We start from the raw sequence: 125,520 nt of genomic DNA, 5'->3' as shown, positions 1-125,520 counted from the left end.
GCTGCCTGACCCAAAGGGTTGCTGAAAATCTGACATTCCCTGGGTGTGTGAGAAATGCCTTTGAAAGAAAACAAACAACTGGTGCAACCACATTGTGCTTTGATCTGCACCAGATTGTTTATTATTATTAATAATAATAATAATAATAATAATAATAATAATAATAATAATAATAATAATAAATACACAAAAGGTTGTTGTCCCAATTACAAAAAAATAGGAGCGCTTTCATATCAGACAAATAAATACATAAATGTATGTTAGCGGCACGCTGGAACAATTGCAATACCTATTGCTCACACTTCTGTTTCCTTTCCAGTCCAAACTGGCCCTGCAGAAGCAGCTCTGCAAGACTCTGGCGACCAGCTTCCTGCCCAACCCGCTGAGCCCTGCAACCCTGTGCACCATGGCAGCCAACCCCCTGGCACTGCGACACCCAGCTGGCACTGCCACCCTCATCCAGAACCCCCTCCTCGGACCAGCCTTATTCCGACCCGCTCCTGGGCCCCTGCGAGCCGCCCACACGCCTATCATGTTCGCCCCCTATTAGACCCCACCCTCCCTGGGGCAGGGGCACTGTGATCACGGACATACCTGGCTGTACTAGGGAGGCAACAGGAACTATGCAGCGGTAGCTAAGAACAAGGAACAAGAAATTGTATATGTTTGGATAATGAATGCACAGGCTCTAAGAATCCCATTGCACAGAGCAATTTCGGGGTTGATTTGTAACGGTCTGGCATTGCCGCCTCATATGGGGATGGATCAAAAACCTCTCCTAGTCTTTATCTGGAGCCATGGAAGATGGTATAATTTTTTCAGTATTTCATGCATGATAGAGTTGCTGTATTGATACAAAGCAGTTTGAAAATGGCACACTTTCAACTCCACAGTCATAACAAAATGACTTAAAAATTGCTGTGCACTTTCCCTACTCTATTCAGATTCGAAAGTTGTCGAAAATGGTTGAGATGTATCTCTATGTTGTTTAAGAGTGTTTAAATAAAGATCTTAAGCTTTATTATATAAAGCAGAGCGCAGTAAAACCTGGAGCAGCTCAGGCCGCTATGCAATGGGAGTCTTAGTTCCTCATCTGGAAATGCACACAAACATGGGCTGTTCTGCAATAAGAAGAAACCAGTTTTAGTGTTAGTGTTCTCCCCAAAATATTTATTCCCCCAGGAATGAATATTCCTTCCCCCATAGGAACCAATATTTGGGAATATTGGTTCCCCTTCCAAATATTTGTAACCCCTTTTTTATGTAACAAAGTCATCTTTCTTTGCATACAAGTCTATATCTATGCATTTTCAACAAAAACCTTGATTTGAAGTCAGCTTTCCCTGACCTTAACTCTGTACCATCCAGCCCCTCTGACAATTCCAGTCTCACCTACAATAATACATGAGAACAGCCTGCAAACACTGCTCGCATCACTAGGATGAGCTTGTAACTTTGTCCTTTTTTGCACAAATTACTATTATTATTATTTTAATTTTATTTTTTTTAAAGAAAAACAAACGACAAATGTGTGGATTTTTAAAATGTTGTTCTTGAAATGGCAGACCCGTCAAATCAAAAGAAAACGGCCTTCATGAATTTCGGGGCCTAGTAGGCCCACAAAACAAAAATCCTGCTGCCTGCAGTGGGTCTGAGGCCTTTTTAGGACTGTGGATGTTTTTTTTTTTGTTTTTGTTTTTTTTGTTGTCGGAGGTGGTGACCCAAAATACATGAGAAGACAGCACAGTGACACAGGCTAAAATGTAAATGTTTAGATCAGCCAACAATTTTAAGTAAAAGGACTTGGTAACTTTTATAAACTAAATGCCTCTGGGATGATTTTAAAAGAAGACAGCTGTTTAATTTTGAAGTCACTTAAAGCAAGTCAATAAGCTTGCAAACATTGTCATTCCTAAGCCTGGTATTAAAGGTTCCAGCCAAAGAATGAAGCACAAATCATGTGAGGTCAAATGAATTTGGAAAAAGAAAATGCAAGATTCTGTTTAGGTCATGATATCTCAGTACGGGATGTCTCTGTAGAACTCTAAAGTTTCCATTTGAGTCTGTCTTTGTTGTTTCTATAGCAACTTCGCATGCATAGATTCCTCTGCAATCCTTGAAGTGTCTGGCTTCCAAAAGCAAGCTGTCGTTATATTTGTAACATTAATTCAATTATACTACATAAGCGTGTATAATTGTAGATAAAATATTTTAGTACATATTTCAAAATCTAGTCATACCAGACTCGACTCTAAATAACTAGATCAATAATCGGTTGTAGTTTTAAGATTACATAATTAAGTGTTTGCCATGTGCCAAAAAAAAAAAAAAAAAAAAAAAAAAAAGTGTTGCTGATGAAGTAGCAATAGATTAGATATAGATATTTAACTAAACTAGCAAAAATGACACCAGTAACAAAACTTTGGTTCAAACTGTCATCGTCCAACTCATCTTCTTGGAAAATTTCAATTTTATTTTGTGGTCTGCAGGAAAACTTGTTGTATTTGAGCAGGATTTCTGTTTCACATGCCTCAGTTTGAAGGCTTAGGCAGTACGTTAATCACAGGTAACACAGCACAATACTTAAAAAGCTGAACTTCAGATTCTTGTATTGCACACAGTGCCACCAGGTGGCCAAATACTGTTACTACAGTGAGGAAAGGGAAAACAAAACATTTTGTACAGCTTAAGGGAGGAGGCGGTTGCAGGAAACTCAGGTCTACAGCAAATAAGTTTGAGTTCAAAATAGAAAATTCTCATCCCATCCTTTCATTACTGCTTCTTTTTTTTGTACTAAACACTGTGAGTATCACCCTGGTTCATAGATCACATCGCATTACTTGTGCATCCAGTTGTAAATACATATTTGCAGTTATTACGTGACAGTTGTGTACGATCCAAAAATCAAGATTTTTTTTAGGGACATGGCCAGTATTTCATTGTATTCCCACTGTAATAATAACTGTACATTGACCCCCCCTGTCCGATGTACTATAATAACTGTTAGCAAAAGAGAAGAAAATATTTTGATAAGAGATTTCTCATTGCTCTATTGTATTACTGCTGTGAAACGAGGAGGGGAAGAAAGAGGAGGACAAAATAAATCAGTTACAGCTTTCACCGGACCGGTGTCACGTTCTGCTTTATTGGGATTTGAGGGAAGACTGGTGGCGGGTGGCATCCCCTTGTCAGGGTGTCATACTTCATAACCGAAGACACTGGCATGCTCTGGGCACTGCACACCCCACAGTGACAGATGTGCTGCTGGTAACTGTGCCACTGATTGGCAGTGTCGCATTGAGAGCCGCATTGTTTCATCCAAGTCAGGCACGCAGTTCTGCAGCTCCAGGTCCAAAAGTTAAGAGAAAGGAAAAATGACAGAAGAGTAAACCCATTTTTTACAGTATGAAATTAGCAAGGAAGTTCTCTTTCCCTACTTTTAAACCTGAAGAATGGTTTTATCCTTGCATTAGTTTTGAAATGGGGGTTAAACCCCAGGAGCTAAGAAAAAAATGACAATGTTCTATTAATATCACAAGCATGTCAATAGAATACATTGGCCCAAGGGTACATATAATTACACACTACATAATCTCGTCAGCCATTGCAGGTTACACCTCAACTAACCCTACCCCCACCCAACGGGATAGCTGTGGTCTAAGCAAGGATTTGGGATGCCCTAACCAATTCAGTCTTTCACACAATAGGAAAAGCTACACCTGTGCTATTTTTACATTCACCAGACATGTTAAGAGACTGAATACCTTAGTCAAACGAAAAGGACCCAAATCTCAATGGGAACCCACTGCAACTCATTAGATACCCAAGATGATGATGATGATGATGATTATTATTATTAGTATTATTATTATTATTATTATTACACTGGCGGTAAAAAAGAAAACTTGCTGTAAGAGAGTACACTCCATCAGATAGAGAGTTGTAATACTAACACGAATTCAAAGTCCAACTAGACATGTTGTGAGTGCCTTCGCTTGTGAAACAAAAGCAATGCACTAGACACCTCATCACTGAGATCAAAACCACAATGCATTCAAACATTTACTATTCACAACTCTGGAGCTAGAAACAAGCTCTCGGCTTCTTCGTTCTCAGCATGAGTGATAACCCCCCTCTCTCTCTCCCTCTCCCTCTTCCTCTCCCCCTCTCCCTCTCCCTCTCTCTCTCCCTCTCTTTCCCTTCCTCTCTGTCTCGCTCTCTCCCTCTGTAATAAAGGGTACCCCCCCTCCATTACCATGCTTTGGCATAAGCTGGTGTGCCTGGATCCTCCCTGGTTTTGTTAAATGAGATACAGAGATATCTGGTGCAGTTTTTTTGGAGAGGGCATCACTGGCTCCGCCCGGCTGTTTTGTATCTCCCCCGTGAGGAGGGAGGGCAGGGGCTCATTGATATCTCTAGCAGGATGGCATCGTTTAGACTGCAGGCTGCATAGAGGCTGCTGTACACCCCACAGCTGAGCTGGAGAGACCTGGCATTTTGTTTATTGCAGAAGGCAGGGAAGCTGGGTTTTGAGAGACATTTGTTTTTAATAATCTCCTGATTGTTTTAGTGATGCAGGGTTGGTGGGTTTTTATAAGAATCTGTTAAATGCTTGGAGATTTTTAAAGAGCACAAGGTCAGAAGAATCACAGAGCACACAGGGGGTTTTGAAAATGCCTCTGTTTTTTAACCCCATTTTTAAATGTGAGGTTTTTAACTCTGCTTTTTTATCCACTTTGTTTCTTAAAGCTGGTTTTACTAAAGTGGGGCATTTGATTGATTTTAACCTTTTTTAGTTGGAAAGCCAGCAGGGTTTTAACCCCTGAACTGAATATTAGATCAGAGCGTTTCCTGGAGCACATGTCCCCAGAGCAGGAACCCCTGTTCCCCGCAATGCTGGTTTCCCCTGCAGTGACAGTGGAGGAGGAAGAGCAGGTTGGAAAGCGGCTGTCACTTAGGAAGGTCACTGAGGTGGCTTTCCACACAATTGAGAAAAGCAATCAGTGTGAAAAGCAGACATTTTAATAAGTTGAAAGACTTGGTGGATACTAAGTAGAGGGCTCACCTTGGTGTCCCTGTTGATGAAGTTCCTGTCTGGAGGGTGCTGTATAAGCTTCCCTTGCCTAAGCTCTCCGGAGACCTGCAGTGAGAGTGCTACATGGCATTATAGCCACAGACAGATATCTGAGCCGAGTGGAGCCGGGGGTCAGTGTCCAGTGCCCCTTCTGTCCTGCGGAGGAGACCGTTTTCCACCTGTTTGTGGATTGCCCTTGGCTGCAGCCCTTCTTTTTGTTTTCAGAGAACCTGCTGGCTTCCTTGGGGGTTATTTTTAAATGTTTTTGTTTTTTAGTGTTAAGTTGCATTTTGCATGGAGGGATAGGTGTGTTCATTGGTTAACTTTGTCCTTGGTCAGACGAAATTAGCTACTTTAAAACCTGAAAAAACAAAGTTTTAACCACTGGTTTTATAAATCCTATTAGTATTTTTAGGATCCTGATGGTCTCCAGGATCAACATGGAGTTTGCCTATTTTAAAATGCTACACAACCTGAGCAGTTTTGAGAGGCGTTGGTGCATTGGGGAGGGAGTGTGTGCTGTGAGTGAGGAGGGGCAGTTTTGAGAGGAGTTGGTGCATTGGGGAGGGAGTGCGTGCTGTGAGTGAGGAGGGGCAGTTTTGAGAGGCGTTGGTGCATTGGGGAGGGAGTGTGTGCTGTGAGTGAGGAGGGGCAGTTTTGAGAGGCGTTGGTGCATTGGGGAGGGAGTGTGTGCTGTGAGTGAGGAGGGGCAGTTTTGAGAGGCGTTGGTGCATTGGGGAGGGAGTGTGTGCTGTGAGTGAGGAGGGGCAGTTTTGAGAGGCGTTGGTGCATTGGGGAGGGAGTGTGTGCTGTGAGTGAGGAGGGGCAGTTTTGAGAGGAGTTGGTGCATTGGGGAGGGAGTGCGTGCTGTGAGTGAGGAGGGGCAGTTTTGAGAGGCGTTGGTGCATTGGGGAGGGAGTGCGTGCTGTGAGTGAGGAGGGGCAGTTTTGAGAGGCGTTGGTGCATTGGGGAGGGAGTGCGTGCATGTGAGTGAGGAGGGGCAGTTTTGAGAGGCGTTGGTGCATTGGGGAGGGAGTGCGTGCTGTGAGTGAGGAGGGGCAGTTTTGAGAGGCGTTGGTGCATTGGGGAGGGAGTGCGTGCTGTGAGTGAGGAGGGGCAGTTTTGAGAGGCGTTGGTGCATTGGGGAGGGAGTGCGTGCTGTGAGTGAGGAGGGGCAGTTTTGAGAGGCGTTGGTGCATTGGGGAGGGAGTGCGTGCTGTGAGTGAGGAGGGGCAGTTTTGAGAGGCGTTGGTGCATTGGGGAGGGAGTGTGTGCTGTGAGTGAGGAGGGGCAGTTTTGAGAGGCGTTGGTGCATTGGGGAGGGAGTGCGTGCTGTGAGTGAGGAGGGGCAGTTTTGAGAGGCGTTGGTGCATTGGGGAGGGAGTGCGTGCTGTGAGTGAGGAGGGGCAGTTTTGAGAGGCGTTGGTGCATTGGGGAGGGAGTGAGTGCTGTGAGTGAGGAGGGGCAGTTTTGAGAGGCGTTGGTGCATTGGGGAGGGAGTGCGTGCTGTGAGTGAGGAGGGGCAGTTTTGAGAGGCGTTGGTGCATTGGGGAGGGAGTGCGTGCTGTGAGTGAGGAGGGGCAGTTTTGAGAGGCGTTGGTGCATTGGGGAGGGAGTGCGTGCTGTGAGTGAGGAGGGGCAGTTTTGAGAGGCGTTGGTGCATTGGGGAGGGGGTGCGTGCTGTGAGTGAGGAGGGGCAGTTTTGAGAGGCGTTGGTGCATTGGGGAGGGAGTGCGTGCTGTGAGTGAGGAGGGGCAGCTTGTTCTGCTCATGGGAGAAACATTCAAAGACTGAGATCCCATTGAACCTGAATTTCTTTTAAATAGAATGAGAAATGTTGGATGGTTTTGTGTTTTGCACCAGTGTATTTTTTTGTTGTTGTTTGTTTTGTTTTGGCTTCTTTTTTAAAGAGTGGCTTTATTTAGTTTTTATTTTGTATTCTATTTTATAGAATAAAGGGATTTTAAGAGTCAAAGTCTCTGTCTGTCTCCCTCTCTCCCTCTCCTTCTCTCAGTCCACACACACACATGAACAAGCTTATCAACCCTGTAATCACACTTGAAAAACCTCATCGAGATCGATAGGCCTGCTATTGCGTTAAATAGAGTCCCTAACGGTCTATTGATTTTTTTATTTATTTATTTATTTATTTATTTTTAAGAAATAAAACGCACAGAAAAAGATCAAATGCCGTAGGGCTGAATTGTTGTATGCTGTATAGCGGGGTAAGCAATTGTCGTCTAAAAAAACATAAACTGATACGTAACTATTTTCAATCTTAAATAGATTTTTAAAAATCCGGTATTTTCTCCACAGAGGATTGTTATTTTTATATATATATATGTATATGATGCCCTAAATTGGGTCATTTGCATGCGTAGGGTGGCCGGATAGATGCCTTCCTCTGTTAAACCAAGCATAAAAGCAGGTGGAGGCTGGTGAGGAGGCTGGCTAGGAGGCTGGGACTTTCTTCCTATGCATCGGGACTGCTGGCTTCTATGCACTTCCTCGACAGAAACACAGAGAGAGTGGGTCGGGCTGGCAGAGTTTAAAGGTCGCATTGTCACAGGATTTGAATTGAATGGAAAAGGTTTTTGTTTTTGTTTTGTTCAAAGGCTAGTGGAGAGAAAGCGACTATACTGTATGAAATGAATAGGTAATATGACATTACTGAATTGCTGCACTGTTAGTGTTACTGCGACTTGATTTGTATATGTGTTGGAATTTGAATAGGTAAGATGACATTTATTACTGAATTGCTGCACTGTTAGTGTTATCAAAAAACTAGCGTCTCCTGTGGCACTTGTAACGAAATTCATTAAAAAAAAAACAAAAAAAAACTATTAGCTCAACAAAACAAAACAAACAAACAAACAAAAATTCGCCAAACAGTCCATAAAAAATAAAAATAAAACTCAATCTGTATTCTGCGTGATGCTTCCAGTGAGTCAGACCCGCACTATAAAAATCCCCTGGAAACCTTAATCGCAGAGGAACCACTGAAAGATAAACTTCAGGGAGCAATAGAATAGGGTTATGAGGTCATTGCTGTAACTGCCGGTGAAATAAATGATATTTAATATATAAAAATACGTTTTATGTGGGTAGAGCTGTAACAGTGTCCCTTCCCTTTTCATTTCGCTAAAAAAAAAAAAACCCACAAAAACCTGATCTCTGCCATGTTTTTAATCTAACAGCGGTGGTTCCGCCATCTGAACAGTCGGGATTGGAATCTGATATCTTTCTTTTTTTTGGGGGGGGGGGGGGGCGGGGGATAGTCATGTTTAAGAGACATTTTTCAGATCATTTAGGTCACTTGGAATCGACTTGTTTTATATCTTATAGGGAAGCACCTACCAACAGAAAGCCCCTATCAACCCTCTCTATCAAAGGTCAAGGATCAGGGAGATGCATAATTAATTAAAGGGTTTCCCATCCTCTGTAACTAGATACTGTAAATGTGGCAGCCTCTCTCAAAGGTGCCCAAGGTATGTTAAAACCCACCAATATCTGACTTTTTGTCCGAAGTCTTGTGTTTTTCCTCAATTGCTGTCTTCGTGGCTTGATTGCTCTGATATGAAAAGTCATAGAAAAACGGGAGATGTACTGCCGTCCCAGTCTCTCAGTTAGCTGACGAAACATACTGTATTAACACAAATCAAAAGTGAGTGTGGTCCCTCTGTGGTATACGGAGTGTTACCGCATTTTAAATCACGTTTTATTAGCCAGTAAAATCAACCAGCTGCTATCCCCGGAGTCTAATGTATTCCCTCTGCTGAGTTCCCCTTGTATCAAGGGACTGCAGATACTAAACAGATTGGGTGTCGCAGCATCAATCCACAAACAATGCATTTGAGGTCATTTAATTCCCATGCTGCTTTATGAACATATTATGTATACAGTGAACCTCTGACAGCTTTGCACAGTAGCTGCACATCAGTCAGCTCTCTGCTTGGTCAAAAGGGGGCACGAAATCTGGGAGGAGCACGATCAAGCGTTTCTGGCTTACCGCTCGCCAAAAAGACACACAGGCACAGTCTGGCAGTCTTCTTTTTGTCGTTCATTATTTTACTTTACAATTATTTGACCAGGTCAAGCCTGTTTTAAAATGTTGCATATCAGACCTGCACTAAAAGATCTTCAGTGCCAACGTATTCGTGCTGCTACACTCAGGACCTAGTTAACGCTAAGACAATTACTGCAATAAATAAATAAATAAATACTAGGTATGAAAACATAGAGGAACGATGCAGCCACAGTTGGCGCATTTATCATAAACATAATGCAGTGAAGGCACTGGTATGAATTTCAATGCGTTTCTTTTGCCAATGCAACGTGTGCATTGTTTTAAACGTGGCTCTCATTTCATTTTGAACCAGTAAATGAATTGTGAGCCTATGGCAAACCATTTTTCACTAGGGGGTTGTTACTTGAGGAGAAAATGTAATCTAGACCACTGAAGATCACAGGGACCCAAATTCTGATCCGACCGTTACACAAGATTACCATCTTCACCTGGTGCACTGCTGGTGTTAAAGGGCCTCACCATGGGACAAAAGTGTGCTTTTTTTTATCAGACAATTAAAAGGTACAACTTAGTTATATACTTCCCTCTGGTGGGCACTGAAGGTAACACTTTTATCTGCCCTTTTATTTGAAATGCACACAAACTAGCTTGAGCTAGCCAGACGAAGAGAAAGTTCTGTGTAATGAAAACACATTTGTTACTACACTTCATCAGGAAATTGTTGACATTTATTCACTCCGAAACCTACAAAAATATGTAGTGCCCAATATTTTTTGCGTACCGTAAAAAGTTGTTACCTTGTAAGTCAATGTAGTTAATGGTATTAAATATCATTTGTAATGTCTGTTTTGCTTCCACAATACGTGAGATTGATGTTGTATACATTATAACCTCCTTCTGCTGCAAGTAGAAGCAAGGAGCGTGGCAAATCAATAAAACACCCATCATTCAGCTTTTTGTTATTGTTGTTGTTATTATTGTTAATTATATTATTATTATTATATTATTATTATTATGCGGTAGACCTATTGTTGTGTGAGCTGCATCACTGGAGATGTTGGTGTGTGAGCTGTGAGCTGATCACTGGAGATGTTAGTGTGTGAGCTGCATCACTGGAGATGTTGCAGTGTGAGCTGCATCACTGGAGATGTTGGTGTGTGAGCTGCATCACTGGAGATGTTGGTGTGTGAGCTGCATCACTGGAGATGTTAGTGTGTGAGCTGCATCACTGGAGATGTTAGTGTGTGAGCTGCATCACTGGAGATGTTAGCATCACTGTGTGAGCTGCATCACTGGAGATGTTAGTGTGTGAGCTGCATCACTGGAGATGTTGGTGTGTGAGCTGCATCACTGGAGATGTTGGTGTGTGAGCTGCATCACTGGAGATGTTGTGTGTGAGCTGCATCACTGGAGATGTTAGTGTGTGAGCTGCATCACTGGAGATGTTGTGTGTGTGAGCTGCATCACTGGAGATGTTGGTGTGTGAGCTGCATCACTGGAGATGTTGGTGTGTGAGCTGCATCACTGGAGATGTTGGTGTGTGAGCTGCATCACTGGAGATGTTGGTGTGTGAGCTGCATCACTGGAGATGTTGGTGTGTGAGCTGCATCACTGGAGATGTTAGTGTGTGAGCTGCATCACTGGAGATGTTGGTGTGTGAGCTGCATCACTGGAGATGTTGGTGTGTGAGCTGCATCACTGGAGATGTTGGTGTGTGAGCTGCATCACTGGAGATGTTAGTGTGTGAGCTGCATCACTGGAGATGTTGGTGTGTGAGCTGCATCACTGGAGATGTTGGTGTGTGAGCTGCATCACTGGAGATGTTAGTGTGTGAGCTGCATCACTGGAGATGTTGGTGTGTGAGCTGCATCACTGGAGATGTTAGTGTGTGAGCTGCATCACTGGAGATGTTAGTGTGTGAGCTGCATCACTGGAGATGTTGGTGTGTGAGCTGCATCACTGGAGATGTTGGTGTGTGAGCTGCATCACTGGAGATGTTGGTGTGTGAGCTGCATCACTGGAGATGTTGGTGTGTGAGCTGCATCACTGGAGATGTTGGTGTGTGAGCTGCATCACTGGAGATGTTGGTGTGTGAGCTGCATCACTGGAGATGTTGGTGTGTGAGCTGCATCACCGGAGATGTTGGTGTGTGAGCTGCATCACTGGAGATGTTGGTGTGTGAGCTGCATCACTGGAGATGTTAGTGTGTGAGCTGCATCACCGGAGATGTTAGTGTGTGAGCTGCATCACTGGAGATGTTAGTGTGTGAGCTGCATCACTGGAGATGTTAGTGTCTGAGTAAAGAAATTATTTTGTACAGCACAGATATACAGCTAGCTTACGTGATTTCCTTGACTAAATTTGGCCTTATTTCCCTAGCATGATGTGAGACAAAGCACATTAAAAGCTAACAATGTCAGCAGAAACCCAGATAACAAGAAGTTACTTTTAAGAACGATGCTATGAGTTTTGCTCAATTCTCACAAGCAGCAAGGCGCTATACCCATGCATCACAAGGTCAAACAACCAGGCTGTTGATTGCAAACTGCTGATGTACAGCAGCTAGGTACAGCTTCATTTTAAGAGTTTATTAACCCTGCGTTGATTCAGAGCAAACATTAAACACACAATGTTTACAGACAGTGACAATGATTTCGTTACCATTTAAATGAGAAGCATAAGTAACAGGTTGTACAAAGAAAATGAACAAAAGCTGATGAAAGAATAAGCGCTTGTGCAATTTAACTGGAACAGTGTGTACACTTCCCCACACAAGGGGCGTGGTTATCACAAAAAGCTTGATTATGGTTTGTAAATCGGCTCACAACAGCTTATTAAGCGGAAACAATTTATGCGGAAACGGTCCCGGAGGTCGCATTTTTTGCCCAGGATTACAATGGTCACCTGCAGTAAAAACATAGCCTGTTTCACCAAAAGGTCCCCAGTAAGAACACTTGCACAGTACTGGAGTCCCAAGGAAAACTGGGTTAGTTGTGAGACAGGGCACTTGTAAATTTGGATTCCCTATTTTCCAAACTACTTTAACAACATCGGTTCCCACATCTGCTTTGTAGAAAACACTGCACTAACAGCACAGGCCGTTCTTGGCAGAAACGTTCAGGATTTCAAACCCTGGCAGGGGGATTCATACTTTGTATATACAGGGTTGAAGTCATTTGTTAGTATTTTTAACATTTTTTGTTAATAGTACCCTACAACTTGTGGCTTACACTATATTACAGTAGTGTTAAGTAGAACACCTGAAGAGTTGTCATTTATATCCTTTATATACCTACCTGCATGAACACCTCTGGGTGTGAGAATTTCATTTTTAGGTCATTAATCAGTGATACAGAAACAATAGGTACTCCTGTGTGAAAATGTTAGACCATTTTGCGCTTTAATTAGGCATTTTAAACAACTTCGCCTGCATTTTACCATTTGTATGGCTGTGTGTTCTCTTACTATTCCAAATGCATTGTACGTGCAGCCTATTAAAATCATCAATTGAATTAGACAAGCATTAACTTTCCATTTTGACAATTTTCCAGGATTTTCAGTTCCACAACAAATCCAAACCGCAGAAGCAATGGGGTTGTTCTAACAGATGTGCACACTGCTCTATATACGCCCCGTGTTCAGCAAGAGACAGCTTTCTGTGCTGTCTCTGAACTTTGAGGCAGACCTCCGCACCTCCTTCTTATCCCTGTATCTGTCGATATCCTTCTTGAGGGCCTCCATGCGCTTGAAGGACTCCTTGCTGTCGATGCTGTAGATCAGCACAAAGCCTCCCCGAAGGAGAGGTAGTGCCTGAGGAATTCGGACCCCTCCCTCAAACCCCGGGTGTCGTTGAATCGCACCTGCTCCCGCACACCCGGTCCGTCTCGATTGAGCCAATGTAGATATCCTCTAGAGTCTCAATGGGCTCCGAACCAGGGAGGGCAAGCAGCACAGCAGAGACGCTCTTAACCCTTTCAGTCCCGCCTTATCCCAGTCGGAAATCACGCTGGAACCTCACGGGGCGCCCAGGTCCCAGTCTGAGGTAGTGTATAAAATACATGTAAAAACAAACTTAAATTAAATGTGTCCTGTTCTAATGAATTCTTAATAAAGGTGCTTATTCTTCAGCGAGATAAAAAAAAAAAAAAATCAGGACTGAAAGGGTTAAACACAGTGCACTGTACACAGCAAGATTTGCCTCATGAGAACAGTCTCATAACATGTGTCTGTGTAATAACACGTGTGCATTACGTTACTCAGTCAGGCTTGTAAGACTAGTGAAAAGGTTTGCATCGTCAGACTTTGTAAATGATCCAGATATGCAAAGACTCTACTGTAATTGTATTTACATTATTATTATGTTTTTTTTTTTTTTTCTTTTAATCACAATTCATCATGCAGTATTCTTCACGGATACTCCACGAACCTTTCTACGAAACAATAGAGACTCGAGTGTTTCCTAGATCGGTCAAGTTCACGGAGACGCCGCCGCTCCAGCCCACTTGAGGCGCTGTTGTAACAGTTTGGGGGATCCGCTCGCTCTTCTCCGGCCAGCTAAACGAGCCTCTGTAATTTGCCGCTCACCCGCCGGGCCGTGCTGTCTATGGTCCCCGGAAGTGTCTGCCTTCTCTCCCCCTGGAGGTGAAATGGCGGCTGAAGATTGCGATTTTCCCATGGCTCCCGAGTCGGAGATGAGCGAAGAGGAGATCGAAAGGTAATGGTGGGGAAACAAAGTCCAATTTACGGTTTCGGGGAGCGGAGCTTAAACCTGGCTTGTCGGTGGGGAGGCGCGAAGGTGGTTTATAGCGCTCAAAACATACCACCAGGGTTAACTTGGCTGTCTGAGGCCGAAAGCCCGGGGTTTGCCTTGCCCCGCTATCCGACAAAGCGTGAGGAAGAACGGCACTGGGTTTTTTTGTTTTTTTCTTTTTTCTTCCTTGTTCCTCTGCTGTTCGAAATGTCCTTTTGTGGGATCGCTTTATCTGATAACAGTCTTTCCCGGTTAGTAATATGATACGCGGTCGTGTACTTTCTTTCTTTCTTTCTTTCTTTCTTTCTTTCTTTTTCTTTCTTTCTTTCTTTCTTTCTAATCAATCAATGGGGAAAAAAACGGAATATACTTATTTAAGTTTGAATTTATAAAGTAAAATCACAGCTTCTAAATCGTCCTGCTTAAAAAAAAAAAAAAAAAAAAAAGTTGTTTATGCCCTAGGTTGGATGTCTGTTGTTGTTTTTGTAGAAGTAAATGGGGGATCGTGTGGAAAATGTCAGCATCTGTCTCGATCGGTCTGCCTTGATTTTAATCTGCTCGTATTACCTTATTTCCACCAAAATGAAAAATGTCACAGTTAAGACAATACACAACAGATGGCAACGTTTCAAAAAAGTTATTTAAGCGGAAGGCACCAGTGATTCACAGAAAAGCAGCCGTTAAGTTCTTGTTGAAAACTTTTTTTATTGAGCTGATCTACTAAGTTTTGGACTTTAACGTTAACACAATTTATTAAGGCCCATTGCAGGTTATTATTATTATTATTATTATTATTATTATTATCTGATTTTAGGTCAAAACCGTTAAGCACAATTTCTAGGAACAGACTGGCTGCCAGTTGTGAAACTCAAGATTGAGCAATGATGAATTATTGGTATTGCACAGTATAATTAAACGTTTACCAGGATGATAATGGGCAGTTAGTTGTCAGATTGATTTACACACTAAAAGGGCACTCCCAGATTGGTGCATATATAGACGGGTAATGTAGATCTTAGTCAATGGTATGTAGCTTTAAAGGTAAACTGTTTATTATTTTGATTTTGTTATGTGAATCAATTGAGAGTTTTTTGAAGATGGTTATGTAAAAAAAAAAAGAAAGGATTTTGAACACTCGTTCCTAGGAGAGGAATCGTACCTTGAAGACCTTAAGGAATTCGTTGATCTAAAAATGAATATAACATACAGCACAAGACTTGAAAACATGTAACTATAGTACTGTATCATGGGGCTGGCAGTACACACGGAAGCCTGCCCATGTGCTGTATCATGGCGCTGGCAGTACACACGGAAGCCTGCCCATGTGCTGTATCATGGCGCTGGCAGTACACACGGAAGCCTGCCCATGTGCTGTATCATGGGGCTGGCAGTACACACGGAAGCCTGCCCATGTGCTGTATCATGGGGCTGGCAGTACACACGGAAGCCTGCCCATGTGCTGTATCATGGGGCTGGCAGTACACACGGAAGCCTGCCCATGTGCTGTATCATGGCGCTGGCAGTACACACGGAAGCCTGCCCATGTGCTGTATCATGGCGCTGGCAGTACACACGGAAGCCTGCCCATGTGCTGTATCATGGCGCTGGCAGTACACACGGAAGCCTGCCCATGTGCTGTATCATGGCGCTGGCAGTACACACGGAAGCCTGCCCATGTGCTGTATCATGGCGCTGGCAGTACACACGGAAGCCTGCCCATGTGCTGTATCATGGCGCTGGCAGTACACACGGAAGCCTGCCCATGTGCTGTATCATGGCGCTGGCAGTACACACGGAAGCCTGCCCATGTGCTGTATCATGGCGCTGGCAGTACACACGGAAGCCTGCCCATGTGCTGTATCATGGGGCTGGCAGTACACACGGAAGCCTGCCCATGTGCTGTATCATGGCGCTGGCAGTACACACGGAAGCCTGCCCATGTGCTGTATCATGGCGCTGGCAGTACACACGGAAGCCTGCCCATGTGCTGTATCATGGCGCTGGCAGTACACACGGAAGCCTGCCCATGTGCTGTATCATGGCACTGGCAGTACACACGGAAGCCTGCCCATGTGCTGTATCATGGGGCTGGCAGTACACACGGAAGCCTGCCCATGTGCTGTATCATGGTGCTGGCAGTACACACGGAAGCCTGCCCATGTGCTGTATCATGGCGCTGGCAGTACACACGGAAGCCTGCCCATGTGCTGTATCATGGCGCTGGCAGTACACACGGAAGCCTGTCCATGTGCTGTATCATGGCGCTGGCAGTACACACGGAAGCCTGCCCATGTGCTGTATCATGGCGCTGGCAGTACACACGGAAGCCTGCCCATGTGCTGTATCATGGTGCTGGCAGTACACATGGAAGCCTGCCCATGTGCGTTTTTAGTATTATAGTTCACTCAGCTTGATGTTAATTTAGTTTTTTAAATCTTACGGCTAGTTTTGCTGATTCTGGAAGCATTAGGTACTTCACACACACACACACACGTGGGTTTTAAAGGGAGGTCTAACTACAATGTGGAACTATTGTAAAAAAAATAGTTTTTCTTGGATGTACACAAGGTTTAAATTATTTAAATAATTAAAAATATATATACAGGATGTTTCGGAGCAAAGCTCTTAGGAGGAAATCTCTTTTTTTTATCATTTAAACCTTTTGTGTATTATTATTGTTATTGTTATTAAGTAATGTGGTGCAGATTCAGATTTTTTTTTTTAAAGCGCAATGTGTTTTTGCACCCAAATCATTATCTGTTGCATTTCATTTTATCTGAAGGCTAGTTTGTCACGTGTTACTAGCTTGTCCTAATAAGATACCCTATATCGGGATTGAGGCACGGTGTAAGTTTACTGACGATCCAAAACTGAAACTCCTCCTATAGTAAATCTGTTCCTCTTTTCTGTTTAGATTTCCCTTTTTTTTTTTCTCACACTAGACTATTGTTTCCCTAATTTGGAGAGTTCTGCTGGCTGGCTGAAATACACTATCTTGCCAGATATACTTACTGCTTCTGCTTATTCTATTAATAGACTGGAGGTTATTGATAGCCAGACACATGTGGTCCTTTTTCAGAATCAGTCACAGGCAGGATTTAAAGGTATCAAGGCCTTATTTCAAAGGAAAAATATTGTCATCCTAAAATGATTTTTCAAGAATGTTTAGCACAAATTGTGTAGGACATCAAATAATGTTTGCCGCCACCAGCAGATTTTATTCAAGTAGGTGTGATAATTCTGTTCCACTTCATTACTGAATTTTTGTGCTTCAGGTCCTATATTACGCTTAATGACATTCTTCTTATTTTCCTTATAGGGAAGCCGAGGGCTTTAAAGAACAAGGAAATGCTTTTTACATCAAGAAGGATTATTCTGAAGCATTCAACTTCTACACAAAAGCCATCGGTAATTTATTTAGTCAACTTCTGTTTAGATTCGGAGCTAGAGAAATATTCCTGCCCCACAGCCCGGAACACATCGGCACTGCCCGCAGCGCATTCTTATTTGCATTCCTGTTCCTTTTATTACAAGTGTTTTTTGGACTGTGTGTGTTGTGTAATAGATCTGCATGATTGGTGTGCAGAATTAATAAGGACGTCGGCTCCTTTTCATATTCCTGATCACATCACAAAGTTATAACACTGTTTTCTCTTCGCCCACAACAAAAAATAGTTAAGTGGATCTGTTTTAAATTTATTGTCCAGTGATGTGAATCCTTGATGCCAATTCAGTTGACGAACAAACAGTGACTTCAGTTCAAGTAGTCTGTTGCCACTGTTGAGAAGCTCATTCCAACAGAATCCTGCTAATTGCAGTTTTGATCAATGATGTGTCGGAATTGATTTAAATGGGAATTGGAAGTAAAAAAGACCCCTAGCCCTGATCTATAATAATATGAATGTCAATGTTTGACTTGACAGATGCATGCCCCAAAAATGCAAGTTACTATGGGAATAGAGCCGCCACACTGATGATGCTGAACCGCCACAGGGAGGCGCTAGAAGATGCACAGCAGGCTGTCCGGATGGACGACATGTTTGTGAAGGTAATAGTAACAATTGTCGCCATCATATTTCTATTTACCTGGTGCCCTGAAACAACCCTAAAGCGTTCTACTTGACCAGGGGTGTCAAACTCACTTCCTGGAGGGCCGCAGTGTCTTCTGGCTTTTGTTCCAATTACTTAATTGGTATAAATTTTGATTAATTGGACACATTTAACAGTTATCGCCAAGCCTCAAGGTGTTTTACAGGTAGTGTACCTTGAATCCAACTGCATTTTTTAAATCATAAACTGTTAAGAGACAAGAGGTATTAAATATTTCCAATTGTACAAATAATTAGATTAATTGAGAGCTTAAGTTGGAATGAAAACCTGAAGACCTAGCGGCCCTCGGACTGGAGTTTGACTTTCCTGTGCTAGAGTAAAGGACCCTGCATAGTCTGGGCTGGATAGATCTGGATTTGCCTGATAGGAGCTCCCAAAATACACTGGCGGTCAAAATGACATTGTCACCAGTGACTGGGGAATGACTCCTTAATGACTAAATATCTTGGTATCTTGGTATCCCAGAACAGCTAACTGTCTCCTCCTGTGATCTACGCGATTCATTTTATTTTTAATTATCAAGCTGGAAGGTCTGTTCGAGTCGGGCTCCCTGCATTTGTAGTTCATGGTTTTGTGCTGATTTCTCGTTTTTAGGGTTACCTCCGGGAAGGGAAGTGTCACCTGTCCCTCGGTAACGGCATGGCAGCCAGCCGCTCCTTCCAGAGGGTTCTAGAACTGGAGCCGGACAACGCTCAGGCACCCACAGAGGTGAGCACTGCTACATTGTTATTAATGCGTCATTTAGCAGACGCTTTTATCCAAAGCGACTTAGAGACTAGGAGGGCACAAACTATGAATCGAGTCACTTCCAATAGGACCTTGTCTCACCCGATGGAGCACAAGGAGGTGAAGTCATTCAGTGAGGTGGGATTTGAACCGGGGACCTTCTCGTTACAAGCCCTGGACTTTAACCACTGGACCACTATGCCTACCTAATAGAACTGAAGAAGAAGATCATGTTTGGTGTGTGTGTTTTTTTATAAATACATATTTACTCCATTTTTGTCTCCTATTTAAAGCAGTGGATGATATATAGTGGTTGCATAGTTCAATCTTTCGTGTCATGTATTTCATCACTGGTCTAGCCAGTTTAGTGTGTGTCACAGAATCCAGCGTTTTTCTTTGCTGTTATTTCAAATTTATCTACATCGTACACCAGTGTTTGTCTGTAAGGTATTTTTTTCCCCTGCGTGTTTTGGTGGTTTTTACTTGTTGGTTTCATTACAGTTGAAACATGCCAATGCTGTTCTGGAATACGAGAGAATGGCAGAGATCGACTTTGAAAAACGAGACTTTAGGAAGGTACGTGAATAAGTCTTGTTCCTGGGGTAATGTAGTGTGTTGTCGGTCTGATGTGTTTACAAGGAATTTGTGGCCAGTGACTTAGATTGGTGATCTTGGGGTTAAAGGATATGAAAGTAGATGCTGGGAAATCCATAGTCTGTTTTCAGAAAGATTTACATGCCCTTTGCAAAGGAGACTTTCAAAAAAGTGTGACCAACATAATTAGCGTAATTGCTGTGGATTGTGTTTGCCTTCAAGAGCTTCTAAAACAACACCCCAAATACATAATATATATGCATTGTGCCATACTGTCTCAAGTTTATAATGAGTCAAACCTTGAAACTTGGTTAGAAGCAGTTTGGTAAAACTAGGGAAAATCAGTTTGCTCAAGTATGACAAATTAAGGATAGCCATTATTTTTGTAGCTGGATATTTAGTACCACTTTTGATTAACATGTGCATGGTTAAAAGAAACTATTCAAGGTTATCTCAATTTATATCCTGGACCTACTTTCTTCTTTTTATGTACAGCTCTGGCCAAAAGTTTTGCATCGCCCTGTAGACATTTTACTTCATAAAGTCGAATGAAACCAGCTGAATAATGTTACGTTAACATATTGAACTACACACCGCTTTTGTAGTTTTCCATATACTTAACCCAAAATGGACAAAAAAAAAATTGAAATCTAACATGAAATGCTGTACTACCATTATGGCTTCCGATAGACTTTTTTTTTTTTTTCACAGTATATTTTTGGATGTTAAAAGATCAAAGTTATGTTCATATAGTTTTATTTATTTATGCTGTCTTAATCCTAAAATTGTAGATGGTGCAAAAGTGTTGGGCACAGCTTTGGAAGTTATTCAGTGTAGTGATGTCATTGACTCTGAACTGTCCTATATATTTTCAATGTAGTGATGTCATTGACTCTGAACTGTCCTAAATATTGTCAGATAGTGATGTCATTGACTCTGAACTGTCCTGGGCATCAGCAGTGTAGTGAAGTCATTGACTCTGAACTGTCCTGTATATCCTCATGTATGTCATTGACTCTGAACTGTCCTGTATATCCTCAGTGTAGTGATGTCATTGACTCTGAACTGTCCTGTATATCCTCAGTGTAGTGATGTCATTGACTCTGAACTGTCCTGTATATCCTCAGTGTAGTGATGTCATTGACTCTGAACTGTCCTGTATATCCTCAGTGTAGTGATGTCATTGACTCTGAACTGTCCTGTATATCCTCAGTGTAGTGATGTCATTGACTCTGAACTGTCCTGTATATCCTCAGTGTGTGTTCTGCATGGACCGTGCATTGGAGTACGCCCCTGCCTGCCACCGGTTCAAAATCCTCAAAGCAGAGTGTTTAGCCCTGCTGGGGCGCTACCCCGAAGCACAGTCGGTCGCCAGGTAAGCGGAGGACTGACTAATTCATTATTATTTTCTTTGTTTTTTTTTCTAGGTTATGGTCTTAAATTGTGTATCACTTTTTTAATCCATACTGAGCACAAAGCACAAGTTAAATAAGTAGCATGCTCCTCAGTGAATGCACTATCGCAGTGCTACCATGTCATTGTAGATATAACTTGTAGCATCCTAGTTCACATTGTATTTTAGTAGTGTTATTTGTACTTGCCATAAACTACGCTGTTTAAATATGAATCTTGCACAGCAACCCATTACTGCCCTGTAACAGCTGTAAGTCGCCTTTGATAAAGGCATCTGTCAGATAGTCTCATTCACTGTGCTTCCTCCTCTCATGTGTTCTTCAGTGATATTTTGCGCATGGACTCTACGAATGGGGATGCTCTGTATGTGAGGGGCCTGTGTCTGTACTACGAGGACTGTATTGAGAAAGCAGTGCAGTTTTTCGTCCAGGCTCTTCGCATGGCACCGGATCATGAGAAAGCCCGGCTGGCCTGCAGGGTACGTGTTGCTCTTGTGCAGTTTCTGGATTCGTAGCAGTGATAAGGTTGATGTATTTATATACATCATTTTTACATGTTAAGTAGCTGTAAATTAATCTACAGAAAGCTTTTGTTTTTTTTAAGCCAGCTGAACATATGGCTCTTTTTATAGCAGTTTGTTTTTAGATGATGTTTATGATCAGTGGCTAAATAGCGACACCTGCTGGAACAGGTAGGGATGGCACAGTAGAGGCTGGTAATGATCTAATGCAAGTCTTTGTTTTACACAATAAATGGTTAATGCTGTATTGTTTGACACATGCTTTGCTGCATAAGTGTGTTCATTTTATTTTTATTTTAGAATGCCAAAGCCTTGAAAGCCAAGAAGGAAGAAGGGAACAATGCCTTCAAAGACGGCAATTACGAAGCTGCCTATGAGCTGTACTCGGCGGCACTGACAATAGACCCCAACAACATTAAAACAAACGCCAAACTCTACTGTAACAGGGGGACCGTGGGTTCGAAGGTAACAATTAATAGTATCTTTTTTTTTTTTTTTTTAGTGCTGTTGTAGAGCAACGTGAAATATAAATATTGATAGTCTTGGTCTAGCGGTTGTACCGATTCAGTTTGATAACGTTTGGACTGCGTTACCTAAACCCTCCTGGTGAAGATCTACAGCAAGTAGAAAGCTGAGTATGCATTTTGGAAAACATGAACAGCACGCCAGGGGAAATCTGGAATGGTTATGCCATCACAAAAGGGAAAACAGTCAAATATCCCAGCTCCCTAACCCAGTGAGGTCCTATGATTGAGCCTGCCCTGTATCTGCGACTGTGATGCCATTAGCTTGTGTAGTTTGGCAGCTTGCCGCAAGCACTTTTCTGTGCTGTACCGTATTACATCCCCAGGATCTCAACTTCATTTACATTCATTTTTTTACAACTGCAGTTGGTAACAAAAACCAAATTGTTTCAAGGAGTTGGGCATACCTGTAACTTAAATTCTCTTTTATTTCAGCTAAAAAAATTAGAACAGGCAATAGAAGACTGTACAAACGCAATAAAACTGGATGAAACTTACATCAAAGCATATTTAAGGCGAGCGCAGTGGTAAGTCGATCTTCATTTGAATGTATTGACGCACTGAACTGCACACCCTGCGATAAAGCTACAGAAAATGACGTTCGACCCGAAAAAAGTACTGTTCCAATTGAACGGTCTGTGGCTTTGTTCGCCCGTCCTGTGATTGACCATGCAGGCACAGGCTGCAAGAACCGGCGGCAGCATGCCATGGTCTATCACGGAGGAAAACAATATCGCAGGACTTGAATCCCGGGGAAGAATGTCATGAAACCGTTTCTCTTTTCAGTTATCTAGACACAGAACAATATGAAGAGGCTGTTCGGGATTATGAAAAAGTTTATCAGACGGAGAAAACAAAAGGTGAGGTGGATGGGAGCTCGCTGTCGTGACGGTTATTTTCTGCATACAGTCGCTCGGCATGCCATCTATATTAAGGCTAAATCCCTCATTTAAAGGCTTGCAATTAGTGTTCGGCTGTGGTTTGCAGCAGAATTACATTTTAAATTCGTCCTGATGTCTTAATTGCAACACTAAGTTCCACTGTTGGAAACGTTGTTTCAATTAGCGTAGAATCCAGCTTGGATAACGTTTTTTTGAATTGGTGTAGCTGCAGTCTCCAGTACTGCAGTGCAAGGTTATTGTGGTTTTTGCGTAGATATTACTTTTGCACCACTTCTCTGCCATCCCTTACTGTAGCTAGTGCTTGTATCGCTCTGTTATCAAGCATACACCTGCAGTGCTTCTAATTCAGTTCTTTTGTTACATTGTACTTTTTACAGTTCACAACGTATTTCAAAGAAATGCTTTGATGGAAAGATTTATTTTTATTTTTTAAAAGCAATGTTTTTTTTTTTTTTTTTTTTCTCTACCAGAACACAAGCATCTTCTAAAGACTGCACAACTGGAACTGAAGAAAAGCAAACGAAAAGATTACTATAAGATCCTGGGAGTGGATAAAAACGCTACAGATGACGAGATTAAGAAAGCATACAGGAAGCGAGCGCTCATGCACCACCCAGGTACGCAGAATGCAGACAGGCATCATGTGAATGGAAATGTGTTGGAAGTGTCTGTTCATGCAATAATCAAACACACACACACACTTTTAAAAGTTACTTATCCCCTTCAGTCACCATGTGACGTTTCCTATCAATGTGTCTAGTTTTATAATGAATGTGTTTGTTTATTTTTGTTTTGTTTTTTTGTTGTTCAAAGTTATGGCAGGGCAACTTCTCAAACTCCTTCTATAGAGTTTAGCATTTCTAAGAATGAAATATACATTTGTGATCGATTTTAAAAATAAATAAATAAATGGAACTGTTGAATTATATATTTTTTATTATTATTATTTTGGTGGGGGTAAGCGGTTATGTCCTTTTACACGCAGGCGTTTTAGACAGCAGGCACATTGCTGGTTTTACCTGATGCTTGTTGGCACGCAGCCTACTGGTAGTGCCTGATGGTTTTTAGAAGTGAAGACTCACTGGCTGTTCTCTTCTCAGATCGTCACAGTGGAGCCAGTCCGGAGATGCAAAAAGAGGAGGAGAAAAAGTTCAAGGAGGTGGGAGAAGCTTTTACTGTGCTCTCGGATCCCAAGAAGAAAGCCAGATATGACAGCGGGCAGGACCTGGACGAGGATGGCATGAACATGGGCGGTGAGTGGTTCTTTTTGTATTTCTCTTTTTCAATACAAGAAGCTAATCTGGCATTTCCATTCCCTGGCATATCGAGTTCTTGCCTTTTATCGTGCAGTCGGCCACCGGAATATAACCAGGAGTCCCATTGCATAGTGTAACCGGGTGGAGGCTGGGGGCAATCGGGCGTCTTCACCACCGCGCTCTGCATTTGTGGTTTTAGAGCTTTTAACCTCGTCTCAGAAACTTGCTATGCTTCACACAACACTGCCTGTTACAGTAATAGGCTTTAGTTAATTCTGTGGTTTGAAAAAGCTTACAGTAAAACCAGCAAAACTGGAATGCTTCAGTTCCATGCATTTAAAATCTAACCGTCTCGCCAGTACAAGATGCGTATTTTTTTTTTTTTTTTTAATTATTTTTTGTATGAAAGATAGCTACTGTATGGTAAAAGCGAGTTGTGTTAGGCAGACATTTATCCAACATGTATTTTATTCCAAGGTAATTTGGTAAGTATGTATTACAAAAAGTGTGCAGTACTTATTTGACCTGATTTAAAAGATTTTATCATTTGTAACCAGATTGTGACCCACTAATCTAATCATTTCCTGTTTAGATTTTGATGCCAACAACATCTTCAAGGCGTTTTTCGGAGGTCCTGGGGGTTACAGCTTCGAAACTAATCCATGTATGTACAGGACCGCAGTGAGAAGTGCTTTTTATTTGTAAAATTTGAAAGTGCCTAACTTGGACGAGAGAGTTTGTTTCTAATTAATTTTTTCTGTTTCCTTTTTCCAGCTTCCGGCCCTGGCAATTTCTTTTTTCAGTTTGGTTAAACAAAACAAAAAGAGAAACATTTTTAAAAGGTTTTCTGTTCTGTTTCAAAACTTCTGTCTCGGACATAATTTAATCAAGAGGCTCGTCCTTCCTCCCCAGTTTTAATGTACTCTGTTTTCAGTTGGTATACCTCCTGTATTTTTGCTTAGATATGGGAGGGGAAAAACAAAAAAACACACATGGCCTCTTGTTCTGTTTTTATGATACGTTTATTAAAATGATTCTGAAAGTATCTGGTCGCTAATTTCTATACCTCTAAATTGATAAAGGATTTTGTTTTTTATTTTTCTTGTAAGATCTGGACTAGGAATCAGGTTTTTTTTTGTGATCGGGAACTTGGAAGACAAAACCCTAAACACACACTTTTTTTTGTTGTCTCAAACATTCATGGTCCCCCCCCCCACACCCTTAAAGTACAAGTCTCCATCACCTTTTTAAATATTACACCAATCTGTATCTGCAAAACAGTCCACATCTTTCAAACTGACCTTTCAGGCTGCTTTGTAGAGATTGTGAAGAAATGTGTAGGTGGTCAATGTGCTATAAAGTGCTGGCTTTGGATGGATGTAAAAAAGTTAATTAAAATAATTAGTAGAGAAATGATTTAAACCAAGTCAGACAAAAAGCGTGTGGATATTTTTAATTCCACTATGTTTTGTGTCGGATTCAGACATCTGAAAACATCACATTTTATGTTGTATTTTAGGATGTGAGTAACGTACCCGTGATTGTGCTGGGGTAGTAAATAATAATTCAGGTTCTGCACATGCAGCCAGCATTGGAACTGCAATATATTTTCATGGTCATCATAAACATGCAGTGTATTAAATGTCACCGTCTGTTCTGTTCTTTCCTGATCAGTACATTTGCGCAGAAATGTCTTCTATCTTTTTTGTTTTCTTTTTTATTTCCATCTAATTTATTGTGAAGTCAGAAATTTGTAAGTCTGTTATTCCTACCTTTTAAAAAAAAAAACAGTCCGTTTCAAAGTGACTTACAGGAAGCACAGATGAAAAGTGATAGCCTTGTTCATTTGTAAATAAAGTTAGCCTCCTGTTTTCATTATTATTATTGTTATTATTAAAGATGTTTTGTTTTGAGTTCATGATGTGAATTAAATGGAGGTTCTAATGTATTATCACAGAACAGAAGACTTTAAAAAGAGTTTAAAAGAAATGTCTGGCAACGTGTGCCTAGAGCTACACGTAGGTCTTGCTAATGAAATGTATTGCCAGGAATAGGGTGAGAATGGAAATAGCTGGTGAAATGGTGCCTTGTAGAGGCTTTGCAGAATTTCATGCACCAGAAATGTATCCTCATAGGCTTGTGCTGCACCCTTTAGAACCAATGGAATTAATTCATGCCATCGTTATTCTGTAACCTGGACCAGGGGCAGAAGACGTTTGCAGATTGCTAACATTTTATAATTTCTTTGGTGCAGACGGCTAGCTTATAATTAAGTATAATTCCAAACAAAATCATTAATAATGTGTTGTAAACTGGAAGCTCCCAAATCTTGTTTTATGATCCTGATAATGGTATAATTTCACAAATCTTTGTGTTTTAGGTTTTTGGCTGTGTGTTTTAAATTGGGCAAAGTGCATATTTCCTCCTATCCCCCAAAGTTTCACATAGTTGAAATAACTTAACATATGTTCAGCAAAGTACTGTAATGACTGATCTATAGACACATCCATTTTTATAATGCATATTCCACTGGCTTAATATATTGTGCTCTTAATAGCACCTGGTAATCAATTATACTCATTTATAGAATTTGATGGCCAGTTTATTTCTTGCGATCAAATCTGGGAATGTGATGCTTCAGTATCCTACATCTTAGCACTCTTCTAACTTTTATTATAATGTTTAAACTGTGCTTGCTTTTTTTAATATGTACTTTAAAAAAAAAAAAAAACTCAGTTTACAAAGAGTAATTCAGTGGTAGGAATTCTGCTTGTGTGTGTCAGCCCTGTTTTTTGTAATTGGCTTGTTGAGATCACATGACTGAAAAGCAGATGCCAGTAATAATGGTCACATGAAGAAATATCTCAATAGCTCAACTGTTCGTCTTTCACAGACTGGTTGCTGGTACTGAACAGGTTAACTTACCCCCCTTTTACCATGCCTCCGGTTGCTGGCACTTGTTTATATTTGTGGCATAATGTTTTTGAAAAGGGAGCAAAACAGTTTAATTACAGAACCTAGCCTTGTTCAAACGCCACAAAATGTAATGAATTTGTATTCTGTAAGAGTGTGGGTTTTTAACATGTAGGTAATGCTGACACGTACATCCACTCTTACACTGCTCTTGAGATTCATTTTCTTGATGAATTTCTCACATTTGTACAGAAAACCTTAATAAAGAGAACCCTCTTTTGATGTTAATTACTTGGTCAGAATCCGGAACTATACATTTGTTTCATAATTTAAGTGTATCCCCCCCCCCCCCATTGAAGTGAAACTGTAAAGAAATAAAACTAGTACTCTTAAATACTGTACTTTTGGGGGGGCTGAAATTAGAAATGGCAGTAATTCAGATTGAACATGCAATGAATTGACAAGATTCTGCTACTGTGAGGTAAAAACATGACAGGTGAAGAAATATGTGCAATGTGTCCCAAACTGCCACCGGAGGGCACTGCAGCTCAAGTTCTGTATTAAGTTACACATCTCCAGTATTAAGAGTTCCATCTTCAAGAAAGCACTGATAAACCAATAGAAATGTAGCTCTAACGCAGACCAACCAGTATACTCTACTGCAGTGAAACCAGTGCTGGGGAGCCCCTGCGTCTGACTTTTCATTCCAGCTGAGCACTCAGTTACTTGACTTGACCCTTAATTGAAGTGGGTTAATTAAACTTTTTTTTTTTATTGTTTTCAGCTCTTAGTAGTTGCATATTTCCAGTTCAATTAAGAGTCAAGTCAAATAATTGAGAGCTCAGTTGGAATGAAAACCAGCAGACACAGTGGGGGGGGGGGCACTTCTATTCTGCACCCCGCCACTGTTCACTCAAACCTGTCATTCTCAATGTAGGTTCTGATTTATCATTCTGCAAGGTCAGCTACATTCAGAAATCTGCCCATGCTGTATTAAAACAATGTCCCCCTTCAGTTATTTAACATAAAACTGGTACCACATGCAAAACATCTGATATTATTAACAAGATCCCTAGTGTCCTCACCCCACACCTGCCCCTTCATGCATGCTGTATGCAAAAATTATGGTGTGTGTGGTCATCACCATAGCCAGTAGCACAGGTCCAGCATTGACTATGCATCAACGATGGCTTGTAAAATTCTGCTAAATAAACACATCTTCCAATATAGTGCCGCTTGTTTGGAACATTGCATTTGTTTTACTAAACCCGCTCATGCCCAGCTCTGAATCCCCTCTGATACAATGCTGAGTCACCCTTCTGTTTTATTATTAAATCTAGCCCCACTAGGGTGTTGTCTAACAGAAGACAAAATAAAATTACTAGTTACATAAAAGAAAGTAGCTTTTCTCTTTTCAAAAATGCTTGGGCCTGACAAGGTTATTAAGTTTTAGTTTTGTAATACCATGAATTTATTTAAAAAAAAAAAAAAAAAAAAAACACCCACACAAGATACCAGAAAAATACTATATTTATTTTGAAGTTTTCAAAATTAATACAAAGAGGTTTTGCAGCACACATTTTTCACACATGCAACGTTGCAGAAAAACATTCTTTGTCATCAGAAAACCCCTGCTCACCACTAAAACCTTAACTCTCCATCGCAGTGGTGTTCTGTAAAAAGAGGGCTCAGCACAAAATACAGTGCAGCGAACGGCTATTCCATAAAACACTTGTGCAACAACGCTTTATTTTTAAATCCTAAACAGATTACAGCAAGCAAACTTTATTATTATTCAGAATCCACAATCAGACGACATAGTGCAAAAATGTGTACCATCAAGTGCTAAACATCATGTGTAGTTTTATTACTACCATACATGCAGCAGGAGACACCTACTAAACAGCTTACATTAGGCAGAGTAACCACAGCAGCAGCAGAATCTCACGGCATCAGTATCATTTAATAACGCCCCCCCCTCATTGTACTCAGCCTTGTTCACACACAGCTAGAATAAGACTTGTATCCCATAGGCTTCCAGTCAAACCGCTATTAAAGCCTTGAAGAAATACATTAGCTGCTGAAGTTCTGGCTGGGTTATATATTACTATCACAACAGCAGCAGCACACCACAGCAACGAAGCATATATAAACCATACAGAAAAAAATCACCAGAATATCAGAATCGCAACCACAAAAGTAATTCTTGGAATAAAATAAAACCGTAAATTTGCCATCGGTTTAGTTTATGGCAATATTAAATTCTGAGCTGAAAACACAGAAGAAAAGGTAAATCGAGTAGCTGATTCATGGCACAGAGTATATATTTTCCTCTATGCTTAAAATAACTGCCTATGAAGACCACCGGTGATTGTTAGAAGTATGTTTATCTAAATGGCTTGACAGAGTAAAACGGTGGGCTGGCCTCTTACAAATCCCCAGGTCGCCACCACACCAGCCTGGGCATCAGGATTTCACATAACGGTGCATTTTCCCTTCTTTTTTCCTGTAGCTGGTTTTCCCTCCTGTTGGTTCTCTTTTTCCTTCCCTTCCCCTTTCTCCTCTACTCTCTCTTCCCCCTTCTCCACTACTCTCTCCTCACCCTCCTTCTCCACTGCTTTCTCTTCTACAACTTTCTCCACTGCTCTCTCCTCTCCTTCCTTCTCAACTTTCTCTTCTACATCCTTCTCCACTGCTCTCTCTTCTCCCTCCTTCTCCACTGCTCTCTCCTCACCCTCCTTCTCCACTGCTTTCTCCTCTCCTTCCTTCTCAACTTTCTCTTCTACATCCTTCTCCACTGCTCTCTCCTCACCCTCCTCTACTCTCTCTTCTCCCTCCTTCTCCACTGCTCTCTCCTCACCCACCTTTTCCACTGCTTTCTCTTCTACAACTATCTCCACTGCTCTCTCCTCTCCTTCCTTCTCAACTTTCTCTTCTACATCCTTCTCCACTGCTCTCTCCTCACCCTCCTCTACTCTCTCTTCTCCCTCCTTCTCCACTGCTCTCTCCTCACCCACCTTCTCCACTGCTCTCTCCTCACCCTCCTTCACCACTGCTCTCTCCTCACCCTCCTTCTCCACTGCTCTCTCCTCACCCACCTTCTCCACTGCTCTCTCTCCTCACCCTCCTTCTCCACTGCTCTCTCCTCACCCTCCTTCTCCACTGCTCTCTCCTCACCCTCCTTCTCCACTGCTCTCTCCTCACCCACCTTCTCCACTGCTCTCTCCTCACCCACCTTCTCCACTGCTCTCTCCTCACCCACCTTCTCCACTGCTCTCTCCTCACCCTCCTTCTCCACTGCTCTCTCCTCACCCTCCTTCACCACTGCTCTCTCCTCACCCACCTTCTCCACTGCTCTCTCCTCTCCCTCCTTCACCACTGCTCTCTCCTCACCCACCTTCTCCACTGCTCTCTCCTCACCCTCCTTCTCCACTGCTCTCTCTTCTCCCACCTTCTCCACTGCTCTCTCCTCACCCACCTTCTCCACTGCTCTTTCCTCACCCTCCTTCTCCACTGCTCTCTCCTCACCCACCTTCACCTCCACCCCTGCTTCCTCTCCTCCTTCCTCTTTCGGGTAGAACCCACCGAATACGGTTTTCACCGTCACCTCCTCAGACAATTCCAGCATCCACATGCCTTTGCCGAAGTAGCAAAGCTTCCCCTGGTCAGTGTCCTTCACAGCCCAGTCCTGATCGCCCACCTTTTCCAGCTTGATGAACTCCAGTAGGTCTAGGCCAGTCTGCACGGGCTCCACGTCCTTGGCACAGCCCAGGGTGATGTGCGCCTGGCTGCCACGGGGCAGCTCTTCAGAGGGCATGGCCTCCTTCTCAGAGTCTGGCCACACCTCCAGCTGCTTGTCGCTCAGTCGCACACGGGCGCCAGCGGTTCTGGGCGTGATGAAAAGACCGGATATCTGCAGATGAAAGGCCGAGCTGTAGAATTCCTTCACAGCCTGCAACGAAGAACAGGGATTTAACAATTGACAAATTAGGAATCGTACACTTGTTCTAACTCAGAAACAAGGTCTCCAGACCTCCACTGGCACTAAATCATGGACCAACTTCAGAAGCATCCCACATTCTCTGATAAGAAAATGATACTTCTAAACAGCAAATCTTAATTTTCTGCACACATCCTTCTGCTCTTGCAATGATTGCGGTTCACACTTACTGACCTCTAGTTCCGCGTACTCTTGTGCTCCCTTCGCTTTCCCGTAGTCAGAGAATTTGGTGGTGCAGTGCAGGATCCCCCCCTTCCCATCAAAATATTCCTCCAAGTTTATTCCCTTCTCAGAAGCAGCTCCTCCAACTACAACCAACACATTAACAGACATTAAGACAATATGCAGGGCAAAAAATAAATAAAATCTCTTGCAATACATGTAACTCTTAAGCTTATAGGAAAGAGTGGGGGGGGGGGTAACAAACTTTTGGAAATTACTTAACTTCTGGAGGACCGTGCCCAAAATTCTTCCAAAGTCATTGGGCAAATCTTTTTTGTTAATAGTTCCTTTCAACAGCAGGCCATTAATAACCTGGATTGACCAATTAATCTGGTTTTTGATTCTCTAGTGCTGCACGAAACAGTCATTCGACTGTTCAGGTCAAGCTCTCCGCAGGGGAGGGTAATTGGGTCGATCGGGCTGATTTACCACAGCGAGCGAAACAAAGAAACAGCTGCTTGTGTTTCTGATGATTGCTGCTTTTCTTAGTCTCTGCGGAAAAGGGAAACAGCGATCCACACAAACCCAAGCAGCTGTTTCTTCACTCACTTGACTTGGAACGGGAAATTAACCTGATCACCACCAGTGACCCTCACCCATGGAAAAGCTTCTCCAAATAAATGGGACAGTCGTTTCATGTAGCGCTACACATTTGACAAGGCCCTGCGTAATACCCGCCATGCCAACAGTGCTACTTACAATCAGCCCAGTGCTCCTTGAACTCATCAAGCTCGCCCAGGGCTTCCAGGAGCTTTTTGCCTGTCTCCTTGGTGTGACACTGGCTCTTGCGAGTCAAGAACCAGCCGTAGAAGAGAGGGTAGACCGGCTCCTCCAGGCTTCCCCTCAAGTCCTCCAGCTCCGACTGGGGGAGCTCCCACTGGGTCATCTTCTCCAGCACGGCACAGTCCTTCTTCCATGGCGTCTTGGGCTCAACGAAGAGGGCAAGGTACTGGTATTCGCTGGCGATGTCGAAGAGTTTCTCCAGCCTCCCCCATTGGTGGTTGGTGTCGTCAATCACGACCACGGCGACGCCCTCCTGGCAGCAACGCCGGGCCTCCTCGTCCAGCTCCTTGTACTTCTCCGGGAGGGCGGGGCACACCTCGGGTCGGACCTTCTTGTGATCAGCGGAGATCACTCTACAGATGCCTTTGTACTTCTCTGCGATGGTATTGGCCAGGGCGCTCTTTCCACTGCCTGGCAGTCCCCTCATTATGAAGAGGGTTCGAGACTCCCTGTAAGCCTCGACGCTCGCCTCATCATCCAGAAAGGGGAAGGGCAGCGAGCCTTCAGCTCTCTCCAGTGCCTGTTCCTGCATCCTGTTGCTGGACAAATCTACTGGCCTACATAAATCAAAGACATGCTTTTAATTAAAAATAAATAATAAAAGAACAGAGACAGGTGTGATTAGAACCAGCAGCATAAATTCTACTGCCATTAGCAGCCCCAAAGAAGACTGCTGCTGCTGGCAGTTTAACACCACCAGGGCTGAAGACAAATACTGATAATTGCATTAAACTTTAGAGAAATGGGCGTTATACTAAGAAATTGTTTTGGTCCCCAGGTGGTGCAATTTTTTACAAATCTCAACCAAAGCATAGAGAGTAGTGACTTAGACTTCAGTTTTTGCTTTTATTAAGCTCAACTATGCCATGTTGAGCTTAATAAAAGCAATTAGCAGTATTCTGTTAAAAATCAGTGGCAACAAATTACTTGAACTGAAGTCAGGGTGAGTCAGTTAAAATTTAACAGGAATTCACCCACGACCCTGCCCGTAACCGGCTCCAGCACACACCCTGGTCACTGTCATTTTCATCTCCCTTACAAAAACAAAACCGATACACATCTGCTGACAAGGTTACATTTGCAGAAAATACGAGAGAGAGATTCACTGCGTACGCTATTTATGGTTCGAAACGGCACAAACTCAGTAACAGGAAAATTGAAAATTTCACCGTTCCTTTAGAATACCAAAACAAACCCGCATGCTACCAATACAAAACCGTTGACTGAAACGCTTACCGGAGTACTCCTGGCATAGGAAGTTCCTGAATTGCACAAAGTAAGTAAATTGGAGCATGCACTCACCACTGTGCACATTATAAAGCATGGGGACTGTTTTACCATTCAAAAATGAAACACCAACAACGTGCATTTCACTTTTAGTTCGGGGCTAGTTGTCGCCCATTACCATTATCAAAAAACACCACCTATCTGAATTAGCAATACACATTAACAATATTTTCAAAAAGAGTTGTGCTCCCACATTATAATATACATTTTGAACCATTTCTATCGATATTGTCTTGTGTAGGTTGGATAGATAGAACAGATGTAAATGCTAGTTAGGCGCGGCTGTCGAAAAAACAAATCACTTACATTTATATAAAACACACACACACACACAATCGTGTGCATCACACTCTTTAAGAACAATTGTTTGTTTGTATGTATTATTATATGTGTCGAATCTGTTTACCTGGAGGCACTCGATAACATGTAGAGTTTTTGTTTTTAAAAAAAAGTCAAAATAAAACGTTTTTGCAACAAACAAACAAAAAAGTCACCCCTAGCATGCAGATTCAATTGGTTGCATTTGCTACCATGTATAAAACATAAATAAAGTCCATTTAAACTCACTGGTTTAGTAGAAGGTATTCCCGTGTGCACCCGTCTGCTGTTTCTGTCTTCTGCACAGTTTACAATCCCGGCTGCACCTCCAGCCTTTTGAAGATAATAATAATAATAATAATAATAATAATAATAATAATAATAATAATAATAATAATAATAATAATAAACAGCACTCGCAGACGCGCGAGATAGTTTACCACATGGGCGTGGAACTGTTATCGCGCGAGGGCACGTTGCGCTGGTCGCGTCGTAACGGAGCATTACGGCGAAGTTTTGTGTTATGCCGTTTAAAAAACAATACATCAAATACTTTAAAATAACTGGCACATGCAATGTTTATTGTCCGTGTATATACCAACAAGCAGTATTGGCAGATCATGTGTAAAATACGATATATATTATAATATATATATTATATATATATTATATATATAATATATATATATAGATATATCATTTTAACCGGCAGCAATCACACTTTAAAGGTGACAGGTTGCCTTTGCAAGTAGTCTTTAGATTTGCCTGTATTCTTAAAGTGGGACAATGTTACAGCAATTCAGTCCATTTGAAAGTATCTCTAATAGGGAAAGGCGCTTGTAATGCAGTTTCAAGCAGAATTGCAATCTCGATTTAGTCCTGTACTCCCGAGTACTGAATTGATGTGCTGTGTTGTGCCATGGGATATTATTATGAATTAGTCATTTAGCAGACTCTTTAGAACAAAGCGACCAGAGACTGTGGGTTGAACTATGCATCACTTACAATAGGACCTCGGTTTTACATCTTATCAGAAGTGTGCATAAAACAGAATAAAACAACACTTATGAATCACGTTTATAAATCTTGAGTTTTTATTTACAAAATCAAGGAGACTTGTTGCTTTAAAGCATTGGAGATGAAAGCATACATGAGGCACTGTGAGAGAATTTTGACAGCTTTATAAGATCAGAAAAAAAGCCATAATTGTATTGTGAGACAGCAGTTTAGAAATACATTTCATTTATTTGACTATATTAAATAAATACAGGGAGGTATTCTCTGGAGGACACATGGCTTCAGTCATCATTGGTTTCTTCCTTTTCTTGTGTGCTTTCCTTGTTTAGAGTCTCTTTATTACCTGTAGGAAATAACAACAGACATTACTGACACCAGTCATTGCTAAGAGGCTGTCCAAATTAAAAGTGGCGTCACCTCCCTCCAGAACTCCAAGATTCCCTTGCCATTTCCTCCTGCATGACTTATTCTGTTCAGACTTAGCCACTGCCCAGTGCAGTGCGATGTTCTTGTGAAATCAATTGGCGTGTACTGCCTTACAGTACTATGTAACACAGGCAAGATTTTAATACCCTTCACGGTGTCCTGATTTTTTTCAGCTCCATCCCCCAGCTTTTCCACTTCAAACTGCTCAACAATGCGTTTGTTAGCATCTTCAAGAGCCTGTGAAATAACAACAACCATGACAACAACAAAAACACACCTACCGTTAATCGCATGCTTCTAAGGTTGCACTTTCAAAGGCTAGTTTAGATATTGTGGTCTTTTCAAACAGCTACATTTTGTATAAAATACAGACAGGTGTTAGGGAAAGCATTTTGCTGTTCTAGAAAAGAATACAGGTGCTACTAGAGGAGTTAAACAGACAACGTGTTCACCTTTATGAGGTCTGTCGTTAGGACACTTTTAAAATGCATCCACTGCTAACTTACATTCCTGATAGCCTCCTTCGCTGCCTCATCGTTTATCAGCTTTGCCCTCTCCAGAGCCTTTTCAAAATACATGACTGCTGCCTGGTAGTCTCCCAGTTTCACTGCGGGCACAATGAGAAGAACCATCTTAAAAAAAAGAATAACAGGGCTTTTTAATTCTTAAACATTTCCAGGCATTAATTAAATGTCTCTGTGTGGTGGTAATGCTACAGACAGAGCAGTTAACATTTCAAGCCCAATGGTACCTGCTATGACCCCAGAAGCACGCTCTCAGTCCCCTGGCTTGATTGTCAGTGTGACCACACACACACAACTAGAGTACGTCCAACCCAGCCTGCAGTACCAAGCTGTCTGTCTCACCATCGGACTGTGCCACCAGCACACTGGCGTTCAGCTGCCACTCATCATCTTCTGCCTCCGTGGCTGATGCCAGGGACTTCTCTCCGTAGTCCAGGGCCTCGGTGTGCCGGTCCAGTTCCAGGTAGCAGCGCCCGACCTCGTGGAACAGCCACGTCTTCTCCAAACTCGACTTGGCCAGCGGGATCTTCTCCTCCCAACTAGAGGAAGGGGAGAGGGGGCTGGGTTTAACCTGAGCAGTGCTGGCTAATGAAAGTGACCACGGGAGGGTCTTATTCTGAAATCTATTATTTAGGTACTTAAAGAAATAAGACATGTCAAAGACATCAGTATAGGACAATCTCAAGCATAACGAACGCTGACTTAAAGAGAAAACAGACAACCGGTAACATGGTTCACTTACGCTTCTATTGCTTGCGGGAACTTGCCGATCCTTGCATACACTCGACCGACGTTGTCCAGCGCCCTGGATTTAGATTCCAGAAGATTACTGTTCAAAACAACAGAAACAAATGTATTGTTAAATAGACTTGTGTTAGGTAATGGTCAGTGCAGTGTACAAAACCGCCTCCACCAAAATCTTCTTCCCAGATCTCTAACCAGAATTGGAAATCTGCATCCTTATACAATTTGCCCTCCCTGGAGCAGATTAGGGAAGGCTGCTTGCGTACTTTTGCCTGGCAATCTCCAGGTCCTTGTTGTGGCACTCCAGTGCTCCGTCCATGTCTCCAATCTCGATCTTAGCGTTCCCGAGGCAGCTGTGCAGATTCCCAATCACCTCCATCTTATTGGGAACGTCCTCATCTGACCAGCCCTGCACTATCTTCAGCACCTGCCTGGCCTTCTTGCAGCTCAGCTCAGGGTCACCTGCAGCCAGGGCTGAAAAAACAAGCCGTTCAAATTAAATACAGACATGATCATATCTTTCCTTTTCAGTTACAGTTGACAGTATAGTACATAGAAGTACAATCAGACACCCCTGACATGGCATGCAAGACTCCTGCAGGACTGGTAAACGCAGGAGAAGGAGACAGAAGGGCAGAGAGAGAGAGAGGAAGAGAGAGTAGAAGAGGGAGAGGAGTTGTTGAGATTAGCGATTGTGAAAGAAGGAGAGAAGAATAGATGAAGGATAGGAACAGGAAAGAGAAGAAGAGAAGTATAGAAGAAAATGAATAAGAAGACAGAAGAAAGACAGAGTGAGGAAAGAGTGAGTAGGACACAATTGGGAGAAGAATGGATATTAGCTTTTTTTTTGATTTTGTTTCTTGTTGTTTTTAGGTTTGAGTTAATCGTTCTTTTGATGGTGGTGTTTCGGCGAGGGGCTTGCTTTCTACTTTTTTGGTGGGGTTTTTGTGGCGTGTTTGAGTTTTACGTGTGTGCTGCGCGTTCAGGGAAGAGAGAGAAGAGATCAGAGAGGGGGCTACAGACATGGCCGAGACAGGAGATTAGAAGAGAAGAAGATTTCTTTCTTGGGGCATTGGTGCCAGGGAAGCCAGGCAGGAATTTGACCTACAGGCCCAGCCTGTGTGTGAACTAAGACATAGTGGCACAAGTGATCTATATTTAAGGATAGGGCTGTTACTTATTTTACCCAGGCGGTAGAAGTCGCCCCTTGCAGCCCACAGATTAGGATAAAGCAATATCAGATCTGTTGTTCACAGAGCAATACTACTAGCATTTGATTGTAAACGGGGTTCCCTACAGTTTTGTTAGAAGAAGCAGCAGCAGCAGCAGATTCCCTGTGGGTGTGTTTACCTAGATCGATCTCTTCCAGGCTCTTCAGGATGTATTTGGTGGGGTCGGAGGAGGGCTTGCTCTGCTTGGTTTTGTTCCATTGCTGCTGCATCAGCTTGCGGTCCCTCTCCCGGGCGTAGATGGGCTTCTGCTGCCTCCAGAACTCGGTGCGCGTGTCCAGGTAGGTGATGGCACTCAGGATCAGGTCATGGACTTTGATCCCACTGCGCGTGTTACCTTTTACCAGGTCTGCAGAAAGGGCAGGAGGAACACAAACACATACATGTGAGCTTGCTGAGCTTAGCTAGTTTTTTTTTTTTTGTAAATTATGACATTCACATTATTAAAGTACATAACTTCTGTGTGAAATTGTTTTTCAATTACATGTACTTAAAAAAAAAAAAAAACCACCAAACTACTGTTATGCTCCTACGTGTTCTTTTGCACTGAAATATATTGCAGTTTGATTTCACAAAATAAATACTGGGGGGGGGGGGGACCTTTTACTTTTAAATTCTCAGCCCCTTACAGACTGCCCCCTCTTGTAAGTAGATTACAGTGGGCTTGTGACTTCTTCTACCCTGGTCTTTGAGCAGTTTCTCCAGGTATTCCTTGTCGCTGTACAGTTCCCCCAGCAGCTGCCGAACTGTCTTCTCACTCCTCGGACTTTTGCTCTGCTGTTTCTGTTCCTTCTTCAGAGGCCGGATCTGCCCTTTCGCTTTGCCTTTCTTACCCTGCAAGGGGCAAGAGGAAGGATTTATACACAAGCACGCTGCAGCTTACAGACAGAAATTTCTTTCAGATATGAATGCTGTATAACTGTTTTGTAACCATGTAGTGAGAAGACAGGAAAACAAAACCTCGCTGTTGTGTGGCTTCAGCCCAGCCAGTGTTGAGTTACAGTTATGTAAAGTTACCTCTTCCTTTTTATGAAAGAAGGATAGGTCTCCTTTATTTTCCAGTTTCACAGAAGCAGGGCCTGGGATATAAAAAACAAAAGAAACAACATGGGTTAACAAACACTTGGTCCAACCAGGACAATTTAATGACACGTTATGTAACTGTTGCCACAAAATGTCAAGTACAGTCGGTGCTTCTTTATCGGGGGGCCTCAGGAGATGTAAAAATCTCCTGCATAAGCGGCTTTCCCAATTAAACGAGGGCATTTGAGATGACCTTAGTCACACTTTTCTGTTTATAAATGAAAAGCAAAAGTATGCATCACAACTACAATAGGACCTCATTTTTTATGTCTCATCCAAAGGACGAAGCACAACGAGGTTAAGTGACTTGCTCAGGGTCACACACACCGCAGGCTCAGGCTCACACACACAGCGAGTCAGTGGCTGAGCTGGAATTTAACCTGGTAACGAGCCCCTTTCTCTAACCACTATATATATATAGTTCACTTACTTCCGACAGAGTTGTCAATGGCTTCCTGGGATTTCTGAATCCCCAGTCTGAATTCCTGAAGCTCTGGGCGCAGTTTGTGCCCCCGGTGGTAAAACACCAAGGCAAACTCAAAGTCTCCCATCGCGTACAAGGCTTCTGCTTTCTGGTAGAGACCCTGTGGGTGGAATCAAACACATTTAGGTTAGGATACATTTCTACTCTACAACTGTTCCTAATCACCTCAAAGACAGTGATTTGCAAAGTACTATTCCATTTTTCAAATATTTTAACATTTTATGTCATTTTTAAGGTGGTCCAATATGCCTTGAAATACAGTAAACAGATGTACAAATGACAGCTTTATAAGGTTTCTGGTATAATACATGCTAAATAATGCACAGCAGAGTTACCATTAAAACTGAGAGTTCCAACAAAATATCCAGCATGCTTATTTTAAAAGAAAATATGTATTCCATTTAGCCATTGGACCACCAAGCCTTGACCTTGTGAAATCACTGGTTCAGATGTACAATGTCCATACCTTGAAGAACTCCTTCTCGTTTTTGAGAGAAGTCTCAGCATCCTTCAGTGCATTTTCTGGGTCCCCAAGTTTGAGATAACATTTGGAACGAGCCACCAAACAGTTTTTTTCAGTTGGCTGGAGTATAAGAGCCTGGGTATTACAAATAGTAAAATGTCAAATTATTATTTGACATTGCTGTGTGCTTTGAGGAACATGCATTTTGTGAATATGAACTAGATCTAATAAGAGTTATTTGGCAAAAACAATATAAGGTAGGGGTGTCACTTTATTAAATCACTTTCTATAGCAACTATCAGGTGTATATATATATATATATATATATATATATATATATATATATATATATATATATATATATATATATAAATATATATTCAATATGGATTCATACTAAGAGTCCATACACTCAGTAAGTCATTGATATCTTACACGTTGGTTAAGTTTTAATAAATAAGCACTAGAATGACATACAGACTGCACTGTACATCATATTGCGAGTAAATGCTATACATATTACTAATGCCTATCGTTAAACAATACCATGCAACTAGTGACAAATATACCCCTGCTGTACAATTTTAACAAATTATTATTATTATTATTATTATTATTATTATTACTTCCACAAACTTACAGTGGTGTAGCTTTCGATGGCTTTTGCGAATTCGCCTTTAATGAAAAGTTGATCTCCTTCGGCAACGTAAGTGGTGAAGGAACTCTTGGGCCCCTGGTCGCTTTCGTCTTGGTTGTTAGACATGATTAAAACCCCCACGTTATTATTATTATTTTGTGTTACTGTTATTAGTATTTAATTATATTAACTCTTGTTTTTTGGAGGTTTTTTTACTGCTTCGTTCCTCAGTGGCGCACAGGTTCCCTCCTCCCTGCCGTGTTGTGTTGCTAAACCGCATGGGTGGTATCCTAGTAACCACTGCTACAACCAAAACGTCACTTCCGCTTTCCAAATCTTGTTTGAGAAGAGTGCGGCAGTATCGTCCAAACCTTGTAGCAGTTGTTATATAGCGTTAAATCATTTGTTTTAATTCTATATTGAGTTTCACAAAACGTTAGCCACCCTTCAACTCATTCAGCTAAATGTGATACTGGCCATGAAAAAGCGTTAGGACTCATAGCTGTGCAGTACACAGCTTCCCGGTTAGATGCCTTTACTTTGTAGTACTTAATGCATATAGGGTATATAATTATTTAAAACTGCAGTGTACAAAAGTGAAGGCATATGAAAGAAAAAGTTTAAAAGATGTATATATAGTCAAAATCGCAGTAAACTAATTCATTTGTATAATTTGCTCTTAACGCTTTTAAGACCGCGCACATGTTTCTTTCCCATACAGTAATGATTTACTTTTTATAGCCATACACTTTCTCTAGGGTGGTGCCTTATCTGCAGCAGTAAGGGGAATGGAACCGCAGTGCAGAAAGCAGGGTTCTCTTGATCTGGCAGTGCTTAGGTACAGTGCTGCTCGATCACACATTGCACATGTGCTATAAGCAGGGGTTGCACAATAAATAAATGAGGCCATAATGTGCAACGAATGATAACTATTCATTACCTGTACTCTCGGACAAGGTCCTCATTTGACCAACTGCCTTTCTGCTGAAACCTAGGGAAATGCCAAACTCCAGCAGAAGAACGTGTGCTGCCATTAAATTGGATTTCACATTTATTTGTTTCAGCACAGCTTACAAAACCTAAATCTATTGCAATAGGATAATACAATCTATCCGGGCACAAGTAAAAAGAGTTTGGTGCTGAAAATGTAGCGGATATTAATTTAGATCTAATAATTGGTTATCGGATTCAGAATTACTGAGCTACCGCCAAGCAATCTTATAGAGGGGCCCCTATATATTAGCTCAAAGAGCCAGCTGCCCAATATATATATATATATTGAGGGGGGCTTCCATAGTTACCTTCTTACGTTTATTTATTACCAGCGGTGTAGTCCTAAAAGGTACACGCACGCCATTCAAATATATATTTTTTTAAAGAATTATTCTACAAATCCGCCTTTTATTTGTATACTGAAACTATGGTAACACATATAATTTGTAATGCGTGTATCTAATTTCTACAAGTATTTCCACGAAGTGTGTGTGTGTGTCGGTCCACAGTCGTAGTCAATGCGCTCTCGTCTTCGTCAGCATTTGGGGTAAATGTAAAATAAATGAATAAAATACATCATTAATATTTAAAATGTGGATTATATAAGTGTCGCTTTAAAGTGATTCTTTTTTTTTTTTACATTTCAATCATATTACACATTTCTTATACTGGTGTTGTTTCCCCTACAGTAGCTCAACACTTAATTGTTCGTTAATTGCACCCATGAAGCTGTCCGGGTATCCGCCCTATCTGTCGACCTGGCCTTCAGCTTCTGAACGCTGGTAAACTTGCAGTATTTCACAATGGATGCAGGCACTCTACAGCTGGCTCAGCACTGGCAGACTGCAGGGTAGACCAGAGCTGTTGCAAAACTTGTTGGCTCATTTAAAAAGGTAGCACTTAACAAGAAACTGTACGTGCTGATGGTGCTAGGGAAAAAAAAAAGGTTATATATGTGTGTGATTTATTAGAACACCCCATTGCTTCTGTGGTTTTGATTGGTTGTGCGTATGAAATCAAACCATTGGCACTGAAAATCATGGGGAAAGTGTCAAAATAGGCAAATTAGTTCTTGTCTAATTTAATTGATTACTTGACTAGATTGCACATGCAAAATTAATTTAAAATACTAAGAGAAAAGGAGCACAGAGCCACACAAATGAAAAAATGCATGAGACTTTTTAGTTGTTTAAGATGCCAAATTAAAGCACAGTGGTCTGACATTAAAAAAAAAAAAAAATGCTTATTTTCTAACCACGCCCCTAAAAAGTGATCAGGTCTACCTCTGGTCAATCAGGGATGTGATAGCCCGTCTGGGCTTCAATGCATCCTGGGAACTGCAGTCTTTTTTTCACTTAAGAACTACATCTCCCGTGAAACGCACCATCCTGCGCAATCAGGTACAGAATTGGGGATCCTACGCAGAGCCAGCCGCCCGTTCTTCACATGGAGATATCGGAGCCGTCATGGCGAGGAATAGGGACACAGTTTCACATCCCGCTCCCTGGTATCACCCACGGGCAAAACGGGGACACGGGTGGGTGTAGCCAGCCCGGAGCGGATCATCACGTGGGATTGGATGAACCACTTAGAGCCGGGGGAGGTCATGTAACCACATCAGCAGACAACGAGGAGAGGTAGAGAAGTGGGGCTGGAAGAGCAAGGTTTGTGGCTTGAGGGGCGTCTGCTTGGTGTATATAACCCGTAACAGAGACATTAATAGATAGAGCAGCGCCACTGACTCGAGAGAGACCATCCTCTGTCAACGACCGGGTTTAATGAGAGGTAAGCACTGTATGCATAGCCGAATACTAACATCAAATAGAAAGTTTACGTCAGTCTTCTTTCAGAATAGAAACGGTATCTTTTCTATTATAATCATTAATTGCAGAACGTGTGATTGGTATAATGTAATCGTTTTCAATGTGTCTGGTCAGGTAAGAAGACCCGTACTAATCCATTTTGTGTTCGGGTAATCAGATCTTGAGTTTGCGGTGACGGATTTGGGTGGAAGTCTTGAGGTGGGAATTCCTGCAGCCTGTGTGGAAAGCTGCAGCGTTCCTGCCGGGTAGGATTTCGGGATGTTTTGTTGACATTAAGGCAGCTGTTTTGCTGTTGTCAGTACAGCTGCGAAAAATATGATTTACTGCAACGGTCTGTTCCCATTTCTCTTATTAACGTATTGATAATTAAAACCAATTTACCCAAACAAATCTCAGATTATGTTTTAGAATTAAACGTGAAGTGGTTGGAACTCGTTTTCCTGCCTCGCTGGAGTAGTACAGTCGTGCCATTGTACAGACAAACTGTGAATTTTCGGTTTAAAAAAAAAAAAAAGTGACGTTTTTTGAGTACAGACGAAATAAATATACTAGTTTTAAAAAGAGTAGTTTACTGTAGATTTATAATACATTTAGGGTTGCTGTTAAAACGACTGACAATAGATCAATTCAGGGTTATATTTAAAAAAAAAAAAAAATTCATGTTGGACAAACTAATTATGATTTATTTGCTCCGTAACTTTACCAGGAGTAAGTTGTAGATTGATTTAACGCACTAGCCACAAATATAAATCCCTTGGAGTTTAGAAAATCCTGGAACAATCCTCTTTTTCATTACGGTACAGTCTGTATTGAGCGCTTGCCTTGTAGCGACCTGCATGTTGAACTGTGCTGCAGTCAAGAATGATTCCATAGAAAGCAAGATCCGCAGAGATGTAAACTGAGCACATTCCCATCGTTTTGTACTGTGCGTCTTGACTTCGTTGTAGTTGCAGCTAATGGACAGACAACCTTAATTCTAGACAGGCATGCTGTTATTACTTGCAGCAGCAGGTGGTTATAAGTCGGTACATTAGTTTGTTGGTCCGTAGAAGGCTTAGCCATTTGACAGGAAAACTGTGTTGCACATTGCTAATTTTGCAACTGTTTGGAAAAGGGTTGTCAAAGGTTTTTCAGTATCGGTAGAGCAGGGCGTTACATGCCTTGGCTATAGCCGTCATTTGAAGACTGACAGTAAAGCTGACAAGCCGTTGTTTATCATCCGGTATTCGGTGCGCACCCAAGCTGTCGTCAATACACTCATAGCATCTTTTTGTTCTTGACGATTTTATTGCCGTGTCATGTCCTTATCTTGAGCCTTGAAGGCTGATGTAAACCGTTTTCGGTTGGGAACCTCAATTCATGTATCTCGCTGAAATGTTGTTGCAGCAAATAAATACATTCATCTTCCAGATGGCTTGTGCCCTTTATTTACATAGCTGATAACCAGGGATCCATATTATAGGGAAACTCGTTACCAGGGAGTCTGGTGTTATGCTGCAGAACGCCTGTGTTCTGTTCTGTGCAGTGTTCTGAGATTGGAGACTAATGCGTGTTGCTTCCATAGTTAGCCACATCTGCATTCCGGACCACATATGCGTCTTCATCAGGTGGATGCGAGCAAACTAATTTGATAGATTGTAACGGTAACTTCATTTTAGTGTATAATTACGTTACCAAGTCATCTGGCAGTGTCACCATCCCCAAATGCAGAATTCCTAACAGTGCAGGGTATGTGCAGTGTGTTGAAAGTACAATACAGTGTGCTTATTCCAATCCACTGAAACATAGCCTTTAGTTTAGTGGCTCACTCCCAACATAAAACCCTTTCTTTTTAAATTTGCCTGCAAACATGAAATGAGTAATACTTGGTAGAAACCAGCATTGTCTGTGTGGGTGTGTGCCTTGGGCCCGGGAATATATTAAGTAGTGGAAATGATTTAATAGACGCTCTGACACGCATTAAAGTGATGCTGTATTTACATAAAAAGAACTGCATTCAGTCTGTCTTGTCCTTAAACTTACCACAAGCAAATTTATTTGTGGAAGAATGAATGAGGCCAGTTGCAATTTGAATCCTGTTCCTGTCCGCTGTAATCGGTGTGGTTTATTCATAGTTTAGTGACGTACATGCAAATAGGCTGCTAATACTAGAATGACATGCACCATTTAGTAAAGTTTGCGCGTTGTAGTTAAAGTTTGTAATCTGGTATAGCTGCTAGATCCTGGCTTTCCTGTGCACAAAGAGCTGCTTGTGCACGGTTCAACCCCAGCTGTGAGCCCCTAACCAGAGGCGTCCCAACCATAGATACAAACTGTGCCTCTGTACTGTATGGCTAAAAATACTAAAATACGGAATTACAAATTTTGGTTAACCAGGTCCATAGTATTGGTGATTACAGCTGTTGAAATCAGTCCAATTGCTCCACACTTTTTATTTTGTTTGCATTGTAGTGTTGTGTATAGTTGCTTAGCAATATCTACAGGATAAACCTGCTTCAGTTTCCTTATTTCCCCTCCCGATGGCTCAGGAGATTCACATACAGTGAATGCGGTCTGATTCAAATCCCAGCTCAGCCACTGACTCACTGTGTGTGACCCTGAGCAAGTCACTGAACCTCCTTGTGCTCCGTCCTTCGAGTGAGAGGCAACCCAAACGAGGTCCTTTTGGAAGTGACTCTACAGCAGTTGTTGATGCATAGTTCACCTCCTAGTCTCTGGATAAAAGCGTCTGTTAAATGACTAATTAATAACACCCCTGGCATCTCGTTTCAATAATAAGGTAATGCCGAGTGAGGCAATGTTTGGCTTAGCGGTTTTCTTACAGTTTTATCTTTGAATTCTGCTTGACTGTTTTGAAGCTCCGGATGATTTGTTTTGGTCATCGCTAGAAGCAGATGCTCACAGTAGCTCTCGCAGAATTACGCTAAATGAGGCACTAGCTGTAATGGTTGTGTACACTTTTCAACATTACGGATGACAGCAGCAAGGGTGAAATAATTTTTTGCAGAATCTCAAGCAGACCCCCCTCCCTTCCCTACAACAGTGGGTGGGATTCTTTACTATAAAGGTGTGTGTTGTTTTTTTTTTTTTTTTTTTTTTTGTTTAACAAGCGATTTGTTATATTGCAGCATTTTATTTTAAGTTTCAAGTCGTGTCTGAAGACCTGTTTGTTCTCTCAAGCCTTTAGGAGCAGGATTTGGTGTTTTCATTTATTGTGTGGTTTTGTTTCATTGGCCTTTTTGCGTTATTTGATTTGTGAAGCTCTTTGAGTTGGCTTTGCCATGAAAGGCGCTATATACAAATTAGAGTCTGATTTCTTGATGTATTTTTTTGTTTTGGTTCGACCAGAACGAAACCATGTCTGCCAAGGCGATCTCCGAACAGACTGGGAAGGAGTTCCTGTACAAACACATCTGCACCTCGGCCGCTGTGCAAAACCGCTTCAGATACGCCTCTGTGACGACAGACACGGACTGGGATCGGCTCGCTCAGGACCACCCCTGGCTCCTCACAGAGGTAAGACCGGGCCCAGCATGGTCCGGTGTATTGGAAATCAGAAACACTTGCTCATCTCTGGATAATTGCATGGAGATGTTTTCACTCTAATGAAATGCAAGACAAGTTCCAAAATATTGCAAGTCATTATGATCACTATGTTTTATAGTGTCCCGTGGATGTTGCCCGTACAGTGGAAAGGTGCATTGTGTCTCGCTTGGCAGCCCTGAAAGAACATGCAGTAATAATGACATTCATTACTGGAATAGAACTCTGAACCATTGCTGTAATGGATTCAGACGCAAACTCTTGAAAATAATTGAATTTGAGAGGCGGTTTGGGCTACAGCAGTATGAAGGATAAGGAGAGCAAGGAGAATTTGCTTAAGTATCTCTCTTTGGCCAGCGATGGTTCTGTTTGACAGACAGGGACACGACTGGCAGTAAAATGTAGCAATACTGACAAGATTTATGGGGGGAAATGCAATTTAACTTTTGCCTTGAGCACAGCTCTGGCAAGTGTCCAGTATTAAATGGCTATCCATTTGCAAAAAAAATTAAACTGTTGTGTTATTCAAAGACTTCTGCAAGGTTATGTACATTTTTGAAATTCTCTTAATACAGTAATTAAGCAACAGTACAGATGTACTGAAAGAAAACGGGGTTAAAAATAGAAGTTTTAACAAGTTTTTACTGAAAGTGTCTTACATATTACTCAAAATAATAATTAAATAAATAAATGAATAAATAAAATGTAACTGCAGGTCTTTTTCACAAAGCTTAACTCCTGAGTTATTTACTTGTTTCTCTTGATTTGCCCCTCCTGCTCTGCTCTGCTCTGGACCATGTTACTGGCTCCTCAGCCAATGTATTATTGCACCACTATGTCACTGTAGATAGAACTTATTGTGATACTAATTTGTTGCACCCTATTTAATTGTTTTATTGCACTTACTGGAAACTGTACTATATTTAAATATGAATCTTGCATTGTAACCCTGTACTGCCCTGTAACACATGTAAGTCGCCATGGATAAAGACGTCTGCCAAATTAAATAATGATGTTGATTAGGGGTCATTGTCTTTCCCCAGCGCCTGGTGGTCAAGCCTGATCAGCTGATCAAGCGTCGAGGGAAGCTGGGGCTGGTTGGAGTGAACCTTGACCTGCAGGGTGTGAAGGAGTGGCTCAAACCACGACTCATGAAGGAAACCACGGTGAGTGCCGCCACCTGCCCCAGAACACTCAAGTGTTCTCTCATTGGATTTGAAGGAATGCAAGGTATAAAATATTCATGCTAACCCTGAATAGCCCCCTTCAATCACTGTGTGCACCATTCTTCCATGTTGAGTATCCAGTCGATGTAACCCTTTTATAATGCGTCTGTGTATTATATATATATATAGATTGAGAGAGAGAGAGAGAGAGAGAGAGAGAGAGAGAAATCAATATAAAAATCCTGTTTTTAAAAATGTAATTAAATGTGTGTGTGAGAGAAGGGTAGGATAGGAAAGCTATTCAGTGCTGGATCTCTGTTACTTGTTACCCTAGGGTCTGCAAACTCATTTGATGCAGGCGTAACAGGGTGGAGTCTAGGCGCAAACCAGCGAGCATCTTAATCACTGTGCAAAAGAGCCGGGCTTGTGGTTTTGGAGCATTTAACCTCAAATCACAGACAGGTGACAGGTCCTGTAACACTGCTCGTTGCACTGGGAGTGTCAGCACAGAATTAGCCTTGGAGACCCAATGGAGTGATCTATATCCTCCTTCAGTAAATGTGCTAACCATGCCTGTCAACAGTGCTCCATGGCAAATACGCCTGTGTTGTGTTGCTGCATCAGCTTTGCTGAAGCTGAAACAACAGAGAACAAAAAGGGTTAAAGATGAGCCCAGTTCCTCTAAATGCTGCTTCAGTAAAAAACACACACACTTCTCATGCGATTTGCTTTGTAGTGTCATTTTGACAGCGTTGGTTCGTTTTATAGTCTGATGGCCTTGGGTGAGATGGATTTGAATCTCTCTCTCTCTCTCTCTCTCTCTCTCTCTCTGTGACAGTGCAACAAGTTCTTCATCATTATATTGCTGGCAGTGGTATCGGTCAGGCTCCAGGAAGCATCTTGTTAATAATTAAGTGTCAAGGAGCTGTCAATACAGATCTTTACTGACGTATGGGAGGTCATGGCTTATTTGAGGGGCAAGCATGGAGGTCTTTACTGACCACAGGGTATAGCTGACCATGGTTATCTTATCTGGTTAATAAAGACATGCATGTTGGATTGTTGTATACAGTAGCCAATTGACAAAGCAAGTATATAGAAGACAGACTGATATTGATGCGATGGAGCCAGCTGAAAAATGATATGCGGCCTGCATGGTAAGGCACCCTATACGATATTCTATATACACTAAACCCCTTTATCGAGCAAGTGCCCCGTACTGTGTACATGCCTATACAATTACATTGTAGAAAAATGTATGTTTTATAGAATGGCTCCATTTGCAATGTTTGATTCGTATTAAAACGATCTGATTTACGGCTGGGCTTTCTGATCAGTAATTGAAAAGTTGGACCAGGTTCTTGACTGGATTGGTTACGGCCACAAGCAACTACCTCTGCCCTGAAGCTGTTCCTAGCACAGGGGAATGGAGAGTCTGTTGGTTTTGATGGATTTAGCATTCAGTCCCCTTATTCCCAATCTGGCCATGTTTCATTCTGCAATTGTGGATCATAGCTGTTTGTCACAACTGGCAGAATCCAAACGGTTTGAGAAACTCCGCCGGTGATATCCTGCCATTGTGTGGGTGGCTGTGTCTACAAAAGCGACCCTTTCTGTTCAAGCAGGACCCAGTGGGAAAAGTCTGAGAATAAACGCGCTGACGTTTCCCAGGTGGCTGTCCTGAAGAGAATAACCTCTTGTTCTTCTATAGCAAACCACGTGAATTTTAATTGCAATACCACTTCGGAAAGCTGTTTGAGTTTTCTGGTCGGGGGAGGGCAATTCTCAGAATTCCTCTTAAATGTCAAAGCATATATGAAAATGTTTTTCTTTCTTTTGTTTTAGTTCGTTACCTGCATGCACAATTTCGCTACAGTGATTTTGTGATTTACTCGGCTAGATTTTACGTCAAAATTAGAAACGTCTGTTGAATGGTTTGTTCATTAACAATCTTAAAAAAAAAAATAATAATAAATTCATTAATAATAATAAAGCACAGGCTGTAGTAATTGTGGTTGCTGTAGGTTTTTTCCCTTGTACTGTGTATCAAATGGTAAAGCATTGGATTTGTACACAGATTTATAGCAGCACTGTAGTGGTATATTGCTGTATAACAGTGGGGACAGTTTGTTACTGTGTGTCTGGGCTCTAAAGAGGACACTCACTTTAGCCTAAGTGCCTCCCTGACAGATTACAACTCGCTTTGACACATTTATGTTCTCTTTTATCATTGGGTTGCATTGCTTTTGAATCTCATTATCCTTAGGCTTAATTAAAATGTCATGGATTATATACAGCGAACAGCAGTTCCGGTGTGAAAGCAGATTCATTTCATCCGCCCCCCTCCCCTCTTTGATTAGCACTCTCTGGGGCTGGGAGCAGAGGGCAATGAAAAGTGTTTTGCTTCGTGTTCCTTTTTGAAATGTGGCTGAATTTTACAATGCTTGACTTGCTAAGATTAAGGTGTTGTGTGTTTTTTTTTTTTTTAAATATCAATCTTGCTTTTCCAGCAACAGCTGTTTGCTTATCTGATAGTAGTATGCGTGGTGTTTTGATAGCAAAGCTTCATAAGAATTCATTTAAAGTGCATGATGCATTCTTGATCAGCTTGTACTGGAATTTTCAATATCCAAATACATCTAACAGAGTCCTGCCTTTGGAAGCTGTCCACAGTATATAGACACACATCCAGGTCTGCTTGCCCTTGCTAATCTCTGTGAGACTGACTGACTGCTGTTGATATAGTGTGCGGAATAAGTCATAAAATCTATGCTGTGACGTTTCCTTGACCTGGCAAACGTGTTTCTGTAACAAGTTAACCCCCTTCCAATCAGAAATGCAGTTGTCTGTGTGAAACACACATGCTGTATGAAACCTGTCTGGATTCTGTGATTAAACACTGCATACTGTAAGCCGCTCTTCCACATGCCCCCTAAGTCTGGCATTGCAGGCAATGCCCTATGTTACCAATATTTAGGGTGTTCTCTGTTTAAATTGGGTGGCCACGCCCCACTGACCACCTGCGCTCACATAACAATCTCAAATCCTGTTTGCTTAAATGCATTTGATCGCCTGAAAGAAACGGAAGCAACCAATATTATTCCTTCTGCTTGTGATGCCCGACTTGTGGGGACACCCGAAGATATGTGTCTCTAATGTATAAATTCATAACGAGGAACGGCTGGTTGACCAGGTTCGTAATCGACAATTCATTCAAATTAATTCGTGTCTGCATGAAAGTGCATGCCTGTGTGTGAGTCTTTGCTCTCATCCCTGTGATTTAAGTCACAGATTTTTATTATTATTATTATTGTTTTTCATTTCCTGTAGGTCGCAAAGGCTAAAGGCATTCTCAAGAATTTCCTCATCGAGCCTTTTGTACCTCACAAGCAGGTAGGCATGCCGTTCATGTTTTCTGTACAGCTCTGGCCAAAAGTTTCGCATCCAGTTATATCTCAGATTCTAGCGAAAAAAAAGTGTGTGTGTGTGTGTGTGTGTGTGTGTGTGTGTGTGTGTATATATATATATATATATATATATATATATATATATATATATATATATATATATATATATATATATGTGTATGTGTATGTGTATGTGTATATGTAAAATATATATACTCTTATTTGTCATTTCTCAATTTCATTTCTTTTAATTGTTCTCATTTTTTCTGTACGTGTGTGGGGAAAACTACAAAGCGTCATGCGATTTCAATGGGCTAACATAACATTGTTCAGCGAGTTTCATTGGACTTTGTGAAGCACAATGAGTTCATTCAGTAGGGTGATGCTCCAGAGCTGTTGAATAAAGAGCAGTGGCACTGGAGGTGTATGTTGACATGTGCATGTGCGTGCAGGAGGAGGAGTTTTATGCGTGTATCTACGCCTCCCGTGAAGGAGACCACGTGCTGTTCCACCACGAGGGGGGCGTGGATATCGGGGATGTGGACTCCAAAGCGCACAAGTTCCTGGTGGGAGTGGATGAGAAGCTGACCGAGGCGGATGTCAAGAACCATCTCCTGGGCCACGCTCCTGCCCACAAGAGAGAGTAAGCAGCGTGGATCCTTTTTTTAATCTGTTCTGTCTCCCGTACGCTTTTTATATCTGCACTTTAATATCACAAAAAAACCTGGTAAGATCCCCCAAATATACTGTGTTCTGCACAAAGCAGCAACCTCCAAGTAACCCAGAGCACTGACTTATTACAAAAAAAAAAAACCTAATAAACTAGATGTTATGTTGAAACAGTTTTAAATTGATGACCTTCACAGGGTTGAACTTCTCTCCAAATCCCTAATGTCACTCTTTGACTCAAGTCATCCCTGTATCGCGTCCACCTGATAAAGAAAAAAGAATAAACTGGGGGGGGTTCATACCTGGCGTGCTCGTTCTCTCATTTTCTTTCTTTTTCTGTTTGGCTGCACAGTACCTTTTCATTTTCAGTGTTTTATTTTCTTTCTCTTTACAGTGTTTTGGCCAGTTTCATAGTGGGCCTGTTCAGATTGTACGAAGACCTGTATTTCACATACCTGGAGATCAACCCCCTTGGTACGCCCTTTTTTAATCAAACGAAACCACGACAGTTATGCTAGCACCATTACAAATGAAAAGCTGTTGAGTTTTCTTCTGGAAATCTGTTCTGAATCCAGCACGTAGAGGTCCTTCCATGCGGCCCGCTGCTACAGTGCCATGTGATTTATCATTGTTACAGGGTGATTGCTATTGACGGGAATGCAAACAGATCGAATGTTATCAATTAAATTAGTGTCCTGAGAATGGGTTCCTTCAGCTTAACCTCTATACACTCTCTGTGACCAGGGTATAGTCGTGGATATGTTTAATACTTTCAGTTGTTCTATAAGGCTGTTTTATTATTATTTTGCTATTGATCTCTCTTTTCTCCCTAGTTGTGACCAAGAATGGAGTGTATGTGCTGGACATGGCAGCTAAATTAGATGCCACTGCCGACTACATCTGCAAAGCCAAGTGGGGGGATGTAGAGTTCCCTCCTCCCTTCGGCAGGGAAGCCTACCCTGAGGTGAGGTCCCCTGCTGTGCCTATGCTCCCTTTTTTAGAAGAGTTTACCATGTGCAGTTTCCCCATGGTTACACTGTGTATTAACTGTAGTTTGCCCTGTTCTTATGAATGTGCCTTACTGTACCACTCTGCTTACCTTTGCTTTACCATGCTTTTACACTTTGCTGTGCTTTTACTGGGGGAACTTTTTTCTAAGGGCCACTGTCATTGAGGTAAGAGAGACGGAACTCAAATTCTGCATCTGTGGCCAAATGCTTTGCATAGCCTAGAATTTTTTAGGATAAAAAAAAACAAACAGGTGTATGAACATACTTTTAGATGTATTTAACATTGTGTAATCAATAAAAAACTACAAAGTGATATCGCAAAAGTCTACTGGACCTTAAAGTGGCATAATCCAGTCATTGACACCTGTTTGCCCCCATGAGTAACACCAGCTGTGCTTGCTGCTATTGATAGGTAGTATAATAAGTTATGTGTGCACTATGGCTTGATTTTGCTAAGGTTTGGTCATTTTATAATTGTGCTCTGACTCAATTTTCTTAGTCATTACAGGAAAAAGGTTGCAGCCACTAATAAATCCAGCTCTGAGTCATCTCTTGCAGATGTCCTTCTCAAGGAAGAACCATCCAGGAAAACTTTCCACTTGTACAGTAATAAGATAAAAAGCCTTGGCAGCCGTAAATAATGTCTTAATCGACCTTCAAGTACGTGACCCTCCTGCCTAGACAACTCTTGGCAGCTGCTGTCTTGATGGAACTTGTGGGGCTAATGAACCAAGGAGATGATAGAAATCCTCTTCTTACTTTGTGTCAAAATTAATGGATGTTATTGTCAAGAAACTTCATCCTGTCGAGTGCTGTCAAGGCAGAAAAATGAAATAATCAACCAATCAAATGTTGGTCCTATATAACAGGGATGAGATATATAGATATGTATAGCAATTTGTGCCGTTTTTTTTAAATGCAGTGTATATCTTTTCTGAAGTACTACTCTTACATTCCTTACGCTTGCTCTCTTTATTTTTTGTAGTATTGTTTGTTGTTGTTTTATAAGAAGAACACAGAAGTTTGTAAGATTGGACAAACTTGGTGGTGATTGCATGCTCTCAAACAACTTCGGTTGGGTGGGGGGAAGGATGGATGCTATTTTATCTACACCACACCAACACTCCTGAAAGAAATCGCGCAAGACGTGGCAGGGAGCTGATTTCTATGACTCCTATTACATAGCAGTTTTGCCCATTCCAGGTTTTGGTTTTAGGTATTGGTAACAAGTATTGTAGGTATTGTCTTTATTAAACTTGTAGTAAAACCAGAAATGGATCAAACCGCTATGCAATGGGAGTCTTATTTCCATCCCTGCGTGGCCAAAATATTCGTGGATCTGCATTAGTAAAATGCAACAGTAAGGTGAAACTGCCTTCAAGAACAGGTTTGAAGGAGGACTGCCCTCTACTGCAGCAGCCCTGTCGGTATACAAGCCTCTGCACCCCTGCATCGATTTTGGGTGTTCGTACGGTTGAAAGGGATTCTGTTTTGTTTGCATTGCAGGAAGCTTACATTGCTGACCTGGATGCCAAGAGTGGAGCCAGTCTGAAGCTGACCATTCTCAACCCCCGAGGCAGGATCTGGACCATGGTGGCTGGGGGGGGAGCCTCTGTTGTCTACAGGTCTGCTATCTATCTGAGTTATTTATTAATATCTGAAGATGCCTAGGCAGGACAGATCTGCATCTATTTTGTCATAATGTTCTGCCTGTTTTTTTTTTTTTTTTTTTTTTTTTTTTAGATTTCGTTGAATTTAAGTTTACTTTAATGTAAAGCATGGCTTCTCCAACCTGTTCCTCGAGACCCCAGTGTCTTCTGGTTTGAGAAGCCCTGGTGTAAAGGTATGCTAAGTATTCAGTTTGAGTTTCTCCTCTGCAGTGACACCATCTGTGACCTGGGTGGAGTGGACGAGCTGGCTAATTATGGAGAGTACTCTGGAGCCCCTAGCGAGCAGCAGACCTACGACTACGCTAAGACCATCCTGTCATTGATGACCAGGGAGAAGCACAATGACGGTGAGAAGGGGAACCCCCCCCCCGATCAAATTCCCCTTTATACCTTTTTGAAAGAACCATGCCCTGAAAACATTGCGATACAACACTCCCCTTTTAAGAATGAACATATTTTGTGTTCAGCCAAACATCCACAAATTGCACTTTTTTCTTTTTTAATCAGTCAAGCCGTGCTCCAGTGCGTAACTATTTTAATTTGAAATGTGCCATCTCCTTGATTTAGCTTGCTTGTTTTCTTTCTTTCTTTCTTTCTTTCTTTAGGCAAAGTCCTGATTATCGGAGGCAGCATTGCCAATTTCACCAACGTCGCTGCAACCTTCAAGGTAACTTTTTGCAGTGGAGTGTTGATGTTCCTGGTCTGGTGGTTTTTCCCATTGAATCGCCCCTCTTTCAAGCAGTGCTGTTCATTTTCAGAAAGCATGACAGAGTGCTGCAGTCTGTTAGTATTGAGTTCCATTAAACCCTGACCTTCCTTCAGCCTGGAATTCAGAAGAGTTCATGCTGGCTCACATGGCAAATAATGAGGGATTGATTGTATCAGCCTGTCCCAAAAAGTAACAGCTGTTTTTTTTATTTATTTTTTTTTATTTTAGAGCTTTTACAGTACCCCAGAATCCATGTGGTTGATGCAAACCAGTTCACTTTTTTGGGGGGGGGGGAATTCCAGGGTGATTACCAAGTGGCTTGTCCCTCAAGTACCCAAGGAGCAATGTGGCCATTGCAGCGTTAACCAGGCTTGCTTGGTTTGATTACTTAACCTTTTTAATGCATGGCCACCTCCATATAGGGACAGATCACAAAAACTCTCCTAGTCTTTATGCAGGGTCAAATGGAAGAAGTAAGTGCATGATTGCCTTGTATAAGCAAACATTTTTTTGTAATATTTCCTGCAGGACTGGACGGGCATTTTTTTGTCTGTGAAGGTTGCATGCTTGCTTGTTAGTGTGCCTGGTTTTGATCGTTGATTGCAGGGTATTGTGAGGGCCATCAAGGATTACCAGGTACCCCTGAAGGAACATGAAGTGACAATCTTCGTCCGGAGAGGCGGCCCCAACTACCAGGAAGGACTGCGGGTCATGGGGGAAGTGGGTGAGCAAAGTGCTTCCTTTAGTTCGGGTGAAAGTAAGACCCTCCGCTGGCTTTGTAGACCCCAGCTAGTCTAATCTGGAACTGCCTTGCCGACGGTAATGTAAGGTAGTCCAAGAGCAGTGCTAATGTAAGGTCTATAATATTATGATTTGGTGCTTTATGTCCTTCATGCTGCTCAGTCTTTGTGTTCCTCTGCAGTCGGAGTGCAGAAAAGGGTACAGCAAATAGTCTGCCCTCTTCCAGTAAGTTTTCAGTAGTGCACCCTGTTCATTAGACTAAATGGGAAGAAATCTGATTGCTTCACTCAGCCATGTGAGTGATGCTTAAACTGCAGTTTCCAAAAACAGGCACGTCTACTCTGGGCACAAGGTTTCTTTTCAAGACTAGGTTTTTAATCTGCTCCTCCCTCTTTTTCTACCCGCCTCCCTGTGTAGGTAAGACCACTGGAATCCCGATCCACGTGTTTGGCACTGAGACCCACATGACTGCCATTGTGGGCATGGCTCTGGGACACCGTCCAATCCCTAACCAGCCGCCCACCGCCGCCCACACTGCCAACTTCTTGCTGAACTCCAGCGGCAGTGCTTCGGTAAGGACTGCCCCTGAGTACGTTCATGTTGTCGGAGGCATTTCCCCAAGATGAATTATTAAATTGAGCCTTTTGATTGCAAACCTCTTGCAAGGGCTGTTTAAGGATTTTGTCACCATGGGCCACAACCACACCATGGGGTGTTGATAGAACACTGTGGAAATGGCGAGTTCACTACCAACCCAGACTGGAAACCAGTTTGTGGCCCTGCTGCACGCCTGCTACACCCCCCCACCCACCCAGTCGTGTAACATTTTATGTCCCCTAGATTAGACGACTGTTTGGAGGTTGGCCAACAATTTACAGTTTTTACTCTGCTCAGAACACAAAAGCTAATTCTAGCCCTCAGCCCTTGGGTTATAATGCATTATAGCTAGTTTCTTGTATCTGGATTGGGGGGGGGGGGGTGCGCTGATGAATACAAAAAGCACGCCTTGGGTGCCAGGGAATAAAACGGAAAGCACAAGGAAGAAAAAAAGGCAGCTTTTTATACTGAGAGTACACATACTGCCTGTGGTGAGTTTCTGCATTGTAACCTGTAGTTTGTCATTGCTGTTGCTGCAGTGCATTAGTGCTGCTGTCATTGTAGATGAAATAGATATAGGATTCCTAAAGCGATTTTTATTTATCTATCTCTGTCTCTATAATATACATCTATCTCTGTCTCTGTAAATGTCACCAGATTTATACATGTATTATTAAAAAACATTGGAGTCTTTGACGCAAAGATGTCAAGGCTTACTGCTTACATTGATGTTTGTTGTTTTAGATCTTGAAATAAATTACCTTTTGATTTAAAAACAAAAACATTTGTTAGGAAAATTAGTCCAGTGTCTCTGAGTTTGTAGTCTTAAAGTAATTGGATTGCCTGTATTGTTAAAATAAGGCAGCATGACACACATTTTAATGACAATAAGCCTCTCATTGCAACAGCACAATTACACACTCCAGTGACTGCTACTGTTTGTCTTGTGAAACCTGATAATCGTATCTCCATCTCCCTGAATTTCTGCTGTGCTGAAGATCAATGCTCGTGCCTCGTTAACAGTGTCTGTTTTGGGTTTCAGACACCAGCTACAAGCCGGACTGCTTCGTTCTCCGAGACCAAGACCAGCAGTGAAGCCACTCCAGCAAAAAAGGCGAAGCCTGGCGTTCCCCCAGGTAACAAACGGAGGCACAGCTTTTAAATAGCGAGACTTGCAAGAAATGAGTTGCTTTCCAAACGGGAGCAATGGGACTTGATGACAAAAGGCTAAGATCCTGGTATCGTATAGCTGTCATAAACGATTTAAAGGCTTCAGGTATAAAATGATTTTTTTTTTTTTTTTTTTTTTTTTTTGTCGTCATGATATTTTTTCATTCTTTTAGAAGCATAGTCCCCCTTCAGAGAGTGCTTGAGGTAGGAGATCAGTGGCAGGCTGCCAGCTGTGATGGTTGGTTGATTGGCTTTTGTGGTTTTATGTGCTGTTCACAAGCCACTGACTCGAAGCTTGTCACTGACACTGTCGCCTTATCTCTCTCGCAATGTTTCATACGGGTTTAGTGGCTCCTTCCTTAAGTGTTTTGGCCAAGTAGGTGGGAGTTCAGTCTGCACAAGAGTAGCAGAACAGCTTGAAGCCAGAATAAAAAAAAAAAAAAAAAAAAAAAAAAATGAATAAAATCAAAATATATCAAAAACTTGAACAAAGGTCTTGGGAGAGGTATGTGTGGAATGCTCTTTGGATGTACATAAAAGGTTAATCATTTTAGTAAAAAAATGTTTACTGCACTGTTCCTTTCTTTCAAACACAGGGCTTTTGTCTAAACATCCTGAAATATATATTTTTAATTTTAACCCCCCCCCACCCCCCCCCCCCCACCCACCCCCCCCCCCCCCCCCCCCCCCCCCCCCCCCCCCCCCAAAAAAAAAGCTTTTGACACGCCTACCTATCCGATCTATCTCTCAAGACCTTTGTTCTCATTATTGTACACTGCAGGGATATCTCCTTTATAAAACACACGTGCACACACATTGATATATTTTATTGGGGCTGAGAATGAATTGCGTGGTTTGAAGTGGATAGCCTGAGAGTTCCTGTCTCAATGTGGCATGAAATAAACCTTTTGAGAATTACTTTACTGGCTCCATCGAGTTGCGTTCGGAAGAAATAATAATAAAATAAGGGTTTACAGTGGAAAGGGGTTCCCACAAGCCATCGTGGAGCTCCGGTCAAGGTGAAGCCGTGAAACCGTATCCCAGTAATGGCAGTGGAATCCAGCCACAGGAGACCAGGAATTGCCTTAGCGAAGCCAATGGTGTGGCTGTGGGACCTCCTGAAATCTGCTGTTAGCCTGGTCTGTTTAGTGGGACGTTTAGAGAGATCCAGCACAAATGTTGACTTTTTAAAATTCTCTTCCATGTTACTGCTGCTGCCTCGTGTGTGTTTTATATATGTCCTGGTATTGCTCAACCTATACGATGCTCCCAAAATAATTCAGTACCAAATACATTTCTTTTGGGGGGGGGGCTGCTTGGCTCTGGAAATGGGGCGCACAAGCATGTTCAGTTTTGTTTACATCCCTGTCCCTTCTTGTGCTGTCTTTTCTCCCTGCGCAGCTAAAGCCACCACCCTGTTCAGCAGCCACACCAAGTCCATCGTCTGGGGCATGCAGACAAGGGCAGTGCAGGGCATGCTGGACTTTGATTACATCTGCTCTCGGGTGGAGCCCTCTGTGGCAGCGATGGTGTACCCCTTCACGTGAGTGTCGCCCTGCTTCATTAGGCTACGATAGGTTCATTTTAATAATGAATGATCACGAAGTCTACGCGGTACAACATGTTGCACGCAACAGCCAGTCATGTTGCTGGGACTGTGCGACTTTGACACCAAGTTGGCAGTGCTCGGCATTTACTGCCACCGGAACAAAGTTGCAAATAGCTTTACGCTAGATTGCTGAGTTTTTGTACAGTGCAGATAGGACTTTGTTTAAAGTGGGCGCAAGTTGTCCTTGATTAGGATTTTGCGATGCAAGCTGTGGTGGTCAGTCGGTTGATTGGCTTGCATATGTAATCCTGCAATAAAATACTTTTTTTTTTTTGTGTGTGTTCTTGTGCAGTGGGGATCACAAGCAGAAGTTCTACTGGGGCCACAAGGAGATCCTGATCCCAGTCTTCAAGAGCATGGCAGACGCCATGAAGAAACACCCCAAAGTGGATGTCCTGATCAACTTCGCCTCCCTGCGCTCTGCCTTTGACAGCAGCATGGAGACCATGCAGTATCCTCAGGTATGCAGTATGGCGTCCCTGTTACCAGGGAGGGTCGCTCACCTGCTGTTACCATCTGGATCTCGGACCGTGGCCTTGCTTTGTAACCTCTGTGGAAAGAGATTCCTTTTGGAAGCACTCTGTCTTCACATGCAGTTCGAGCTCAGGGAGATTGGTGCTGTAGGTTTTGACTTTATTTATTTATTTTTTGTCTCAGATCCACACCATAGCCATCATTGCAGAGGGCATCCCTGAGGCACAGACCAGGAAACTGATCAAGAAAGCAGACGAGAAGGGGGTCACTATCATCGGACCGGCCACCGTAAGAGCCCCAGAAAAAGAGCCTCTTTTACAAAAGAGTGCTCCCCCTTTTTTTTATTGTTTTATTTCTTCAGCCCAGAAAAAAAAAAAAACATGCTTTTTGCCCTACAGTTGCTAATTGGGGATTGTGTTGCAGATCTTGTGGCTTGAGGCTGTGGTTATTTTTATAGGGGTTGTGAATAGTTTCAAATAGTAGTCTGTCTCAACATTGTAATTTTATATAGAAGTAGCATTTCTGGGCTTAGGAAAGCATGGTCATGGTTTAAAGGAAACCTCTTCTGAATTCTTGCTTTCAGGTTGGCGGTATCAAGCCTGGCTGCTATAAGATCGGAAACACAGGTGGGATGCTGGACAACATCCTGGCCTCCAAGCTGTACCGCCCCGGCAGCGTGGCCTACGTCTCGCGATCTGGGGGGATGTCCAATGAACTGAACAACATCATCTCCAGGACCACAGATGGGGTCTTCGAAGGGGTGGCAATTGGAGGGGACAGGTAAGAAGAGGTCTACAGCATAAATTTCACCGCGTCTTTGCAAAATTGAGAGCTATTCTGGGTTCTATAATATTAGGCTCGGACATCTCTTTTTTTATATGGAGAGAGATATATATGGATCTCTGTGGATTCACTCTGATTAGCTAGGCCATCTTTGGAAGTCCTAATTCCTGTTATCTTTGACCATGTTGACTCTTCCTTTTCTCATCTCTAGATATCCTGGTTCCACCTTCATGGACCATGTGCTGCGTTATCAGGACACTCCAGGGGTGAAGATGATCGTTGTTCTTGGAGAGGTGAGGAACACTTCTCCGTTGACGGTGGAGGTAGAAGCTGCAGTATCAAAAGTGTAATGCTGGGGAGTTGGCTTTGTTCTCATCTTCTGTTCCCTTTTCCACAGATCGGTGGCTGTGAAGAGTACAAGATCTGCCAGGGGATCAAGGAGGGCCGGATCACGAAGCCCGTGGTGTCCTGGTGTATTGGGACCTGCGCCACCATGTTCTCCTCTGAGGCGAGTAAAGAGCAGCATGCTGCAAGCCTGAGCAGTACAACGCATTGGTGAACATCCCTTGAGTGATCAAAACATCTAAATAAACGTTCAATGTACGCAACAGGCAGCAACAGCTATGTTGGACAGTTGAATTATTCATGGCTGGAAGGAGAAGACAGCCGTAGGCTGGTTTGACATAAATTCCGTTCCATCCTCTAAAAATACCTGATCACAAATCCACCTTAATTCAGTTTCCAGTCCATATGATGCCCAAGTTACTGAAGATAAATATTGTCTCTCCAGCACTGTTTTGTGTTATTTCGTGGTGTAGATCAGCTCGAGTGAATTTTCTTATTGAAGGTGATGGATCTTCCTTCATGCATTCGCTCACCCCGGGGAATTACATGCCCGCAAATAAAACGTATTGCCACGCACAGGCGTGCAATATTAAATAATATCGCTGTTAACCGAGAAGAATAGAGAAATCTTGGCGCACACTGAAGATAAAGGGAATATTGGTTGATTTTTGATAGAAAATGCCACGACAATGGTCACACGTTGCAAATATATCAGCAAGAGTGTAAAAGATGTGCTTTGCTTTGTACACTGAAGGTGGCGCCCGATACGATCCAGAGAGCTCTACCACCAGGGGAGATTGACATAGACTGACCGTCTTCCTAATTTGAAAACATTTCCTTTCAGATACATAAATGCAGCTGATGCAGAAATATCGTGTCCTGTCCGGTCGGAGGCGTTCTCTTTCGGAAGACAAACTGAAAGAGCTGCTGTTCCTTTATTTCAATCTTGGAATTTAAAACTACTAGGTTTATAATACTTATGCTAGTATTTTGATAACCAGTATGAGAAGAACCCAGTACACTGCACAATACTTTGTTACCTTGCCTTTACTTGTACAGAGATACCGCATCATTTAATGGTTTTTCTATGCAGAATTCCCGGGGGTGTAATGGCTGTGTCTTGGTTTTGTTTCAGGTTCAGTTTGGCCATGCGGGAGCCTGTGCTAACCAGGCCTCCGAGACTGCTGTAGCCAAGAACGAGGCTCTGAGGGAGGCTGGCGCCTTCGTACCCAAGAGCTTCGACGAGCTGGGCGACATCATCAAGTACGTCAGTGAGGATGTGCAAGCACACCCTTTTTCTTTCTTTGCCAATGCAGGTCTCTTTATAACTGATTTTAAATCATTCAATGCTAAAACTAGAAGATGTTTCAGCTAATATCTTCATCACTAAAAAAACACCATAAAAATGAACAGGTTTGCAAGTCTGAAGTGGTGTGCTTTGCTGCCACCACAGCAGAGGAATTCATTGGTTTTTTTTTTTGTTGTTTTTTCTCTCGTACCTCCTCCTCAGGTCTGTGTATGACGAGCTTGTTGCAGAGGGTGTGATTGTGCCTGCAAAAGAAGTGCCTCCTCCCACAGTGCCAATGGATTACTCCTGGGCTCGGGTAGGGCTGCGTTAATCGCTTTCTAGCAAACTGAACCCTCGTGTAGGAATCGGAAGTCGCTGAACGGTTGACTTAAGTTTTTTTTTTTTTTTTTTTTTTTATTTAGTTACACAACACTGCAAGAATCGCTGCTTTCTAATTAGTCATTTAGAAGATGCCAAGTGGTTAGTTCCCAAGTGTGTGTAACTCCTGAGACTGTCTGTCTCCTTGTGCAGGAGCTGGGTCTAATCCGCAAGCCGGCCTCCTTCATGACGAGCATCTGTGACGAGCGGGGGCAGGAGCTGATCTACGCAGGGATGCCCATCACAGAGGTGTTCAAGGAGGAGATGGGGATCGGGGGAGTGCTGGGACTGCTCTGGTTCCAGAGGAGGTGAGCCTGACAGAGAGAGAGCGCAGCTGTCCCGGACTGCTGTAGTGAGAGTGCACTCCGCTGTCAAGGACTGCTGTAAACAGCAAGGGACCAGTTTACCAGGCTGCTGTATGACTGACAGGGTCCTGCTTTTTGGGAATAAAACAATTATTTGAAATTTAGCAAATTTGTTTTGTGCTACAGTGGGGAGCTATGAGTAAGAGACCTTATGAGGCAGCATGGGGCCAATTGGAGGCATGACCATACCAGCTGTCTGCAATCTATATATTTATTTATTGATGTTGATGCTTTGTAATTAACTAATTGATGCAGCCTGCTTACTGTTTTAACTGACCGTGTAAAGTGCTTTGAGGTACTGCGATATAAAAGGCGCTGTCTTCATAAAAGGTCGCCTGTAACAAGAGTGTACTGCTTCTGCGGTTTAGCAACGTCTTGACACCAGCATTAACTCTGCTCCCTGCAGACTGCCTCGCTACGCCTGCCAGTTGATCGAGATGTGCCTGATGGTCACCGCAGACCATGGGCCCGCAGTGTCAGGAGCTCACAACACCATTGTCTGCGCCAGAGCCGGGAAGGACCTCATCTCCAGCCTCACCTCCGGCCTGCTCACCATCGTAAGTCCTTGCGCTATAAAGTAAAATAAAGTCCTCTTATGCTTTATCGTATGATTTTGAGTGTTTTTAAAGTTCTGGAGAAAAGATAAAGGAACGCTGCTTTTTATCAAACAGAAAGAAAAGTTCTTGCTTCGCGTATTTTTTTTTGTTTTGTTTGTTTGTTTTTTTTAAGAATTCGAAACAGCACAGCGGGTTCAACCATAAAGTTTGTGGAAAAAAAAAGAGCAGTGCATTTGAGAATTGAGGAAGCTAAACCTTACTACTTTTTACTTGTCTGTTTCCTGCAAAGGGGGACCGGTTCGGTGGTGCTTTAGACGCGGCAGCCAAGCAGTTCAGCAAAGCCTTCGACAGCAGCCTCATCCCCATGGAGTTTGTGAACAAGATGAAGAAGGAAGGCAAGCTGATCATGGGGATTGGGCACAGAGTCAAGTCTGTAAGTGAACGCAGGGTTTTACCTTGCATAGAGGACGCTGCAGGGTCTGGTTTTTTTTTTTTTTTTTCAGTTTTTACTTGCGTTGTCGGTCCCAGCATGAATTTATTAATTTTTTTTAACTCGACCTCCTCTTATTAAGCTGATGCATTTTAGTATTTCTGTCTTTTTTTTTTTTTGTTTTTAAATTCAGATAAACAACCCAGACATGAGGGTTCAGATTCTGAAGGACTTTGTGAAGCAGAACTTCCCAGCCACTCCTCTGCTGGATTACGCTCTGGAAGTGGAGAAAATCACAACTTCCAAGGTAGGTAGTCCTGACCGCTCAGTTCAAACCCCTCTCTGTAGGAATATGACCAGGGAGCGATAGTGCAAGCCTCTGTTTGTTTGTGTTGACGCTCTGCCTCCTCCTGTGAAATTAATTTACTTTGCATTCAATTTTCACTGCTCGCTTGAAGAGGTTTTTCTGGTCTTGAAAGCTAATAAAATAATCCATCGCAGATCTGACTGCGATAGGACCAGAGTAAGGGTGGATATTAAGGTGGATGAATGAGTCCTGTTTTAAATACCATTATACACAGCTGTAACAACTGCTGTATTAACACTATTGTTTTGAGATTCAGCTTGTATTAGGGAGCTCTCCTAAATCCCTTGTTTAGAAAGATACATTAATGCTTGAGAGTAGCCCTGTGGGTGGCTGCATTTGCCAGTGACAGGCAGGAGATCGAGACAAAGGTTGAAGTTGATACGCCCCCTGCAGGCGAACAGGGTTTATTTACAGATCAACACACTGAACAGCTCACGTGACACTAGCAGCAATGACAGAGCAAGGAGTACATACAACACAGTGCACGGAAACTCTGGGATCTACGATCTCTGAACTAATCTTCTCTGTTCAGTAATAAACTAGCGTTGCTGATGATCGTGGCGGATATATTGCATACCTAAAGCTGATCCTGTTTCTTCCGCAGAAACCCAACCTGATCCTCAATGTCGACGGCTTCATTGGCGTGGCGTTTGTGGATCTGCTGAGGACCTGCGGGGGCTTCACACGGTGAGGAACGAACTTCCTGTTCTTCAGCAAGACTAAGTCCTGATCTAGCACAGTTTAGGAGTGGGAAGTGTGCCACTGATATGATTTTGTTTTAAAGGCTTGTTCAACCATGTGCTCTCCTGTTTTATTTTTTCTGGGTGCGACACTGACCTGCCTTTGTGTTGCAGGGAGGAAGCTGATGAATACGTGGATATTGGCGCTTTGAATGGCATCTTCGTACTGGGCAGGAGCATGGGGGGGGGGGGGGGGGGGGGGGGGGGGGGTAAGCTGGGGGGGGGGGGGGGGGGGGGGGGGGGGATAAAGTTAATTCCTGCAAATATACCCCGTGTGGTAGTTGTATTAAAGGGGAAACAACATCCATTTTTTTTTTTTTTTTTTTTCATACTTGGGCAAACTTTCCATCTTTTTATACAGCCCCTTGTCCTTTAACAGCAGCTGGACTGTACATCGGCTTACTTGCATTTTGATTTCCCCATGATATTAAGTGAGGTGAAAAGCAGTTGCATGACTGGTAACCGTAGCGATGTGCAAGTTTTAACAAAACCACATTTTGCCTTCCGGTCACACAGGACACTATTTGGACCAGAAGAGGCTGAAGCAGGGCCTGTACCGCCATCCCTGGGATGACATCTCCTATGTTCTTCCTGAACACATGACCATGTAATACCACAGAAGCTCCGGAGCGCCACCTAGTGGGCAGTTGAATTTTTTTTTTTCTCTCTGCATTGAAGACCACTGATGAACTGGGAGGGAAGGGGGTTGAGTTAGGGGTTAGCTATATTATATTCTTCATATACCACGCTGAGTGTAACATGACCTGCTTTAATAAACAAAACAACAACAATGCAACTGAACTGTACGATCCGACCTCTAGTTTCAATTATCCGATTTTTGAAAGGGGGGATTGCTACAGTTTGAAGCTCTCTGTGTTGCGTGTTTACAGCAGTAGAGAAATAATTGAACAGAGCTATAGCCTTGCTGTGTGTGTTGCTCTGTTACAGTTGTGTTTAGATGGGATCCTGTCGTGCAATGCTGTCAGTTTGTTCAATGCTAGCAATAGAAAAAGCCATATAGCAAGGAAGTGATAGGAGTTAGGAGTGATTGTGAAAAATGAAAGCGTGTATTTGAGTGGGGTGAAAAAAACATTGCTGTCTAAGCAGTAGTTGTAAGTGGCTGTGAAAAAGCGATCTCGCTGTTGCCAATTACCTTACACGGTTTGATTAGGGGGAAGATTGTTTTATTTACAAACGGTTATCCTAGCAATGGGGACCATGTTCACACAGAGCCTTGCAACGGTTCATTAAAAGCTGAGCCACAAAATGCCACTTTCGCCAAGTCTGCTACCAGTATATCAACTTATGTGCACTTTTTAAAAAATTATTGAAAGGGCCATGCACAGTGTAAATGACATGACCTTAGTAAAGAATGTGTTGCTAAATGTTTAAAACCTGCTTTGCAAATCAGACTTGCAGCAGGGTGGCATCTTAACATGGTCACAAGGGACCACGTTATCAAAGTGTGTGTTTTGGGGTTTTTATTATTTTTTGTATTGTAGATTAACTTTAACTCATGTTACAGTGAGAGGGGTTTAAACAGGAAGCCTTCACTGAGATACATTTCCTCTTCAACTGCCTGTTAGTATTGTAGATCCACGATGCGTCACCTGTACTCCAAACACAGAGCAGCCTGCTTTTACCGTTGTGTTTTACTTGATGTTAAATGTGTGGTGACTGCAATATTATAATCTTGGAGAAAAAGAACTGCAACCCTGTAGTGTAAGTTAAAATAAAGAACTACTTTGTTAAATGTTGGGTTTTGTGTCTGTGTGATATTCTTTACTATAAGTTCATTATTTATTTTTTTTAAACATGAAAATAGCCGCCTTGCCTGTTTTAATGTCCATGGTTTAGTTTTCTGTATACTTCCACGCAAATGGGTAGTTTTCCAAGCTGTGGTCTGCTAGAACGTGTGTGGAGGGGGACCCTGACCTGATAATCCTATGAAAGAAAATGTGCTGGGAATGTTAAACCAGTTTGCCGGATGTGACTTTGACATAAGTGGAGTTGCTATGGCAACTTGGGTTTAGATGTAGAGTGATCAAGAATGTGCAAGAAACGTACGGGAAAGGAAAATATGGTAGACAACCACAGTAACCTTGTAAGAGAGAGTAGTTAGTGGTTGGCTGCACTTAAATGGAATAACAGCTGAATAACTAATGTCTAGTAGATAGCAAAAACAAACTGGTCACGCGGTCTCTGAGCCTACTAGAGAATAAATACCAGCGGTCTCCGAGCCTGCTAGAGTATAAATACCAGCGGTCTCCGAGCCTGCTAGAGTATAAATACCAGCGGTCTCCGAGCCTGCTAGAGTATAAATACCAGCGGTCTCCGAGCCTGCTAGAGTATAAATACCAGCGGTCTCCGAGCCTGCTAGAGTATAAATACCAGCGGTCTCTGAGCCTACTAGAGTGTAAATACCAGGCATAGAGGTGGCAGACAGAGACACTCCCAATATCCCCAGGATCATTGTGGACAACCTAACAGTCTGAGGGCTCTCTGCAGGGGTTCAGGTAATTGATCGATTGCCTCTCTGGTAATAATAGTGGTGTGTGTTTATATATATATATATATATATATATATATATATATATATATATATATATATATATATATATTATATATTGTATCTATAACATAGATTTAGTTCTACATCTGGACTTACACCCATAGACCTTGATTTTGTCCTTTACAGAACTTTTGGAAAAAAAAAGTAGTTAATTCCACGTTTTGTCTTGATTTCATAAACCTTACATGTCGAGCGATTGCAGCTTGACGCCAGAATAGAGCCGACAATAACTAGGCAGAAGTTAGGCCTTTTCTCCAGCATGGCCCATTAATTCCTCTCCTATAAAACTGTTCGTGACCGACAAGAGCCGAAACTCTCAGCATCCGACACCTATCTTAACTGAAAATTTAAAAACGAAGGTGCAGATTTGATACATTAGACCAAGTCAATTATTTTTTTTTATTGAGCAGTTTTGCGTGGGCTGGCCCAGTTACTGGTGCCTGTTGCATTTGAGCAGTGTGCCAGGTATTTTTTTTAGCCCCTGCATACGGTTTTTGTGAGCAATATGTTTACTGCTCTTTTGAAATAATCAATAATCACATTCATGAACAAGCAATTAAGTGGTGGTCTTGGCAAAATGCGGACTGAGATGGATGTATAGAAATAACACGCTCAAAGCACACGTTTAAATATTTGTCAGTGTTGCCTCAATAATTAATTCATTCGAATATGTTAAGCTTATAAAAACATAATATTAATATATATATATATATATATATACTATATATATATATATATATATATATATATTAAAAAAGGAAACCCTGTCGACCAATTACGTATGTATTGACAGTGACGTATGTAAGTGGGTAGCAACTTATTCAATTTTAGCATTTTCAAAACAAGAAAAAAAAACCCTCTAAATTTAACACGTGTCATAAACGTGCAGTATAAATCTGATTTTAAAACCTAAATACCGGCGTATTCGTTAAGAATCAGAGTTCTAAATTCGAATTGCATATTTAATTAAATTTCGTGCTGACTGCCTGTGTTGCATCGCTGGAGAGCAGAGATTAATATTTAATTATTCTACTGAAAAAAAGATTTGGATTTTTCCAAATTCACGACACTATGCTCGTGCTCTAAAAGTTGAAGCAGTACGGTACGGTAAGGTGTTTAATTACAATCTGCCAATTAAGTCATATTCTCCCTGAATTCCGTCAGCACGGCTTCTTAAGGAGAACATTAGACTGGTTGCATGTGACGTCGTTAGTTCTTGCGGGGGGCGGGGCTGTATTGGCTGTGCGCAACGTCACTCTGGCGTGCGTGTTTTTCTTCAGGAATAGATATTAAAAAAATTAAATCTAACAACTAAAATGGAAGTCGCTGCGCTAAACCTAGAGCAATCTAACCGAAGCGGTGGCGGCGGCGGAATCAGCAGCGGCAGCAGCAGCTCCCTCACCGGGGATGGGGACTCGGAGGAGTCCGAGGATTTCACGTCCTCGTCCCACTGCTCGGAGCTCTCCCGCCGGCAGAACGAGCAGAGGAAGATCGGTCTCTTCTGCGACGTTGTCCTGGCTTTCAGCAGCGGGGCGGCCGCCGGGGGAGTGCAGAGCTGTGAGATGTCGGCTCACCGATCAGTCCTGGCCGCGTCGACCGATTACTTCACCCCGCTGCTTGGGGGACAATTCTCCGAATCTCTTTCGGGCCGGGTGGAGATGAAAGAATGGAGTTCGGAGCTGGGTCCGGACCCGGGGACCGTGGAGAGCGTCATTCAGTTCATGTACACTGGGGAGATACGGGTCAGCACCGCCAACGTGCACGAAGTATTGGAGCTTGCAGACCGGTATGTGAAGGACAGCGATAAGCGAGATGTCAGTGCAGTTGGTATTGTGATTGCTTTTGATAAACCGGGTGCTTCAGACCTAGATCCGTGCAGAATGCGTGCAATAGCAGTTACTGCTAGCGGTCTGCAATCTGCGTTGAACAATGAACCAAATAAGAATGTTTGAATTTGCAAGTCCGGTGCTCCAAGTAATTTACAAGAGCTGTACATTAATTCCAGTTTTTCTGCCACAAACCTACTTATATATATATGTGTGTGTGTGTGTGTATGTATTATGTGTGTATATATATATATATATATATATATATTATATATATATATATATATATATATATATATATATATATATATATCTAATATATAAGCCCCGGTGTCTAAATCAGATTTTGAAGACGTACTTTCATTGGAAAAAGAAGCTACACAAATAAGATTGAATTGCCTGGGTGTGTACCACAGTAAGTCGTTCAATATTTATTATTGTATATTAGTCGTACCATAGTATTGGTATTCATTTGCTCCTGTGATGTAATTACAGTGAGCCCATATGCTACTTCTCAAACTAATGGGGGTGAATGTGTTGCAGTTGAATCTGGAATGCAGTGACATTAATTTATTCAAGTAGGGGTCAGTTTTCAATTGGTTAGAACCAGAGCTTTAACGAAATGGCCAATGCAGTGTGTGTACCCCACCTTTCTTGATGTGTATGTTTGTTATTTGTATTTAATTATTAAATAAGTTTTTTTTTACTTCATGATAATCTATAACTTAATACTTGTGCTTAGTTATTAAAAAGATTCTAAACAACCTGCTGATTTCTAATTCCTCTTGTTTTTTTTTTGTTTTAATTTATTTATTTTAAAGTATTTATTTATTGTTTTGTGTTGTTCCAAAGGTTCCTCCTGCTCCAACTCAAAGAGTTCTGCGGAGAGTTCCTGAAGAAGCAGCTCAACCTGACCAACTGTGTGGCAGTGCACAGCCTGGCGCACATGTACTCCCTGGACCAGCTCGCTCTGAAAGCCGCAGACATGATCCGCCGCAACTTCCACAAGGTGATCCAGGACGAGGAGTTCTTCACGCTGCCCTACCACCTGGTCAGGGACTGGCTGTCGGACGCCGAGATCACCGTGGACTCGGAGGAGGTCCTCTTCGAAGCCATTGTGAAGTGGGTTCAGAAGAACTCGGACGGGCGTGAGAAGTACTTCGAGGAGCTCTTCAGGCTCCTCCGTCTGCCCCAGATCAAACCCACTTACCTGACCAGGGTGGTCAAGTCTGAGAAGATGGTAGCTGAAAACGAGGCCTGCTTCAAGCTCGTCTCTGAAGCGGTCGAGGGTCACGCCATCAGGTTCGAGAATGCCAAGCCCGCCGACTTGGAGTACTGGGCCTCTTACGTGGCCTCCTTCCAGCCCCGCTTCGGCCAGAACATGGACGTGATCATGGTCGTGGGCGGCGTGTCGGAGGGTGGGGACTACTTAAGCGAGTGCGTTGGCTACTTCATCGATGAGGACAGGTGGGTCAACCTGCCTCACATCCACAACCACCTGGACGGGCACGCCATCGCCACCACGGAGTCCCACGTTTACGTGGCCGGGTCGATGGAACCCGGCTTCGCCAAGACCATGGAGCGGTACAATCCGAACCGCAACACGTGGGAGCAGGTGAGCAACCTTCTCACCCGCAAGCACTCCTTTGGGCTCAGCTGCATCAAGGAGATCCTGTACAGCATCGGGGGCCACGGCAACTTCAGCCCCGGCTTCAAAGACGTCAGCGTGTACAAGCCGGAGCAGGATAAGTGGCACAACCTGGAGTCGGCACCCAAGATCCTGCGCGACGTGAAGGCGATCAGCGTGGAGGACCGCTACGTGTACCTCACCGCGCGGACGCCGGTGGACGTGGACAACGAAGACGGCTTGAAGACCGTCACCACCCGCTACGACACAGACAGCCGCCAGTGGCAGGAAGTGGATTCGCTGCCACTGATCGACAACTACTGCGTGTTCCAGATGGCGGTGGCCGCCACCAACTTCTACCACACCGCCTCCTGCTGCCCCAAGAGCTATGACTACACACGGGACGAGGCGGTGAAGCAGAAGATCACCAGCAGAACCCCAGACGAGATCCTAGAGAGCCTCCCCCCGGAGGTGACGAGCAGCGAAGGGGCCGCCATCTGCTACTTCAGGGAGGACGTGTTCATCATCGGGGGCTGGAAGAACAGCGACGATGTCGACAAGCAGTACCGCAAGGAGGCGTACCGCTACTGCGCCGAGAGGAAGCGCTGGATGCTCCTGCCACCCATGCCCCAGCCTCGCTGTCGGGCGACAGCGTGCCACGTCCGAATCCCTTATAGGTACCTGTACGGGACTCAAAGGTACCCCATGCCACAGAACTTGGCCCGGCAGCGGGACAGGATGCAGCAGATGCAGCAGCTGCACAGGCGCACCCTCACCTTAAGGAGGCAACTGCAGTCCCAGATTGACTGTTAAAACTGGAGACGTTTCCAGAGTTCGAACGCAGAGCTGCAGCATGTAATCCTGCCCACTCCTGAGTCTTAAAGTTTTCCTTGGCGGGTGCATATACTGGAAGGTGTTGATGCTTGTTCTTCAATGCTGGCATATAAGATGTTGGTTTGTGACCATAGGCATCTGTTTGTTGGGCCATAGTAGCAAGCAATGAAGTGCATGCATTACCAACGTTGATGGAACAAATCAACTATTTATTAAAAAAAAAAAAAAAAAAATTCTCTGCTGTGTTAAAAAATCGGTATGGTCTTGTGATGTTGAGGCTTTCCAAGTTCTAATCCATGAAATACAGATCAGTGTTGTGAGAGCACAGGAGGATCAAGACTCGTACAGTGTGCCAGCATTCCATCTGAAAGCTCTGCAAAACATGTAACATTTGGATTTGGAATTTTTTTTTTTCTAGCCCTTTTCAACTTTTCCTTCCTTAATGCAATTTTTTTTTTTTTTAGGCGTGACACAGTGAATTACTTTTTTTTTTTTTTTTTTGGGGGGGGGGGGGGGGATGTTTGATGTCATACTAGCTAATGGCTTTTTTAACTAGATCTGATTCTACCTGCACTTGTCTTATGCTTTTGATCTTAATGGAGGCTGAAAGGATAGAAAGCGTGCGAAGCGGCTGTCCTACCAACATACCAATAGCTGCACTACTTACAAACACAAGACTTGTTAATTGTTGCAAATTGTTTGAATTTTTTTTAAAAATTGGCAGTCACATTGGAATTGAAAACCAGTAACTGACCCACATCCCCGATTGCACAGGTAAGAAATGGAATTAAAACAAACTGGACGGTACTGTGTAAAATGCACACGGCTGTCTTGTAGTATTAGCATGTAAATGAAGAGTCCTGCAGTGCACGCTGTCGCAGTGTGTATACAGCCCTTATCTATTGCTTCTCAGTGACAAGGAGGAGTGCTTACATTGCCCCAGTTCTGAACTGAATACAACTGACCAGATTCCCTGGTGGATGCATTTCAGTGTCTGCTCCCGGTTGCAGCAGCATGCACTGGCAATATGTCTGAAGTTCCAGTTTGCATTCCCAACTCACGGCAATCTTAACATATGAGCAAAGCTCAAACTTGGGTCCCTTGAAATGTTCTGTAGTTTAACCCTTGTCATATTCTTGCTTTTGTCCTTTTTTTTTCTTTTGTTTCATTAACCAACTTATTTATTGGTTATCATGACTCTTACCTGCACAGACATTCCAATACTGTAAAACAAGAATTTCGCGAGCAAGAAGTGTTTGCTAATTGCGTGTTGCATTAAAAGAAGTGCGAACATTTATTGCAGCAAAAATGGACCTTGAAGGCCATTAGTGAAATTAGGTTGCTACAAAAAGAAAAATCCTGTTTTACAGTAATTTGTGTGCTGATTAAAGTACGTTCCACAAGCATGCACAGGGGTAAGGAGTGCTGGTTCTGTGTAACGGTCACTTCACTACTTGTGTTACTATGGGCAATATAGGACTGAATGCACCAGGATACAGAGGCTTGTTGGTCGTGCTTCCATTTGTGGTGCACAAGATCAGTGCCCTCAGTGTTAATAGCGCGTGGACCAAATTATTACATTTCCAGTAAGAGAGACATTCCCATTTGAGATGATTACTACAATTGCAGTATTTGGACATTTTGATATGCACTACCTAAAGAACAAAAAATCAATTAAAAAATACCTGAATAAAGGAACAGCAATTTTAAAGCAACATTTTTTTTTTTTTTTCCCCCCCCAAGATATTTATCCTAAATTTTACTGTCATGGAACTTTTGACATCCTTAAGTCTTTAATTTCTACATTTAAAGAACAGGTTGTCTGAGTATTTGTTCCTCGCAGGCGCACTTTGTAATCCCTTACCTCAAATCAAGATCGATGTCTTACGTTCCCAGAGCAATGTGCTTTGGAGCCAAGAGATTGTCAGTATAATTACTTCTATGCTTGCTCGGTGTAACCTGGGCACTTGTGTTTGCAATACATTTTTTTGTTTTGTTTTTATTGTTGTGTTAAACTGCAGAATGATTTCTCTGTATTTAGGTGGCAGAAGTAAACAAGGCTAGGTATTTAAATATGTAGCAACTCGCTCTGTTAATTAGCTTCAAGATCATGTTCTCCTAAATACACAAATCTGCAAGGTTGACACAGCCTGTGTTAAGTGGAACTGGAAAAGGACCAACAACAAGGGGGAGGGGGGTGACTCGCACGGAGAAGAGGGTTGCTCTCCAGAAATTACTGGCAGAAGTTCAGCTACACAGTGATGAGGGGAGCAATAAAGAAAAACCTACTGAAGCCTTTTGAAAAGCCTCCGGGGCTACGTCTCTAACATTGCGTGCCTCAGAATCTGGACTTGGTGGGACTTTTATCTGAAAGCTTTTATTTACACTGTACTTTCTTATTATTATTTGTATTACTGTATAATGGAAGTTATGTTTCTTTTCCAAGTGCTTTATATTACTATTATTTGTCATTTATGTTTTTTTGTTTTTTTTTGGGGGGGGGGGTTGGTGATGCTTTACTTGAATTTGATGTGATTGTACAAGTGGTAAAAATAAAACGATGATATATGTATGTGATTTAATGGTCCATGTTAATTATATCTGCCAAGTAAATCATATGTAGGTTATTAAAATCATTAGAAACCGTGCATATAATACTGTTGCCTCTGCGTGTTATGTTTGTTGAGTGTGCATGAGCAAACTAAGTTTTAACAAATTCACACCGTATGCCTTACGCCATTTAAAAAGTTTACCACTGTATTTTGTCCTATGTTTATACATGTATGTAGCAGAGTCTGCCACATTATACATGCATGTAGCAGAGTTTGCCACGTTATACATGCATGTAGCATAGTTTGCCATGTTATACATGCATGTAGCATAGTTTGCCACGTTATACATGCATGTAGCAGTCTGCCACGTTATACATGCATGTAGCATAGTTTGCCACTTTATACATGCATGTAGCATAGTTTCCCACGTTATACATGCATGTAGCAGTCTGCCACGTTATACATGCATGTAGCATAGTTTGCCACGTTATACATGCATGTAGCATAGTTTCCCACGTTATACATGCATGTAGCATAGTTTGCCGCTGGGCTTCAGAATGCTTATGTAACAGGGCGGAGGCTTGCCAAACGAATGCCTTTAACACCAAACGAGATAGTAAATCAACAGGTATTTCACTTGGAAACTTGTAAGTATGTCACAGTTTTAGAATTGAATTAGGGAGCGTTTTCTTGATTATAGCTGCTGGGTTGCACTGGATGCATTACTCCTTTATGAATTACAAGCAAATGACATGCTAATAGTAACGATTTGGAGAATACACCCCTGAGAATGATGCTCCATAGATACACTTAATTCATCCTTAATTTGTATTAAAATCATTGCTAAATCTGTGTTTGTGTTTTATAAAGACCTAACCGGGCGTGTGCCTGTGGAATCCGTGAACGAGCTTCAGGCTGCTGCAGCTTGTCCCGCTGTGAGACCCCAGGTAGCAGCTGCTGCAGCTCGTCCCGCTGTGAGACCCCAGCTAGCAGCTGCAGCTCGTCCCGCTGTGAGACCCCAGGTAGCAGCTGCTGCAGCTCGTCCCGCTGTGAGACCCCAGGTAGCAGCTGCAGCAGCTCGTCCCGCTGTGAGACCCCAGGTAGCAGCTGCAGCTCGTCCCGCTGTGAGACCCCAGGTAGCAGCTGCTGCAGCTCGTCCCGCTGTGAGACCCCAGGTAGCAGCTGCAGCTTGTCCCGCTATGCGACCCCAGGTAGCAGCTGCCGCAGCTCGTCCCGCTGTGAGACCCCAGGTAGCAGCTGCAGCTCGTCCCGCTATGCGACCCCAGGTAGCAGCTGCCGCAGCTCGTCCCGCTGTGAGACCCCAGGTAGCAGCTGCTGCAGCTCGTCCCGCTATGCGACCCCAGGTAGCAGCTGCAGCAGCTCGTCCCACTGTGAGACCCCAGGTAGCAGCTGCAGCAGCTCGTCCCGCTGTGAGACCCCAGGTAGCTGCCGCTGCTCGTCCCACTGTGAGACCCCAGGTAGCAGCTGCAGCAGCTCGTCCTGCTATGCGACCCCAGGTAGCAGCTGTAGCTCGTCCCGCTGTGAGACCCCAGGTAGCAGCTGCCGCAGCTCTTCCCGCTGTGAGACCCCAGGTAGCAGCTGCCGCAGCTCGTCCCGCTGTGAGACCCCAGGTAGCAGCTGCAGCAGCTCGTCCCGCTGTGAGACCCCAGGTAGCAGCTGCAGCAGCTCGTCCCGCTGTGAGACCCCAGGTAGCAGCTGCAGCAGCTCGTCCTGCTATGCGACCCCAGGTAGCTGCCGCAGCTCGTCCCGCTGTGAGACCCCAGGTAGCAGCTGCAGCAGCTCGTCCCGCTGTGAGACCCCAGGTAGCAGCTGCCGCAGCTCGTCCCGCTGCGAGACCCCAGGTATCAGCTGCTGCAGCTCGTCCCGCTGTGAGACCCCAGGTAGCTGCCGCTGCTCGTCCCGCTGTGAGACCCCAGGTAGCAGCTGCCGCAGCTCGTCCCGCTGTGAGACCCCAGGTATCAGCTGCAGCTCGTCCCGCAGTGAGACCCCAGGTAGCTGCCGCTGCTCGTCCCGCTGTGAGACCCCAGGTAGCAGCTGCAGCAGCTCGTCCCGCTGAGAGACCCCAGGTAGCAGCTGCAGCTCGTCCCGCTGTGAGACCCCAGGTAGCTGCCGCTGCTCGTCCCGCTGTGAGACCCCAGGTAGCTGCCGCTGCTCGTTCCGCTGTGAGACCCCAGGTAGCAGCTGCAGCAGCTCGTCCCGCTGTGAGACCCCAGGTAGCAGCTGCAGCAGCTCGTCCCGCTGTGAGACCCCAGGTAGCAGCTGCAGCAGCTCGTCCCGCTGTGAGACCCCAGGTAGCAGCTGCAGCAGCTCGTCCCGCTGTGAGACCCCAGGTAGCAGCTGCAGCAGCTCGTCCCGCTGTGAGACCCCAGGTAGCAGCTGCAGCAGCTCGTCCCGCTGTGAGACCCCAGGTAGCAGCTGCAGCAGCTCGTCCCGCTGTGAGACCCCAGGTAGCAGCTGCAGCAGCTCGTCCCGCTGTGAGACCCCAGGTAGCAGCTGCAGCAGCTCGTCCCGCTGTGAGACCCCAGGTAGCTGCCGCTGCTCGTCCCGCTGTGAGACCCCAGGTAGCTGCCGCTGCACAAGGTGTTCTTGTGAGCGTTGAAATCGACCCAGTTGACGTTGATCACGACGTCACACAGTTTCCCCTCCAGTCTCGGCTCGTTGAAGATGGTGCAAGTCCCGGCGCCCATTTTGCGTTCCGTTTTGTATTTCTGACCTGTTGACAAAATGGGCGGCTCTTCCATTTAATTCCGGTGTGTGTGTGTGTGTGTGTGTTTATCTACATTACCTATAGCCTCTATATTCAGTATATCAATTCCCCATTGATAAGAGCTACTGCTGGAAGGCGAGAGGATGGAATTGTGCACTGTCACTTTAAAAGCCCCCGGAACCGGCTGGGTTGCTATGTGACCAAGCAGGAATCATTTAGTAACTTTCGCTGGCTTTGCTTCCGCATGTCACCGTGTGTTAGGTTTGCGTGTAGCTCATCTCTCGGAGTTGTTATGTGTGTTTAGTGCTAGTAATATCGACTGTTTGTTTTAAAGACGTTTTTATTGCTTTATGGTTTAAGTTTTTTTTTTCTTTTAATTATTATTTTTTTTAGAAAAACTGAATCTTCCTGGAAGATGGTGAGTTGTGTGTTTTTCTGCAACACAAACTGTACTGCGTATGTGCAAACATGTTTTGTGTTTTGTAAGTGTGGATTTTTTTTAAGACAGCGTGCAATTAGTATTCTGAAATTGATGACTGATGCATGTATAAACGCAGTAATTTATCAGGCTGTTTGTGCATTTTGCACAGAGCAGAAGCAGTTGCATACTACAGTACAGACGATGGTGTGGTTGTTATATATCACGGGGAGTGTTTTTTATTTCGCTAACTTCTTGTATGAGTTAATTCAAATGGACTGCACTTGATTTAGGCCCAATGGTATAACTGTAAGTTTATTGTGGTCTTGCAACGCTGTCATTTGCTGTCGTCTTCTTCAGAGGTTGTGACTGTAGTATGATTTCATTGTGTGTCTGCACCGTTGAAAAGCAGTACTCAGTAACACATTCTTGCGGTTCTGCTGCGGTCAGGCGTACGCGATGTCCTGGATAATTAACCCAGTGAGGGCCGCTGGAACAGTTTGGCACCAAATGAAAAAATATAACGAGGTTAGACGAGATTTCTTTCGTAGCCGCATGCTCGTTTATTTTATTTTTTTTTCATCACAATTTTTCAGTTTGTCGCTGGAAATATGCTGAGATTCACCTTCCAAATCCAGAGGCTAAGAATGAATGCCGTGATACTAAAACCGCGCAAAATTCGCTTGCTTGATTTATTTATTTATTTATTTTGAGGGTTAGGGTTACATTTGAAACACGTCAATTGGATTTAAAGTAATTTTGTTGTACTCTGAATAGGAGTCATCTGTCTTAAACAGTTGAAAGAGGTGGAGATTTCTTTCTTTATTGCCGTATGACAAATTTAATAATAATACAAAAAATGGATTTGGAAGAGTAGTCGGCCCATCATTCCCTCTCCCACCATCCCATTGGTTTTGATTATTACTAGACAACCATGATACCTTCAAATCATAACCATACAGCTACCAGTTCTATAAATACAAAGAAAGCTCGTTGTAAAATTGCTGGACCTTATATGGTACTGTATGTACCCGTTTAAAGTTACCAGTCAGAAATCAGACAAGCCTTTTGCCTTGTGAAGGGCTGCAGCCAGGTCTCTCTGCTGGTTATAAATATCCTTTCGCCACATCCTGAACTCTGATGCGGGGGTTGTTACATGTGGAACAGTGTGCATGCAATTCCAGTATGCCCTCCCTGCAAAAAAGAATAATGTATCCTGCCCCCTGGTTCCTTCTGGTCCCACTTACAAAAGCAGCACACAGCCCAGTGCTCATTCAGCCAATGCACGGGTGGTCTGTTTTGTGGTTTGACATGTTGTTTGCAAGGATGGAATTAAGACTCCCATTGCACAGCAGTTTGATCCATTCCTGGTTTTACTGCGAGTTTAATAAAGACACGCCCGAGCTTGTTACCGAAATCAAACTCATAGTAAAACCTGGAATGGGATAAACTGCCATGCAAGAGGAGTCTCAGTTCCAGCCCTATGTTTGTGCGTCTCCTGCAGTTGCCCGTACTTGCCAAGCCGAACGTGTGCATCCGAGACCGGAAGAGGGTGGAAGAAATGATCCTCTCCCTTCAGAAAGGAGGGGCCAGCAAACTACAGGTAATAATAATGGTGTCCCGTTCGAAACGTTTCAGCCACAAGGGAATCTTCACACACAGATTCAGTGCGTTCATATCAGCTTTTCGTCAGTTTCTTATTTAGATGTAATGACATTTGTTTGTAAGTGTTCGGTGGCAGTCTCTAATCAGTTTGAGACTGTGTTTTCTCTTGCACTCTTTGTGTGACAGACCAGGAAACGCAGCACAGCAAAGAGTGTGTGCGAAATACTCCATGCTGCAGTGACCCCTCTCGTCATTGCAGTAATACTTGTAATGAAACATTCTTTTACAAAAGTGTGATTTGCTGAATAATAGCTATCTTCCTTTACCAGATTATTTCCGACTTTGATATGACCTTGACCAGGTTTGCCCACAATGGAAAGCGCTGCCCCTCCTGTCACAGTGAGTACACTACAGGCTTTAAGCTGTGTTGCCTTCCCCTTGCCTTGTGTCTGTACTGAGCACCGTTTGTGTCTGTTTTAGATATCGTGGATACAAGCCGGTTGATCAGTGAAGACTGTAAAAAGATGGTAAGTTGCACATTTAATGTGTGATTGTGTGAACACAGTGATTTTCAGTCTTTGTCTTTTGTTTTCTGTAGTTTAAACTGCTGTTGCTTTTGCGTCTTTCTTTTCCCTGTAGCTTAAAGATCTTTTGAATACCTACTATCCTATTGAAATAGACCCAAGTCGATCCGTTGAAGAGAAGTTACCGTTAATGGTTGAATGGTAAGTTTGAAGATTTTTATGGAAAACCCAGTGCGAGAAACCCGTCTTTTTAATGTTTTGTAAGTTCTGAGGATTTTACAGTCCTCCTTTGAGATGCACCAGCGCATGAAAACTGAGTGTGTGGTAAATGTAGGAGACGTTTCACAGTGTGACTGTTCTCCAGGTGGACAAAAGCCCATGACTCCCTGGTAGAGCAGAAGATTCGAAAGGACCAGCTTGAGATGGCAGTGAGGGAGTCTGACGCCATGCTCAGGTATGCACGACTGGTACACAGTTAGTGAACATTTGCCTGGTGTCTACACGTGTATACAGAAAAAAAATAAAATAAATAACAATATATATATACACACACACACACACACACACACACACACATACAATGTAGCTTTCGAGTTAAGGTGAAAAGCATTACTATATGTAGGTGTATATGTATTGTTATTGTATAGTAATTTGGAATTATTTTATTGTTGTATTGTTATTTTATTGAGTATGGTATACTTTGGTCTCTCTTTGTGTTAGTGCTGCCCTAGTAAACTAAACTAATGACTGTCCTCAAAACCTGGTGATCCTTGCTCATAAAATCTTTGTCTTGCTGTTTTTTGTTTTTTTCTTCCCCTTTTCCAGAGATGGGTTCAAGACTTTCTTTGACCAACTTTACGAGCACAGCATTCCCCTGGTGATCTTCTCCGCGGGGATTGGGGATGTCCTAGAGGAGATCATTCGCCAGGCCGGAGTCTTTCACCCCAACATCAAGGTGGTCTCCAACTACATGGACTTCGATGAGAACGTACGACTTGTAAAACCAGCCTGCGAAAAATAGCTTGAAAAAAAACTGGCCATTTCATTGAAAAAATAGTTAGGCCAAGTTTCAGTTTTGTGTAACATGCAAGTCAATGGTGCTTTATCATGCCAGTCTCTTTCTGTTGTAAGATGACTGACCCGTATGTTGAGATAACTTCAAGTAAAGGTGTGCAATCAGAGGAGAGGAGAGGAGGGTTTGGCGGCACTGCCTACTCAAATGTTCCAACAAATACGCTTTTTAAAGATATATTTATTTACATGTGCAACACTAAATATATAGCTTTCATGCAGAGGCAGCCACCTGATTCAAATTCTCAACTCAGTCCCTGCGGTACATTTGGAGGAGGCAGACGCCCTCTTGCCGCCTCTACACTTACGATTAGCACATCTGTTAGCCTTGATTTGGGGTAAAACATTAAGAAGATACGAAAAGTGCTGTCAGTCAGAAACACAATATTAAGATTCTACTGCCGCTAGGGGGGCTTAAGGGGGACCTCTTTTTAATTTATTTTTTAAACATATAAAAGCCCCACCCCGTCCTGTGTCTCTTGTTTTAACGCCCTGTCCCCCCTCCCAGGGTGTTCTGCGGGCGTTCAAAGGGGAGCTGATCCACACCTATAACAAGCGGGAGGGGGCGCTGAAGAACTCCGGGCTCTTCAACCAGCAGACAGGGAGCCGAAACATCATCCTGCTGGGAGACTCCATGGGGGACCTCAGCATGGCGGACGGGGTGGAGAACACGGAGAACATCCTCAAGATTGGATTCCTCAACGACAAAGTACTAGCCTTTCATCACCTGCCCTGCACTGTTAAGGGTGGACGTGTCCATCAGTTAGTCAGACAGCTGTGCCCAATACCAAAAGCTCTGTGCATTATTCTGATGCACCACAAGAAGACTCCCGTTGCATAGCGGTTTGATCCATTCCTGGTTTTACTAGGAGTTTTAACGTGGCTAAGGGTGAAACTGCTATGCAATGGGAGTCTTATTTCCAGCCCTGCACGGTATCATCAGGTAATTGCAGCAGCAGTTATTAGTTGGCATGAATAGCTTAAAGCAATCCCAAGGCTAGGTTGAATGTTTCAGGCAGTAGTTTCACCAGAAAGTACCTTGCAGGTTTCTGTAACACGTTATGTCCTAATCCGCTTGAATTCTTGGAGGGCGAGTGCTAATTGTTGTATTGCCCACAGGTGGAGGAGCGAAGGGAACAGTATTTAAACTCCTACGACATTGTGCTGGTGAAGGACGAATCCATGGATGTCGTGAACGGAATCCTGCAGTACATCATTGCCAAGAACTGAGGAGCAGCGAGCCAGGAAAGGACTGGGTGTGCAAACGCTTGCTGTGCGCTACGACGCCCACCTCCGTGCCTCGCCTAAATCGTACCCAGACCCCGTTTGTTTCGTTGTCAGCCTGTGTTAATAAGAAAAGCCACTTATCTGAAAAGGGAAACTGTGGTGTATGGCAGAGTATTCAGCACCACCCTTAACTGTTTGGAGGCCAGTGTGTGGTTTATTTTTTCTATATAGTTGTCTGTCTTTTTTAAGTTCCTCATTCTGAAAAAGTCATTCTTTTTAAAAAGAACAGAGATTCACTCTGCTGTCTTGTCTTGATTCTTTTTTTTAAAAGAAGAAAGCTGTTCTGCACTTTTATTTTTTTTTTTAAACCTGTACTTTCCATATTGTTTGTAGCCAGACAGTCATGTGCACATGTATTAGAACACCTCAAGTTTTATGGTTTATATCCTTTATATACATACCTGCATGAAAACCTCTGGGGTGAGAATTTCGGTCAGTAATTGGTGATTTACAAACAATAGGCACTCGTGTGGAAATGCTAGACCACTTTGTACTTTAATTAGGCACCTTAAACTATCTAAAGTCTCCTGCATTTTACCATTTGAGGCTACATGTTCCTTGTTCTCTTACTGTTTTACATTAGTTGCATTTGTGGCCTATTAAAGTCATTAGTTAAATGAAACAGTTGCTGATTTGCCTTTTTTTGACAATTTTTCCAAGATTTATCCTTACATGTGCTTAACAGATAAAAACTACAGAAGCAATGGGATATTCTAATAAGTGTGCACACTGCTGGATCTAATATATAGGATAAGCTTGGATAGTAGTTTGGGACAGGCAACATTGCTCAAGTGTTATTTTTACAAAAGGTAATGTCTACCAAGTTTACATTGTAAAACATTTAATTAAAAAAAAACGTACATTGGGGGAGAAATTGTAAAGCTTACAATTGAAGCACTAGTGTCGACGAATGGGTTTGTGGAATGATTTTTTCATATTCCAGTTTCAACGCCTCTAACCAGAGTGCTCCAGTAACTTCCTATGCTGTGTGTGTGTGGGGGGGGGATTATGTATTATTACATGTGCTACCATTCTGAAAGTGTTCAATGTTTTAGAAGTGTAAATTGACAGGCATGTTTACATCATTGTATTCCCAGCATCCTGTTTGGCAGGCAGTCTCGTTAGACGTGCAAGTAACACAGCTCAAATGGACCACTTTTAGGTTTCACTATTTTATTTTAGAGGTGTCATAAAAGCATCAGAAGGGCTACATTTGCAGAATCAAGAGTTACATTTAGACTTCAGTTTTTGCAGATATAAAAATCAGAGTAAGTTACCATAACGATATAGTATATGGCACTTAAGCCTCTGTAATGGAATTTAGTTGCAATGTTGTCTAAAACGTGGCAGCTAACCCTTTAAGATGGAATCTTTACCTTTTATGTGTTACCTTTAAATGAAAAAGCTTTCAAAAGGGCTTAAACTGGCGTCGAATTGAAGCAGTTATACCAGTGTTTTATTTCGTTTCTGTATTGAAGTACGCATTAAACACATCATTGATCAAAATTTCAATGTGCAGCATTCTGTTAAAATGAGCTTCTCACGGTGGCGGCACATTACTTCAGTAGAAGTCACTGTTTTTTAGTCCCTTAAACTGGCTTTAAATGAAAGCATTTGAAGAATTACTATTATGAAGGAATTGGAAATTGATTTTAAAAAGGACTCCATCCCTGCTAAGTAGAGCTATGCATTTCAGCTCTAGAGGACTGGCAGTGTCACTGAGAAAAAAAATAAAGCATTCTCACACTGCTCAAATAAACTGTTGCTCAGAAAACTCTGGTCTTGGTTCCTGTTTAAAAGGTGTTTGTACAATCCTACATAGAAGAGTGGAAAAAATAACCAAATAAAACAGTGAAATGCATTGAAAAAGAAAACTGGGTGGGGGTGCAGAAAGATGGGCTGATGGAGAACTGAGCTGCATTGTAACACATGAAACATTCTCAGAAAAGCCTGGCCCATCTCTCTGCACCTTTGTCATAAACTTTGCACAAAAGTCAGAAGAAAACGTAGTGTTTTGGATAGGATACAGTGGCCCTATCGGATAATCAGGATCTCAGGAAACTGCGAGACTGCTTTCTTTGCCCCAGTGTATCAGAAAATGGTTCCATAGAAAAAAATTACACCAAACAACATTTATTTTGTATGCAACAGGTGGACCCCTCTTCTGTAAAAAATGAATTTAAAAGCTATAAAAGGTTTCCAATTCATTTAAAAAAAACTTTTTTTTTTCTTTATTGTACATTTACAAAGAGTACACCTTATAAACAACACCAAAAATCATGCAGAGATTTGGGCATGTGTGAATGTGACTGGAAATCCAGAACAGGAGACTGATTTACTTTAATCTGTTAAGAGAGCGAGAGGGAGGGGCATTATCATACAGAAGAGCAGAGCTATATCCAGGGAGGGGGGGGAATTCCAGATTTCAATTATAATTCCATTTCATTTTTAAAATCAATCCCCGATTCCCATTTCAGCAATTACAACACATTAAATCAAAATTGCAAATTGTCAGTTTTCTTTTAAAAGGAGCTTCTCACAGTGGCAAAAAATGACTTAAAGTAAAGTCACTGTTTGTTAGTCAATTAAAAATTGACTTCAGATGAAAGCAGTTGAACCGACACACCAATTACGAATGTCTCTAAAAATATCAATTCCTTCAAAAAGGAATTGGAATTGAAATTGAAAAAAAAAACAGGAATTAACCTCAATCCTGACTATCTAAACACGCACAAATATATATTATTAGCGACAACGTTACTAGCAGTAACTCTAGAAGAAACGCAAAATCAAACGGAAACGTGAAGAACCACAATGGCGTTGACTTTGCTCTCCTTCGTCCATTACCAGGACTGGTCCTCTTTCTCCCTGTATAAACCTGGTTCATGTGTCACTCTGTATTTCTGCTTTGCTGTAGCGTGGCTTGTCAGTCTCTACTGTTCACAGCTCCTCGTGCCTTGCTCGCTCTGCATCCTCGTCCACTTTCAGCTTGAGCTCTTCGGCAACGATGTGGCCGTCCTTGTTGCGGTCCTGGTTAATGAACATGTCCTTGATGATCTGGTCAGGGTCCTGGCCTGGCTTCAGACGACCCTTGCCCTCCGCAACAAGGCCCTTGATAAAGGTGGTGAACTGAGAAAGGGAGAGGGGGAGGAGGAGGAGTCAGGAATTAGGGGCGGGGCTCTTGTGGTGCAAGCAGTTTGTGCAAGTGTCTTTAGTGATGTAGCTGTGGCAAAAAGTTTTGCATCACCCTATAGAATGAACTAATTTTGCTTCATACAGTCGAATGAAACCTGCTGAATTATGTTAACATATGTTCCCATATACTTAATGAAAAACTGACAAATTGAAAAAAAATTGACATTTCAAAATCTAACACGAAATACTGTACTACTATTATGGCTTCTGGTAGATTTTTGCAATGTCATTTTGTAGTTTCTTTGATCACACGATGTAAAATAAAAGACCTCACATTATGCTTGTATAGTTTATTTTTATTATTATTGTCTCAATCTTAAAATTCTAGGGTGATGCAAACCCTTTGGCCATTGCTGTAAATTCAGGGCTGCTGTATCTGGGCTCTCAAAATATTGTTTTTCAGAAAGAAAAAGTTAGCCGCAAGTTTCTTCTATATTTTAAAAGTGGTCGCTGGTGAGCTCATAACGATGTGGAGGGAAGATCTTTGCCATAAAGCCTAGTTTGATTAAAGCTCTTTCAAGATGGTTATAGTTCTTAACCACTTGGTCGTACCTGAGCTCTCCTCCCCACCCCCATGTCCCCTCCTGTGCACTGACCTCCTCCAAGGGAACAGCTCCATCTTTGTTGATGTCCATCTCTTCAAAGAGGTTTTCACCAAGGTCGCTGAGCCACACGAACAGGTACCCGTCTGGGACCCCCTCCTCAAAATCCACCAGCTCCACCTCGAAGCGCAGGACTGCACTCCCAGGCACTCCGCGGGCTACAGAGAAAGAGGCACAGGTGCCAGTCAGCAATGAGTCTGCCCTACGGCTAAAAGCAGCCTCAGATATGAACCGTTATAATTTGAACTTCAGTTGACTCATTCCAGTCATTGGCTGCTGCAAAACTGAGTGACGACTAAAAAACGGTTGATATACTGCATGGGAACAAGCAGTTTAATAAAATGACTGGCTTCAATTCGTGCATGCTGTAGATGCAGAAGCACCTCCCAACAAAGCCCAGGCTATGGGTTCTCTATCAAAGCCCATCAGACCTCCTATCTTGTACCTTTGGACTGAAGCATGCTGCACAATCAGCACGCCCTTTTCACAATACTCATAACAGACAGAAGTTTCAGGGATGCAGTTATAGAAAAGCGTGTGCTACATAGCGTGGGTCTCACCTCCATCCTCCCCATGGCCCAGGTGAGGGGGCACTATGACAACCCGTCTCTCTCCAACGCACATTCCCTGCAGACCCTCATCCAAGCCGTCAATCACTTTGTTGGCTCCGAGAACCACGACCTGAGGGTTTTCATTATCATTTCTAAAAGAAAATGAAAACACATACACTGGCTTAGAACACAGCATGTGGCTTCAGTTCTTGTCCTGCAGGTTCGTCCTGTATAAAGTGACTGTAGCCTGCAACAGTAATTCCCCAGGCTACATGCTCCTAACCTGCCAGCGGTGTGAGAGAGGTTGGGGGGGTACATACGAGGAGAAGAGGTGTGTGCCGTCCAGCAAGGAGCAGTTGTAGTGGTACTTGATGAGGTCATTGGCGCGGGTGGTCTTGTTGCATTCCTCGGGTTTGATGGAGCTCACGATCTCCACAGGGTCGCTGGGGTTGTGGAAGTCAATCACGTGGATATCGAAGACCAGCACTGCGGAGCCAGGAATGCTCTCACCTTGGAGAGGAAAAACGAGCCGCAGCAATACAGCATTAGCCTTTTCATACTGGATAGAGTCACCGTTCAGAGGAGCTGGAGCACCTTTCCCGTGGCATAGCAGTTTTATCCATTCCTGGTTTTACCGCAAGTGGAAAAAGACGCACCCAAGCTTGTTACCTCTACACTGGGGCTAATCAGGGACATTTTAAAACCTGGAATGGGGGGGGGGGGGACTGCTATGCAATAGGAGTCTTATGTCCATCCCTGTAGCAAATTAGATTTTCCGCTATGGTGGAAGGGACACAAACCAAATGGCAAAAAAAAAAAAAAAGGCATTCGAATTCCGATTTCTTATTCACAGAGAGGTAGAAAACAATCATTTTGATGCCGGCTTTCTCCAAGCTCGGGTCTACAGTGTCACCAGAACACCTTGATAAAACGGCAGCCCTTACCGGCTCCACTCTCTCCATACGCCATGTGGGGGGGTATGATGATCCTCCTCTTCTCCCCAATGCACACCCCCTGCAGAGCCTTGTCCATCCCAGGGATCACGAAGCCCATCCCAATGTACGTGTTGTAGGTGCTGTTGCGAGAATAGCTGGGGGAAGAAAAAAAAAAAAAACAAGGACAAGCGAGGGGTGAACTGCAGCCGAATTGGGGATCATCACCCTGCCCCCACGTTAGGTGTGTGACGCTTCATTGTGACGAATCACACTCTTTACAGCGTATCTCAACAGAGGCATGTGTCGTGATACAAGAGCAACACGGCCCCCTTACAGCAGATCACATGAATGGTTTGTGACTGAAGAGGTGTGTTGTGTAGCTGGTCTGGATGCAGGCTGTCCCTTTCTTATTTCATTTCTGTTTAACAAAATGGCCCACCGTTCAATGAACATTTGATCTTGCTGTGTCTCACACAAGAAGCCAAATTGGGACCTGCATATCGTGATGTTAAGCTGAGGGAAGCCGCTTCTTCAGGAACAGTGGCTTAAAACATGGTTCCAGGAGACCTAGTTTGAGACGGCTTTGCTGTATCAAACCCCAAATCTCCCCTGCTGTGCCAGACAGTGGCCTGAAACCTAGTCTCCTAAAGTTACATGCCAGAAAATGGCACTGTGTTCACTCAGCTTTATAAGCAGAGTAATACATGTTTTATTATAGTCATTTAAAAAATCAGTTAATAATCCACCCCTGTTGTAACAGCAGCATTGTAAAATTGCCTCCAGCCTGATTCTTAGTGCTGGGTTATTTGCTAATTATTTCAATTTAAATCAGCAAGCTGCAACTTGTCCTGTATTCTGTTCATCCCAAGCAAAGATTTCAGACAGCTGCCAGACACATGGCCCTCCCCTTCTAATTACTAGATCAGGTTGAACGACACAAAGGCTCTCAGGTGTAGACAGTAAATAACTAGTGTCTATAGCCACAACAAAAAGAAACAAAAAAAAATGTTTTCTATTTTTTTGCACCCCCAACAGGGGAAGAAATTACATCAAGCTCATATCAGATCATCATGCACTTCCGTCTTCCATATGTAAAGACTAGAAGAGGTTTTTTTTGTAATTCGTCCACATGAGGTCCCCATGCATGAAACTGTAAAGTAATCAAAATCAAGAAAGCAGGCAAGCCTGGCTGCACTGCAAGGGCCACATTGCTTCTTGTTAAGGGACTCACCCTGGAATACATCACCTACCAAACGTCTCATGCGCTTACCTAGAGTCGAAGAAGGTTCCGTCCAGCAGGGTCCCGTTGTAGTGGTATCGGATGTAGTCTCCCGTCACGGACTTGCGCTTGCACAGATCTGGGATCACCTGGTTCTCAATGGTCAAGTCATCCTTGGGGTTGTGGAGATCCACCAGCAGAACATCAAACATGAGACTGGCTTGAGGAGGAATCTCAGTACCTGGGAGAGGAGATAAGCGTGTGTCCTTCTAAAGGCAGTCTGTGGAGCTCTAGCTCTTGCTGTAGGTGTGCCGTGGAGTTTAGAAATATACAACAATAGTGCACAGGGACGGAGAGAAGACTCGCATCGCATCTTATTGCATAGCTGTATCACCCATTCCAGGTTTTACTACACGCTTGATTAGCCACAGTGCATTGGTAACAAGCTCAGGTGTGTCTTACTAAACTTATAGTAAAACCAGAATTGGATTAAACTGCTATGAAATAGTAGAATTATTTTCATCCCCGTTGTATAGCAGATTCATAAAGGGATGGGGCCAGGATATATATATATGGACAGTCTCTGATAATTGTTCTAAAATCGCACCCCTGTGTTTTTCATGATCCGGAGTAACACACGATTGTGGCTGAGCTAAACACTGCCTCTTCTCAATTTCTGTTAAGACACCCAATCCGATTTTGATCGGACCTCATCTTACCGTGTCCCGTCTCTCCGTAGCCCAGGAATGGCGGGATGATAATGTTCCTCCTCTCCCCGACGCACATGCCGATCAGACCCTCCTCCATGCCTTTGATCAGCCAGCCGTCGCCCACGTAGGTGTCGTAGGTGTGCTGCTTGCTGTGGCTGCAAGCGAGGAGAGAGAAGCGGTGAGGAGACAGGACCAGGCGTTCTGGCCCACCGCAGAGGGCTGGGCTGTCAAACTCCAGCCCTCGAGGGCTGCAGTGTCTTCATCCCAACTTCAGCTCTCAATTAAACTTGACTGGTTGATTGAATTATTTGTTCAACTGGGCATGTTGAATATTTATGCAAGGTCTTTTACTGTTGACGATTTCAAAAACCGCACTTAATTCAAAGTACACTACCTACAAGACAGTGTGTGGCCTGGAAAGAAGAGTTCAATCTGTCCAATTAAATCAAATAATTAGACCAATTACATAACTGAGAGCTGAGGGAACGGTTGCCATCTATACAAGATCAACAGCTGAGAACACATGCAAGTACAGTACATAATAAACACCAGATTCAGAGCACCTCAAAAAAAATGACTGAAAACACAGGCATGGAGGTTAAAGCAGAGTGGAAAATGTAGGGTTAACATAGGACTCCACGTACACTAGGACAACTCAACTCACACCGCAATGCATTCTGGCACCTTTCACAGCGGGACTACGCTTACCAGAATGCAGTGGGGTGTCAATTGTCCCACTCTGCTGAAGTGACTGCTAATGCAGGCGTCTCCTGCACACTGCAGAGATATCAGCAGGGAAGCACAAAGACCCTTGCCTGGACTCAAAGGGAGTTCCGTCGAGCAGGGTCCCGTTGTAGTGGTAGCGGACGAAGTCCGAGTTCTGGACAGTGCGTTTGCAGTCCTCAGGTTTGTACACAGTGGTGGTCTGGACCTGGTCATCCTTGTTCCAGATGTCCAGCAGCACCACGTCGAAGACAAGGACGGCGTCCGGAGGAATGACACTACCTGGCGGGACAAACGAGAGCAGACCGTCAATACAGGCCCCTTTTCAGGTCAGAAAGGGTTTGAGACGGGGCTACCATGTGACTCCATGTAGACTCAGACTGTGGGACAATTCAGGTATTTGAACTCGCACCCCAATGCATTCTGGTTAGTTCTACCTTTCTCAGCAGGACTACACTTACCAGAATGCACTCAGCAGGACTACACTTACCAGAATGCACTCAGCAGGACTACACTTACCAGAAACTCTGGGGACCGCTGGCTCTTACCTGCGCCCAAGCTGCCATACGCCAGATGCGGGGGGACGGTGATATTTCTCCTCTCGTTGACGCACATGCCCTGGATTCCCCGGTCCATGCCGGTGATCAAGCGACCGACTCCGACCAGCCCGCTAAAAGGGGTTCCGCGCTCATGACTGTGGGAAAAGATGCACAACACATAAGAGCTAGGGTCGCCAACTCCGAGTTACAAAAAAAAAAATAATAATAAAAAAATACCGAAACATCTGAACAGAAGGGAGCTGGTTCAAACTCGCTAGAATCCTACAGTCATCCAACAGCATTGCTAAACATTACTATTATAGAATTGACAACCTATTACTGTAACAATGTGCGTCTATTGCAGTGTGTGCCGAAGTTACGGGGCTGGCATTTCGTGTTGCTGTACTGTTGTTAGATTTAACTTTCACGGTTAATAAGCGATCATAACAATATAGAAAATGTAAAACACGGCGATGCCAGTTAAATTAAAAAAAACAAAAAACAAAAAAACAAATACAAAGTAGCCTGTGCTCAAATGCGAGCAATGGCACCCCATGGGTTAACTCACGCCTGTTAATCGAGAACAAAGCGCACGAGGGCACCTTGAGGCCATGCAATTTAAGAAGTATTTTTTTGGCCCTATAAAAGGCACGCAGATAGAAGAAATTCCGCTATGCGAGGTTGGCACCAATCTGTATCAATTGCAGTTACATGTTTTAACCCTTCGCCTATCAGTATTAATGCACTACCCAGTGCAGAAACAGAAAGCATTGGGCGTTGTTATTTACATTTTAAATATTGCATCTTTTTATGGCAGATATGTTACTACCAGTAGGATTTATATAATTACAAAAAATGTATATTTTTGCTAATGCTTAACTGAATTCCCTTGAAAGAATGTTGCTATAAAAAGTATCGCTAATTTAAAGTATCCGACTTAAATACAAGGATATATAATATATACTATATATATATATATATATATATATATATATATATATATATATATATATATATATATATATATATTAAACTGCACAAATAGTTGGTAAAATGGGTTCATGCATGCGTAAAAACTTCCTTGCGGACATTTGAAATAACTGTGGCAAACTTCTCCCCGTTTGATTGTGGCCAGTAACCCCTGATGACACGTCTACAGAAATCGAGTGTGTGCAGAAAAAGGCTACTGTTCATGACAATAGCGCACAACACATCATGTTGCAGTGGTCAATGGTACTATCAAACCGGCATCTAACAAAGTGCATTACAAGACTGCATTTACAGCACAGCTGCACGGGTAATTATGATAAGCAGGGAAGCAGAACACACTGGGACAAAGACCGTTTGCATCACTTACCCGTGCTCTCTATACTACCGCTTGCTGTCCGCATCTGCCAGCGCTTGTTTCGTCTGCAGATGGACATAAGCACGCATTTGAAAGACTTACCTGGAATCAAACTGTTTCCCGTCTGTCAGGGTGCCGTTGTAGTGATATCTTACGTGATCGCCCGTTTGCACCTCTCTGGGGCAGACCTTGGGGATATAATAACGGTCTATGACTACGTCTTCCAGGGGGCTCGGACTGCACACTGCGCACACCACCAAAACACTTAGAACTACTACTAACAACTCCACCGCCATCTCGGTAACTTTTAACGAAATTAAAAGAAAAACAACGAGTTGGAAGCAGAGTAAGCGTCAACTTCAGCTGCTCTTCTTCGGATCAACTTCTTTACTTCGGGCAGCCCAGCAGAAAAGTGCGACAGCCCCCTTCGTTCTTTGCAGACAATCTGGGAGTTGGTTTTAAAGGAATTTGTAAACGTGTAAAACGGCACTGTGGGTGCGGACGAGGGGGCCGATGCTGATTTTAGCTGTCTGTGAATTTTGGGGCGTAGTTTTTTTTTTCCGTCAATACCTGTGTTTGCCAGCTGGGGGGGGGGCGCTTTTGCATAAACCGGCTGAAAATCTATCAGCGCTAAAACCGCATTGCTTATCTGAGTTCTCGTCGTGTGAAGAAAAAAATTAATCGTCGGGAAAACTTTGGCCCACTAAACAGTTATGGCTGGTTTATGAAGGGACCTGCGCTCTCCCAAGATGGAGAATATCTTTCTGGGTCCTAAACTCCAAAAGTAATTTGCTTTACAGTGCAGTGTACTTGTTTGCCTGCAACATGATGTGGGTCTCAATACAAAACAGGCTTTTCTGAGTTGTACTTTTGCAAATACACTTGCTATTGAAACGTGTAATCTACGTCTTTCCATGCAGCATTGCGTGTAATGGATGCCCACAGGCATACTGTAATATGCACAATGGACAATGCCTGTTTGTAGTCAGTAAACTAAATAGTGTGTGTTATGTGCGCTTTGGGTTTGGTTCTGAAAGCCGTGATTCGACAGGACTAGATTTGAGGCTGTTTTATATGTCAGACCGCCCCCCTGTCGGATGAGGGGTGTGCTTTACCTGGTGAAACACTAGAGGACCGCGTTTTCTGCTGTCCAGGAGACTGGGCTTAGTCCAAGCCACAAAATGAAGGAATGTTTGGTTAAGTTGATTCGCTGACGTTTGCAGTTCACTAAATCATTTTTCAGCTGCTAGACGTGGGCATGCTATCAGTTTATTCTCGTGTTTCAAAGCACTGTTTAGACAGGATAATTTTATAGAACAAAAACGTCCTTAAATATTCATTAAAAGCGGTTTTGTGAAAAGAGCGGAGTGTGTCTCTGTTTGGTCTTCGCGCCCAAGGTCGTATAGTGATAAGAAAACAATTCCAGACTAGTTCCTGTTAGCGCCTCCTCGCAAACACAACAGGTCTGATGCCAAGAATGCCTACTCGTGATGGCAATCAAATTAACTTTCGCACAAACTTGCAGTGTAAATGTCTCCCCTTAACAAAAAACACAGACGGGTTTTAAAAGAAAAGAACAAAGACAATACCCAAACTCATGGTGGTAACCAAACATTTGCAGAAAAATGCTACCAGTCGTTATATTACCGCGAATTGCTTGTACTACTAACCCTACTACTACTAACAGTAATGATAATAACTATTATTATTATTATTATTATTATTATTATTATTATTATTATTATTATTATTATTATTTTTACCTTTCTCTCCATTACACACAGATTATTTGAGCTACTTTGACCAGACTTTGACACAAACAACTTTCATGTGTCCTGTACCAATCCTCATAGTTACCCTGTTTTAAGAGCTGATGTGCATACCACAAGAGAGCTTGCAATGTCCCATGGCCAGGGTCTGTTGACATGGGGGTGGGGACAGATGTAACATTCTGTGAAGAATAAATAAACAACAACACATTTCATTTAACTCACTCTATTTATTGAATAAGTTCATTTTCACTTGAAGCAAATATGTTTGTTTTTATTTAACTTAAAAACTAAATATCTTTATTGAAAAAGAAAAATGTTCAGGTAAGACTTTTTTTTTGTTGTTGTTGTTGTCCTACATTTAAAACTTTTTAACATCCCTAAAATGATAGGCCTTATCAAGCAAGAATGTGTCACTCTGAGTCACAATTGTGATAGATTAACATTTTGTTTCCTTCGCTGCAATATTCATTTGCCCAGATATAGTTCAGCTAATGTAGGGGGTCAATTATAACACGTGTTACAACTAGCCCCAACCCAGGGAGCCATTACCAAACCTCATGTTCCAACAGGAAACAACAAAACCAAAAGCAATCAATTATAAGTACAGAGATCAGGGATGCGAACGCTAAAAGCCTGGATTCATAAACCGGATAACACAGGGGCAGATCACAAAAAGAAAACTGGGGAAACAGTTTACTGGGTCAAAAATCGATTTGCATCGTAAACCAACTGAGGATAGGGCCCTTGCTACAGTATTGTTGTGAGACGAGAACGATTGTACATGTTGTCCATTGAGCATGTCACAGCATGCCTGTTTTGCACAGCGGTATCGGCGGTGTGCTTCAGTGAGAGAGGACGCGGGTTCACGCCCGCCCTCCGCCTGTGTGTGGATTGAGGCGCTAACCGAGGTCGCTACAGTATTACTGCGCTCACAGTAAACTAAACAGTTTTTCACTATTAATCTTGCTTTGTAACCATGTACACATGTAAGTCGTCTTGGATAAAGGCGTCTGCCAAATAAATACATTAATAAGAGTCCAAATGTGTTGGGGCTTTCGTAAAATAAATAAATAAATAAAATAACCTTGTGGTTGCCTGGATATGTAATGACGGGTTAACAGGTATATTGGAACGCTAGTTGCCTCCAGTTTGAGCCTCGTCCATTCGCGATGTAATTTCCACAATAGCAACGGTCTGCCAGTGCCCTCGAGGGCTTTATAAACAGTTGTTTATTTGTGTTGTGAGAAATAATAAAGCTATAACATTTGTTTTTTGTATCGGAACTTCTGAAAGAGACTCTCTGAGAGAGATATAGCTTTACTGCAAGTTTAAACTATAAATAGAAATTATAACATTTGTGTCATTAAGCGCATTTTACTAGGAAATGAACTGCACATACAGGGTTCATTTAGGGTTACATGTACCGTAATGTACCATAATTGCGTTAGAAATGATAAATGCGTTTTTTAAATTAGCTTAAATTGTGCTCATGTGACGGCGTCTCACACCTGTGTTATTATCAATGAGCCAGTCACTGACGAGAGTCACCGAGCGAGGCTGGACGAGACACGGTGAGAGCAACGGAAGAGTTTTAGATTTTTAAAAATGTTTGTTCTTCAAAGATAAAGTTCTACTTTAAACACATACACACACTGGGCGTGTTATGATAACTTGTTAGTTTTGTATGTTATATATTAAAATAAATCCAAGTGAAGTTGTTACGTTTTTAACTCAGCTGCATTCAGAAGAATTAGGAAAAGGGTATCTGTCTGGTTTAAAGCGTAACGCGTTTATTTTAAGGATGGCTGTTTCGTGTTGTTTTTGTGTTATTTATTGCAACTCAAAGAAAAGGGAGGAGGGGAAAGCCCTCTTAGGCCCTACGAAATTCACAGGAGAATAAAAAACGACAGGCTTAATGAACTTCTAGAACCCCGATCAACCAGCTCACAAGTTACTAAAGGCAGTGAGGGGTTTCAACCCAAGAAGTTTGTAGTTTGGATAAAGAGGACCCCCTTGTTAGATTCTGTTCCAGGGTTTGATGCGCACAGTGTAAAACAGAAATGGAGGCGAAATCAAACGGGAACGGTAATGGAATTTCTTTGACTGAATTTTGGAGAAATGCAGAAGTATTTCCGAATTTAGCAAGAAAGGCTAAAAGTACCACTTATGGGGGAAAAAAAAAATGAAAAGAACAAAACCAATAATAAAAACCATAGATAGCAAGGAAATGCAATTCATTTTTAAACACATGATAGAAGTGTACTGGTAAATGAAAACCTTTATAATGGGATGACCAATTCAAAAGGTTAATGTAATGGGATGATTGCTTAACGATTGCTCATATCTGGCTTACTGTGGAGACTATATCGGCATCGTGTGGCTAGACTACATTACAAGTTAAAAAACAAGTCTTAAAAACGCAGAGCCGTGCATATAACACATTAGAATATTTCCAATTATCCCTGTAAATGCACCATTATAGTTAAATGAGTATTTGCAAAGTACGAGTACCACTCCTGATTTCATTAACTTTAAGTGTGCTTTTTTTGGTTTTGTTTTTACAATTTTAATATGGAACAAAGTTTACACTCGGTATGTCTGCAGTACTGGAAACTTTGAAAATGAACATTTAGTTCAATTGACACTAGGTGGCAATGTTGACCGATAGACTTTTTGTCGAATTCATTGTTGACATTGAGCACAGGGTTGTTTGTTGTACGACCTGTGTGTGTGTGTGTGTGTGTTTTAAACTAATTTTAGGCTATAACAAAACAGATATATATATATATATATATATATATATATATATATATATATATATATATATATATATATATATAAAATGTATGTGTGTGTTTGACAACTTAAGGCTAATTAAAATAATCTTAACTCTTTTTAAAACAGATGTATTATTTTAAGCGATTTGAATTGTGATGTATCTAATTTCATGTTTCCTCCTGCAGTTTATAAATCCATTATGAAAGGTAAAAGAGGATTACCTTCCTTAGCTGTAAAAGGTACCCAAGCCAAGCCAATGAAAGGTAAGGCGGGATAAATATGGGTCTGGCCTCTGAGCCTGTGCAAAACTGTTTGAAAATACCTCAGTGTGTGCGATTCCCTGTTGCAAATGCATAATGCATTATTCTGTGACTATTGTTTGGATTAGAAGATTTTATTCATTCATTGAATAAGGATTTCAGTTTCTTTCGAAACGCTGTATATTGTATTGGATGTCAATGTGTGTCTGGTGTCCGTTGTAATGAAGGGTTGTTCCGCTCGCAGTTTCGCATCCCTCTCACGGGACGGTCCCGGGGCTGGTGCTGGCGCTCGGGCAGGGAGACGTTGGTCAGCTGGGTTTGGGGGAGGACGTGATGGAGAGGAAGAGAGCCTCTCTGGTGATGCTGCCTGAGAAGATCGTCCAGGTGGAGGCTGGGGGAATGCACACCGTGTGTCTTGGCCAGAGTGGTGAAGTGAGTAAGAAAAAAAACAAAAAACAAGTTCAAGAAAAGTTCAAGAGCCGTACAAAAACATACCGCTAACAAAGTTTAACTTGATTAACAGCTCGGCCACTGCTTCAGTAGGGTTCTGCTCATTTGAAATGTTGCATGGTTGCATCAATATGCTGCATTTCACTGAAATTGCTTCTGCTAAAGTCCACAGATTGTGTCCTTTTTTAAGTCTCATTTCCTAACCCATTGAACCCTTTATAATGGATATTTCAAAAAATTATTTTGTGAAGCCCGGTCAGCCATAAATAAATGTATTTATCCAATTTTAACCTTTTTTTTTTTTTAAACTTCTGAATCACCCTGCAATATGTAGTTAGTAAAAATAGACATCTGTTGCATTAGTCTCTCAATTCAGCTGGCTTCAATATGCATTGGCACTAATTTTGGACTACTTGCGCAAGTACCCTATTCACAACGACGAAATTAAGATGTGTGCCGATAATTTATTACCTGGGTAGTGTAAATCAGGTATTCGATAAAGCAGTATAAGCTGTGTATATGTAAGCTATATATTCTCCTTCAACAAGTGTACTATAGTTCCAGAATGCACAGTGACTGGTGTCTATTGCAGAGGGGAACCCTGGTCCCGGAGAGCCACAATCCTGCAGGTTTTCTGGGTATCTTTTGGCTCCTGCAAAAAAAAAAAAAAAAAAAAAAATTTGACCAATTAAGAAAACAATTGGTTCAATTAACTAATGGAGAACTCGGGTGGAACGGAAAAAACCAGAAGGGTTGGCTACCCCTGGTCCACTGAAGTTAACTGATCTGCGCTCTCTGCTTTTAGGTCTACACTTTCGGCTGCAATGACGAAGGAGCGCTGGGGCGCGACACATCAGAGGAGGGCTCGGAGATGGTACCAGGGAAAGTGGAACTGGAGAAGAGGATAGTCCAGGTTTCTGCTGGGGACAGCCACACTGCTGCACTGTCTGAAAACGGTGTGGTCTACATCTGGGGATCATTCAGGGTGAGGGCGAGACCTATGAACACTGACACACAATATTCAGTGTTTCTCAAGAATGGCTGTGCATGTTCTTGATTGCATATTTTTTTTTTGTCTGCAGGATAATAACGGTGTGATTGGGCTCCTAGAGGCTTGGGCAAAGTGCACAGCCCCCAAGCAGCTGCATACAACTGAACCCATCCTCAGCATAAAATCAGGTCAGGTGCTGGCAGCACTGCATTCATACTAAGTGACATTCGTGGGTTGGCTCTGCTAGGAGCAATAGCCTCTCTCCTGGTGCAACACATGATTGCAAACTTAATTGATTGTTCTATTGAGGACTTGAATACTCTAGACTATCTAGGGGATGCATAATTAAAAAATGCCAAACCTTGATTGCAGCCCAGCTTGATTGCAGTTTCTGAATGGGTGGATGGCTTGTGGCTTTCTACACACCTGTGTTTCTAATGCCCTCCTTTTCATTATTTTTTTTCCTTTCCAGGCAATGACCACCTAGTGCTGCTGACTCTGGGAGGTGACCTCTATACCCTCGGCTGTGGGGAGCAGGGGCAGCTGGGCAGAGTCCCGGAGCGTTTCACCAACCGGGGCGGAAGAGGAGGACTGGGTAAAACACTTGTCTATTGTTATGGTCACCCTGTTTTTAAGGGAAAAAAATGTTTGTGTTGACCAATTAAGAAAATGGTTCAGTTAAGTCATTGACAACTCTGGGTAGAAGGAGAACACCACAAGACCCTGCGGCTCGCCAGGACCAAAGTTTGCCACCCACTGGTTTAGACTTTGGTCCAACTCAGAGTGCTGTGCAACGGGAGTCGTATTTTCCAAAACATGAAACGTATTTGTGTGTGCTGTCTTTTCAGGACGCCTCTTGGACCCCCAGCCTGTACGGATTAAATCTGGTCGGAAAGTCAAGTTCCAGGATATCTTCTGCGGTGCCTACTTCACCTTCGGCCTCACCAAAGACGATCGAGTGTTTTGCTTTGGACTCTCCAACTACCATCAGCTAGGTAAGCAAGCAGCTACGTGCACAAGCATGCAAACTTTACATATCTGAAGAGAAGTACTGCAATCAGAAAGAACTAGGGGAAGCTTGATGGACAAACAAATCTGTCTTGTGCATGTAGATCATGACCTGTGTTTCTGTTGCAGGGACGCAAATCGCCAGTTCAGTCTTCATGCCACAGGTCACGGCTGCCTTCAAAAATTCAACCGCGACCTGGACAGGGTTTTCTGGGGGACAGCATCATGCTCTGTGCCTGGATTCAAGTGGTACACATCCTTGCTTTGCTTGATGTTGTTCATCCAGGTTGGAAATAGGACAACCATTGCATACGTTTGGTCGTGCCTGGTTTTACTATGAGTTTACCAATAAGACACACCTGAGCTTGTTCCCTATACACTGTGGCAAATCGAGCATGTTGTAAAACCTGGAATGGGTGGAACAGCTATGCAGCAAGTCTTATTTTCATCCCTGTGCATTGCTCATTTTGAGTCGGGGGTTATTTCCAAAACCGATCCTTAAAGCTTACATCATCCAGCTTGCAATTAAAATGTGGTATGTTTGGTCCTGAAATAGATGGGCTCCTTTTATATTATGCATGCTTCGTGTTGAGGGGCTCAATGTTTGTTCTTGGGGTCCAGGCCAGGTGTACAGTCTGGGTCGTGCAGAATATGGGCGTTTGGGCTTGGGAGAAGGCGGGGTGGAGAAATCTGAGCCCACTGCTGTTCCAGAACTGACCGGCGCAGAGACTGTAGCCTGTGGAGCATCGGTTAGCTTTGCCGTCACCAGGAATGGTAAGGAAGGGCTGATTTCACACCGTACAAACCCCCACTGTTTATAACCAAAAGCAAGAACAGACCTTTTTAAATGCTTAAATATTTTAACTGCTCAATGGAGGTTTTTAAAAACTGTAATATAAAATGTCAAACCACAAAAAGCTTTTTTTGCGAGTTAACAAGCACTATTGTATTGGTGGTAAATTGTTTAATTGGCTTTTAAGGAACCTTGCCCCGCCCTCCCTCCCAAAAAAAGCCTTGGCATGTATTTCTTTTTGATTCGCAGGCCGTGTTTTTGCCTGGGGGATGGGGACAAACCTGCAGCTGGGGACAGGGGAAGAGGAGGATGAGTGGAGGCCGGTGGAAATGACCGGCAAACAGCTGGAGAACCGCAGAGTGCTGTCCGTGTCCAGTGGAGGGCAGCATACAGTCTTGCTGGTCAGAGACTGGTAACTCTGCATACAGTGGCATTTCGTAGCGACTTGGTTAAGAGAATATAAACATTTGATAGCTGTACAATAGGGGTGTATACGGGTATGATAGAGATGCTTTACATCAAGCTCAGGAGTCACACTTTGAGGTATAGGTGCGTGTAACAAAGGCTTGAACTGCAACACGTTAGACTGCTTTCTGTCCATGTATGAGAAAAGATGTTTCTCTAGCTTTTAATGTTTCCATTTGGAAGGATAATTGTTTAAAATCTGTTTTACTGCCTTTTAACTCTTATGGTTTGCTTGCAATAAAATGCGCCGGTATTGCAGGGCCCGTCTGCGTCCTGCATTGACTACATGCTATATGAGGGTTACAGTTCACTGGTGGACTTGCATTGACTAGAGTCTGCAAAACCCCAATGGGCAAGTTGGCAACCTATCACTGATCCAGTGTTTTAAATGGAGTTGACCAAGTGGGTATGCTGTCCATTAGGCTTAGTTAGGTTTGGTTCTTTTTAATTTAATAAAAAATTAAAGAAATGTGATATTTCTGGTTTTAGGGATGTAATTTTTAAGGAAGTATGCATTGAAGAACAAAAGTTTGTACTTCAGTGGTTAAATATTGAAGTAGCTTGGCTAAATAGGTGTTTTAAATGAACTATAATAAGAAAAGGCTGTGGTGCTTCAGCAAAACACAAAAGCGCTGGGTGTTTTTGATTGGAAGTTAATGAGCGTATTTGTGGTAAATCGTTTACTTAGCCACTGAGTAAAATGCAGTTACATTTGAATTAAAATGAACAATTCAATATTTTTTTGTTGCCTCTCAAATGAATAGCCAGCCAGACCGGAATTCTGTTTTAATGCTGTTTTTCCGTATCCATACTAGAATGGGATTCATTTAGTTTTTTTAAGTTCAAGTGAATTTACATTGTGTTGTATTAAAGATTTATTACATGAAACATGTGGTATTTTGTCTATTTCCAAAACCGATTTCTAATGCAAATATTTTTTGTTCAAAATTAGCATTTCCGTTTGTGCCACTGTTGTACATACATCTTAACAAACTGCATTTAAATAGGAATTCCAGGTTCAGCGCATTTGGACCTGTGTTGCTACACCTAATCAAGGGCTCTGTGCAGATTTGAAGTACTGATAATGCTGCTTGCTACAGTAGCTATGCTCTGAATCAGAGCTTGTACGGCGTACAAACCTCTGTGTGATTTGCAAGGATTGAAAGAAGACTCATATTGCATAGCAGTTTCATCCATTCCAGGTTTTAATTCTAGCTTGATTAGCCCCAGTGTCCAGGCAACAAGCTCAGGTGTGTCTTTTTAACCCTAGTAAAATCAGGAATCGGTCAAACTGCTCTGCAAAGTCTAATTTCCGTCCCTGAATTGTGGTACTGTATTTAGTCAAACCTGTCTTCACACAGTTACGAAAAGTTGCATTTGTGAGTCAGCTGCTTAGCAAATTTGAATTTTATGCCCTTTTTATCTCTAGAATACACTTTCCCCAACAGTATGGCTTTTTTTTTTTTTTAAAAAAACCACTCTAATGCATGTAGAACTGCCAATCTGTCAACTTGCTAAAAGACAGACATTAAAAATTGCCTACTTTTGTCTTGCCCTTTCTGTGTGTGGGTGGCAAGAAGCGAGAACAGTGTTGTGGACTGAATGGAGGTTCAAGAATTTAAATCAACCCTTTCTAGTGATCTCTCAAATTATAGCCCAGTCGGGTTGCCTGTCAATTAATTTCCATCTCCAGTCATTTTGTTTCTCTCTCTCTCTCTCTCTCTCTGTTGGTTTTGCATTTGCTCAGGACTGCCTGCCTGCCTGCTTGCCATGTCTCTGGTGGCTGATGGCAGGAGCCCTATATTCAGATGGCTGATTAAACAGTGAGGCAGACAATTCAGGATCCTAGTAATGACTCCTCCGCTTCTGACACAAGGGCTGCATTGCTCTGATCAGAAAGCCCTTGACTCTCCTCTGGGATCCCATTAGTGACAAATTCCAAAAAGAAAAGACAAATCTATTCTGAATAGCCAACACCATTAAGAAAATAATAGGAGGTAGTTAGATTATGAAAGCAGACACCGGGTGATTTTCGTACTGCAGTGTGGAGTTTAGTATGGGTGTAGATTTTTGCAGTGGCCTGGAGTTTTGTGGATCGTGCCAATAAAGTATACCAAATTCTGTTGCATGATACAAGTACTGTGTGCCTATTTTTAATAGTTTTATGTAAGGCAAGCTTCTCTTGTTTAACAAATCCTAGTGTCTGAGTGGGTATTAACCTATAACTTATTGGAAACAAATTCTGACAAGTTACAAAAGAACATTTAAGATACTTAACTCAGTCATACCCTAGCTAATAAATAACAATCACAATATTAGCAGCTATCAAGTTGCAGAACTGCATTCTTTTGAGGATCTTATTTTAAAATGTTTTTTATGTCAGTCACATTGGGGAGGAATGAAGCTTTGGTATCTTAGTTTGTCTGAAGTACAAAGGGGCTAGGGATTTGGAAGCACAGAGTAGCCTTGACACCTCTAATTCAGGCGCAGAATGGGCTGTGAGTAAACGGCTGTTTTGGTTACAGAAGTAGAGACCTGGTGTGCTATGAGAGGAGTCAACTGATCCAGTGTCTCTTAATGAAACTTGGCAAAGGATGACTGAATTGTATCTTGTGCATACAGTGGCGGCTTCAGGGGCCAGCAGCATACATAAATTCTAGTTGCTCCACGATCGTCACCTTGAAGTGGCATAGACCAGTTCATGATGCTATTTAATTTTACAACAGTTGTTAATATAAAATGGTATCCGTTTAGTTTAGAAAAGGGTTGCCCTCTGTACTGCCTCAGATTGTGTGTTGTCATGCCTAGTAGCAGCACTAGGGGGCAATGTGTGCCGTGCATCTGAACGACGACAGTGAAATCTGAAGGGGGGGTGGGGGGTATAGGATTATTCTAGATTAAATGGGTGGAGAGGGAAGGAGCAAATCCCGATTCCGGACTCGGATTTCACAAACTTTCCAAGGAGCACAAACTGTTTAATGTGTGTAGCACAGGGAATGCCAAGCATGGAGTGCTGAATGCAGTTTTATATTGACATTTTTTTTTTTTATATATAGAACAGTGTATTTTAGCCTTGGTCAGTGACTTGGATGGGAGATCTTCACATGCTCTCAGGCGCTGCAGTTGTTTGATCAGTAGGGGGCGGTCCACACTTGGAGCGGCAATGTCCCAGACATGCAGTTTGGTGTGAGGCACATTTCTGGCTTTTGCATGTCATCTAAAACAATAAGCCTTCTGAAAAAATGTCATTGTCCTTTTCAAGCTGCATTCTGTGTTTCAGTTATAATTTACATGCACTTCTAAGACAATTTATTGCCCTCCCCCAGCGCAAAGTGTTTTGCAGAACCCACAAGATGCCACAGGACACCAGGTGTGGCTCGATATCAGCCTAGTGTGTGACTCTTGGACAACAAGCTGCCACTTGCCATCCCCTGATGCAGGGATAACATTTGATTAGTTAGAATCGTTCCGTCATCTCATGCCTGCGTAGACTTTTATACAAAGTAGCAGCATTGCTGTGGGAGGAGGAGTAGTGTGACTCATGGATGAGCCTCTACTGTCCAGCCTTATTTCCATTAAAAAAAGCATGTCCTATTGGCCTGCCCTGTCAATCCCTTTTCTCCTCTTTGTGTTAACTCATTGAACACGCTGATGGAATGTTTTTTGGTGATTTACTGTAACCTTTTGAACTCTTATTTATGCCACTTTTTGTGTTCTGTAAGGTTAGAGCATCACTGGGATGGAAATAAGACCCCCATTCCAGAGCAGTTTGCTCCTTTCCTGGTTTTGCTAGGCGTTTAATAAGAAACGCCTAAACTTGAAATCAAAGATGACCAATAGTTTGTCCTAAATCTGACTGTTCCGGAATCCCACTGAAAAAGAGATTTTCTTAAACATTGTTATACAAATTCACATTTTATTTATATACTGAACTTCTATAATATGTAATGCTATTATCTCATTTCTACAAGTATTTCTACAAAGTGTTTTTCTCCATCTTTTCAGAATGCTTTACTTCTTTAAAGAAGCATTTGTAATTGATGCAGCTCCTAATGCTGTTTTCGTTGCATCAAAAAGACTGCTGCCTGAATCAGACAGGTGTGTGGGAGATGGGAGTCATGGGTTAGCTTGCCTGTTATGCAAGTTCTGGTTTGAATCCACCACTGCTGCCTATAGGAAAAAGTACAACTATACCACTGAAGATTCAGTTATTGTTACAAAGAGCAAACCACAAAAAGGGGAATTTTTTTTTTGTATTAATAGTTCCTCATTCGCTGTTGTGTCTCTGTACAGCACATTGAGATAATCAACGCGAAACCAGTCAAACCCAAACCTAATACGTTTTTGCAATCTGAAAGCCATGCAAATCGAAGCATTGTGACATAGAGCTGAGTAACTGTGCCTGACTGAACAAAAAAAACACCAGGGTATATATTAAACACAAGAATTAGCTGTGCTGATTGACAGAGAGCAGGTGACTGTTGGCCCCTGGGCTGTGCCTTCAGTTTTCACCTGGCCTAAGGGGCGGAACCAACGCCTAGCAACCCTGCATCACCCTACAAATAAAACATTCCACCCTGGCAAGCAGCTCACTTTTGAGTTTTAACCCTTTGCTGGCAAAGTGAGAACACTCAGAGCCATGTTCAGAAACAGCACTTGAGTTTTAGTGCTCACTTAAGTGTAAGTGAAAACTAACACTCAAGTTTTTGGTTCTGAAATATGGTCATTTATACTGTGGACTTTAATTGGACTGTACTGTAAAAATTTTAACAACATGTGTGTCACATATATATATATCTATATTCTATATATATATATCTATATAATTATATATTATAAGGATTCCAAGGAATGAATGTAAATAAACATGCATTTAATACAGAAATACATTTATATATTCTTAATGACCAAAAATCGTGTTCCGCTTACACAGAGTTGGTGCTTTCACACTTGGTTTGTTTGGGCTGATTTTTTCGAACAGAGTGCAGTTTGGTTTGTTTGGAAGCGTATGTTAACGCACCAAAAGAACTCTGTCCCGTTTAGAGTTCATTTTAATGGAGTCCTTCTCTAGAGGGTGTCCCAGTGGGCAAAAGCACTGAGTTTGGTTTGTGTGTTTCAGTGCAATGTGAAAACACAAGTCAATTCAGAAAAATGTTGCAGAGAAGCTGCTAAAACAACAGTCCTTTTGCAGTGAGTTGCAGACAAAAGGAATGGGGCTCTTTTCTACCAGAGTTTGCTTCCAAATTGGTTTGGTTCATCTAGAAACCACGTGTGAAAAGGTGTGCCTAGAACAACAAATTTTACAGTACGTGAAAACGTTTGCAGTTTGTCTCACTTGAGTTATGAGTTTTGCACACTGTTTTCCTGGCGGTCCTCGTTTCATTCTTCAGCTCTATGTCACAATGCTTTGATTTGCATGACTTTCAGATTGCAAAAACGTATTAGGTTTGGGCTTGTCTGGTTTTGCGTTGATTATGTCAATGTGCTGTACAGAGACACAACAGCGAATGAGGCACTATTTGTACAAAAAAAAAAAAATTCCCCTTTTTGTGGTTTGCTCTTTGTAACAATAACTGAATCTTCAGTGGTATAGTTGTACTTTTTCCTATAGGCAGCAGTGGTGGATTCAGCCACTGTCGAAGCATCCAGGTGCAGCATTCTCTCAGTTGCAGGCAGACCTGGAGAATGGGCTTCTTGAGCACAACTACACTTGATAAGGACTGGGCCACTGTGCACCAGGGTGCTTGTGTAACCAGAGTGGGCTGCACTGTGTGTGTGGACTGCTTTATGAGAAAAAACAGACTTGGGTGTTGAGGTCAGGTCACACTGTGTTAGAAGCGTATGAAATCCAAAGTCTTTTCCACATGGTAGATTTGAAAAAGACTAATTGTAAAATAATTAAATTACAATTGTTTGTCATTGAATTTTATTTTATTTTGTGAACAAATATTTTTACAGTTTTTTTTTTCCTGTTTTACAAATAAACAAAGGCAATGTTAACACACACAATGTGTGTGTAAACACATGTCACTATGCAATGTGTGTGGATGTGGAGCTGTGTTCAGAGGCGGATTTTAGTAATTTTATGGTATTTCTGCATTGTGCTTTAGCCCAAAAATGACTCCATACCCCCCCCCCCCCATGAACAAAATGGTGGACCAGCCATAGCATTCCAGCATAGCATGAAAACATGTGCAATAAACTCTTACCTGCTGTCTGTCACTTTTCTACCCTCAGGGGTATCTCCATGGTTAGCCTTAACTCCAGTCAATAGTATTAATTTATTTTTTAATGTTATTTTTAAATCAATATTTTCAAACCTCAGATAATTTCAGAACAGAGTCCACACGCTGTAGGTAGCGGAGCACAGATCTATTTGAACGTACAGCTGTGGCCAAAAGTTTTGCATCGCCTAATTTTAGGATTGAGACACCATTAAAAACAAACAAACAAAAAAACTACAATTTAGTTCTCTTATTTAACATAGAAACCACCAAATGATATTGCAAAAAACAGTCTACCGGAAGCCATAATAGCAATACAGTATTTCATGTTAGATTGCGAAATGTCACATTTTTTAATTTGTCAGTTTTTTGTTAAGTATATGGTGGAAAAGGCGGCGTGTAATTCACTATGTTAACCTAACATCAACATTAACATGCAAAAAGTTCAGATCAGAAAAACATTACCCAATTTGGCTCAATTTTGTTACAAATGTCATTGCTAATCATGCTAGAGAGAGTCCCAGGGCTGAGTGGAAGCTTTCGTCTTTCCTGCTGGCACACTTTTCCAAGTCTATTGAATCCTAAAAAGTCCCGCTGTTGCAGTTCTGTGCATTTTAAAGTCATTTTTCCCAATTTCTAAAGGCATCCATTTTATTTTACTGTGAATGCTGTCTTTAAACAACTCCATTCTTCAGTGTGTTGTTTAGCATTATGAGATGTAATGAAAATTAAAAGATAGTATTAGTTTAGTTTATTCACTTTGTGCCCACAGCGCCAGCACTATTAATTAGTCATTTAGCACAAGGAGGTTAAGTGACTTGCTCAGGGTCACACACAGTGAGTCAGTGTCTGAGCAGAGAATTTGAACCAGGAAGCCCTTTTCTTTCCCCACTGGCCCACTAATACAAAGAGAGTGCTTGCATTATATAAAAAAATAAATAAAAAGAATCTTAAATTGAGCTAACTTGCAGGCCTACATAGGATTCGATCCACACAGAAACAAGAAGAATGAGGCAACAGACAAGTTCATTTCTACAAATTACTCAGTTGTTCCTTTAAAGGTGAAACCACTTTGACAATAAATACTTTTTTCTGTCACTTGTTGGTCTTATAGACCCTTGTTCTTCCAGAAAAAAAAAACACACATTTCAATTTTATATAACATAGCCCTTAAACTACCATTTGATATCTGAGCTGTCATCCCAGCTGTGTGTCTCTCTCTCTAATACCTCTCTAGGAGGTAATTAGGTCCCCTCTGTCCTCCAGCTGGACTCAGTAAGTAACTCAGGCCTAGAGTCCTGCCTATCTCCTTCCCTTTCCTCCCAGTGTTGTTGCCAGGGCAGCTGTTGACTTTGATGTGCCGTGAGACAGGTCTTTGAGTGCTGCCTGTCTGCCTGTCTGGCTGTTCACAAGCAGGGAAAAGTGAAGGAAGGCTTGATCTCAAGATGTTGACAATCCAGGGCCATTGTGGCAGGCAATTGTTTTTATTTTTTACAAGGCTATGTCTCTATAAATGTTTCATTAGATACCTCCCATGGAACCGAAACGAACAGAGGGGAGAGGAGGAGGGGGGTGGTGGTGGTGGAAACGAGAGGCCTACACAAGTCGGAGATAATTAGACACAAGTGAGGTCAATTTGAGCACGCTTTTCAACTCTGAAGAGAGAGCAGTACCCACTCCTGTAGTTTTTATGCAGGCCCTCTTGTCCAGTTTTGCTTATTTAAGGGTCATTTTTCAACTCTATTTTTTAATCTCGGCGTAGGGTTGCCACCTCTGAGGTACACAAAAACTTGACCTCCGAAACAGAAGAGGGTTTAAACTCTTTACAAGTCCTATAGTCATCCAATAGGAAACACTGGTAATATTACTACTGTAGTATTGACAACCAATTCACAGTGTGCATCTATTGGAGTAACACTAGATTCTAATTTTGCTAATTTGTGGTCCATTTATGGTGCTGGCATTTTGTGTCCTGGGAAGGCATATTGAATTCCGGGGACACCTTCCTGAAAACCAGGACGATCCAGGGAAAACAGGAACAGGTGGCAAGCATACGTGAGCAGCACCTTGAAACAATATCAGATTTAAAAACACACACTATATATATATATATATAATGTATATATATATATATATATATATATTATATATATATATAATATATATATATATATATATATATATATATATATATATATATAATATATATATATATATATATATACACATTCTTTTTATCACATCGTATAATATAAAACTACATGTTAAAGACTGAAATGAGTTAAAGGTGACGCTCACATTAAACATTGATTGAAATTCAGACAAAATGCAGACATAGGATTTGATTTGGGTAGGGGAGAATGGCAACAGACAAGCTCATTTCTGCAACTATTCCTAGAGATTCCATTTGAAAATATATTTTTCTCTGGGTCACCTTTTGGGTCACCTCTGAATGATTCTTTTTGTTTTTCTCAGTTGACGATTTCATGAGCCCTCGTAAATCTGACGCAGAACGCACACCAATGGGACTCTGCTTCCCAGAACATTAATAAGTTTTGTATTTGCAGCGTAAGGGACTCACTGGAGCAAGTAATTACTTTCTCCACCATCTGCATGCTTTATGTCAGGATTGTCTCTGCTCTCTAACACAAAATAACAATGCAATAACTAACCATCAGCACTCTGTTTTTTATGGGTTTTTTTATTAGCTGGAGCTTGTGACCCATATAGTGATTTGATTGGTCCATTACCGTACCTGGACATGAACTCAGGAGCCACCTGGATGGCAGATGAAATTGAGGAGCCCAGGGATATGAAATTCTTTTTATCGGTTCTAAGACATCAAATGGAATCTGATGGCCACATTGTATATCAATGGCTTGGCTGGTTGTCAAAATAAAGTAACCTGGGGAACCTTGCAATCAAAACACGCAAGTGCAGTATACTGGTCTCAGTCTGCAAAGACTGGAGTGGAATCGTTGCATTTTGAAATTGGCTCCTGTAGTAGAGGCAGAACTGTAGAGCTGGAGTCCCCTGTACTCAAGAAAGTTGTCATTTTCTCAGGCAGTGTTAAAATGATCAGCTCTATAAGGTGTCACAATGGGATCCATCTCCCAACATTTTTTCAAAATATCTGTTCTGCTTCCCAAAACTTTTAACAAAGCTGGAATGCGTTGCTGAATATAACCTCCGACTGCTGCATGAAGTAGCTGGAGCTTTTACCAAGCACATTGAAATTCACATTTTTTATGTTATAATATAAATACATGTATACCATTTTGAAATAATTTGCACGCAGTCGTGTAACACAAAACACATTCTCAAATCTAGAACTTCAACACTTATGCATGTCTAAATCTAAACCCACAACCCATGCCCATACCTTCAGTGATAAATTATTACATGAGTAATAACATAACAAATTACAACATTTCTTAAAAGACACTGTAGTAGGACAACAGTTATTTTTATATATTTATATAAATCATACTCCATGTCTATTTTTCTAGTTAATTTAGAAATCTGCATTTTGGAGGGCACTATTTAGTATAAATTGTACTGTCTTTGATATTAAATCATTAAATACAAGAAAGGACAGAAATGATCCAGCTTTGACAGAATGGAAACACCTAACGTGTGTATATTACAGCTGGAGAGGCTGTACCAGACAGATCAAGGAAAATCTGAGTCTAAACTGTTGCTCTAAGGGGCATTTCATTTTAGTTTCGTTTGTATATCTGGCCAAGGCATTTCAATACAGTTAACATGCTAATCCACGCAGGCTGACTTACAAATGCAACTAATATTTAACACCTGTTTGTGGGCTGCTACACATTCACAAGCAGGGCCCCAGGAGAGCCTGCCTGTCCTTCTGTAATATGGAGTCTTTCCAATATTCATTATTAGTGGTGCATTTCCCCAGCTGTGAGTTATTGGCTGTGGTTCTGAATGGGTTAGTTAATTAGATGAAACCAGTTCTTGACCTAAACCTCCGCCCTTTGGGAAGTGACAAATCTGCTCACTTTCCTTTATTAATTCCTCCTTCAGCTCCAATATCTATTTAATCACCACACATGCATGATCTTGCAGTTTGGCTAGCATACCTGCATATGTAGCAGAATATGTCACATTGCATTTGAAGTGATTTGCATCCCAGGGTGTCGTGACTGCACCCGTGTTCCTTGTTCTCACACTTCTCATGCCCCTCCTTTGCAGATTAATCCTCCTCAGAGCGTGGCGGTGGGATGCTAGCGGAGGGGAGTGAGGTTTTCAAAGAGGTTCAAGCAGTGATGTAGTCCTAAACCTGAAGGTTATATTTGTATGCTACACCTATAATAGGGAATGCATTTATCTCATTCCCACAAGTGTCTTTCTCCGTGTTGACAGAAGGCTTTGCTTCATTTGCGTGTCAATGGTTTTGTTTGTGTCTGTGTCCACAGTAATAGTCGATGTCTGTTGCTGCCGACTATACCACTGACTACACCACTGGGTTCAACTCAGGAAGTAATTTCATAAAGATCCTTTGTTTTCAAAGTTGGGTGTGTTCCCCCCAGCACAGAGACACACCCTTGTGAACCCGACACGACAGGTGTTTATAATTCCACTGCAGAGACATGCCTTGCATCATTTAACCTAGCAGTCTGAGAACAGTGCAGTGGCAGGTACATCTGACAGCTCTACCTGTTCAGAAGGTTCAGTTCTCTTCGCATGCCAAGCCAGGGCGTTGGCTTGCATCTTTCATTCAGCATGAATTGCTGTAGAGCCTGAAGCAAGACTGAGCCTTGGATGACCGCTTTCCAAGGAAAGGGTTGTATTTATGTGTCACAGTCTCTGTATTGTATAATCTTTAAAGAAAAGGGCTTGATACCAGGAGATTCCCAGTTCAAATTTCAGATTTCAGAGTCACTGTGTGGGACCCTGAGCAAGTCACTTAACCTCCTTGTGCTCCGTCCCTTGGATGGAATGTAAAACCGAGGTCCTATTGGAAGTGACTCTGCAGCAGCAGCAGCTGTTGATGCATAGTTTACCCCCCAAGTCTCTATAAGTTGTTTTGGATAAAAGCTTCTGCTAAATCCTAACTGCTCTATGGTCTTTGATTTCCTCATTCCGAAAAGAAAGTGACGATTTAACTGTGAGGGATTGTACATAAAATTAGGATAATATTTGTTAAAAACAGGCAACCACAATTTCTTCCTGTTGACTGTTTGCAGCACACATAAAAAATGATCTGAATTTCCTCTTTGATTAAAGACATTTCACATCTGAAAGAAATAGAGACTACCTATATTAACACTCCCGCCTATGACTCCTGATTCCTGGGACCCTCTTATATACGGCTGTATACTCTGCTATGCTATAGGCAGAAACAAAGCAAGTTAGTTAGCTGGTGGAAGGCGAGTGCTTTAAAGATTTAATCAGCTTTCGAAAAGAACAGTTTCGCCAACTAGTTTGGACACCTCTGTCTCCAACAGCACCCAGGAGGAAACCAAGGGCTTTGTATTTTGTGTTTTGGAGGAAGATTTGAGTTCTCAGTTTTGCTAATGGGTCATTCTCTGATAAACAAACCATTTTTCTCTGGCAAAAAAATAATGGAAAATATATATATATATATATATATATATATATATATATATATATATATATATATCAGTACACATATATTTTTAGCAGCAGCAGCAGCAGGACCAACGCATCACAGCAGGGAAGCCCACGCAGGGGTAAACGATGAGACTAGTAATTAAGCCAGTCACTTTTTTATTTGTACACTAGACACTAAACCCGTGTGAGGAAGTCGAAGGAAAGCACCCCTTAATGGTCTTTAGCAGTGAAAGGGTTGCTAGGAGCCTTGCTGGGTATCCACACTGCCCCACTGTACTCTGTCACATGCGATGCACCTCTTTAATTATCAGGCTTGTAGCAGGGGATGATAGCATCCTTCTTGCACAGCAAAGCAATTTTGGAAGGTTTCTGGCTGTGCAGCTCTCTGCAGGGTCTCAGTGGCCCATTAGAATTTACTGAGCTTGTTGCTTGAATTTGTAGATGCTTTTTAAACAGTTAATTAATACATTAAGAAAAAAAATGGTTCGTTGAATATCCCCTTCGATCCTGTTTTTCAAATGTTTAGAAATTCTGAAACAGTTTGTGTGAACTCTATGGAGTTCAAAAAGTTGACCTGACATGACTGAAAAAAAAACAAAAAAACCCAACATGCATTATAAAGTAGATACAGACAGGAAACTTAACGTGGCACAGTTACGCACACAGTGACTGGAGGGGATATAGTAACCTAGAAACAATTTAACCATCATTTTGTTGTTGTTGTTCTTGTGTTTGTCTGTTTGTTTTGTGCTGTAAAAAAGATCATTATCACAGGACTGAGTTTCTAAGCATCACAGGTCAGGTGAAGGTGGGTTGAATGATGATATTGCTCATCCATAACTAAGTGAAATCCCCAAAGAAATGGGAAGAACAAAAATAGGATGCAGAAAAGCATGGCTTCTGCAGCAGTTCACGCCGGGACAATTAGCTGTGCTTTTGCATGTCACATATTTCCAAGCTCTGTTAGGCGCAGACAGTTGCATAAGCAGGCCTTGTTGCTGATGTGATTCCGCTTTTGAACGGCCCTCTGCCCGTTTTGATCGATTGATTGTCTGCCTGTCTGTCTGGTTATGTAAAGTCGGATTTTATAAAAAAAAAAAAAATAGAAATGTGTGACAAAGTGTGACAGGGCTAAGGCTGGGCTGGGCTCATACTGGAGAGCCAAATGCGTCTTGACCATTGTAGTGAAGAACCAGGCTCATTTTCATGTGTTGTAAGTTATAGAGCTTTTAACCTCATCCTACCTGCAGGGCTCAGAATCAAGCAACAATAGTTCAGTCAGTAAACTCATGCGATAAGAAATTTCGACTAGACAACACAACTACATAGTGCATATGTTCACTCTATATGCTTTGGCCTCGCCTTTCGAGGTGTCGCAAATAACGCTGAATCAGCTAGGCTGGTCAGTAAAACATTGAATCCTTTTGTATGGAGAATCTCAGTAGCTAAGGCTCATGGTTCATCAACTGATTCAGATTCAGTTATATTGAGTTTGCCCACTGATGATGATAAGTTGGGTGCCTGCTAATATGAAAAACAGTGAGTTTTGGCCCCCTACTGTATTCTGGATGAATGGCATCCCTTCTAAAGTGACATTGTGTGAGCAGAAAGAAGTGTATAGTAACAATGTGTACAGACCCAGAACTATTGTACATGGTGCAGAAGTAACCCTGACACATAAATTAAAACATAATCCTCTTGTTAATTGTGTATGTAATATGTGCCAAAGCAAGTCATCAGTGACTGGGCTCAGACTTTGTCCGGCATGCAGTCATTTGGCTAAACACTGTAGAATCTTGTTTGAATGCAATGATTCTGTAGGAGTTTCTTTCTCTCATTTAAATGTAAACCCAAAAAGATATTAAGAGGATTGAATGCATGAGTTGTGAAAGGGTCACTTAGTAAAATGGGCACATCTGGGAAAATTAGAATGTGAGGAAGGTGTCCCTACTAAGCGTGTACAAGTGTCTTGTAGGTACGAAGTCAAGGCCATGGCGACTCACACCTGTGATGCGAGACGATGGATTCGCGAGCCTATTGTCGTGTTCGCTGAGCCAACCCGAGTGGAACCTGAGACCGAAGTGGAGTCTTGCTGGGAACGAGCTGAAACCCTTGATTTTGTGCCTATTTAAAATGAAATGTATTAATGCAATAATATGTGTTATAATCCTTTGTATTGTTTGTATAATCTTTAGTTTGGAAAATTGTGTAAGTGTGTAATCAAAAGTAACGCGTAATGCTGTTTTAATTCTTAATTGTGTAACTTATGTATTTTCTTTATATAAAATCATGCAGTAGAAGCTGGTATAGTTTGATACAAGTGGCAAGTTTTTAGACAGTTTCTTATCACGATGGGCTTGATTCCCAGAATTGAATGCTAAGTTTCTGCAGCACCCTTTTTAGCCTAAGAAAATGTTGTTAAATGTTGAAATAAGGTTTAATATGCTTGCTTTTTACTATAAACTATTAGTGCATGTAAAAGCATATGCTTATTGCCTGTTATAATAATATGCACCATATGCACACTGCCTGTTATAATAATATACATGAAATTGTCTCTCATCAAGATAGGTTCGCATTTAAAATAGTTAGTAATCGTGTTCTATAGGGAATAAACTGTCTAGTTTGACTCTGAGTTAAAAGATGATGCAACATAAAGGGATATTGTTTGAAAAATAAAATAAGAAGCTTAAAAAGTAATTTTAAGAAAAAGAATAGAAGATGGGTTTTAAGAAAGTAAAAACTTTATAACTTGCTGTGAGCCTGTCTTGAAGTCGTGTCAGAAAGTAAAGGGATAGTTGGCATGAAGAGCGGAGTTCTCTTATCAAACAGCGTCAAGGTTCCAAAAAAATCGGGAGGAACCTTGATTATCGCTGGAAATTGGAAAGCTAAGCGCACAACTAGAAAACTGGTTTTAGCTGGTTTTTGCGCAGCTGAAAAAAATAGGAGGTCGTCCGCAGTTCAGATGAATTCGTGCTGTTAGGAAACTCATAGGACAGAGACATTACAATTTTACACTTAAATAAAAAACAAATAGATTATCCATGAAGAGAAACTCTATATTGGGAAAAACATAAGATGGAAGTTCCCTATAATATCTGTTAAGAACATGCCTGTAAAGAGAGAAGGAAAACTAATTTGAAGAATAGAATGGCATGAGGGAATATATTATTAGACATTAATAAATATAATCAATATAATCATAACTAATAGTGTTGTATATATTTCAAACAACACTCATATCAATATATTCAAATCATATATTCAAAATAATATAATTTTCTTTGTTTCACCTAGCTTTTTAGATAGAGGAGGGGTCGAGAGATGAGCGGGTGAGATCATGATCGGATGTGTGGACCAGGTGTCATATCTTGAAAAATTGCTGACACAAGGCTCTAAATTTTTAGGCTGTTGTGTGCCAAAAAGATAAGGTTGGACTTGATAAAGATTCTCCATGTATTCCTATGGAGACGAATTCTATAAAAACTCACACTTTTCGCAAAAGGGTACCACATTCAAGACCTTTGCTTGACAGGGTGAAGTGGTCCATCACTTGCAGATCTTCACCAGACTGATTCCTTTGTTCACGCTACTTTTCCTTATAATAGGAGGTAAGCATATTACTAACATTGTTATATCTCACATGTATTGGTTGCATTGCTATAAGGTTTTGAAACTGTGTTTTGGTTTTAAGAGAGTGTTATATTGAATGAAACTGAAATATAGAAGTGGGTGCTTGTAGACCGTGTGTATTGGAATTTGGTGGTCTGATCAACCTACCTTTCCAATATTAAAAGCATTTGAATAAAGCGAAAGAGCATTCCTCTGATTCGTAAAACTTAAAATGAATGAGTCTTGAGTGTCTTTCTTTCCGATTAAATAAAGGTTATATGAACTTACTTACAGCTCGTCCAGTGCTCGAACATAAACCACTAGGATTTTATAACATCTCTGTCCTCCTGACGTCTCCCCTGAGTTAAGAGTGTGTGCAGAGTGAACAGAAAATAAATAAGACAGAATAAAAAGAGTACGGGAAAATCTGCGAGACGCAGCAGACGTGACAGAGGTAACCCTTACAGATAAGTCGAGAGACCGTAGGGAAGCCATGAGCAAGGGGGCCATAGCTGCCCTCCCCCATAAGATGAAGACAAAAAGCAGGAGGTAAACTCTGGCACACAGCGGCACGTAATGGATTGAGGTAAGATACAAATCCCTTTCTTGCCCATCATTGGACGTTTTGCTTATCGAAGGACAAATAAGATGCCAGCTATTCGACTGATGATTTGAATCGATGCCTAAATATGCTTGATGTTTAAGTGATTTGACCAAAGCTTAAAAGTGAGTTCCCTGTCTGAACCACCCCTTTGCTTAATTGCACTGGTGTTATAGTTAATATAATACATTTCTGTGGGTCTGAGTACAGATATCACAGATTCCAGCAGGATGTTCAACTCCTGTTAGCAACGCTGCTGGTCTCCACTGCTATTTGAGTGCTGTATTCAAGGGCTGTTATGTTGAGTGACCCTTAATGAACTCTCCCTTCTGCCTCTCTGCTTATTTAATTCAGGTCAGAGTGTTCAGCAGAGCCTTTCGTCAGAATCTCTGTTAATAGAAAAGCCCCCAGGCCATGGCGAATGAACATTTCCTTTTCTTTCTCAGCATTATTTCTCTCTTTAAAAGAAACATGACACACACAAATACTCACACAGAGTTATACTACAAGGACTGCACCTCTGGGGTAACTTTTTATACCCCATTTTACCAGAGTAAAAGCACAGCAAAGTGTGTAAGCATGGTGAAGCATAGATAAGCACAGGGGCGCTGGAACTAGGGGTGCTAAAAATGGTTCCTGCACCATTGGGTAAGCATGGTAAAGAACAGTGAGCTATGGTAAAGCATATTAATGAACACGGCAAACCAGGGTAAACTGTGGTAAATGCATAGTATAGCCATGGGAAAACCAATGGTTACTTCCAAATCTTTTGTAATTTTCTCCTAACAGACAATTGACTTTGTATATCGGTAGGTCATGGTTCTGAGGCAATGCATGAGAGGCTATGAAGCACCTACAGAAGTCGCTTTTGTCTTGGCTGTTTCCTGTAGCAGCTCCTCATATTAAACATGACCCATATGTCTCGGTCTTCTACAGAATCCATGACTTCAAAGACTCAATCGTACACACCCATTAGTTTATTGCAATGAGCCATCTGTGAGTTCTTGCCCAGACAGGGTTAAATCTCCGGATGGGTCTAACTGTCCCAACCCAAATTTTCTCCCCATGTAGGGTTACCATTTGACTTAATGTACACTAGAACAGTTTGAGACAGTTCAGGCTTTTCAACTCACACCCCAGTGCATTCTGGTAAGTGTAGTCCTGCTGTAAAAGGTAGACAAGACAGATACAATGTAGCAGAAGGCACTGAAAAACTGCCCCAAACTGTCCTAGTATACATGGGGTCACATGGTAACCCTATGCCTAAGCCATTGAGTAGAGGAACCTTCTTGGGGAGAATCAGACCCAGGAGTTAGAAAACTAAATAATGTGTCCCTGTGTGTGATGGAACACACACACGCAAGGATTTAAGCAGCACATAGCAAGTTTTCTTTCTTGATTCCAATAATCAATAGTCTTCAATAGTCACACAGAGTAATCGTTATCATTAGACACAATAATGTGGCCAGTAGTTATTAGCAAAAGTGAAGCAGTAATTTGTTACCTAATCACAGGACATGGTGCAGGGGTGGGTTCATGGAGGATCTTACTTTTTTTTGCTCGAAACAGGGTTTAAAATGTAGTGACGGGTTACATCTGCTCATCCAGGTGGTCAGATTCCTCGTTGCGATACTCGAGTCATTCTCAAATGTATTTTAAGAAGAAACCATTTGAACAACGGCATAATTCCTGAAGGGGCTAATGGGACCAGTAAGCAATCCTTCACACTTTATCACGTGGGCTCCTCCTCACCCAGTGATACGAACATATAAATCAAAACTCATTTCAACATTGAAGAAATTGGGAAAAAAAAAACAACTTTGAGCTTTCTTTAGTTTCTCTTGCATACGGCTTACATTTCCCCCCTTAGACGAAGTTGTAGGAAGCATTTGGAAACACCTCCAGAATCAAATGCTCATTGATGACTTAGTTCCGTTATCACAAGCCTGGAGCATTCCCTTTCTGCACTGCACGAGTTCTGTAAGTTAATTATCCCTCGCTGGTTTTCTTATACACTACAAACACCAGCCTGATTGAAGTTCAAACGAGTTTTTGCACTGGCTGTATGCAAATGCTGAATAATAGATGGAGGAAAGCTAGGCTTGGTGCATTTTAATCAATTATTTAGCTGCAGAGTTTTTCTTTTCTGATTTAGCTCCTTACACAAGCACTTTCAACAACAATAGCATTTCCTCTTAGTCCTGAAGGTCTGTCATTATTCCAAACCTCCAGTCCGCTTCCATCGTTGATCGTTTCTCTCGGCTCCTATCTGCTCCGACATAAATTAGTTCTCCAGGCATTAGTTTTGGATTTACGTTGTTACTTATTTTTTCCCTTCTGAGAGAGCTACTTGCAGTGAGTTTATTTAATAGCAGATAAGGCAAGGTATCACAGTAACACAGTCAGTTGGCTTCAGTTTGAAGCAGGATCTCCTTAATGGTCGGAAGCACCTGCCAACCAAGCACCCTCCTCTCATCTGTTTTTTTGCGACAGGGAGATGCATCATTTATAGATTATGGAACGCATAACATGGATCACATTTATATGTCAAATGAATCAGTCACGTGAGGGGACCGGCCATTTACACAAAAAGTGTGTGCTACATGGTGTTTTTACTTTTCTGACAACTCAGCGTGCTCTGATTCTGTGACCGTGTGTAAATGTCAGTTGTAATTGGATTGGCTTCAACACCTTGGCTCAAGCACAATTTGGATCACTGTAATGGATTTGAAAGCTGTGGTTTAGGTACTGCATCTACCGCTCTCTGGAACTGCTACCAATGCATCATTAGCAAAAGGAAATGCAGTAGAACTTTGAAGCACCTTACTACTTAAATATGTACTAGCACGTCAGTATTAGAGCGGATTCTGCCGTGGTAACTGGGATGGAAATAAGACTCCCTTTGCATCCATTCCTGGTTTTGAGTTCAGCAAGACTCATCTGAGCTGGCTGCCTAGACCCTGGGGCTAATCAAACTGGTATCAAAACCTGGAATGGGTGAATCCGCTCTGCAGTAAGGGTCTTATTTCCGTCCGTGTGCAAGCAACAAACACCTTGTGAAGCAGTCATTCATTTGCAGCTGGTCTCTGATTTAATCAGATTAGTCAGAAGCATCAGGGCATGAATCTTGTTGAAATGAATCCAGGTGACAGGATGCAGTTCTGTCTTCAGCTCTTCAGTTTAATGGAACTCAAGCAGGCAGACTCTGACAGGAGCACATGAAAGGCAGCTCAGGACTCTCACAGAGCTAGCCTTATTAACGATCCCACAGTGAAAGCATGGTAAAACGCAACAAGGCACGTAAAACATATTAATAAACAGACCATGGTAAGCTAACCCTTATAGCATTATCTCGTAGTAAAAGCACAGCGTAATACAGCACAGTTAAAGCATGGGAAAGCATGGTAAAGCACAGGTAAGCATTGTTAAGAACAGCGAGGTATGGTAAAGCTGTTAATAAACATGGCAACCAGAGTAAATTATGGCAAATGCATGCTATAACCATGGGAAAAGCGCCCATCAAAATACTGTGGTAAGCTTTTGGAAGGATGGACTCTTGATTCTTATATTCATATAGAAATCTCTCAAGGTTTTGCAAATGCTGTATATTGCATTACAACAGCTCAGCTCAGTAAAGCCTATCAGTCTACAGTATCTAGCAGTCGTATAGACAGTGGTCTCTTTGTTTTTCTCTCACTGTCATCCTTGCTGTTTGTTTTCATCTGCTCTCTTGGTGTCTTGTGTCATTCAGGACAGCGGGAGGCGGGTCGCTCTGTAGCAAGGGCTTACATTGGAAGGATTCGGAGAGTTGCTTTACCCGCGGTGGACTGACACACATCAGAGAGAGGAGAGACAACCTGCTTATTCAGTAAGGGACACAATGACCATGCATACAGATCATTTTGTTTTTTATTAGTATGAAAGAAGTGTTAGCCATACAGAAAATGTTATCTGAAAGAGACATTCCTCAAATCCAAAAGCTCGCCAATGCCTCTCATTAGCGTTGGTGTCGTTTTCACGGCTGCCGTCATCTTTGAGGGTCTGAACTCATTTTTCTGTGCGTTGCACACTTTCTGAAAGTACAGCCCTTTCCCAGTTAGTCCACCCTGTTCGAAACCCCCTCCATAAGTTAGAACTTTACTGCAATATGAACAAGAGAGGACTCCAGAGTCTGATATTGGGGAACACTAATAACATAATTTCCAAATAATTTCCCATACCAACTTCAAGCCTTTTCACGGCACACTTTAACAGTAATGCGTCTTGAACAGGATTTTTTTCAACGATCATTAAAAAAAAAAACACGAACAAACAAACGACTGTGTTCATTCTCTCTCTCTCTCTCTCTCTCTCTCTCTCTCTCTCTCTATCCTGCGCTCCATTCATCAGGAAACTATTGTCTTTCTCTCTCTCTCAATCACAGAGACTGGATCACCAGGGCATCCAACAGACTTCTCACAGCCAGCCAATCAGAGCAGTGCCCCCCCCCCCCCCACTGCACCCAGTCCCTTGGGGACTGAATATCATAAATTACCATCAAATGAGAACCAGAAAGAATGTGTTTGATTCCAGCACCCCCCCAGGTCTAATGTGTTTTTCTTAACTGAAGAACACCTTTGAAAAACCATGGATAAAGTGTGGGGCGGATGGCTGTCTTTTGTATCCCTTTACAAACATAGACACAACCACCCACTGTCTAATACTGTACAATACTTGTAAAAGCTAGCGTGTTGCAGTAGAGCACATGAAATCGGGCAATCAAGGGAGTTGTACATAGATCCCAAATCTCTTATAACACTAAGCAACACTAATAGATTAGTGTTACTGTATATACGTTTCTTGGTTTTCACAGGGAAATTCTTGGCTTTATCAAAAGTTACAGTTCAGTTTCAAGGATCTGTCATCCAGAACCCACTTTAACTTTTTCAAAGAAACATCAGGGTTATATATGTAATAATAAGCAGGTTTCAATGCTTGATTCTAAGTCAAAAACACCCTGCATTCTGGTAGCATGTTTTCCAATACCTAAAGCTGGTGTGAGACTTACAGATTCCATCCATGTCTGAACTTAAAAGAAAGAATCCAGTGCATATCAGATATCAGATTTCTAGAGTCAACTCGTCACAGTCGCTTTGTAGTGTTTTAGGTATGTGTTTAAGGGCTTCAGGCTTCGCTGTAGCAATAAGGCTAAAAGAAACCTTTTCAGATCAGCCGTATGGCTTTCATATGTTATGCACACTCACAGGTGCGTGAGGGATGAGTGATCCCGGTCTTATATACTGCAGCGGTAACCCTGTATTTGAATTGGACACTATGTAACATTCAGAACACCATCTAAAAGGCTACAAAACACTATACTTGTACAAGGCTTCACAATCACTTTGATGATTGCCATTAATTCATGCATAATCAATCAATCATCAAACTTTATTTTATATAGTGCCTTTCATAGTAACAAGAAGAAAATGCATAATGCTTTAAATACAGTGTACAGTGCATAATACGTGAAATAGTAGCGGCAACACAGCAGCTAATTGCAGATATCAGACTTAAAGAGCATGGAAAGCAAGAGAGAACAGGTGGGTCTTGAGAGTTGATTTAAAGCGAGCGACGCTGGGAGCATCACGCACCAAATCTGGAAGAGAGTTCCAAAGAGTCGGAGCCATGATGCTAAATGAACGTTGATAATTCTAGCAGCAAAGTTAAGATAAAAATGTTATCCATGTTATGAATGCAAGTTTTGAGCCTGGGTGTGTGTGTGTGGGGGGGGTCATTGTGATTATGATGGATTATGCAAGCAGTTACACAATGTAATGTAATATGAATGACAGTTCCAATCCAAATAAAGTAGCAGCACACCAATTGCAGGGGGACTCCACTCCTTTGCACAGCAGTGTCTTATAATGGACCATCTGTCATTATAGAGTGGCCACACCCTATATTTCTGTAGAGGTTAACAAAGGTTAAGCAAATACAATGAATCACACTGTGCTGAGCGCAGCTGCAAGGTATGCTGTTATCTTTTCCTCCTCAAGACAAGGAACTGAGTGAAGTGTGGGAACCTGACTAACCTTGGCTGAAAAAAAAAAACAAGCTTTAGCGTCACACAAACACATCTAGGTAAGATATATAAGACAGGCGCTTGAGAGTGTGAGGGAGAAAAAAGCTACCTGAATCCTGAAGACAGACCGTCTCCGCACCTGGGCTAGCTCCCAGAACATTAGGTAACTGCTCGTTACCTGAGTTCTGTTCATAAGTAGGTGTCTAATGATAAATGTTTCAGCTATATGTGTGCAACTTTTGAGTATTGGAATCAATAAATGGTAGCTTACTAACATAGCAATAGGTGTTGTGCGCTTTCATCTGCAGACATCAAATTAGTTTCCTTATATTCTTTCTGAACCCAGATTTGAATAGCTGTGAAACCAGCTGGGCTGTTTGACTTGTAATAAATAGCAGCCTCTACACCTGGGTCTGTGCATCATTGGCATGCAGGTGTGTTCAGTGATGCCTGCTTGTTCTGAGCTGTATCAGAGTTAAGGGAGACTGGCAGTAATTCTGTGAACGAGGTCAGACCCTGGAGGCTAGAAGAGTCAGGCTAACCTGTAAAAAACCTGTACTGTTTAACGACTGGACAAAGGAAGAATTAGAAACTTTGCTTGTGTTTTCTTTTATGTAAAGTCCTTTTTCTGTTTTTTATATTAAATTAACTATTCCTAGGAATAGTAATTAATAATGATACCTGATAGCATAGTTCAAGATGTTGTGTGTGTGTGTGTGTGTGTGTGTGTTTAGAGTATATTCAAGCATTAGATCAAATGAGATCACGTTAAGAGAGAGTAGCGTCAAACGATATTTACCCTTTGCCATCTCAGCAACATCTTTCTCATGCAATCCTCTCTCCATCATGCCCCCTTATAAATAACTTACAGAAAACAAGACAATCCTGTACACTTACCGGGAACTTTCCTGATAGGCAAATCATCACTGCTGTCAGTCTGTCGCGAGGCAGGGCTTTGTGTTCGAGCGAGCTGCTAAAGGCACTGCAAAGCCTGCCAGTCAAAGCCATTGGAAGAGATGGATATATCAGCTCTCTATAGTTAGAGAGGGGCAATCTTCTTATCACTTTGTGAAACGCTGTCAAAGCAAGGAGTTATTTTTGCCGTGGATTCAGATATCTGCTCGACAGAGCAATCACCTTTTCTCTATAGTGCCGTATTACTTGCACAGGGTAGTAAACCTACAATACCAGACTCAGTAAGGTGCACGGCAGTATGTCTGGCAAGTCTACATGGTGTTTAAATTGTTGGATGTTCGAGTCTTGGATACAGAGGCAATTGTATCAGTGTGCTCAGTTAGTTAAACAGCAGAGTAATGCATGGGGTGGGGAGGTGTTACCTAGCACCGTTTAAAACTGAAATAAACAACGTGTGCATTATATGTCTAATAATTCAGATTGTGTTTAGAAATAGTCTAACTTAACGGACCAGGTGCAGTTTTTTTTAAATTATATATATATATAATTTAATATCTCGTGGTGGTGCCGTCAGCCAAGCTAGCCTTTCAAGTTAGTGCCAATTGTGTCTTAATTAACACTTTATAACTGATTTAAAATATAACCAGATATAAATGGTAATTAGCTGATCCAATTTTTCACACCCGTTGTTTTGCACGTTTAACATGTTTTGACAATAGAAAGAATGATCTGCAATAAATATATCCAATTGTTTTTACTTTTAAAATATGATTGTGTTCCATAACGCTTATTTTAACACTTCAACGTTATTAATGACTTGAAGGCAATCTGCTAACCCTGAACCAAGTGCCGTTAAAAGTCTGAAAATGAAAATGGTTCTTTACCAGGGTGATGCAGCACATATTCCCCAAATACACGCTGGGGTCACTAACCAAACCCATCGCAAACCAAACGTGTCGCTCATTTAACAGAAGCGTATTATGACTGCTCCAAATTTAAAATAACAATCGTTACAATGCGACTTGATTAGAACTAGAATGCATTGTTCTGGTTCGGCAAAAAACAGACACCTGACAGGGATATACTGCCTGTTTTGCAATAATAATTGACTGCATTCTCCATTAATCTGAAAAGTACAAGGTTCTCCCATCGCCACCCATATGCCAGAAAACGGATTCTATTTCAGCCCGGGACTTTTCCACTGTGCTACCACCAACCCACTGTCAACAGGATCTGGCGTCACGGTGCAGAGCGCGCCCGGGCAATGGGCATTTAACGCAAAGCTGACTTGTAATTGCACTCAGCCAGAGGCACAGTCTGTATCAGTGACACGTAAAATACATCAATGAAACTAATAGGTCTGTGCTACGTTTGTAAAAGAACAATGGCTAACGCTCGCTATTGTTATAAGATTTTTTACGGCAATTTTGTATTATTGCATAACCTCACTGTAGCCCTGAGAGGTCTGGTAAAGCATAGGGAAGCATTGTAAAGCACAGAGAGGTGTGGTGAAGCATAGGGGAGCATTGTAAAGCACAGAGAGGTGTGGTGAAGCATAGGGGAGCATTGTAAAGCACAGAGAGGTGTGGTAAAGCGTAGGGAAGCATTGTAAAGCATAGGGGAGCATTGTAAAGCACAGAGAGGTATGGTAAAGCATATAGAAGCATTGTAAAGCATAGGGAAGCATTGTAAAGCACAGAGAGGTGTGGTAAAGCATAGGGAAGCATTGTAAACCACAGAGAGTTATGGTAAAGCATAGAGAGGTATTGTAAAGCACAGGGAAGCATTGTAAAGCACAGAGACATGTGGTAAAGCATAGGGAAGCATTGTAAAGCACAGAGAGGTGTGGTACAGCATTCCAAAAAAACCCCCAAAAAACACATATATCTTTATTTTACACATCCTTGCTACATACATTAAGCACCATAGCTCTCCACTTCTCAAAGGGTTGAAACTGTTCCTCTTCTGTCAAGTGAACATTCTCGGGAGAGCATGGCAGACTTAACTGATTTAACTTGTCGCATGACGGCCTTTTCTGAATGGGCCAGCGAGAATAACGACCAGGCTCTGGCCTGAGATTGACCTCTCAGTCAAGCCTAGGTGACGTTTTCCTTTATTATTGTTTTCCTCTACAGGAGGCTGTGTGGTCCACTGGTTAAAGACAAGGGCTTATCCCCGGTTCAAATCCAGCTCACTCACTGACTCACGGTGTGGGACCCTGAGCAAGTCACTTCATCTCCTTGTGCTGCGTCTTTGGGGTGAGGCGTTG

The 125,520-nt window shown here is 42.3% G+C and overlaps 9 protein-coding genes and 1 pseudogene across 13 annotated transcripts in view; 6 read left to right on the top strand and 4 right to left on the bottom strand.

Moving 5' to 3' along the window:
• LOC121324067 (zinc finger protein 385D-like) overlaps positions 1-3,119 on the top strand; it is a 95,584-nt gene extending 92,465 nt beyond the window's left edge. For all 4 annotated transcript variants that reach the window (XM_041265508.1, XM_041265509.1, XM_041265507.1 and 1 more), the window contains one exon: positions 320-3,119. In XM_041265508.1, coding sequence (XP_041121442.1) covers positions 320-550 — 231 coding nt within the window. In that variant the 3' untranslated portion in view covers positions 551-3,119. The remainder of the gene's footprint in view (positions 1-319) is intronic.
• Positions 3,120-12,481: 9,362 nt separating this feature from the next.
• On the bottom strand, positions 12,482-13,349 carry LOC121324918 (annotated as a pseudogene).
• Positions 13,350-13,712: 363 nt separating this feature from the next.
• On the top strand, positions 13,713-27,097 carry dnajc7 (DnaJ (Hsp40) homolog, subfamily C, member 7). Its single transcript, XM_041265674.1, has 14 exons — positions 13,713-13,815; positions 17,171-17,259; positions 17,775-17,899; positions 18,556-18,669; positions 19,189-19,263; positions 20,538-20,656; positions 21,019-21,172; positions 21,515-21,679; positions 22,174-22,265; positions 22,525-22,598; positions 23,111-23,257; positions 23,741-23,893; positions 24,489-24,560; positions 24,671-27,097. Exons 1-14 carry the CDS (start codon positions 13,748-13,750, stop codon positions 24,706-24,708), a joined length of 1,485 nt encoding a protein of 494 aa, XP_041121608.1. The 5' UTR covers positions 13,713-13,747; the 3' UTR covers positions 24,709-27,097.
• Positions 27,098-29,283: 2,186 nt separating this feature from the next.
• Positions 29,284-33,851, bottom strand: LOC121324917 (2',3'-cyclic-nucleotide 3'-phosphodiesterase-like). The gene is made up of 5 exons (XM_041267119.1): positions 33,669-33,851; positions 31,731-32,371; positions 30,984-31,117; positions 29,933-30,761; positions 29,284-29,888 (listed from the first exon to the last, which is right to left on the bottom strand). The coding sequence occupies exons 2-5, from the start codon at positions 32,344-32,346 to the stop codon at positions 29,284-29,286; spliced, it is 2,184 nt and encodes a 727-aa protein (XP_041123053.1). The 5' UTR covers positions 32,347-32,371; positions 33,669-33,851.
• A 639-nt stretch (positions 33,852-34,490) lies between these two features.
• Positions 34,491-40,307, bottom strand: odad4 (outer dynein arm docking complex subunit 4). The gene is made up of 12 exons (XM_041266664.1): positions 40,030-40,307; positions 39,393-39,524; positions 38,873-39,026; positions 38,377-38,438; positions 38,040-38,193; positions 37,481-37,708; positions 36,397-36,604; positions 36,129-36,215; positions 35,729-35,925; positions 35,369-35,469; positions 35,009-35,099; positions 34,491-34,779 (listed from the first exon to the last, which is right to left on the bottom strand). The coding sequence occupies exons 1-12, from the start codon at positions 40,150-40,152 to the stop codon at positions 34,718-34,720; spliced, it is 1,599 nt and encodes a 532-aa protein (XP_041122598.1). The 5' UTR covers positions 40,153-40,307; the 3' UTR covers positions 34,491-34,717.
• Positions 40,308-42,462: 2,155 nt separating this feature from the next.
• On the top strand, positions 42,463-66,617 carry LOC121324381 (ATP-citrate synthase-like). The gene is made up of 28 exons (XM_041266144.1): positions 42,463-42,804; positions 46,191-46,358; positions 47,429-47,551; positions 50,882-50,944; positions 51,411-51,601; positions 52,022-52,101; positions 52,461-52,591; positions 54,144-54,262; positions 54,518-54,654; positions 54,913-54,974; positions 55,623-55,740; positions 56,175-56,329; positions 57,397-57,490; positions 58,926-59,067; positions 59,426-59,594; positions 59,791-59,895; positions 60,191-60,387; positions 60,602-60,683; positions 60,788-60,898; positions 61,871-61,998; positions 62,246-62,339; positions 62,555-62,709; positions 63,173-63,323; positions 63,613-63,756; positions 63,947-64,060; positions 64,725-64,807; positions 64,975-65,041; positions 65,367-66,617. Exons 2-28 carry the CDS (start codon positions 46,200-46,202, stop codon positions 65,469-65,471), a joined length of 3,279 nt encoding a protein of 1,092 aa, XP_041122078.1. The 5' UTR covers positions 42,463-42,804; positions 46,191-46,199; the 3' UTR covers positions 65,472-66,617.
• A 2,049-nt stretch (positions 66,618-68,666) lies between these two features.
• Positions 68,667-72,208, top strand: LOC121325017 (kelch-like protein 11). Its single transcript, XM_041267305.1, has 2 exons — positions 68,667-69,218; positions 70,111-72,208. Exons 1-2 carry the CDS (start codon positions 68,749-68,751, stop codon positions 71,696-71,698), a joined length of 2,058 nt encoding a protein of 685 aa, XP_041123239.1. The 5' UTR covers positions 68,667-68,748; the 3' UTR covers positions 71,699-72,208.
• Positions 72,209-77,159: 4,951 nt separating this feature from the next.
• LOC121325019 (cytosolic 5'-nucleotidase 3-like) lies at positions 77,160-83,922 on the top strand. 2 transcript variants are annotated; one of them, XM_041267308.1, is made up of 10 exons: positions 77,160-77,417; positions 77,868-77,945; positions 78,922-79,020; positions 79,352-79,421; positions 79,503-79,549; positions 79,662-79,747; positions 79,911-80,000; positions 80,372-80,534; positions 81,126-81,326; positions 81,737-83,922. In XM_041267308.1, the coding sequence occupies exons 1-10, from the start codon at positions 77,415-77,417 to the stop codon at positions 81,845-81,847; spliced, it is 948 nt and encodes a 315-aa protein (XP_041123242.1). In that variant the 5' UTR covers positions 77,160-77,414; the 3' UTR covers positions 81,848-83,922. The 2 variants fall into 2 exon arrangements, with proteins under 2 accessions (XP_041123242.1, XP_041123243.1); XM_041267309.1 differs by lacking the exon at positions 77,868-77,945 and having other exon boundaries at positions 77,176-77,417.
• Positions 83,923-84,107: 185 nt separating this feature from the next.
• Positions 84,108-92,466, bottom strand: LOC121325018 (peptidyl-prolyl cis-trans isomerase FKBP10-like). Its single transcript, XM_041267307.1, has 10 exons — positions 91,826-92,466; positions 90,388-90,533; positions 89,932-90,121; positions 89,126-89,271; positions 88,458-88,647; positions 87,197-87,342; positions 86,573-86,762; positions 86,262-86,404; positions 85,696-85,859; positions 84,108-85,033 (listed from the first exon to the last, which is right to left on the bottom strand). Exons 1-10 carry the CDS (start codon positions 92,017-92,019, stop codon positions 84,845-84,847), a joined length of 1,698 nt encoding a protein of 565 aa, XP_041123241.1. The 5' UTR covers positions 92,020-92,466; the 3' UTR covers positions 84,108-84,844.
• A 1,836-nt stretch (positions 92,467-94,302) lies between these two features.
• LOC121324916 (regulator of chromosome condensation-like) lies at positions 94,303-100,491 on the top strand. Its single transcript, XM_041267118.1, has 9 exons — positions 94,303-94,340; positions 96,761-96,965; positions 97,789-97,968; positions 98,066-98,162; positions 98,447-98,569; positions 98,823-98,969; positions 99,112-99,231; positions 99,604-99,756; positions 100,025-100,491. The coding sequence occupies exons 1-9, from the start codon at positions 94,303-94,305 to the stop codon at positions 100,189-100,191; spliced, it is 1,230 nt and encodes a 409-aa protein (XP_041123052.1). The 3' UTR covers positions 100,192-100,491.
• Positions 100,492-125,520: the final 25,029 nt, after the last annotated feature.

Source organism: Polyodon spathula, chromosome 12, assembly GCF_017654505.1.
Source record: "Polyodon spathula isolate WHYD16114869_AA chromosome 12, ASM1765450v1, whole genome shotgun sequence".
NCBI lineage: Eukaryota > Metazoa > Chordata > Actinopteri > Acipenseriformes > Polyodontidae > Polyodon > Polyodon spathula.
The sequence above is the reverse complement of the archived record's forward strand: the minus strand, read 5'-3'. Positions and strand labels throughout refer to the sequence as shown.

Bases quoted from the DNA above. Each gene is read 5' to 3' on its own strand.
- LOC121325017 (XM_041267305.1), top strand. From the start codon at position 68,749: ATGGAAGTCGCTGCGCTAAACCTAGAGCAATCTAACCGAAGCGGTGGC. The intron at 69,219-70,110 runs GTATGTGAAGGA...GTTGTTCCAAAG, and splicing joins GTATTGGAGCTTGCAGACCG to GTTCCTCCTGCTCCAACTCA.
- LOC121324381 (XM_041266144.1), top strand. From the start codon at position 46,200: ATGTCTGCCAAGGCGATCTCCGAACAGACTGGGAAGGAGTTCCTGTAC. The intron at 60,388-60,601 runs GTAAGAAGAGGT...TCTCATCTCTAG, and splicing joins GTGGCAATTGGAGGGGACAG to ATATCCTGGTTCCACCTTCA. The intron at 60,899-61,870 runs GCGAGTAAAGAG...GTTTTGTTTCAG, and splicing joins CCACCATGTTCTCCTCTGAG to GTTCAGTTTGGCCATGCGGG.
- LOC121325019 (XM_041267308.1), top strand. The intron at 79,021-79,351 runs GTAATAATAATG...TTCCTTTACCAG, and splicing joins GAGGGGCCAGCAAACTACAG to ATTATTTCCGACTTTGATAT. The intron at 79,422-79,502 runs GTGAGTACACTA...TGTCTGTTTTAG, and splicing joins GCGCTGCCCCTCCTGTCACA to ATATCGTGGATACAAGCCGG.
- odad4 (XM_041266664.1), bottom strand. From the start codon at position 40,152: ATGTCTAACAACCAAGACGAAAGCGACCAGGGGCCCAAGAGTTCCTTC. The intron at 35,926-36,128 runs GTAAGTGAACCA...CCCTTCCTCTAG, and splicing joins TTCCCGCAAGCAATAGAAGC to TTGGGAGGAGAAGATCCCGC. The intron at 35,470-35,728 runs GTGAGACAGACA...TTGTGCCCGCAG, and splicing joins GCTGGTGGCACAGTCCGATG to TGAAACTGGGAGACTACCAG.
- LOC121324917 (XM_041267119.1), bottom strand. From the start codon at position 32,346: ATGCAGGAACAGGCACTGGAGAGAGCTGAAGGCTCGCTGCCCTTCCCC. The intron at 30,762-30,983 runs GTCAGTAAGTGT...TCTTCGTTGCAG, and splicing joins AAGAGTACGCGGAACTAGAG to GCTGTGAAGGAATTCTACAG. The intron at 29,889-29,932 runs GTGAGGAGAGAG...AGGAGAGAGCAG, and splicing joins GAGAGCAGTGGAGAAGGAGG to TGGAGAAGGAGGGTGAGGAG.
- dnajc7 (XM_041265674.1), top strand. From the start codon at position 13,748: ATGGCGGCTGAAGATTGCGATTTTCCCATGGCTCCCGAGTCGGAGATG. The intron at 17,900-18,555 runs GTAATAGTAACA...TCTCGTTTTTAG, and splicing joins TGGACGACATGTTTGTGAAG to GGTTACCTCCGGGAAGGGAA. The intron at 21,680-22,173 runs GTAACAATTAAT...CTTTTATTTCAG, and splicing joins GGGGGACCGTGGGTTCGAAG to CTAAAAAAATTAGAACAGGC.
- LOC121325018 (XM_041267307.1), bottom strand. From the start codon at position 92,019: ATGGCGGTGGAGTTGTTAGTAGTAGTTCTAAGTGTTTTGGTGGTGTGC. The intron at 88,648-89,125 runs GTAAGATGAGGT...CTCCTCTCCCAG, and splicing joins CTACGGAGAGACGGGACACG to GTACTGAGATTCCTCCTCAA. The intron at 86,763-87,196 runs GTAAGGGCTGCC...TTCCTCTCCAAG, and splicing joins GTATGGAGAGAGTGGAGCCG to GTGAGAGCATTCCTGGCTCC.
- LOC121324916 (XM_041267118.1), top strand. From the start codon at position 94,303: ATGCCTGTTTTGCACAGCGGTATCGGCGGTGTGCTTCA. The intron at 96,966-97,788 runs GTGAGTAAGAAA...CTCTGCTTTTAG, and splicing joins GTCTTGGCCAGAGTGGTGAA to GTCTACACTTTCGGCTGCAA. The intron at 98,970-99,111 runs GTAAGCAAGCAG...TTTCTGTTGCAG, and splicing joins CTCCAACTACCATCAGCTAG to GGACGCAAATCGCCAGTTCA.